The following is a 144179-nucleotide window of genomic DNA, read 5'->3' as shown; positions in this document are numbered from 1 at the left end:
AGCCTCTTTCTTTATTCTCTCGTGGGATATTTGCTGGCAAGCATTTATTGCCCATTTCTCATTGCCTGTGAGAAGGTGGTGGTGAGCTCCCTTCTTGAAATGCTGCAGTCCCACGTGGTGATGGTAGACCTACAATGGTGTTAGGGAAGAAATTCCAGGATTTTGAGCCAGCAACAGTGTAGGAACTGCAATGCATTTCCAAGTCAGGGGGATGATGAGTGGCTTGGAGGGGAACTTGCAGTTCCCATGTATATGTTGCAATTGTCCTTTTTAACTGGATGTGGTCATCGGTTTAGAAAGTATCACCTTATGAGTTTTGTTGACTTTCTGCAATGCATCCTGTACATAGTACTCATTGCTACTACTGAGAGCAGGAACAGTTTACAGCTGCAATAATCTAAGAGTTGTTCAGAGGCAGAAGAGTTAAACAAATATTTTGCATTAATCTTTATAGTGAATATACCTCCAACATTCTGTTAATACTAAAGAATACAGGATGGGAATTAAGTTTCATCAACATCAATAAAGGATTAGTATTGGACAAAGTCATGGGGATAAAGGCAGATAAGTCCCTGATTGGTTGCATCTTAAGATCCTAAAGAGTACCTCTAGAGTTAGTGAATGTATTAGTTGTAATTTTCCAAAAATCATGAGAATCTGCAGAAATACCACAAGGTTGAAATACTGCTAATGTTCAAAAAGGGGAGCAGGCAAAAAGCTAGTAACTGTAGGCTGTTAGGATCGCCTAACATCTATTTTAGGAAAAATATTGGAATCTATTATTAAGGAAGTAATAGCAGAACATTTGGAAAATCATAATCCAATCAATCAGTGTCGACATGGCTTCTCAAAAGGGAAATGGTGTCTAATTTATTAGAGTTTTTCAAGCAAATCTCAATCAGAATGGATTAAGGGGAACTGGTAGGTGTGGCCTATTTGGACCTCCATAATGCATTTGACAAGGTTCCTCACAAAAGATTAAGTTCTAAGATAGGAATCTGTGTTGGAGGTAGTATATCAGCATGGATAGAGAATTGACTCATGGGCAGGGAACGGTGAGTGGGGATAAGGGGCTTCTTCTCAATTTAGCAATCCATCTCCATTGGGGTTCTGCAAGGATCAATGCTAGGTGTGAAACTGTTTATAGACATCATATTAATGATCTGAAGGAAGGAAGTGAATATACTGTAGACAAATTTGCAATGGCACAAAAATAGGCAGATTGTGAAGGGATGCACAGTTTATGGTGATTGCAAGGTTAAATAAATAGGCAGAAAATTGGCAAGTGAAGTATAATGTGAGAAAATGTGAAGTCCTTCATTTTGGAAGGGAGAACATAAGAACAGAATATTATTTAAATGGATAAAGACTGCAGAAAGCTGCAACACACAGGGACCTGGGAGGCAGCTTATGTATGAAACACAAAGCTAGCTCACAAGTACCACAGGTAATTGAGAAGATTAATGGAGTGTTGGCTCTAATTTCAAAGGGGATTCGAGTAGTGCTATAAGAGCACAGCAGTTCAGGCAGCATCCGAGGAGCAGTAAAATCAACATTTCGGGCAAAAGCCCTTCATCAGGAATAAAGGCAGAGAGCCTGAAGCATGGAGAGATAAGCTAGAGGAGGGTGGGGGTGGGGAGAAAATAGCGCAGAGTACAATGGGTGAGTAGGGGAGGGGATGAAGGTGATAGGTCGGGGGAGGATGGAGTGGCTAGGTGGAAAAGAAGATAGGCAGGTAGGACAAGTCATGGGGACAGTGCTGAGCTGGAAGTTTGGAACTAGGGTGAGGTGGGGCAAGGGATAATGAGGAAATCATTGAAGTCCACATTGATGCCCTGGGGTTGAAGTGTTCTGAGGCGGTTTTTTAATTGAAGAGCTTCAGGGCAGAGGAAATGACCTGGGAGTTGCAATGGGAGAGAGGGACTCCCTGAGATTCTTGTAGAGAGAGGAGGAAAACTTCTTCAAGGCAGGCATCCTTGCAAGAGGATTCGCAGTAGGGTTAAAATCAACTAGGTAAAAACAATGACTGCAGATGCTGGAAACCAGATTCTGGATTAGAGTAGTGCTGGAAGAGCACAGCAGTTCAGGCAGATCTGCCTGAACTGCTGTGCTCTTCCAGCACTACTCTAATCCAGAATCTGGTTTCCAGCATCTGCAGTCATTGTTTTTACCTCTATTTCAAAGGGGTTGGAGTATAAGTCTTACTGTAACTGTATAAGGTATAGTTTTGGTTGCCTTATTTAAGGAAGGATATCACTTCCATTGGAGGCAGTTCAGAGAAGGTTCTCTCAGATGATCGCTGACCTGGTGGGATTGGCTTATGAGCAAAGGCTGAACAGGTTGGAACTTTACTCACTGGAGCTCACAAGAATGAGAGGTGATCTCATTGAACAATATAGAATTCTTAATGGGCTTGACAGAGTAAGTGCTGATAGGATCTTTTCCCCTCATGGAACAGAGGGTATAATCTCAGAATAAAAGTGCTCCGATTTAAGACCGAGACAATGAGGAGTTTCTTCTGTCAGAGGATTGAGAGTCTTTGGAACTCCTTATCACCGAGAGCTGTAGCAGAAGAGTACTTGGATATATTTAAGGCTGAGATAGATATACCCTCCATCAGTAGGGGAATCAAGGATTACATAGAAATAGTAAGAAAGTGAATGTGAGGAATGTTGCATCAGCTGTGATCCTATTGAATGATGGAGCAGGCTTGATGGGCTGAACAGCCTACTCCTGCTTCTATTGCTTAAGGTCTTAATGTCTGTATAAAATGTTGGGAAGATCAGAGTTGAGGGCTGCCCCTGAAAATGGGAATTACTCAACTTTCTGACCATAAGATTGCAGTACAGAATGTGAGGATCAATAATTCTGATACTACCTGCTTGTGTATCCACCAACCGTACCCCTTTGGTTAGTAAGACCAGCCTCTTCCTCCTGCCTGCTGCAAACAGCATTTCTCTGCTGGTCCTCACAGCCTTTCTCATGGCATCAGGGGAACACTCAGAGGGTGGTTGGGGATGTTGCAGGAGGTTGCTTATAGAGCTTAGGGCAAGGGCCAACCTTCCAACATTATGCATTCACTCTTCTAGCTTCTGAAGACTCAGGAATCGGCCACTCTCTTACTCAGGCCAGTATCTCTTTAAATAGAAATCCTCTAGTCACACGGTGTCGATTTATCATTACGTTTTTGTTCTGTGATTGGCCATGAGATGCAAGTCAGATGATAATACCGTAGCTGAGTTAAACTGCCATAGTAAACAAAAATTTAAAATCTCACACCACCAGGTATTAGTCCAACAAGTTTATTTGGAAACACCAGCTTTTGGAGCGCTGCTCCTTCATCCGGTAGTTTTGGAAGAGGATCCAAATAAACCTGTTGGACTATAACTTGGTGCTGTGTGATTTTTAACGCTGTCCACCCCAGTCCAACATCGGCTCCTCCACATCATGGCAGCTATAGTGAAGCCTGTTTTCTCACAATTTAGGTTCCCTTGTCCCTGCCAAATATCAGTACCATAAAGATCCGGTCCCGCATGTCTGTGTTTAAACATTAGGAGAATAGATCAATATTTTCCGCAGCAGCTGAAATTGAAACTCCAATAGGTTACATGTTCAAAAGAAATGTTGCGGATGGAAATGAATGTAAGGGAAAACAGCGGGGTCAGATTTAAACAATGTTAAGTTACAGAAGGAAATACTGTGAGTGAAGCCCTCATAAATATTTTCAATAGTTTGTTGAAAAGTGCTAGATGAAGGTGTCTGAGACATCTGCATGTGATGACTTAATTGAACAAATAAGGTTTAAAGCTACATCTGAAAACTATAGATCCACAAAGTTAAGCCCCCGTGACGACACATTACTGGAAAGCATTCATAATAATGCTATTGATGACTAGTTTGAAGGTTTAATGTTTGTTGGAGGATTGTTAACATGACATTAAGGAAGTTTAAATAATGGCATCCTCTCTCAGTACGCTTGGGGGTGGGTGGGGAAGCTATGTTTAATGTAGAGAAGAGTGAGAAGAAATTTTATTGAGACATTTCCAGCTCCTTCAGAGCTTTGACAAGTTGAACTTTGAGAAGCTGTTCACCGTGGTCCAGGGAATAACAGCAGGGGAGGCATCAAAATTTCTTTTTGTTTGGTCTGATAAAAGGTCAAGATTGACATGGGACTCTGGCAGGGATACCAGATGAAGTCAAGAACATTGAAGTTGAGTGGATAGATCAACTACAACTACTTCACATAGGTGATGAAAATAAATTCAGAAAGGACTGCTCAGGGAGCCATTTGTGACTGATAATATCAGTAATTTTAAGGGACTATTAACCAAGATAAGAAAATTTAAATGGCATAGTGCACTGTACATTTTGTTTTAAACTCTGGGCAGATCTAATAGCCTGAACTCTTTGCTTTTAGCCAAGTCATCTGATGATTTAGATTCTATTCTTTTTCAACTGCTCTTCTTTCACATAAACTAGATTCCATTTAAAGAGGCTGTCTAGGGTGTTTTCCACACACTGAAAACAACAACACTTTTGTTATAAAACAGACACAGGAATTGCTGGAGAAACTCAGGTGGTCTGGCAGCATGTGTGGAGAGAAAGCAGAGTTTATGCTTTGGGTGCAGTGACTCTTCTTCAGAATTGAATACTTCTACTTATGCCAATAAAGTTTTAACTGATTCCAATCCCTTGCTGGAATTATAATAGGGAGATGCTTAATATTTCTGTACATTCTTTGCAGTATTCTGAGCATAATACATTTTACTTTTCATATTTTATTTTTTGCAGCAACTCTCCGCAGTCACCTCTCTCCGGCTCATCCCTCACCATCTTAAAAATGTACCTTTTTTAAAGCCAACGTCTTTGTACTTATCCTTTTTTTCCATTGTGAACCTAGCTTTAAACTGAACTTAGTGTGGTCACTGTTGTCAAGGTGTCATCAGCTCGAAGTTATTCTACCTTGGGTTGATTGGTAGTCATCAGGTCTAATGGTGAATTACTGCAGTACATCTTCTAGATGATCAAAAACAAAAACATAAATTGTTGGAGAACTCAGCAGGTCTGATTGCTTTCTCTACAGATGCAGAGTTAACGTTTTGGGTCTAGTGACCCTTCTTTAGATGAGGCCAGATGATCCCATTCAGTCATATAGCACAGAAGTAGACCTTTCCGTCCAACCATGCTGATCATAATCCAAATTAAACTAATCCTGCCTGCCTACGCTTGATGCATTTCCCTCCAAACATTTCATATTCATGTACTTATCTAAATGTCTTTAAACATAGTGAATGTAGCTACAGTTACAACTTCCTCTGGAATGGAAGTTCATGCCACACACTAGCAAGGGATGATCTTGAGATGATCCACACTGCTGCCATTGTGCATTGATAACAGAGGGACTAAATGTTAAAGTTGGCACATGGGTATCCTGCAGACAAGTAGGCAATATTCCATCACACACCTGGCTTGAGCTTTGTATTTGTTTGGGGAGTTAGGGGATGAGTTACTTGCTGCCAAATGTCAAGCCTCTGACCTGCTTTTGTAACCACAGTAGTTCCAGCTCAGTTACTGGTCAAGGTTAACCTGCAGGGTATTATATTAGGGGATTTAATGATGGTAATGCCATTGAATTTTAAGGGGCCTGTGCCTCCAAACTAGTTAGATATTGTCTTGTTACAACTGGTATGCCTGGCATTTGTGCATTGCCAATATTAGTTACCCACTAGTCCGCTCCTGCCCTACTGTTCTCCAGGTCATTCTTCGGTATCTGAGGAGTTGTGAATGATGCTGAACACTATGCAAACACCAGCAAACATTCTCACTTGCATGAGAGGCTGTCATCAGTGATGTCATGAGGGCTCACTGCTGCTCTCTCCTCCTTATCTGACATTGTCCCCGAATTCAATGCATGGCATTTTTGCCAACTTTCTCAGTGATGGCACTGTAAGCGCTGTGACAGAGAATTGCAATAATCAAGCCCCATTTCAGATTTCAGATATTTTGGCTGACATTTACAGTTTCATAAGAGGCTGAGTACTGATGTCTGACTCTCAGTAAATCCACAGTCAGAACAAATTGTTTTTATAATCATCCATGCACCAAATTTAATTTAATATCTTAAAAAAAACTAAATTCAGTTGTGCATGACACTGTCATAGTATATAGCTCCAGACTTGTGATCAGTTCTGCTGGTCCATCTGCCACTCTGTTCCGTATTCCACATACCCCTTGACCCCACTTGATCCAACTACACCCAAACTATCTGATCTGAAATCTGGAAATATCCAAAACCCTGCACTACCCTGGTTGCTGAGGGGACCAGACTTGAAATACCATTCCTTTACTCTGTTGGAGGTGCTAGGGATGATTTCCCCTTGGACGTTTAGGAGCTAAAGAACCTCTGCAAAGGCTGGGATAGGCTTTTAAGCTGAAACATCAGTTTAGTCTGTGTTAATTGTTCAGCAACACTCCCTAGGACCTTACCATGAAATGTATAAGCTCTGCTAAGGTTTGCTTTCCCAAAATGTAGCATCTCGCATCTATCTGAATTAAACTCCATCTGCCACTTCTCAGCTCATTGGCCCATCTGGTCAAGATCCTGTTGTAATCTGAGGTAACCTTCTTCGCTGTCCACTACCCCTCCAATTTTGGTGTCATCTGCAAATTTACTAACAGTATGAGGGTGGTGTGGAATGAGCTGCCAAAGCAAGTGGTAGAGGCTGCTACAATTGCAACATTGAAGAGGCACCTGGATGGGTATATAAATAGGAAGGGTTTGGAGGAATATGGGCCAGGTGCTGGCAGGTGGGACTAGATTGGGTTGGAATATCTGATCTGCATGGACGGGTTGGACCGAAGGGTCTGTTTCCATGCTGTATATCTCTGACTCTATAAACCATTTTGGTCAAGGGATTAAAGTTTTAAAATAGGAACGGCCACCAGGAGGAGCATTAATGGGCTACTTACCACTTAAATTAGAATTTAATCTAACGGTATAAACAAGTCAATACAGAAATGTTTATGCCCCTTTTACAGTATTTGTCTGAAATTTGAATATGAAATCATGTCACCAGGATCTTGTGCTGCAGTGATAGTGTCTTTACCTCTGAGGCAGTACGCTTTAGGCTCAAGTCCCACCTACTCCAGAGGTGTGCCATGATATCTCACTATAGGTTTATTGGAAAATATCATAAAGTTCTTGTGATCATTCCCCTTATGTTCTGGACCCAAAGTTCCAGTTTCAAGTCATACCTAAGGATGGAATGATCATGGTAGTGTGCTGCATTGCATTCGTACAGATCGATTTAAAGTAAATTTGGGAGATTTCTTGGGATGCGGTCTCGAGTCTTAAGCACTCTTTCCCCATCCATCCAAACAGTAATCAACCTCTTTCCCTCGGCCTCACCCACAGTCAAAGTAATCAGCCCCTCTCCTCCTCCTATCACTATGTTAAGTTCTTATTGACGACCTCCTCAGATTTGGCCCTGCTCGGTATTGTTGTCAATGCCTGTGACCTGGGAAGCAGTTATTATCTTGGATAAGAAGTCTGACCAACTGACAAGAGTAGAAACAAAGTTTGGAGGTGCCATTCTCCTTCTCAGTCACGTGACCTCCTTTTTGTTCCCATACAGAGTCAGTGCCTGCCAACTGCCTGTTGCACCAACTTGGTGCACAACTCCATCCTGTACCTGCTTGGCATTCACCAGTAATAGCTGCTCTTGGGAGTTAAAGAAGACTTTGGACTCACCGCCCATCCTTTGTTGTTTGGCAGCAAGTGGCGAAAGAGCCCAGAGCTCTCCTGCCATTCCCCTCCTCTCCACAGTCTCTAGTTCTGCCTCAAGAGGAAGGGTAGCTCACAACTCCAAACACCATCTGTGACCCGCTGAGGAGTGCACCCACTGTTTACAAACCCCCATCTTATTGGCTGTTGCTTACTAAACCAGCAGCTGATTGGTTTAGCAGGTCCATGCAAGTTTGAATTATGGGAATCTGAGATTTAGGGGCAAAATTGCAATTAGATTTTTGACTTGACCTATCTCACTAGCACAGCATCCAATTAGCATCTGTTTTCATCCTTAAACTCAAAATAAACACTATTATTGTCTTTTGAATGAAAAATGAAACTGAGACTTTCTCAGTTGGAAAGGTAAGACCCCTTGGAACTATTTGAAGGTAAACTGAGAATTCTCTCCATATCCTCGCCGATGTCTGTCTTAACACCCACCAATGAAACAGATTATTCAATTATTCATACATCTGCTGTTCACAGAACCTTGCTGGATATAAATTGGCTGCCACATTCGCCTACACAGTAACAGTGATTACACTTCAAAAAGAAGTCATCGCTTATGCAATATCTTGAAAAAAAACTTTCAAGCAGTTCTATCCCTGCAAGTTTTCTCCTTCTTGCAGCACTGGTCTTGATCTGGACTGAAGGGATCACAGGCCCTCCAGTCAGATCACAGGGGCTACAAGTTTGGCATTTGCTGTATGCAATCTGCTCTCAAAGATGCTAGAAATCTCTGGCTCCAATTCCCACTCGGAACTCTAGATTACATCACAATAAACTGATTGTGTATGAATGGGGCTCCTCTACTACCAGTAAAAGGCGGTTGAGGCCAAACATTTGCTGTTAATTAGGGCCTTAATTACATAAACTTGCTATGGTGTTTGGAATCCACATTCCTGCCCATCTCCAGGAAACATTCCCATTAGTGGAAAAGTACTAATAGCTATCGCAATACAGATTTCTTCTATTTTTCCACTTCCAAACCAAACGAGATCAGAAACATTCTACATACACTGCATAGAATTACACAAAAAATACAAAATATTAAAGCCAATCATTCTTATCCTTCATCCAAGCAGCAGTGTTCTAAGTGCCCACTCTGTTCCCATTTCCCCACTATTTCCAACATCTATCAAAACTAATTGTAAGTTCTTAGGCATCTTACCCATGATGCTTCATGCTGCCACTATGCAATGATGACAGGAGTGGAATGTTTCAACAACATGTTCTAATAAAAGCAAAACATTGCAGATGCCAGAAATCTAAAGCAAAAACTCAGAATGCAGGAGATACTCAGCAGGTGTGGCAACATCTGTAGAGGGAGAAACCGAGTTAATGTTTTGAGTTATCATGGAAGAAGAGCCATACTACATTTAAAATGTTAACTTTTTTTTTCCCATCAGAGATACTGCCAGATCTGAGTTTCTCCAGCAATCTCTGTAGTTGCACTCTGCCTATGACAAATTTGAGAAATTAATTTCAGTGTTGATGTCATGTCAGCTCTGCTGATGGTATATCCCAGTAACCAACTGAATTAAATATCATGTTTCTCAGGCTGTTTTTAATAGACAGGGTACAGAGCAAATAATTGCAAAACCCAAAATAAAATGTCTACTGTTAGATGTGATCCTGTAATTGGGAAGCATTTATAGAACAATCATGATGTCCCTAATAAATACACTAACAATTTCAGATAATCAATTGAGCTAATTTACATTTAATTGCTAGAACTAACATGCATTCATATTCAGAAGTCCACTTTCTGCAATCAAAAGAATATGTTCAAGCCCTTTTTTGAATTACTGGTCAACTTGGAAAGTCTATAGATTCCTATTGCTTTATCTCTGGCAACACCTTAAACAATCAGAGTTGACTACCAACCACTCTGCTCTCCTTTTCCCCTGCAATATAAATTATTGTGATTGTTAGAAGTTTGACATTTGTGCACTGTTCCTGATGAATGTCTGACAAAAAGCTTCAGTGTCATGCTTCTTTTATTCAGCAATGTTCTTAAATGTTGACAGGGTGTTTTTATTCAAGTCTTTAACTGCAGTCAGACATTCCAAGGTCATGACCCTCTCCGTAGAAAGTTTCTCCTCCTGGCTGTCCATAATTTTCATATATTCAACTTTATACCTACATTTCACTGTTCTGAGTATTTGAATAAAGAGGCATACGATCAAAAATTTGATACAAATTTCCAAAGTCGCAAGGAGTCATGAGGAGAATGTTGCCCTTACACAAGTCTAACAAAATTGGTGTAAGTTGCTTTTGAACAAGGCTGTCTGGTTTTGCGCTGTATAATAAAGACAAATTTAAATTTCATGTGAACAGTGTGCATTTTGTCAATATTGTTGCATTTGCTGAGGATTTCTATTCCAATCCTTTTTGTCAGGCTTGCAAATATCTTGCCCTCCCAGCACTTTCCTCTGCCATGCCCCCCCACCCCACCCTCAATCCAAGGCCCCAAAGGAAACTTCCACATCCAATTACTGTATCCGTTGCTCCCGATGTGATCTCCTCCACATTGAGGAGACAGGACACCTACTCACAGAGCACTTTGGAGAATGTCTCCGGAACACCTGCACCAACCAACCCCATCGCCCTGTGGCTGAACACTTCAACTCCCTCTCCAACTCCGCCAAGGACATGCAGGTCCTGGGACTCCTCCATTGCCATTCCCTAACCACCTGACGCCTGGAGGAAGAACGCACAATCTTCTGCCTCAAGATCCTCCAACCCCATGGCATCAATGTGGATTTCACCAATTTCCTCATTTCCCCATCCCCACCTTATCCCAGATCCAACTTTCCAACTCAGCACCGCCCTCATGACCAGTCCTACCTGTTCATTGTCCTTCCCACCTATCTGCTCCACCTTCCTCTCTGATCTCCATCCACCTATTGTACTCTCGGCTACTTTCTCCATCCCCACCTCGCCCCAAGCCCCTCCCATTTATCTCACCATCCCATCAGCTCACATCCTCATTCCTGATGATGGGCTTATGCCCTAAACGTCAATTCTCCTGCTCCTCAGATGCTGCCTGACCTATGTTTTTCCAACACTACACACTCAACTCTGATCTCCAGCATCTACAGTTCCTTGTCTCCTGGCAGATATTTATCTCTGGGTTGGTCTTGAAACATCACAATGCCACAAGGTATCTGCACTGCAAATGGAAATTGAAAAAGCCTCTGGCTATTCCTGCAGTATTTGAGCTAGTTCAGCTAACCACACTTAAGAATTCAATTCCTTCAATGAGGGTTGGGTTTCAGTGTGATAACTGAGAATAGAGCAGTTCCAACAGAAATGTCTCCCAGGTTGATGTGGGATGAGGCCCACATAAATTGATGCCATAAACAAAGACGAACCACTCGCTTTCAGAGGCTACATGGACAGACCGATTCACTGAAAGTTTAGTGGTATCATCAATCGTATTGCTGAAATGCTTCTGTTTCTGTACAAGTTCCATACTGCCCAGCAACCATTCATTAATCTTTGAAGAAAAAAAGTGATATTTATATCACATATATTTTAAGACAGCTTGTGTTACTTCACAGGAGCAAAAACAGATGGACCTTGACATTGAACCAAAGAAGGATATTTCAGGAGGGGTGAATAAAAGTTTAACCGAGAGTTAGAAAAGGGACTAAAATACCTAGGAAAAATTATATCACCTGACAGGGCCAAGAATCAAACATGCCAGAGGCTACTGCATACATATATAAAATAGAAATCCAATAAAACATTTTAAAACTTTCCAATCTATACTTTAGTATAGTTTGTAGTCATCTGCGCTCTTCTGATCTCTACTTAGTGTTCCATACTTGCTGTGCACAGTGTGCTTGCACAGGCATAAGGGGTGCATCACTACAATCAGACTGGTTGCATATATCTGCCATTTTCCTTGAACAAAGCTGAACAGATTTAAAACATTTCTGGGAAGAAGTGATGGGAATAGTTCTTTTTTACTTCAATACACATTATTGTTCAGATTTAAAGTGTAATCCTCTGGTGATATGCATTATCTGAATGAAGATGCATTCACCAACCAACTTGAATAGATTCATTGCTGTGCCATTGTTAGAGTGAGCTGAAGATGTGGCTAGCTGATATCCAGTAAAAGGTTCACACTGATTGGAATGCAATAAAACCTGACAAGTAAAATTAAGCTGCTTGCTGTGCTACTTTCTCACAGAAAAGTGCTATTCAAGCCTGCAGATGTGCAGTTTTATGGTCAGGCTTATAAATGAAAAACATTTTATGGCTTGAGCATTATATACCTATTGTGACAATTTTTATCCAGACAATTACTGTACAGAACAAAAAAAATTGTTTGAATGAATACCAATTCAGGACATTATTGCATGAAACTTCAGGGCTGATTTTATTGTGCAGGGGATCCTGGATTTAGGAATGGGATTGATTTGGTTAAAATCAAGGAAATTTAAATCGCATCAGAAAGCTGGTTCCAATCCTACAGACTTATGCAATGAACTCCAACACATCAGACTGTGTGGGTGCAACCTCCTTAGGAGATTCAGGTTGCCAATTATCATAAGTTAATTGCCTAATTACAGCTATATTTACACACACTTTTGAGTTTAATGTCAGGTCCACAGGTTTCCTGGGTCTCATCGGTGAAAGAAAGATGAGAGCACAGCAGCAACTGAGAGGACCAAATCAATCTCAGGAAAAAAGATCAGCAGGTACTCCGTATTTGTATCTAATTTCTTGCCTGGTTGTAGGGTGGGGTTTGTTCATTGCTGTTTTGCTGAGAAGCTATACTGCACACTTTAGAGGTTACTTTCTACAATTTGGTATATTCCATCCTATCAGGACAAGTATTTCCTCAGGCCATCCATCAGATATAGGAGTAAAAATTTGGGCCATTTGGCCGATTGAATCTGCTCTACCATTCTATCGTGGCAGATAAGTTTCCATTCCTGATGAAGGGTTTTTGCCTGAAACATAGATTTTCCTGCTCCTAAGATGCTGCGTGACTTACTGTGCTTTTCCAGTACCACGCTCTTGACTCTAATCTCCAGTCCTCCCTTCTACCTGATAAGTTTCTCAAGCCCGTTCTCCCGCTTTCTCCCAGTAATCATATTTTGGTCCGCTTGACAATCAAAAATCTATCTATCTCTGTCTTAAATATACCCAGTAATCTGACCTCCACAGCCTTCTGTGGCAATGAATTCCATCGATTCACCACACTCTGGCTGAAGAAGTTTCTCCTCATCTCCATCCTAAAGGCCCTTCCCTTTACTCTAAGGCTGTGCCTCTGATATTAGTTTGTCCTGCGAATGGATGAGAAAGATAATTAAATTTGTTAAACTGGCTGAGGCCTTTTGTTCAGTCTTCAAAGTGGAAGATGTGTCTAACATGACAAAGAATGATGTTAAGGAAATGATGGGAGGTGAGGACCTCAATTCAATTGTTATCATTGTAGGGGTAGTGTTGAACAAAGGTTGATAAGTCCTCTGGTCCTGATGAAATGCATTGCAGGGTGCTGAAAGAAATGGCAGAAGTTATGATAGGTGTGTTAGTGGTAATTTACCAAAATTCACTGGACAATGGGCAGGTCCAGGTAGACTGGAAGACTTTGAATGTCACACTACTGTTTTTAAAAAAGGGTGTAGGCAAAAGGCAGGTAACTACAGGCCAGTTAGCTTAACATCTCTAGTCAGGGAAATGCTGGAGGCTATCATCAGAGAAGAAATAGTGAGACATCTGGATGGAGAGGGTTCCGTTAGGCAGACACAGCATGAATTCAGGAAGGAAAGATTGTGTTTAACAAACTTACTGGAGTTCTTTTGAGGATGTATGAAGTGTGGTGGATGGAGGAGAATGGTTGGATGCTGTATACTTGGATTGCCAGAAGGCGTTCAATAAGGTGCTGCATTATAGATTCATCCATAAGGTAATGCATGGAGTTGTGGGGAATGTACTGGCATGGATAGAGGACTGGTTAACCAATAGAAAGCAGAGATTTGGGATAAATGGGTGTTTATCTGGTTGGAGATCAGTGGGGAATGGAGTGCCATAGGGTTTGATGTTGGGCCCACAACTTTATATATATGATTTGGAAGGGGCACCAAGTGTAGCATATCCAGGTTTGTTGATGACACTAAATTGAGTGGAAAGGCAAACTGTGCGGAGGATGGGGAGGGTCTGCAGAGAGATTTAGATAGGTTAAGTGAGTGTGCAAGGATCTGGCAGATGGAGTCTAGATTAGAGTGGTGCTGGAAAAGCACAGCAGATCAGGCAGCATCTGAGGAATAGGAAAAACGACATTTCAGGCAAAAGCCCTTCATCAGGGCTGAAGGACATCAGCCTGTTGTGCTTTTCCAACACCACTTTAATCTAGACTCTGATTTCCAGCATCTGCAGTCCTCAGTTTTGCCCTATCGGGCAGATGGAGGACAATGTTGGTAAATATCCACTTTTTGGAAGTAAAAATAGTAGATCAGGGTTTTATTTAAATGGTGAAAGATTGCAGCATGCTGTCATGCAGGAGGATTTAGGACAGCTCATACGTGGATGCTCGGTGAAACATTCCCTTAGTTTACGTTCGATCTCCCCGACGTGGCCCTCCACCTCCCAGCCACCTACTGGATTCATCCCTCCCTTCGACCAACCAGGTTGTGTACCCACTCTCTGTCTCTACCTATCCCCACATCACCACCTGCTCCCCACCCCTTTTATCTGCAGCTCCCCTTACACCCACCCCCAGTCCTGAAGAAGGGTTACACCCAAAATATCGACTTCTCCACCTTCTGATGCTGCCTGGCTTGCTGTGTTCTCCCAGCCTTCTGCTTGTCTACCAAAGAAGCAGTGGAGGCTGCTTCATTTAATGGGTTTTTTGCATGCCTGGGGAATTAAGGGTCATGGTGATAATGCAAATAGGAACAGCGGAGACAATTGATAGATCAGCCATGATCTTAATGAATGGCAGAGCAGGCTCGATGGGCCAAATGGCCTACGTCTGCTTCTACTACTATGAAAGCTGGCAGGAGAGGTGAATAAATCACTTGGACCAGGTGGACTACACCCCAGAGTTCTGAAGGAGATAGTTGAAGAAATAGTGGCAGTGTTACTGGTGATCTTTCAGGAATCACTGGAGTCAGGAAGGGTCCTAGAGAACTAGAAAATTGCTAATGTAACCCCCTGTTTAAGAAGGGAGTAAGGCAAAAGACAGGAAATTACAGGCCGATTAGCCTGATCTCGGTCCAAGGCAAGACTTTGGAGTCCAGTGTGAAGGATGAGATTTCTGAATACATGGAATAGGGCAAAGTCAGCATGGTTTCATCAAGGGGAGGTCAAGTGTGCTAGAATTCTTTGTGGAAATAACGAGCAGGTTAGATGAAGGAGAGCCAATGGATGCTGTCAACTTGGATTTCGAGAAGGCCTTTGACAAGGTGCTGCACAACAGGCTACTGAGTAAGATAAAGCCCATGGTGTCAGAGGCATGGTGCTAGCATGGATTGAATCTTGACTGTCTGGCACAAAGCAGAGATTGGGGATAAAAGGATTCTTCTCAGGTTGGAAGCCAGTGACTAGTGGTGTTCCACAAGGGTCAATGTTGGGACTACTAATTTTCACTTTATACACTAATGATCTAGATGAAGGAGCTAAGGGCATTCTGGCTAAGTTTGTAGATGATACAAAGATAGATTGAGGAGGCGGAGAGACTGCAGAAGGTTTTGGAAACACTTTTCCAATGTGCACTCTGTCTAGGCCTTTCAGTATTCTATAAGGTTCAATTAATCCTCCCTCATCCTTCTAAACTCCATCAATTAAAGGCCCAGAGTCCATAAACTTTCCTCATGTATTAAGCCTTTCATTCATAGAGTATAGAGACATAGTCATACAGCAGGGAAACAGACTTTTCAGTCCAACCAGTTCATGCCGAAAATAATTCCAAACTAAACTAGTCCCCACTTGCCTGCTCCTGGCCCATATCTTTTTAAACCTTTCCTATTTATGTACCTATCCAAATGTCTTTTAAAGGTTGTAATTGTACCCATATCCATCCTTACTAAACTTTTCCTACCTGTTTTAATATTCTGTGCTAGTTTGCATTCATAATCTAGCTTTCCTTTCTTTATTGCTTGCTTTGTGGTTTTATGTTGCTTTTTAAAGTTTTCCCAATCCTCCTGTTTCTCACTACTCTTGGTTATTTTGTAAGCCTGAGCTTTTAATTGGATGCCCTCCTTTATTTCCTTAGTTATCCAAGGCTGGCTCTTCCTACTCTTGCTATCTTTGTTTTTGACCTGTTTATACTTTCCTTGAGCACTGTGAAGAATCTGCTTTGAAATCCTCCACTGTCCCTCAACTGTTCCACCATATAACTTGTGTCCCCAGTCTAATTTAACCAACACCTTCCTCATCCCATTATCATCTCCCTTGTTTAAGCTTAACACCTTGGTTTTAGATGACACTATTTCACCCTCCATGTGTATCTGAAATTCAATCATACTGGGATCACTCTCTTAAGAGAAGATCCTTAACCAAGAAGTCATTAATTTTAGCTGTCTCATTACACAGGACCAGTTTTAAGATTGTAAGCTTCCTTGTAGGTTCAGTAACATGCTGTTCAAGAAAGTTATCATGGATGAGTTCTGTGAACCCTTCTCAAGACTGCCTTGACCAACTTGATTCAGCCAACCAATGTGCATGTTTAGGTCCCCTATGACTACTGCTGTTCCATTCTTACATGTGTAAGATATTTCTTGATTACCTGTGCCAATGTAGCATTATTTTTGGGTGGTCTATAGACTACTCCCACCAGTGACTTCTTCCCCTTACTATTCCCAATCTTCACCCAAACAGATTCAATGTTTTGCTCCATAGATGCTATATCATCTCTCCCTATCACTCTAATCTAATCCTTAATTAAGAGCGCAATCCCACTACCTCTGCTTCTTCCCTATCCTTCCTAATTACTTGGTACCCTTGGATATTTAATCCTGTCATCACCATCCTGCAACCACATTTCTGTAATAGCAACTAAATAGACTCCTTTGTACTGATTCGCACAATAAGTTAATTGACTTTGTTTCGAATACTACGGGCATTCAGATAAAGTGCCACTATACTCATTGTCCCTTTAGAATCTAGCAGCCTCCCTGTCTTTTGCATGTGATTCTGTCACCCAGTTTTACCTTCTCCTTTTCTAACTTTTGCTCTGGTCTCTGCATTGCTTCCTTCTACCTTTCAGCCGAGACTCCCATCCTCTTGCCATCTTAGTCTACCCTTCCTCACAGTCTCTCTCCTCACTGCATCTACCTTAACACTAACTGCTGTATCTTCTGACCTCATGCTCTGGTTCCCACTCCTGTGTCAAACTATATTAAAGCTTCCCTAACAACAGCTCCAGTAAACCTGTCCACAAGGATATTATTCCCCCTCGCATTCACCTGTAACCTGTTCCTTCTGAACAGGTCATATCTTCCCCAGAAGGGAACCCAAAGATCCACAAATCTGAAACCCTGCACCAACTATCCAGCCACACATTTGTCTGCCATATCTTCATACTCTTGCCCTCATTAGCTTGTAGCATTGGCAGCAGATGAGGAGCAGGTATTGATTAGCAATGGCACCAGTGTGTGCAGTAGCCTACTGTTCATAAGAGTTGTAACTGCATGGGAGAGAAGGAACCAGCAAAGACAGGAGCAGCAGAAAAGGAAGCTTCAGAGAAGTAGCAACACGACAAGGAACTGAAAGAAGTCACTTAAAAGGAGTCAATATGAAACAGGATATATAGGCAGAAGGGGAGTTACTTGAGTTCTGAAAATAAGTGCCTCAGGAGGCTCAGCAAATTCAATATTCAACTGCACAGGACTCCAACTCCATCTTTGTTCAGCTAATGTCTAACCAGAAAAGATATTTTTAAAGATGTGCATAAGAATCTCAGTCAGCTTTCCTTTCTCTGTCATTATACACTCTCCCTGAGCTTTTCAATCTCTAATAGATTTCTGGGTTTGCTATGCAATGCATGTATTCCCATCTCCCCTCTAACTCCAAACTCCAGGCCCATTCTTACTCGCTCCTCCAACCCTCACTCCAACATATTGCAAGCTTAAATCTGAGGCTTTGATGATAGTGGCATAGAAGTGTTTTGCTCAATGTGTAAGCCTTGTTACACTTACATATGTTTATGTGTTGAATAAAAAAATCTGTTACCCAAGAAGTGCTGTCATTGTTTCATTCTTGTAAAGCACTTCGTGTTTTGTCCCATTAGAGGTAACCATTTTGGACAAATGGTAATACAGGGTTAATATGGTAAGTGAAGGGATTACAAAAAATTGTTAATGCCTCTTTGAAACATTTTGCTGCTTACTAAAAACAATCTGAAAGTTATGCACACCGTAATGTAAATTCTTAATCTGACATATAAAGATATTGAGTTACTTAATAGAGACAACAAGGTCAAAAGGTGTGGCACTGGAAAAGCGCAGCAGATCAGGCAGCATCGAGGAGCAGGAGAGTTGGTGATTCGGGCATAAGACCCTCCTGCTCCTCGAATGCTGCCTGACCTGCTGTGTTTTTCCAGGGCCACACTTTTTCACTCTGGCCTCCAACATCTGGAGTCCTCATTTTCTCACAGACAACAAGGTGATGAACGTAAACAAAGATCTAACAGATGCTGGAAATCAGAACCAAAAACATAAATCGCTGGAGAAACTCAGCAGGTCTGGCAGCATCTGTAGACAGAAACAAAGTTAACATTTTGAGCCTGGTGACCCTTCATAGGAACCCTGATGAAGTGTCACTGGATGTGAAATGTTGACTCCTCCCCATAGATGCTACCAGACCTGCTGAGTTTCTTCACCAATTTCTGAATTTGTGGACAAAATGAGAAATTAGCTAATAGTTTTTTAACACCTCGATGGATCAGAGAAAGGATCATCAGATGCTTTAGTTTTTTTTTGTCATTCCTTTGCTCAAAGCTGTTTTGCTTGCTAATTGTTGTGAAATGAATGCTTTTCTCTTAAATTAAACAGCACCTTGATTTTTATTTCTCTAATACGCAAGTACTATTTGGGCAACTTGACAATTCCACGCAGAATCAATCTTAAACACGTTTCAGTTTTTGATGAATCACTTATCACCTTGATCATCTTAAAAGTTTTCAATACTTTGAAACAAATTGCAATTATTTGGTTTCCCATCAAGGATAAATTATACAGCATAAATAGTATCTCTTTACATTTTCTAGGTAATACGTAATAAACCTGTTCAGAGATGTTACCAAAAACCTTTAGAGCACGTCGGACTTGAATCAAGTCTGACCCATAGAGAAACACTACCACAACATCATGTGAGCCCATTCCAGTTGCTTTTCATGAATTATCCTGTGATTTAATTGTTTATCATATTTAGGATTTCCCAACTTTATTCTCATCACAACTGGTCCCTTAGCTATGTCACTGAACACTTAACACTGAACAGTTCAAACACCTCAACTTCCCTTTTGCTTGCAGAATAAATGAGAATAAATAAATTAATGAGATAATACCATCTTGGTCATTTGGGTTCACTGTTATAATTATAATTGCTACATGTTGCAATTAAAAAAAGTATTAAAATACAGTCAGTGGGGCCATTGATTTCTCATGGCAGATTATAAACAGGAGTTGCACAATTGTCTGAATTTGAACCTTGGTGACTTTCTGCTAAATGGTAAACGGTGGCGTTGGTTGGTTGCCATCTGCAATAGTCAGTTGTATAAACACTGAGGATCATAATGACTTTGACAACCACAGGCAGAGTGTTCTGGTTGAAGGATCAAAATGTAGCTGAAGCAGGTGAAATGGCTTGGTGACAGCCTCCTTGTTGAAACAAAGACACCTCAGACGATGTTCTTTTGAGAAGCAAAGGAAGGACAAGTTCTCCTTGAAGACCTGCTGTGTTATAATCATCTGTGCGGTGTCTTCCTCTCTCCTCTTGCTGCAGTTTCCTGTCTTCCTTGCTACAATCTTCATCCTTCTGCCTCAAAGCCACAAACCAGACAACTTATGATTGGTATAATTAATGTGAAGACAGATCAACAAAAGTCTTTTTAACTAAGATCCTTATTTTAGTTACCATTTTTAATATATCTGGTGTGTGCCCGAGAAAGCCAGATTGCCTTGCCTGCTCATCATCACCAACCAGGCACCTTTTTTAAATACCAAAAGTGATTTCACTTTCCCAATATCTAGCTCTGTGTCATATTGCAGATTTACCCTGATCTAACTTGATAAATCCCCAGGACCTGATCGGGTGTACCCTAGAACTCTGTGGGAAGCTAAGAAAGTGATTGTTGGGCCCCTTGCTGAGATATTTGGATCATCGATAGTCACAGGTGAGGTGCTGGATCACTGGAGGTTGGCTAACGTGGCGCCACTGTTTAAGAAAGGTGGTAAGGACAAGCCAGGGAACTATAGACAGGTGAGCTTGACGTCAGTGTTGGGCAAGTGGTTGAAGGGAATCCTGAGGGACAGGATTTACATGTATGAGGAAAGGCAAGGACTGATTAGGGATAGTCAACATGGCTTTGTGCGTGGGAAATTGTATCTAACAAACTTGATTGAGTTTGTTGAAGAAGTAATGAAGAAGACAGAGCAGAGCAGTGGACGTGCTCTAGATGAACTTCAGTAAGGCATTTGACAAGGTTCCCCATTGGAGACTGGTTAGCAAGGTTAGATCTCCTGAAATACAGGGAGAGCTAGCCAATTGGATACAGAACTGGCTTTAAGGTAGAAGACAGAGGGTGGTGGTAGAGGGTTGCTTTTCAGATTGGAGGCCTGTGACTAGTGATGTGCCACAAGGATCGGTGTTGGGTTCACTGGTTTTCATCATTTAAATACATGATTTGGATGTGAACATAGTGGATATAGTTAATAGGTTTGCAGATGACTCCAAACTTTGAGGTGTAGTTGACAGCAAAGAAGATTACCTCAGAGTAGTACTGGAATTTGATCAGATGGGCCAATGCTCTGAGGAGTGGGAGATGTAGTTTAATTTAGATAAATGTGAGTTGCTGCATTTTGGGAAAGCAAATCTTAGCAGGACCTGCACACTTAATGGTAAGGACTTGCAGAGTGTTGTTGAACAAGGAGTCCTTGGAGTGCAGGTTCACAGATCCTTGAAAGCAGAGTCACAGGTAGATAGGACAGTGAAGAAGGTTTCTGGTATGCTTTCCTTTGTTGGACAGAGTATTGAGTTCAGGAGTTGGAAGGTCATGTTGTGGCTGTGGAGGACATTTATTTCAAAAGTGGCCTAGCTAATGTGTACAATTCTGGTATCCCTGCCATAGGAAGGATGCTGTGAAACTTGAAAGGGTTCAGAAGAGTTTACAAGAATGTTACTAAGATTTGGAGGATTTACGTTATAGAGAGACTCTGCATAGGCTGGGGCTGTTTTCCCTGGAGCTTCGGAGACTGAGGGGGATCTTATAGAAGTTTATAAAATCATGAGGGGTATGGATAGGATAAATAGACAGTCTTTTCCCTCTGGTGGAGGGGGCCAGGTGGAGTTCAGAACTAGAGGGCATAGGTTTAAGGGGAGAGGGGAAAAATGTGTTTATGGAACATGCTGCCAGAGGAAGTGGTGGAGGCTGGTACAATTACAGTATTTAAAAAGCATCTGGATGGGAACATGAATAGGAAGGATTTGGAGGGATATGGGACACATGCTGGCAAATGGGACTAGATTACGTTAGGATATCTGGTCAGCATAGACGAGTTGGACCGAAGGGTCTGTTTCCATGCTGTACATCTCTATGACAGTATGATTCTATAACTTCAAACAAACCTAAATCATTGAGGAAGAATCAATGTAATGATTTACTTCTATTCCAAAAAGGCATTGATTTACAGGCTGGCTACTGGGAGACAACTGCTAGGGGAAGTCCTCTTCAAAATTGGCTTGTGAATTCTTAGAACAATTGAAGAACTGCTCTGTAACAAGAGTCATGCTAATACTCTACCTACCATCAAATAATGATGCTGAGCTCAAACAGCAGTTATACAGCCTGGACTACTCATGAGGACTAAAGGCGAAAGTAAGATTGTAGTACAGCCTTGAATAGGAATGCAGGTTTGGGGTCTTTTCAATCATTTACCATCATAAAGGACAAACCTTCAGTACCACCTGAGAAGCAAGAAATGTAGAAGGAAGATTATATTCCTGATTTGCTAGAGATGTCAGTGAATGTAAAGTTGTGGTGGGGCTCACATTGAATGTTTCCTAACTATCAATATTAAAAACACCTTTTTATTGTCACTCTTGATTATTTAAACACTGCATTCCCATGCTAGCCTTTCTTTTTAACTATTTCAAGTCGGTAACAGCACATAGGTACAGGGTACCTTGGTACAGATACTTTTAAGATAGTGCTGAGAGGCAACATTACAAACTTTTCACTGCACTCATTAGAATGCAAGTGACAATTAAAGCTATTGTTGCAAAAGAAAATTTAGATAAATATGTTTTGCCAATCAATACAACTATGTATACCATGGCAAAAATGCCCCATATCATTATATTCTTCAAGTATTCTGATCATGTTAACAGCCCAATTTCTTTATATAAATTGCAATTTATCACAAATTAAAATACAGGATTCTATGAAAAGATAAAGAAAGCTGTGTGTGCAAAACAAAATTAAGTTGGTTTAAAGTGGACTTGTTATCCATGCTTACTGCCAGATAAACTGATGCTGTCACGTATTGCTTTTCTCTGCCTTACTGAATAAATTTGACAGCTATTGGTTTATAATTATTGCGTTGCTTAGTCACTTTGTTAACTAAAACTTAATCAGAACCTATTGATTTTAACATACAATCACAAAAGAAATAAATGAACAACTTAACTACTAGCAAATAGTCACTTGTAACAATTATTAAAGCCAATAATTAGCAACACAATAACAATGTCACTTTACTAAATCATTGTGAAACCTTTCAGAAACATCTTAAGCGTGGCACTGCTGTGGTCAGATGTGTGGCTAAACCTGATAAGAAGTCCAACAAGGCATATCTCAACAAGATGTAATAAAAACTAAAAGGACTGATAAGACTAATTTATTTCCACACAGAGCATAGAGGGAATCTGCAAATCACTGATGGAAAGGGTGGTTGATTCCCAAACTCTTGCTACATTCATGCAATATTTCGACATTCACTTGCATTGCCACAGCTATGGGCCGAAAGCTGGAAGTTGGGATTAGTGTGGTTTGAGCTTTGTTGACTGGCTTGGACATGATGGGCAAAATGACATCCCTCTGTGTTGTAAATATCTGAGTCTATGACTCTTAAAAACAAAATCCAGAGATAAAATGAAAGCTAAAGCTGAATGCACTGCATTATTTAACCCAAAGGTATCGGACAAATTAGTCAGTTATTTGTACTGCCAATGCTGCTAAACTGATGTCTTTAATCTATGAACAATTATTTGGTTCCTTTGAGTTTGCACTGTCGGTAGCAATTTCACATGCCAGTTATACACATCAGCAGATCCATTAATTGATTCAAAATTGAATATGTCTATCCTGTAATGTATAAAACACAAATATTTGGCCAAGTATGAGACATAAACAATTATAACAAGTAGAGAATTTGTGCTTTCAGGAGAAGAGGACAAAGTTAAAATGCGTGAGAAAAATAGTTTCTGAACAAAGTTAAACTCACTGTAATTATCATTATTCAAGGCTATAAAACACATACTAATTTATTACCATGAGCTAGTTCATTAGTCTGACACCACCAAAAAATTGTAGGTTATTGACAGTGGGAGACACAAATGTTCAACTTTTTAGTCATTAGCATTGAACGTGAACCAATGCAGACTTTAAATCACTTCAGAGAGAGGCAAGTGATGCCTTCCCAATTCAGCCAATTAATTTTATACGAGACAGTTTTTTTGAAGTATAGCTAATTAAGTCACAAAGGAGCAAAATGATTTCAAGTCACAACAACAATGGCGGTTTATGTAAGATGGAGCACTATCTTTGGGAATAATTTAAATAACGGTTCAGAGTAAATTGAGGATAGTATAATATATGGTTTCACATTGAATTATTAAAAATTTAATGATCTCCAACATGTAATTACATGTAATCATAAATTAGATTGTTTTTCATAGAATCATATGCTACAGCATAGAAGGAGGTCATTCAACTCATCATGTCTTTACCAGTTCTCAATAACAGCAATTTAACTAGTCCTACTAACCAGCACTTTGCCTGTAATCCTGCGTTTTTGCTTCTGTTGCTTATTCAATAGCCTTTCAAAAGACTGAATCTACTTCCAGCAATTCTTATCAGCACCTCATTCCAAATCAGAAACACCTGCTACATAAAGTTTCTAATCATGCTATCTTTAATTTTTCTTTCAATTACCTTAAATTCATGTTTAATGGTTGTTGATCCTCTGGACAAATGTACTAATTTCTCTCATCTAGACTGTCATGACCTTTCATGCTTTTGAACACATTTGTCAAATTTCCTCTCGACTACATCCCTAAGGAGAAAACACAATTTATCCAAACAATCCACAAAGCTATCCATCCTCAAATGTGCAAGCATTCTCATTAATCTCATTAATCCCATTCTGCTCCTTCTTCAAAGCCTTGACATCGATCCTAAAGTGCAAATTTTATTTTAATGCTGGTCGTTCTGCTCTTCATAAAGAGTCAGAGTGGATTTCCAGGCATATTTAAAATGATGTGTATTAACAATATGTACATGATGGTAAGGTTAAAGAGCTCTATGCTCTGAACTATACAATTCTAACATTTAAACTGAGTCCTATCATGTGACTACTGCGGTCACAGTTCAATCACACCATACCTCAGAGACTCATCTACATGATTATTAAACCCCATTTCTACTGAGTCCAGAATTGACCATTATTCCAGTTGAGGCTGAATTAGTTTTTCATAAATGTTCATCATAATGTCTTTACTTTTGTATTCTTTGTCTGTATTTTTGAAGCCCAGGCTTTCACATACTTTTCTTAACCCCTTAAACAAACTGCCCTGCCACCCTCAATGATTTGTGCTTGAATACTCTCAGGTTTCTCATTTCCTGAACCCCCTTTAGAATTGTATCCTTTGTTTTATTGTTTCTTATTGTTCTTCCTACAAAATGGATTTCTTCAAACATTTCTACACTCTTCATGCCATAAGTTCAACCTTTCACCAGCACCTCTACAGTCCCCTCTCCCCTCTACATCTTTTGATCTGTCACAAACTTCCACATTATTTACTATGCATGCAAGTATTGAGTCATATAAAGATTTTGAAATGGTACCCTTAACATCTAAAGACATTATTTGCTTTATGAAAAGGTGATGCAAATACTGAACCTGCGAACCTTTATATTGCTGAAAATGTGTTGCTGGAAAAGTGCAGCAGTTCGGGCAGCATCCAAGGAGCAGGAGAATCGATGTTTTGGGCATGAGCCCTTCTTCGGGAATGAGGAAAGTGTGTCCAGCAGGCTAAGATAAAAGGTAGGGAAGAGGGACTTGGGGGAGGGGTGTTGGAAATGCGATAGATGGAAGGAGGTTAAGGTGAGGGTGATAGGCTGGAATGGGGGTGGGGGCGGAGAGGTCAGGAAGAAGATTACAGGTTAGGAAGGTGGTGCTGAAGGGCTCATGCCCAAAACATCGATTCTCCTGCTCCTTGGATGCTGCCTGACCTGCTGCACTTTTCCAGCAATACATTTTCAGCTCTGATCCCCAGCATCTGCAGTCCTTACTTTAACCTTTTATATTGCCCTCTAGTTTAAAAAAAACTGTCCATTATGTTATGACACAGTGTAAACTAGTTAATTTAAACCAGCAACACAGAAAAGGTTCACCCCGTCCTGTAATCTGGTAAAATTCGAGAGGTAAAGAGATATCCCAGAGATAAAGTTAAAAATCACACAACACCGGTCATAATCCAATAGGTTTAATTGGAAGCACCAGCTTTCGGAGCACTGCTCCTTCATCATCACAATCACCTGATGAAGGAGCGTCACTCCGAAAGCTAGTGCTTCCAATTAAACCTGTTGGATTATAACCTGGTGTTGTGTGATTTTTAACTTTGTACAACCTAGTCCAACACCAGCATCTTCAAATCATGACTACTATCCCAGAAATAAATATTTAAAGTAAAAATTAACAGCTTTATTCTTTAAGTCTAACACAGACGATTAAAACAGCAACTATTTACAATGTGTTTTTCTTAAACCTAGCTTTTACCTACATTCTACAATGTTATTCCGATAAAAAAAATCCCGATTAAGATTTACAAAAAAAATCACGTTTCAAAACTAGTCAGCTTTGCAGAAATTCCTCTGTAGATTTTCCTCTAGACTCTCTCCAGGTCAGTTTCAATGTTTTGCTGTGCAAAATCCTTCTCCAGACAGGTTCCTCTCAGAGAGATCTTAAACTAGCAGTCTACATCTGTTGGTCTTTTGACAGTTTTCTCTCTAGCTGTTCAAAATGTCCAGTTTTATACCCCAAAACATCCGATCATTTCATTGGTTTTAATATTATCAAAATACTAAAATCAAACTTGGTTGGAATTTGGTATCTTGGGGCATAATTTAAACTGATTGGCCAAATTTGATTTTGTTTTTGTCCCATGGGAACCCAGCTACTCTATTTGTGTCAACCATGTGTTACATTGTTACCTTGTTCAGAATACTTTGTGTTGTGTTAGGCAGTTTTGCTAGCTTTTTAACTCTCTTAAAGGTACAGTACCACTATACCTTCACAACAATTACTACTCTTTCCTATAATTCAGCCAACTTCATATCCAGGATCCGACTAGCCCTTTTAATCCATGTTGCAACTTGCCAAGTGACACTTCATTATATGTCTTTTTTGAAGTCGCATAAGCGCATCAATTACATCAAAAAAATTGCAGATGCTGAAAATCAGAACAAAGCCAGAAACTGCTGCAAAAACACAGCAGGTCTTTGGAGTGAAAGCAGAGTTAATGTTTCAGGTTGAGTGACCCTTCTTCAGAACTATATCAACTTCACCCATCCTTGAATCTCATTACCCCATCACAGAACTCACTTCAGTTAGCTATAAGTACTTTTACTTTACAAAGTTGATGCCAGCTTTTCATAATGAATTCAGACTTTTCCAAGTGACAGCTTATTTCCTCCCAGGTAATAATCTCCACATTGATGCCCTCTTAACCACTGAGCCACCATACTGCCCTCAGCTCTGTGGTTCCTCAGCTATTCCTTCTGCTTCCATGCGTAAGTCACCTTTTTAGTTTCCCATGCCTCACCCCTCCCCTCTCTTTGGCATTGGAACATTGGAAACTGTTCTGGGAGAAATGCATGGATAGGATAAATAAACAAAGTCTTTTCCCTGGGGTCAATGAGTCCAGAACTAGAGGGCACAGGTTTAGGGTGAGAGGGGAAAGATATAAAAGAGACCCAAGGGCCAACGTTTTCACGCAGAGGGTGACAGTGTATGGAATGAGCTGCCAGAGTAAGTGGTGGAGGCTGGTACAATTGCAATATTTGAGAGGCATTTGGCTGGGTATATAAATAGGAAGGGTTTGGAAGGAAGTGGGCTGGGTGCTGGCAGGTGGGACTACATTGGGTTGGGATATCTGGTCGACATGGACAAGTTGGACCGAAGGGTCTGTTTCCATGCTGTACATCTGGATGACTCTATGATTCTAAATGGGAGTGGGAAAGGCAGACATGATGGATTGCAGCCCAATGGAGCTGGAGCCAATCTTCTGGAAACATGGTTAGCTAGTACTTTGGGGAGGGTTTAAAGTGAATTTGGAGGAATGATAGAAGCAGAATGTAATGTTAGATCAATGAAACAAGAGAAAGATTGTGAGAGGCAAATTGTACTAGTATAAGAAATTAGGTGGGTCAAAATAAGAGGAACTTCATACAGCCTAAATTAAAATTATTGATTAAACTTGAATTTACCAAACATTCAATCTTTAGAATTGCATCCTTTATTTTATATTGCTTTCCCTCTCTTTACTCCTTTGTTTACCATGTTTTAGTATTTATACGCCCATAGGAGGCTTTAAGATTCCTGTTTATATTGACTGTCAGCTTCTTCTCTTAGGCTCACTTTGCTGCTCTTATTTTTTATCAACTCTTCTTTCACATTCAATTGTCATGTCCATACCTAAAACAATCTGTAAATAGGTCTACAGCTAGGTGTAACACAACCCGCAGAATCACATTGATCAGTTCTCTCAGGGCAGAACCTGACTGTATTTCACATAATTAAGCTTCAATAAAGTTCAGAATGCCACCAGATAAAAGCAGCGGAGGAACATTGTCATGAGTACAGCAAGTCACATTCGTGTTGTTTGCACTGCCAACAACACACTAATACTAAGCTTTTTCAAGCGATTTCATTTTGCTTCCAGTTCAACTTTAATCAAATAAATACTTTTTGTCCCAATGCACAAACTAGAAGGATTACTAGAAGGATTGTTCCAGAACTACACATTACCAAAACTGCTTACAATAACCCCATTCTTGTTATCCAGAGAAGTACTTTTTAAAATCATGTCATGAAATTGATATTTGTTTGTCTAATTTATTTATAGAATCATAGATTCATACAACACAGAAACTGATTCTTCGGTCCAAATCATCCATGCCAACCAAGTTTCCCAAACTAAACTAGTCCAACTTTTCTGTGTTGGCCCATAGCCTTCTAAACCTTTCCTATTCATGTACCTGTTCAAATGTCTTTCCATGTTAAAAATCACATGACACCAGGTTATAATCCAACAGGTTTATTTGAAAATGCAAGCTTTCAGAGCCCCACTCCTTTTTCAGGCATATAGTGAGAGAGAATTTATAAATAGAAAATCAAAGGGTCATGCAACATATGCAAATACAAACTTAGAAAGGCTATTAAATCTTTAATCAGTTACAGTGGAGGTGCAGGTTTCAATTGATTAATATGTAAATTCCAGAATTTCTTTCAATTCACTGCCCCAAGATGACTTCAGGTTGTTTCAGAATAAAGATGACATCTCAGATCAGACAATGCATTTTAGGTGTGAGGCCATGTTTCAAGTCTGTTTGTATTTGTCAGACTGGTTTTATTTCCAAAGTAGGAATTTATAAAATGCCACATTGACTGACTGCCAACAGACTGTGTGCTTGTTGAACAATTAGAATGTATTTGCAAATGCAAATTCACCTCATACACTTATATGTGTGTGTGTGTGTGTGTGTGTGTGTGTGCTGGAGGGGGAGTGTGCACATGTGTGAGAGAATGTGAGTGTCAGTGTCTGTGCATGAGAGAGGATCTGTGCATTTGTGTGTTTGTGTGAGACAGTGTGTCTGTCTGTGTCCGTGTATGTGAGAGAGAGTACAGTGTAGTGGGGTCACCCATAATGTAACATAGATTCAAGATACCCTTTGAGGAGGTCTATCAGCCTGTGTTCAGCCTTGTTGCATATCCCAAAGTCCACCTTGAAGGACGGTCACCCGAAGATTTGAGGCTGGATGTCCTTGACCACTGAAGTGTTCCCCAACTGGGAGGGAACACCCCTGCTTGGTGAAAACCTGACAGTGACTTGAAAGAAATTCTAGGATTAACATATTAGTCAACTGAAACCTGCACCTCTGCTCTAACTGATTAAAGACTTAATAGCCATTTAGGTTTGTTCACGACTTCACATGAGTTGTATGATCCTTTGATGTTTTACTTATACATTCTGTGTCTAATGTATTCTCTCTCATTAGCTGCCTGAGGAAGGAGTGGGGCTCAGAAAGCTTGTGGTTTCAAATAAACCTGTTAGACTATAACCCAGTGTCATGTAATTTTTGACTTTGTTCCCCCCCCCCCCCCGCAGTCTAACACTGGTACCTTCACATCATGACTTTTAAATGTTACAACTGTACTGTATGTGCCACTTCCTCCAGCAATTTATTCCACATATGAACCACCTTCTGTGTGAAAATGTTGTCCCTCAGGTCCATTTTAAATATTCTCCTCTCACATTAAATATATGTGCCATGGTTTTGAACTCCCCCACCCTAGGGAAAAGACTTTAGCTATTCACCTTGTATGTGCCCCTTGTGCTTTTATAAACCTCTATGAGATCATCCCTCACCTGCTCTGTTCCAGTGAAAAATGCCTCAGCCTCTCCACCCTGTCCTTATAACGCAAGCCCTCCAGTCCCTGCAACATTCTGTTAAATCTTTTTGGCACTGTCTCCAATTCAATAATATCCTTCGTATAGCAGGGTGAGCAGAACTGTACACAGTACTCCAGAAGTGACCTCACCGACATCCTGTGCAACCTAAACATGATGACCCAGCTATATTCAATGTCTGAGCAATAAAGGCAAGTGTGCTAAATGCCTTCTTAACCACCCTGCCTACTTGTGATGCAACTTTCAAAGAACGATATACCTGAATCCCTGGGTCTCCCTGTTCAATGACTCTACCCAAGGTACCACTATTAAATTGTGAGTTTTTGCAGCTCAGGCTTATTTACAATCTTAAGGCTGTCTCACAAAAAGTCAATAAATATAGCACAGGATGCCTTGTTCTCCAATACGTCCTTCCAACACATTGATGAGAAAAGGTTTCGAAAGTCATAAACCTGCAGTGTTATGACCCAGGTATACCCCTCTGCTAATTTAAACCTGACACACAGAGAAGCTCACCTCGCACTGTAATCTGGTACATTTCGAGAGGCAAAGAACTACCCCAGATCTCACTATTTAAAGTAAAATTAACAATTTTATTCATTAAGTCCAAAAGAGAGCTCTAAAACAATAATTATTTACAACTCCTTTCTCTTAAAACTATATTTTACCTCCCACTCTACGATACTGCTCTGATAAAAAGATTTTTTTTAAAATCACATTTCGAAACCAGGCAGCTTTGTCCATTCTCATTTGTAGACTTTCCTCTGTAAATTTTCTTCTGTATTTTCCTGGGTCATCTTTTCTTTGGTCTTTTGCTACACAACTTTTCTTATGGACCGGGACCTTTCAAAGAGCTAATTGGCCAGCAGTCTGTACTTGTGGGTGCTCTTTGCCATTCTCCCCTTAACTGTTTAAAATATCCGGTTTTACACCCCAAAACATCAGATCATTTCATTGGTTTGATATCATCCCAAATAGTAAAATGCAAATTCGATTATATTTTGGTAACTGGGGCATAATTTAAACTAATTGGCCGAATTTGAATTTGTTTTTTGTTCCATGGCAACACAATTCCAGTTATTCGTTTTAACGAAATGCTACATTTTTTAATTGTTCAGCACATTCTGTGCTTTCAGTCAGTCCTTGTCAGCTTCTTGTCTCTCTTAAAGGTACAGTACACACCTACACCTTCATAATATCTCCCCCTTAAGAAAAATTGAAACATCATAATGAAAAGATGGCTTCATTTTTTTTCTATTCCTTAATCACATTACGATGACATACATATGATTTTAATCTAAGTTTGATTTAACATTTTCCCACATATACATAACATTGAATTGATACCAATTGATCTTAACTGTACTTTACCAGTTAAATCCACAATAACGCATCTGCGATTACATTCTTACAACATGCAAAATGTACAATTTGTAAATTAAAAGTCTGAATCATAAGACTCTAACAAAATAATTTCATATTCTTATTTTTAAAGCGTCCCAAGAATGTAAGAGGATCGTGATACGTGTACACCACCGTCTCCAACAGCTTGTTCATGACAAACTCATTAAAATGTCGTAAGGCCTGTACCAAACTCAACAGTTCTTTTTTGTTCGTAGAGTATTTCCTTTGGTGAATGTTGAGTTTCTTTGAAAAGTAACCAACTGGCAGTTCAATCCCATCATCTTCCTGTAGGAGTAGAGCTCCGACACCTATGTCACTAGCATCGATGGTAACTTTGAGAGGTTTCAAAAAGTTTCACGTCACTAAAACTGGTTAATATTCCTTTTAAATGGTCAAATGCCTCCTGGCATGGTTCTGTCCACCAAACTTTTGTGTTCTTCTTCAGCAAACTGGTTAACGATGCCACTACACTGCTGAAGTCTGGAACAAACTTCCAATATTATCTGCTTAGTCCAAGAATTGAAGCACTTCTTTCTTCAAGATTGGTCGTGGAAATTCCTCAATAGCCTTCATCTTTGCGTTCTGTGGGGTCAACCTTTCATGATCGATGTTATGTCCCAAGATTGTGGGCGGCACGGTGGCACAGTGCCTCACAGCGCCGGAGACCCGGGTTCAATTCCCGCCTCAGGCGACTGACTGTGTGGAGTTTGCACGTTCTCCCCGTGTCTGCGTGGGTTTCCTCCGGGTGCTCCGGTTTCCTCCCACACTCCAAAGATGTGCAGGTCAGGTGAATTGTCCATGCTAAATTGCCTGTAGTGTTAGGTAAGGGGTAGATGTAGATGTAGATGTAGGGGTATGGGTGGGTACACTTCGGCGGGGCGGTGTGGACTTGTTGGGCCGAAGGGCCTATTTCCACACTGTAAGTAATCTAATCTAATCTAATCTAAAACGTCACTTCCGCTTTTGCTTATTCAGTTTTAAATTTATCACCAGTTTTGTTTCTCGTAGACATTCAAAGAGCTCTGCTAACTGTACCAATGTGACCTGTCCAAGACTTACTAAAATCACTACATTGTCCAAATAGACTGCATAGTTTGTTCACCCAGCCACAATTCTGTTCATGAGTCTTTGGAATGTGGTGGGTGTGTTCTTCATTCCAAAGGGTATGACTTGAATTGATTATAGTCCATTTGGGGTTACAAACGCAGAAATTTCTTTCGCTGTCTCTGATAAAGTTACCTCCTAGTAAACATGCAGGAAGTCCAACCTGGTGATGTAACTGACTTGTCCAACTTTCTCAATACAGTCCTCCAATCTGAGTGTTGGATATGAGTCTGATTTTGTAAAGGTATTGACCATCCAATAGTCCACATAAAATTGTTACATCCATCTGGTTTGGGAACTAAAACGATCGGCAAACTCTACTTGCTCTGGCTCAGTTCGAAGATTTCCTTGTTTAGATTAGAGTGATGCTGGAAAAGCACAAGTGGTAAGACAGCATCCGAGGAGGAGGAAAATTGACTGATGAAAGGCTTTTGCCCAAAACGTTGATTTTCCTGCTCCTCGGATGCTGCCTGACCGGCTGTGCTTTTCCAGCACCACTCTAATCTAAACTCTGATTTCCAGCATCTGCAGTCCTCACCTTTGCCTCAATGATATCCTTGTTGAGCAAGGCCTCCTCCTCTTTCTGGACTTGAAGCATTTCTTTCTTCAAGGTTGGCGATGGAAATTCCTCGATAGCCTTCATCTTTGCGTTGTGTGGGGTCAACCTTTCATGACCGATGTTATGTCCCAAGACTTAAAGGATTTGAAAGGATTAAGCAGATAAAGGTGTTGTTTTAACAGAGCAGTATTCCCTCCATCTACCTCATGTACAATAGCATTAGTCCTCCCTGTCTGATTCTTACATATATCCTCATACTGCAGTAACAAACCTTTCAACTGTGTTCTTTGCTCCTGAGACAGTTTACTAACATATTCCACTCCTGAAGCAATTCTTAAATTTTAAACATATTTTTGAGGCATATCAATACCCACAACATCTGGATTTGATTCCTCACTCTGCAGGGCAATTGATACAACAACTGTTTCTCCAGTTCTTTCTCTCTTCTTGTTCTCAGGAGGGGACCTACACAATCAATTATAACCCATGTGAAAAGTTCTTCAAATGTGAGAATTGGCAACAAAGGAGCTGGTTTTATTACCGCCTGTGGCTTACCTACCATTGGCATGTATGACACGTATGGCATAAGTTGACTACATCCTTGTGCATTCCAGGCCAATAAAAATGTTTTTGTACCTCAGCCTGAGTCTTTCGTACCCCTAGGTGACCTCCTAGAGGTAGTTCATGTGCTACCCATAACACCTCCTGTCTGTATGCTACCGCCAACACAGTCTGGTGCACTTTGGTCCATTTCTCCTCTGCATTAACCTGCCGTGGTCTCCATTTTCATCTTAGGATTCTCCCTTTCAGATAATAACCCTAGGAATATTCTCTGCCTCCTTTTTGGAGTATGCATCCACATATATATCTTTTATTGTCTTGTTTTTCTATTGCAGGTCCCTTAGCCTTTCAGGACTAAACACTTCTGTCTGACCCTCTGCCTGTTCAGGTTTTTCCTCCACCATTACATCAGACAGACTATCTGCTAAATGAACCTCAAACCCTTCATCCTTCTCTTTAGTTTTTGTTTTGTGCCGTGACTCATGATAGTGGGATTTTGTTACTACACAGTCTGGGAAAATACCAGAATATTTTTCTTTTAACTCATCAGTTTCTTGATCTTCCTTGGACTTCTCCATAACAAGGGGTGTCACTCCCACCTTGAATCCTACCAAATCATTCCCAAGAACAAACTGAATCCTGGAACTGACATTCTGTCAATCACTGCCACTGTAACTTCCCCAGTCTTGAGTTGGCACTCCAACCTGATCTTACATTAGGGAATGCTAAATTTCTGTTCATCTATCCCAAAAATTACTACACTCTCGGATAACAGATCAGAAAGAGTGTAAATTCACTCATCTCTTACTATTAGAGACTGGTTAGATCCTGTATCTCTCAAAATCCTAACTTCTTGCCCTTCCCACCCTGTTCTTTCTGAGTAAACTTTACGAACAGAGGCGATTTCTTTATAGAGATCAGGCACTAACTCCATACTCAGCCCCTGCCTAGACTGTGCACTCTCCTGCAGCTTCTTGGGTTTTCTTGGGGTTTCCTTTACTACTTTCTACTAATGCCACTGGCTTAGCTTCTTTTATCACATCTTTTTCTACGGTGCATTTCTTAAATGACCAGCAAGGTGATATTACATGTCCTTCTTTCTGGCAGTGAAAACACGTTTTGCCAATGCCCTTGATTCACTGTGTCCCACTCCATTACAGTGAAAATACCTGAGGCCTTTCACCTCCTTTTCATCCTCTTGGACTTCTTTAACCTGTAGTAAATAATTATCAGTGTTCTCTACTCTTTGTTTCATAGTGTAGGATCTCCCCTTCTCCCATCTTCCATCCCTCACAGGATGAAATTCTGGCCAGAAGCCTGTCCTATGCAACATCATGTACTCATCTGCTAATGCTGCTGCCCTTCTCACTTCCTGAACTTTCTGTTCATCCACTTGAATTCTTACTATCTCTGGAAGTGAGTGTTTAAACTCTTCCAGCAGAATAATCTCTCAGAGCCTCATAGGTCTTGTCTATCCTTAAGGCTCGCACCATCTATCAAAATGACTATGTTTAATTCTTTCGAACTCAACATATGTCTGACCTGGTTTCTTATTTATGTTTCTGAACTGCTGTCTATACACTTCTGGTACCAATTCAGAAGTACTCAAAATAGCCTGTTCGACCTCTTGATAATCTGACAGTGCAGCAAATACTTCACTAGCTCTGCCGACCAGTTTAGTCTGAACTAGTATTACCCACAATCCTCGGACCACCCCGTCTGCCTAGCCAATTTTTCAAATGAAATAAAGAAGGCTTTGACATCTTTCTCATCAAAATTTGGCAGAGTTTTGACATATTTATTTATATCATTATCCCCTCTTTTAATCTCTATCCTGTTAACTTGACTTTGCTGACTAAGTCACAACTTCTCAGGTTCAAATTCTCTCTTTTTGCTCAGCTAAGAATCCATGATTTGGAGATGCCGGTGTTGGACTGGGGTGTACAAAATTAAAAATCTCGCAACACCAGGTTATAGTCCAACAGGCTTGTTTGGAAGAACACTAGCATTCGGAGGGATGCTCCTTCATTAGATGGTTGTGGAATCCATGTCATCCTTTTTAAAAGGTATTTTGAAGATTCTGCTACCACCATTTTTTGAGTAATAGAGTTCCAAAAACTCACAAGCTCTGAGGTAAACCTAATAGTAAAGCAGTAACTTCTAGTTCTAGATGCTTCCACCAGAGAAAATGCCCTTTCCACATCCATTACAAGCCCCCTCAAGAATTTTGTATGCTTCAATTGAGTTGGTATTTAATCTTCTAAACTCCAATAGATAAAAACGTAACATGTTCCTTGTAAGAAAACATACCCATTCAAGGTGTTAGTCCAGTAAATCTTCCCTGAACTTCCTAGAATATATTTGCATCTTTCTTTAAATAAGAAGACCAATACTGAACTGAGTACTCCAGATGTAGTCAAGATTAGAGTGGTGCTGGAAAAGCACAGCAGGTCACGCAGCTTCCGAGGAGCAGGAAAATCCACCTTTCGGGCAAAAGCCCTTCATCAGCAATGAGCTATTACCATTAATTCCCTGATAACTGAAGTATATCCACCTGCTACTTTAGTTCTCCTCACAATAAAGGGTAACAGTCCATTTGTGATTCTAATTTCTTGTTTTACATGGATAGTAATCATTTGCAACCCAAACACAAAGACCCTCCGGTCCAGCTACATCTCTGGGCTCTCCAAACTCTCACCATTTTTTATTCTTCCTGTCATGATGGGCAACTTCATATTTTCCAATTTTATACTCCTTTTGATAGATTTATGCCACTCAGCTACACTTTTGTTTTCCATTTGAGGCCTCCTTGCGTCTTTTTCAAAATTTACTTTCCTACCTACCTTTGTGTCTTCAGTAAGTTAAGCAATTATACCTTAGATCCCTTCATCCAAATCATTGATATAAATTTGAAGTACTTGAGGCCACAGCACTGATCCCTGTGGCACACCACCTACCTGTCAATTTGAAAATGACTAATTTACGATGCATGGTTCATGACACCACCTCCTGTTGGTCTAGCCAATCTTCCATCCATGCCAAAATATTCCCCTCTACACAATGAGCTCTTATTTTACACAATTACCTTTCGTGAGGCTCCTTGTCAAATGTTTTCTGAAAAGCTAAGCCTATTATAGCACTCTTTTCTCTTTATTCATAATATGTATTGATTCTTCATGTTAATAAATTAAACAAGATTTTCCTTTCACAAACCCATGTTGACTCTGCTTAATAATATTGAACATATCTAAGTGCCTTGTTGCAACAAGATAGCCTTTTCTTTTCATCCAATGACGTGTTGTCAGAGTACCTCCATATATATGATAAGGTCCTGTGTGATATTTTGGTGCTTCCACATTGGTAATTTACAATCCTGGATTGACTACAGCAATTTACAAGGTTGCCAGTGAAATTAATATAAATTAATATAAAATAATAAACTTTGACTCAATCTCCTGAAAATATGAATTTGAGTCAATGATATATTTTAGGCCTTTTAATCTGTGGTCTAAGAGAAGCTTAGAAAGTTATATTTGCAAGTGTTGAGTTAAATGGTCAATCACAATAAGTTAAGAGTTATTTAAATGGTAGGTAGTGTGCTTGAACAGTGAAATTGTCAGTGATTTTATAACATTTTAAGAAAATAAGTTTATTTTTGGCCTTAAAAGGCCTTCTCTCTGAGAGAGATCCTTTGTGCCTTGTCAAGTGGCATGGTTGATGTGGTCCATAACACATTATTTTATTAGTTTGTTCCAAATACATGTTGATGAAAGGGTGAAATGAAAGTGTTAGAGGAGTGGAAAAGGTCTGTTGATGAATTACTGGGATGGACATTGGACATTGAAATGTCATGTCTCATTTTGAACAAATCATGGCTGAATTCTCATAGCAGCCTCCAGGTTGCCAAAACACTGATAGATTGCTAACTCAGCCAAACAGTGAGGGATGCTGGGTACACTGGCCAAGTAAAACTCTGAAGTCACAAAACTCACACACCAGATAAAGTGCAGACACACAGCTGCTAGATGCTAATTACATTAGCATAAGGTAAAAGGCAACAATTATTCTAGACAGACATACCCCCAACAACTTGAGATGCCATATTGGTACAGATTCTCCTACATATTTGTCTTCTTCAGTCCTGAATGCAAGCTCAAGCCTGAATTTGCTGAGAGGCTACCTGGGGATGTTCTGGGCAGCACGGTGGCACAGTGGTTAGCACTGCTGCCTCACAGCGCCAGAGACCCAGGTTCAATTCCAGCCTCAGGCAACTGTCTGTGTGGAGTTTGCACATTCTCCCCGTGTCTGCGTGGGTTTCCTCTGGGTGCTCCGGTTTCCTCCCACAATCCAAAGATGTGCAGGTCAGGTGAATTGGCCATGCAAAATTGCCCGTAGTGTTAGGTAAGGGGTAAATGTAGGGGAATGGGTGGGTTGCGCTTCGGCGGGTCGGTGTGGACTTGTTGGGCTGAAGGGCCTGTTTCCACACTGTAAGTAATCTAATCTAATCTAAGATAGTTCCCCCTCTGCATTTTCTGCTGGAAATTATTTTCAATCATACCGCAGACACTGCCTGTGCAGCTCAGTCTGTTGACTCTGAGAATCTGCTGCAGGAACCATAGAAACTGCCTGTGACTCTGTTCAAATAGTCTGTCAGGGACTGAATGGACTGCATTCGATCTGTCTGCAGTAGGACATACGGACTGAAAGAATAAAGCCGAATGTTTTCTAGTTTATTGCACATTATTTAAATATGATGGTTACATATGTTGAAGGAGCTCCCCATCATCCTGAAGACCTTCATTATGGGTCTTCATGTGACACTGTTGTCATGGAGATTGTTGATCCTGTGCTAACAAAGCTGCGGACATTGTGTAAGTATCCTTCCACTGCAACAATTTCTTCAATAATTGTTGCACTTTCCTGAATGGTAGAGAGATCTAAAGTGAAGGAATCGTGGTCTGGCCCATTGCTAGAGGCAGGTGAACCCTCAGAGCATGGCTCTCACTCCTCTGCTGCAGCACAACATCACATCACTGTGACATGTTCATCTGTTTCATCCACACCTCTGTTTCAGTCAAGGTCCCTGCGGTATCTGCCAGAGGACAGAAATAAAGCACAACCCTGCTCGTCATAAAGTGAGTCCAATATGAATGATTCAAGCATCATTAATTTATTGACTTACCTCTGATACTAATGTCTGGTCACAATGGTATCCTCCAGGCCAAATATGCTCCAACGAACACCTCTTGTTCTCCCAGCTCCTTGTCTACTACATTAGCCTAACGTAAGACCATGAAACACAAATTAATTAGCTCTCCCAATCTTAAAAGAAATGGAATTAAACTGAAATCCTTTGAGTAATAATGAACAATCAGTAAGAAGCACTGACCTTCTGATACATAACATTTTTAATTATGATGGTCAGTTGAACTTACAGATTTTTATCCAAGGCAATGCCATTTTGTGAGCTCTTTGCTGCATCCAACTCATTAGATTACATTTAGCTTCACTTTAAAAAACATTGCCTTTTACTATATGAAGACTCAATTCAATCGGCAAAGTTATTGTGGCATTTCCATTTAGCTATCAGCATGGATATATGCATTTTTGACAACTTATTAAACTCATAAAGGTGACATTAATAGTAAGACTATTTTCAGACTACTTACATATATTCTTTAGGAATAATACTTAAAATAAACTCATCCGGAGAAGAGCTGGAGCAGCTACTTCAAATCAGTTCCATGGAGTAGAATATTGGCCTTCAGGAGCATTCCCTCTGGCTGTGACATCATTTATGGGAGGGGCCTAAGATGAATGGTGCCCAAAAGGACACTATGAAAAAGGCTCTAATGGGGGTGGTGGGGTGGGGGTTTGCGGAAAATGCACACAAAACCTCCCTCATTCTGATGGCCATCAAGCTGTGTGTAGACCCTCGGTACGCAAACACCAAGTATCACTACGTACTGAGGTTCTACTTGTCCTGGTGGTCAAAGGATAGAACTGTCCTCATTGCCACAGAATGCTGCAAGCAGTTGGACCATTCCATATCACCCATACTTCCAGGCAAAATTTGCAAATAAAACACCTTTGACCACAAGTTCATCAAGTTGTGGTCAACACATAGCATCTGGGAGACCCTGAGGGAAAAGGAGCGGGTGGATTCTGTCAGGTTGCTCCCTGAGTTAAACAGTCAAAGTCATTCTGCAGAATGCTTCATCACCAGAATTTTCCAACAGGCACCAAGGCCCCACTTGGCAAGTGGTGAGAAGTGCTCTGCCTGTGGGATCCTTCATGTACGCCCAGACACTGTGCCACCATACGCTCTGCTCGAAGTGGCTGATAGGTACAGTCACACACCTCCTCCTGGAATGCAGCTTTGCAAAGGAAATCTGGGAAAAGATACAGTGGTTTTGGTTGAGATATGTACTGAGCAGCTCCATGAAGTGGGACACAACTGTACAAGCTGTTTACTGGGACACACACCTAGACAAGCATAGTGCACCTTGAAGGCCATCAGCTCAGTGAAAGACGTCCTTTGGTCTGCCGAAAACTTCCTATTATATTGCCAGGGAAGTGCAACTCTGCAATGTTTACACTCAGCTGAGTGTTCAGCCTGGGTGAAGATGATGCTAGTTCAAGGGATGCTGGTCTATTCCACTATAAACCCTAAGTGGTGAGTTGTTCTGGTTATTGCAAGTAATAGGATATGAGGATAAACTAGAATATGAGGAGTGTTGTAGATAGTTAATGAGGTGAATTTGGAACAATACAGTGAGAAATCTTAGAAGGCCTTACAGAGAGAAATTTCCCATGAAGCTTGACAAAATTGACAATGTATAGTAAGATCTAGCCTCATATGCTACATTGTTTTTAATAAACCAGCCCACATAGTTAATCAATTCTCTTAGTGCCAATCGATTATTAGACCATTATCCCCAACATGACAGCCATTGGAAATTTGAAATCAACTTGATTTCTATTTATTAACATTGCTTTTTACTATTAATAACTCTTTGTTTCTCACAAAATAATTAAAGTTCTGTCTCAGTGGAATGATTAGATTTATCTCACGGACTGCACACATTTGATGAATTGCAACCAAACGTTGTACTAATGAGTTCAATTTAATTGCCTGACTTAAATCAAATGATAAAAGTATAGAAGTTTGCAAGTCCCTATTTAACTGTTAGACAAACTGATTACAGCACTTCAATTTATTTAATGTGTAGAAAGATGGGTGCTTGGGGCAAAAATAATTTATACAAATGAGACCAAATTACTGTGGAAGCATTCTTGCATGAATGATTTTATAATTGATAATTATACAAGTGGTGATTTTTAAAAATCATGCTTTGTATAATTATTATATATTTGATTATAGCTGATAAAAGAGACATGTTGCTAAAACTTTAGATTAATGTACATTTATTGCTGGAGTTAGAATTGGATCATAAATTATCAATAGTTTATTTGATCAATTATGCAAAATGTATTAATAATATCCTGATATTGTGCAGAAATCTGGCTCAGGTTGGTACTTTTCACAAATAAAGAATTATCAGAACATGAAGAAGAGAGGGATATGTATCCCTCCAGACCTGTTCTGCCAATCAGGATGATCAAAGCAGGTTTTCTTCTTTGGCTCCACTTTTTCATTTTCTCATATATTCCATGATTCCCAAAATGTCCAAAAATCCACCAAGCTCAATCACCAATCTCCACAATGAGTTGAATCGTTTCTTCTGTAGTAGAGGTTTGCTGTCAATCATAGAAGTGAGTGGCACGTCCTCTTAATGAAGGGTTTACTTTTCACTGTGATTATGTAACTATACAAAGAACATGGCAAATCCTGTGATGGGGGAGAACAGGATGTCATCATCCCACCATGATTTCACAGTGTTCAAGATCCAGGTGCCATATTTAATGTACACCTGAATAGCCAAGTGCATCAATTAGATTGGTCACTGCAGTTACCATCACTATTTGCTGGCATCACAGCAAATAGCAGTGCTGATTCGCCTGTACCAGCCTTGTGTTCATGTGAGGAAATGCTAGAGATTGTGCCACTCATCATTTTATAGACAATAGACAATAGGTGCAGGAGTAGGCCATTCTGCCCTTCGAGCCTGCACCACCATTCAATATGATCATGGCTGATCATCCTTAATCAGTATCCTGTTCCTGCCTTATCTCCATAACCCTTGATTCCATAATCCTTGAGAGCTCTATCCAACAATGAATCCAGAGACTGGGCCTCCACTGCCCTCTGGGGCAGAGCATTCCACACAGCCACCACTCTCTGGGTAAAGAAGTTTCTCCTCATCTCTGTCCTAAATGGTCTACCCCGTATTTTTAAGCTGTGTCCTCTGGTTCGGCACTCACCCATCAGCGGAAACATGTTTCCTGCCTCCAGAGTGTCCAATCCTTTCATAATCTTATATGTCTCAATCAGATCCCCTCTCAGTCTTCTAAACTCAAGGGTATACAAGCCCAGTCGCTCCAGTCTTTCAGTGTAAGGTAATCCCACCATTCCAGGAATTGACCTTGTAAATCTACGCTGCACTCCCTCAATAGCCAGAATGTCTTTCCTCAAATTTGGAGACCAGAACTGCACACAGTACTCCAGCTGTGGTCTCACCAGGGCCCTGTACAGCTGCAGAAGAACCTCTTTGCTTCTATACTCAATCCCTCTTGTTATGAAGGTCAGCATGCTATTAGCCTTCTTCACTACCTGCTATACCTGCATGCTTACCTTCATTGACTGGTGTACAAGAACACCCACATCTCTCTGTACTGCCTCTTTACCTAAATTGATTCCATTTAGGTAGTAATCTGCCTTCCTGTTCTTGCCATCAAAGTGGATAACCATACACTTATCCACATTAAATTACATCTGCCATGCATCTGACCACTCACCTAACTTGTCCAGGTCACCCTGTAATCTCCTAACATCCTCATCACATTTCACCCTGCCACCCAGCTTAGTATCATCAGCAAATTTGTTAATGTTATTACGAATACCATCTTCTATATCATTAACATATATTGTAAAAAGCTGCGGTCCCAGTACTGATCCCTGCGGTACCCCACTGGTCACTGCCTGCCATTCCGAAATGGAGCCGTTTATCACTACTCTTTGTTTCTTATCAGCCAACCAACTTTCAATCCAAGTTAGTACTTTGCCCCCAATACCATGCGCTCTAATTTTGCTCACTAACCTCCTATGTGGGACTTTATCAAAAGCTTTCTGAAAGTCCAGGTACACTACATCCACTGGATCTCCCTCATCCATCTTCAGAGTTACAACCTCAAAAAATTCCAGAAGATTAGTCAAGCATGATTTCCCCTTCATAAATCCATGCTGACTCTGACCTATCCTGTTACTTGCATCTCTCCCTTTATCCCTGCTTTGTACAACAGCACATAACCTTAACCTCAAACTTCAATGTAGTTTCCAGCTTGGCTGGAATCTCAAAGCTATGAGACTCCTGAGTGATAGAGCAGAATTATTGCTTCTCCATTGAGATGAGAGCACATTTGAGGATGCTCATGCAGTTGCCTCATTACTATATGGGTTTGTCTTTAGTCAGCCCATGTATCTCTTCTTACCTGCAAAACCTTCATCTTCAACTCTTAAGTGAGGAACTGCGTTTTGTAGAACATAGAACAGTACAGGCCCTTCGGCCCACCATGTTGTGCCTAGCATTTATCTTAATCTAAGATCAACCTAACCTACACAATCCTCAATTTACTGCCATCCATGTGCTTGCCCAGCAGTCACTTAAATGTTCCTTATGTCTCTGACTGTACTACCACTGCTGGCAGTACATTCCACACACCATCTCGGACACCTCCCTTCACTTTCTCGCTCACCATTTCTATCTCTATTGACAAGCTCCAGATGGATGTTTACTATAAATCTACAGACTCCCATAACTACCTAGACTACATCTCGTTCCACCCAGTATCCTGCAAGAACCCCATCCCATTCTCCCAATTCCTCCACCTCCACCGCGTCTGCTCAGACATTCCACTCCCAAGCATCCCAGATGTCCACCTATTTTGAACAATGTGCTTTTCCTCCCTCTGTCATCCAGACAGCCCTCTGCTGCACCACCTCCATTCCCGGTTCCACTGCTCTAAACCTCCCTCCCAAAGTAATAATGACAGAGTCCCCCTTGTCCGCACCTACCACCCCATCAGTCTCCGCTTCCAAAGCTTCATCCTCAAACACTTCTGTCAACTCCAACTAGCCCCGCCACCAAGAACATCTTTCACTCCCCACCCCACTCTGCCTTCTGACAGTCCTTGGTTTGCACCACTCTCCCCACCGATCCCCTGAACCCCAGGTACCTTCTCTTGAAACCAGAAAAGATGCAAAACCTGCCGGTACACCAGCCCCCTCACTTCCATCCAGGGCCCCAAACAGTCCTTCCAGGTGAGACCAAGATTCACCTGCCTCTCTTCCAACCGAGGTTACTGCATTAGGTGCTCCCAATGTGGTCTTCTCTATATTGGGGAGACCGAACGTAAACTTAGGGAATGGTTCTCTGAGCATCTCAGGCAGGCCCACAGGAACCGATCAGACCACCCAGTCACCACCCATTTTTATTCCCTTTCCCAGTCCCTTTCTGACATGACCATCCTTGGCCTCCTCCATTGCCATAAAGAACCACAGTGCAAATTGGAGGAAAAATATCTTATCTTCTGCCTGGACAGTTGACAGACCAGAAGATTCCACATTGAGTTCTCCAATTTCAAATAACTTCCCTCCCCATTGCCCTAATCCCTTCCCCAGCCCCTCCCCATCCCTTCCACCCCTCCCAGCCACTAACAACTAATCCTATGGAGAGCGACGATGCAAAGATCATCGCCAGAGGTGCAGCAATCTCATTCCTCACTTCCCGTAGTAACCTTGGATATATCTGACCCGGCCCTGGAGACTTACCCAACCTGATGCTTCCCAAAATTTCCAGCACATCCACTCCTTAATCCTCTAAAGCCATGCTTCTTCAAAATTAAGTAAGCTTCCTTCTTCCTTTTGATGAGAAGTTCCTCTTCTCTCGTCATCCAAGGCTCCTTCACCTTACCATTCCTTTCCTGTCGCAGTGGGACAAAGTTATCCAACACTCACAACAAGTGCTCCTTAAACAGCTTCCACATTTTTGTTCTGCATTTCCCGTAGAACAATTGTTTCCAATTTAAACTCCACAGCTCCTATCTAATAGCCGTATAATTCCCTGTCCCCCAATTAAATATCTTCCCATCCTGTCTGTTCATATCTCTCTCCATGACAATGATAAAGATAAGGCTGTTGTGGTCACTGTCACCAAAATGCTCTCCCGCCAGGAGATCTGACACCAGGCCTGGTTCCAAATCCAATATGGCCTCCCCTCTAGTTGGCCTATCTACATGAATCATGAATCCTTCGACTCTATCCAGACCATCTGCACTAAGGAGGTTCCAATCAATATTGGGGAAGTTGAAGTCACCCATAACAACAACTCTATTACATCTACACCTTTCCAAGATCTGATTCTGAGTTAGAGAAAAGTAAAATGTTGCACATCACTTTCAGAAAAAGATTCAGCACCTTTCCTCCTCCACTGTTTCTTATCAACTTCTCCCCCACCCTTGTTAATTTCAATGATCCTCATATTTAGATCAACCTTCCCTCTATCATGCTTGAGCCTCTCTGTCTATTACACTAGATCCAGTTACAATAATTATCTATATTCATGTGCTCCAACCTGAGCCGACACACATTATCATCTTCATGTTATCCTGACCATTAGTCCTCCCCATTTGCAAAACCATCTGTGGAGTCTTTTAGAGACCACAGCACCCACAATGAGACCATCCTCTTTCTGCCTGTGACCCTGGAATTCCCAACCTACAGTATTCCACAGTCTGCATCATTGATATTTTACCAGCTCTTTCCTGTTGTCCTGAATTTAGTCTCTAGCTCCCCACAGGTGACACCATCAACTCTGTCCTTTCAGACAATTCTCAAATTGACCCTTCCACCTTTGGCTAGACAGACTTCCACCCTTGGCTAACTTCCTTGAGCTGTGCTGGTGACACTGCAATCTCTACATCTCCCTATCTCTTACACCATGGATTACTGTCATCCAATTTCAATCATCACATGGCTTAACTGAGCAATACAATGCAATGGCTACTCATTCCAAAGTCCTGGAAGTTGACTATCTCACCAGGTTTATGCCTCTGTTATGCAGTTGGAAATTGGATGGCACAAAGAAAGGTCACTGGTTCCAAAACATTAACTCTGCTTTCTCTCCACGGATGTTGCAAGACCTGTTGAGTTTCTATAGCAATTTCAGTTTTTGTTTCAGGTTTCCATTATCCACGGTTCTCTGTTTTATTTTGACGTATTATTAGTTCATATGGAATTAATTGGGAAGGAGGACTTAACTCTTAGAGCTGGTGTTTATTGAATATGCATGAGATGTAATGTGCAAACACAAGGGTTTGGTGTCTGGAAGCCTGATTACTTTTAAGTTCTTAGAAATGCAACTATAAAAGTTCTTCCTACTACCATGATATGATTGCTGCTGGGGGCAGCAAACTATCCTACCCAATGTCTCCAAGTCAGCGCTGGTTCTGTTGATAGTGTTCTCATCTTTGATTCACAAAGTCTTATTGATTAGATTACTTACAGTGTGGAAACAGGCCCTTCGGCCCAACAAGTCCACACCGTCCCGCCGAATCGTAACCCACCCATACCCCTACATCTACTTCTACCCCTTACCTAACACTAGGGGCAATTATAGCATGGCCAATTCACCTGACCTGCACATCTTTGGACTGTGGGAGGAAACTGGAGCACCCGGAGGAAACCCACGCAGACAGGGGGAGAACGTGCAAACTCCACACAGTCAATCGCCTGAGGCAGGAATTGAACCCGGGTCTCTGGCGCAGTGAGGTAGCAGTGCTAACCACTGTACCACCATGCCGCCCATAGCATTAAGCTGTGTTCCAAGGCCTGAATACTGAAGGAGTGCTGTGAAGGTACTGTCTTTTAGATGAGGCATTGATTCAAGGTCTCATTATTTTAAACAAGTGGATGGGAAATGTCCCATGACATTATTTGAAGAATTACTCTTGATATCCAGGTCAATACCCATTCCTCAATTAATAGCACAATATACACATAAGCTCATAAGATTACTGCTCGCAGCACTTTATTGTGTGTAAATGTGACTTCCACATTTCCTGCATTATAACTATGATGAAACTTCAAAGGTACATCATTAATTGTAAGTTGGTTTGAGATGTCCATTGATAGGGCAAATCTCAATATAAATCAAAATCTTTCATTTCTTCTTCCACAACACTGCAGAGAAAACCAAAATTCACAATTCTCAGTGCAGAAATTTCTCCTCAATTGTGATGCATGGGGATGATGCTTATCCTGTGACCATAAACTCCTGGGGCAGCTCTTCAGTCAGGGAAGATAGCCTGAAAGAATGTTACATATATCAATGAGATCACCTGTCATTCTTGTAATCTCCAGAGAATATTGCCATTTTGTGCTCGATTGTTCCTCAGAGGACAGACCTCTCATCATGGTGTGCTTCTTTATTCATGTAAAGCGTTCTGAAAAGAACAGTAGCTTGATCTGTATGATAGAAATGGGGTGCTATTTATTACCCACATCAATTCTGGCAATTAACCTGTGGCATACAGAATGAGAGAGTAGAATAATGCACAAGGTAGTCATTCCTCCAACTGAGACTGTGTTTCCTGTTTTGAAGATTAATCAAACTAGGACCATATCTCCCCTCTTTTGAATAACAAAGTATCAGCCTGTGGAATTTCTTAAAATGACTGTAATAGAAGGTCATGTTGTTGGACTGGGGTGTACAAAGTTAAAAATCACACAACACCAGGTTATAGTCCAACAGGTTTAATTGGAAGCACTAGCTTTCGGAGCACCGCTCCTTCATTAGGTGGTTGATGATGATAACCTGGTGTTGTGTGCTTTTTAATGTAATAGAAAGCAGAATTTAACTGCACTTTTCCAGCTGGTGTCTGAGTTAAATTTCTCAGGTGTGTTTCCCTCTATCCCAACATCCACAGCCAACCTATCCTCAACTTTGGGGAGGTAGGGGAGGTTGGGGGGGCTGAGGGGGATGGGGAGGCTTTGCAGGCAAAACCTATGGAGCTCTTCCCCAAATGTCCTTGTTGAGGCCCTTAAGTGGCTGCTTCATGGTTATGTAAGGATGCTTCTTACTGGTCTCAATTTTAAGGTGGGGTGGGTCAGGGATGGGGAGATCGCAGTCAAACCCACCAGGTATCCACTCAGCTCTTGACCTCTTTGCAACCTCAATTCAAGATCCTTGGTGTTCAAATAATGAGCTGAGCTCCAGAGGTGAGGTGAAGCTCTTAATGGCAAGAAAGCATTTGCTCCTCATCAAGAAGCCCCAGCAAAAAGGGAGTCGGGGAGAATTTGGGTGAAGCTCCCCAATGGATGGAGTCATACACAGCAGAGAGGAAAGTTGTTCTGGCTGTTGGAAATCTGAGCTCCAGGACATCTGTGTAGGAGTTCTTCAGGGTGGTCCAACCACCTTCAGCTACTTGATCAATGACATTCCTTCCATCACAAGATCAGAAGTGGGGATGTTCAAAAATGATTACATAATGTTCAGCCCATTAGCAACAGCTTAGATACTGAACATAGGAATTAGGAGTGGAAGTAGGCTATTCAGCCCTTTGAGCCTGTTCTATCATTTCATATGATCATGGCTGATCTTATCCTGGTCTCAATGCCACTTTCTTGCAGTCTGTGTCCAAATGCAGCAAGACCTGGACAACCTAGGTTTTGGGTAATATTTGATAAGTAACATTCAACCACACGCGTCCTATCTTTAACAAGAGAGAATCTAACCACTACCCTTGAGATTTTAAGAAATCAACATTGAGGAATCCCCTATTATTAACACTCTGAATGTTAGCATTGACCAGATACATTAATCGAATTGAATTTATTGTCACGTGTACTGAGGCACAGTGAAAAGCTTTGTCTTGCGAGGAATGCAGGCAGATCACATAGCCTCACAAATACTGTGGCCATAAGAGTAGATCAGAGGCTAGGAATTTTGTGGTAAGTGACCTGCACTCTCCCCCATGCCTGCCCAACCAGGTACAAGTCAGGAGTGTGATGGAATATTCCCTACTTGACTGGATAAGTGCATCCATAACAACAGCGAAGAAGCTTAACCCCATCAGGGTAAAACAGCCCGCTTGATTGGCACCACCTTCAATATTCATTCCTCTCACCACTAACCGCATACCATCTACAAAATGCACTGCAACAGTAGATGCAAGGAGGTCTCACTACTTTTAGATTTTGCTGCTAGTTGCAGAAAGTGAGATGGAATCTTTTTTAATTCCACAATAAAATATTAATACATTGCAATTTATAATTTTATGTTTCATATGGAGCTTTCAACTTCTAAAACTGCAAACAAATAACTTCCACAACTGGACAGGCAATTAATTGCAGCAATTACAGATCATTAATTCGATATAAGATGAATGAATATGAAACATTAATCTGTGCATTTAATGCATGGATTTTACATTGGATCAAATATGCCTTAAGAACAAACTGTTCATTGTGGATCATTAATTGTTGCATCATAGTGATCAATTTGTGTTGTAGTTTTTTTTACAAAAGGAACATTATGAAGCAAACTCATTAGAAATCATTTGAATTAGATAAAATCTGACAACACAAACGGTTTACAAGTATGAGTGAGTGTTGCTGCAGGACAAGTAAAATTTATAATCTGTCATGTATTTAATTACTTTGGAATGCATTGCAAAAGGATATTGAAAATAGAGGTCCCTCTTTATTTCACAGAATTTTATTGTTGCAGATTTCATACGCAGAAATCTTGTCAGTGACGCTGTTTGGCACACAGTGAAATAAAGATGATATAAGGCCAATTTCAATTTTCTTTGTTGTTGAACCAGAAGTCAATAAGATTTTATTTCACACAGAAATAAATTCAAGCAGAGAAAAAATGTTATTGGAAGCTCATCATATTCTAGAGAGGAAATCCAGCAGTCCACTTTCATGTGGACTGTGCCATGCTGAAATGTACACAAAAATAACGACCAGCACATTAGTTACTACATTGCTGCTACCAATTCCTAGGATTGCTAATTTGTCTGCCCAAGCGAGACACAGAGATTCCTTAAAGTGCAAATCATGCAGAAATTGTGCAGTTTGACGCTGAGGCTTACAAGCTCAGAACTGCTTAAGGGTACCCGCAAGAACATTTACAGTCAAGCCCTACTGAAAATCTTCATCATTGCAGGGAAGAGAATCTTTAGTTACGAGAATAGATTGAAGAACCTGGAACTTTTTCCTGAAGAGAGGAAGGCTGAGAGGAGATCTGATAGAGATTTTCAGAATCATGAATGGGCTGGATATGGAGAAACTAGGTTTACTGATGACACAAATGTAGGTGGGAAAGTTGTATAGGGAGATAAAGGAGTCACAGATGGTTGCAGATGGGTTACGCGAGTGGGCCAAGATCGGGCAAATGAAGTATAAGCTGGAAAATGTAAAATTGCCATTTTAACTGGAAGAATAAAATGGGAGCAAAATATTTAAATAAGCAGAAATTACAGAATGTGCCCAAATGTTTGATTTACAAAATCAAACAGGTATGCAGGTACGGCAAGTAATCAGGAAACATAATAGAATATTATTACTTATTTAGTGGAAAATTGAATACCAAAGTGGGGAGGTTATAGTTCAGTTATATTGGGCAATGTTAAGGGCACATCTGGGGTGTTGTACAGAGTATTGGTCACCATATATATGTAAATATATTGGAAACAATTCAGAGAAGGCTATTAAAACGGTTGTCTGGGAGGGTTGAGTTGTCTTATAGGAAAAGGTTGGATAGGTTAGCCTGTATTGGAGTTTAGAAGAATCAAAGATGACTTCATTGAAACATATCAGATTGTGAGATACCTCGACCTGATGGTAATGGAAAGGGTGTTTGTTATTCAGGCAGAATCTAGAACTAAGGGTCACTGTTTTAAAATAAATGGTCACCCATTCAAGACAGAATTGTGAGGAACTACCTTTCCTCTTAGAGAGTCATGAGTCTTGGATTTTTTTTTCTTCCTCAAAAGGCGGTGAAAACAGAGTCTTTGAATATTTTTAAGACATTTTAAAAAATGCATTCATGGGATGTGAGCATCACAGTTTAGACCAACATTTATTGCCTATATATCAAGACTCTATGATGAGGACGACATAAAGATGATTTAGTCATGTTGAGTAAGTGGGCAAATGCATGGCACATCCAGTCAAACAGGGATAACTGTGAAGTTGTCCACTTCAGAAGGAAAAAGAGAATGGTAAAATATTATTTAAATCATGATTGATTGGGAAAGATTGATGCACAAAGAGATTTGGCTATCCTTGTACACCAGACATTGGAAGAAAGCATGCAGGTGCAGCAAGCAGTTATAAAGTCATAAAGTCATTGCATTGCCTTCACCCTGAGTCGGCTCACCAGTGACATGACACCTACATCGCCAACCCTCCTCCACCGTCACCATCTGTCCTGGATCCACCATTGTAGAAGTTGCTATGGTTTAGAAGTCACCTTATGCTGCTGTGCCCACCTTGCTAATGCTGCTACTGAGTCCCATGATGAACCCACACTCATCCCCAAAAATAGGGTTCCCCTGATCTGTAGCTACCGCCGCCTCAACGATAACCTGGAGTAACCAAGAGTCCCTGGCTCCACTGCTAGGCCATGCTGCCACAGTGCCAAGAATCCCGCTCCAGCTGTCCTCCCACAAGATGATGCCTTGCCAGCACCACCACCTTGAGGAGTCAGCTGCAGGTATCTCTATTTCCAATCACTGGAGGAGCTTTGCCCCTGTTGCCCCACCGATCCTGAACGGTGGGAGGATATCCTTGCTGATTCTGCCGCTGTTGCTACCGCCACCTCCAATTGCTGGGAAGCTGCTGCCACTCCACACATGGCCTGCTCTCACTGCCGCACCATTGCCACCAACTAGTATGCTGAAGGAAAGAAAAATGTAAGAAAACATAATGAAAGAGAAAGAACAGAAGTAGAAAGAAAAAAAAGAAAGAAAGCAGATGAGAGAGGATGATCCAGACAAGAGCCCACAAGTAGAACTGCTACCCTGCTGCCATCGTGGACAACCAAAAAATTATATATTTGCCATTGAGAGTGTGCAGGCAAGGTTCTTTAGATTGATTCCTGCCTTGTCATAGGAGAAGAGGTTTGGAGTATGATGGTTAACTGAGACTGTATTCACTGGAATTTAGAAGAATTAGAATGGATCTCATTAAAAAGTATAAAATTCTGACCGGACTGGGCAAACTGGATTCAGGGATGAACATTTTCCCCAGCTGGGGCCTTATGACAATGGGACAAAATCTCATGATATACAGTGGGCCAATTCAAACTAAGATGGGGATAATATCTTATTGAAAAGAGTAGTGAACCTGTGGAATTGCCCATCATAGAAGGCTGTGGAGCTGAAGTCACTGGATATATTTAAGAAAGAAGAGACCTAAGGGACAACTTTTTCACACAGAAGGTGGTACGTTTATGGAATGAGCTGCCAGAGGATGTGGTGGAGGCTGGTACAACTGTAACATTTAAGAGGTATTTGGACGGGTATATGAATAGGAAGGGTTTGGAGGGATATGGGCCGGGTGCTGGCAGGTGGGACTAAATTGGGTTGGGATATCTGGTCAGCATGGATGGGTTGGACCCAAGGATCTGTTTCCATGTTGTACATCTCTATGACTCTGTGACTCCAAATAGAAGCTAAACATGTCAAGGAGTATGGGGGAGAGAATAGAAGTACAGTTTGGAGAATGAGGATCAGCCAAGGTCATGTTGAACTGTGGAATGGGCTGAATGGGCTCAGTGGGCTACTGCTTTCTTTGTTCCTAACAGCTCATTGTACTGTGTAGTGTCAATCAGGAAACAGCCAGGTTTAATAATAAGAAATGGTTCTGGATTTTTTTTCACCCATGTAAAACACAGGCAATAAAGACTGTTACACTGTGAAACACGAAAGTAATGTTCTTTACTTCATAATATTAACATTGTAGTTTTAATAACTTCATCTTCTACTAGTAGTGAAATTGTTCAATCTCTTGGTGTCAGGGCTCTGCCTCGTTTTGATGATAAAAGCTCTTTGGATCCCAAATTCATAACGAAAGATTGTAAGAAACCAGATCTGAAGAAGAGTCATACTGGACTCAAACATTAACTCTGTTCTTCTCTCACACAGATGCTGCAAGACCTGCTGAGTTTCTCCAGCACTTTGTGTTTTTAGAACAAAATCAGCGCTTACTTCTAAGATGGTTTTCCTCTTGCAACTTTTTGTGTGCTGCAATGCATTCAGAGCATTTAGAATGAAGGTAATGAGCGTGATAAATGGGTAGAACTGCAGAATACTGTGTCTGTTCATTAGACAGGACAGTTTGGGTCAGTTGGCAATATGGAATCAACAAAGGCTCTAGGTTAAAGGCTGCCAGAGGGTCTGCTGCACTGGGTCCTAAAGGAGACTGAACATGGTTTGTGATGCAGAGACCATCAGGGGAACAGAAGTAGCAGATTGCAGGCAAACATGGAAAATTCAAAACGTGCTCTCATATACAACACAGAGGGTAGACTAGAGTAGGGAAGCTAAAAATTATTATTTACTTCATAGCCAATATTTTTAATGCTTTGTGTTTTTATTACTGGTTAGAGTTTTAAGTCATGAAGTTGGGCTCCATGTGTTGATACAGAAGGAAAATGGAATTATCATATTGCTGAGGATTTGCTGTAGAACCCTAGATAGTGAAAAGAGGATAATGGATGTGTGGGCCAGAAGCCAAACCTCATTAGGCAGTCTTGGCTAGGAGCCGACATTTTCATTCCTTTGTTAAAAAGCTTGATTGATAGCTGTTACTTTTTGTCAATTGGGCATTACTTATTTCAGCAAAACAGAGATGTTTTAAGTGCTTGTAGTTCCTTTCGTTAATACTTAAAATGGTCTGCATGATTGACACTTCCATAGGGCTATAGCAGAAACATTATTTTTAATGTAGAAAGTTAATGAATGAATGGCTGTGGTGGAGGATGACATTGGGCAACTCTTCCAAAGAGCCAGAATAAGGTTGATTGATTCCTCAGAGAAAATGAGGACTGCAGATGCTGGAAGTTAGAGTCGAGAGTGGGGTGCTGGAAAAACACAACAGGTCAGGCAGCATCCGAGGAGCAGGAGAATTAACAATTTGGGCAAGACCCCTTCATCAGGAATGAGGCTTGTGAGCCAAGGAGGTGGAGAGATAAATGGGAGGGGGTGGGGCTGGGGTGGGTGGAGGTAGCTGAAAGTGCGATAGGTGGATGGAGGTGGGAGTAATGGTGATAGGTCAGAGAATAAGGTGGAGTGGATAGATGGGAAAGAAGATGGACAAGTTGGACAGGTCATGAGGGCGGCGTCGAGTTGGAAGGTTGGAACTGGGATAAGGTGGGGGGGGGGAGGGGAAATGAGGAAACTGGTGAAGTCCACATTGGTGCCATGGTGTTGGAGGGTACCAAGGCAGAAGATGACGTGTTCTTCCTCCAGGCATCGGGTGATTAAGGTGTAGTAAAGGAGGAGGGCCAGGACCTGCATGTCATTGGCGGAGTGGGAGGGGAGTTGAAATGTTTGGCCATAGGGTGGTGGGGTCAGTTGGTGTGGGTATCCCAGATGGTCTCCTATGCAGCCTTAAGGTATTAGGATTCAATGATTCGAGGCTAACATGATCTTTCCCCTGGACCTAATACCACCATAATGGAAAAATGCCACTACACTCCACTAAACTAAGAGTGAAGGGCTGTAATGATGTTCTTAAAAGCAATATTCATGCTATTTTCTGGATAAGACCACTGCTAACCTATAATATAGATGGTTTGGAAACAATATAAAATCTCTCAGACTGTATGTTTGACATGGAACAAATATTATTAATATATGCAATCATTAGTTTCATAGATTGTGTTAAAATGGACTAATCTTGTTTGCATTTCATACAAGTGAAATTTAAGCTGTCACGTAATGTATTTCCACAAATTTTATGAATAAAACATATTTTTAGAAACAAAAGGAAACAAAATCCATGCCATGTTCTCTTTCATTGCTTGAAAACTTCAAGAGATGCACTAAACGTCATGCATGAAATGTGTGGTAACGCTGACAAAATCATCAGCCATCTCCAAGATTGTGGGGACCCATTGCAGTGTTTAGAGGTTTAGGATCACAGTTAGGCAATTAAAGATTTATTACAGACTACTTTATTATAATTTAGTTTATTGAGTTGATAAGAAGCAACAGTTTAGCTATGACACATTAATTAATTGGATAAAGAACATATATAACCAAGGTGATTGGGATGGTTCATTGATACCAAGAGCACAAGCAGGCTATCAGCATTGGATGTTTCGCTCTCATTAAAATGCTGTGGATGGCGTCCTGCCCACTGGCTGAGGGGATTAGAGAAATCTTCCTTTCGTCTTCCATCTCTCCTTCTGGTATGCCTTTCAACTGCTAGTTGAAGGCAGTTCTCTGTGATTACTGCTTTCTGCACTTAGTCTACTCTATTATTAGTCATTGCACAGTTATCCCAGTGTGGGTCAGACCTTGCTCAGCACAGTTACCCCAGTGTGGGTCTGAGCTAACTCAGCACAGTTATCCCAATATAGGTCCGACCTTGCTCAGCACAGTGATCCCAATGTGGGTCTGACCTTGCTCAGCACAGGTTTTTTTTAGATTAGATTACTTACAGTGTGGAAACAGGCCCTTTGGCCCAACAAGTCCACACCGACCCGCCGAAGCGCAACCCACCCATACCCCTACATTTACCCCTTACCTAACACTACGGGCAATTTCACATGCCCAATTCACCTGGCCTGCACATTTTTGGACTGTGGGAGGAAACCGGAGCACCCGGAGGAAACCCACGCCGACACGTGGAGAACGTGCAAACTCCACACAGACAGTCGCCTGAGGCGTGAATTGAACCCGGTTCTCTGGCGCAGTGAGGCAGCAGTGCTAACCAGTGTGACACCGTTCTGCCCACATTATCGGAGGGTGGGTCTGACCTTGCTCAGCACAGATATCGTGGGGAGGATCTGACTTTGCTCAGCACAGTTATCCCAATGTGGGTCTGACCTTGCTCAGTACAATTATCCCAGTGTGGGTCTGACCTTGCTCAGCACAGTTATCCCAGTGTGGGTCTGACCTTGCTCAGCACAGTTATCCCAGGGTGAGTCTGACCTTTCTTAGCACAGTGATCCCAGGGTGGGTCTGACCTTGCTCAGCACAGTTATCCTAATGTGGGTCTGACCTTGCTCAGCACAGTTATCCCAATGTGGGTCTGACCTTGCTCAGTACAATTATCCCAGTGTGGGTCTGACCTTGCTCAGCACAGTTATCCCAGTGTGGGTCTGACCTTGCTCAGCACAGTTATCCCAGGGTGAGTCTGACCTTGCTTAGCACAGTTATCCCATTGTGGGTCTGACCTTGCTCAGTACAATTATCCCAGGGTGGGTCTGACCTTGCTCAGCACAGTTATCCCAGGGTGAGTCTGACCTTGCTCAGTACAATTATCCCAGTGTGGGTCTGACCTTGCTCAGCACAGTTATCCCAGGGTGAGTCTGACCTTTCTTAGCACAGTGATCCCAGGGTGGGTCTGACCTTGCTCAGCACAGTTATCCCAATGTGGGTCTGACCTTGCTCAGCACAGTTATCCCAATGTGGGTCTGACCTTGCTCAGTACAATTATCCCAGTGTGGGTCTGACCTTGCTCAGCACGGTGATCCCAGTGTGGGTCTGACCTTGATTAGCACAGTTATCCCATTGTGGGTCTGACCTTGCTCAGCACAGTTATCCCAATGTGGGTCTGACCTGGCTCAGCACAGTTATCGCAGTGTGGGTCTGACCTTGCTCAGCACAGTTATCACAGGGTGGGTCTAACCTTGCTCAGCACAGTTTTCCCAATTTGGGTCCGACCTTGCTCAGCACAATTTTCCCAATATGGGTCCGACCTTGCTCAGCACAGTTTTCCCAATTTGGGTCCGACCTTGCTCAGCACAGTTTTCCCAATATGGGTCCGACCTTGCTCAGCACAGTTATCCCAGTGTGGGTCCGACCTTGCTCAGCACAGTTATCCCAATATGGGTCCGACCTTGCTCAGCACAGTTATCACAGGGTGGGTCTGACCTTGCTCAGCACAGTTATCCCAGTGTGGGTCAGACCTTGCTCAGCACAGTTATCCCAGTGTGGGTCTGACCTTGCTCAGCACAGATATCACAGAGTGGGTCTGACCTTGCTCAGCACAGTTATCGTAGGGTGGGTCTGACCTTGCTCAGCACAGTTATCCCAGTGTGGGTCTGACCTTGCTCAGCACAGATATCACAGAGTGGGTCTGACCTTGCTCAGCACAGTTATCGTAGGGTGCGTCTGACCTTGCTCAGCACAGTTATCCCAGTGTGGGTCTGACCTTGCTCAGCACAGTTATCGTAGGGTGGGTCTGACCTTGCTCAGCACAGTTATCTCAGTGTGGGTCTGACTTTGCTCAGCACGAGTATAATTAATACAAGTGATAGGTAGGTGAATATTTTCTTCAATTGATCAGAGAAACATATTTTGTAAGCAAATTGAGATTTAGATTTAGCAAAGATCCTTGTGCAGTTTACTTAAATCTATATCGTAAAGACTCACCAGGTTAATTGTCATTTTCATCTGATCAGAGCATAATAACTAGGAGTCGGAGTAGATCATGCTCCCCAAACTTGCTCCTCCTTTATTGATCTCGATCAGCATTCCTGTTTATTTTAGTATTCCTCTGCATGGATCTCCAATGCCCATATCGAGCTGTGAGTTCTGCAATGGTAGTCGATGCCACAACAGCATCAGTATGACAACTGCCATATGCACACCCTCAGAGTAGCTGCACACACAGCTTTGAGGGAACGTTAGCCTCTAAAACCATTGCTTATAAAAACATGTTCCTCACTTCTTGTTCCTCAATACAAAATACCAATCAGTTTCCTTAGATAGCACTTTTCAAACCAACCATCACTAACATCTCCCCCCTCCCCACCTCTTGAAGGACAGCAGTAGCAGATAGAAACATAGAAAACAGGAACAGGAGTAGGCCATTTTGTCCCTTCATGACTGTTCCACCATTCTATATGATCATGGCTGATCATCCAACCCAGTACCTTGTTCCCACTTTCTTCCCAAACTTTTTAATCTGTTTAGCCCTAAGAACTATATTTATCTCCTTTTTGGACACATTAAATGTTTTAGCCTCAAACACTTTCAGTGGCAGAGAATTCCACAGGCTCACCACCTTCTAGGTCATAGAGTCATGCTGCATGGAAACAGACCCTTCGGTCCAAACAGTCCTTTGCTGAACATAAACCCATCTGCCTGATCCAGGCCCATATCCCTCCAAATCTTTTCTATTCATGGACTTATCCAAACAACTTTTCAATGTTATAATTGTGCCCATATCCACCACTTACGAAGGAAATTCATTCCACATGCGAACCACCCTCTGTATAAAAAAAAATCCCTCATATCTTTTTTAAATCCCTCTCATTTCACCTTTAAAATGAGCCCCCAGTCTTGAAATCACCCAGCCAAGGGATAAGGTCCATTTCTGTTTTCAGCAGCAGGAAGAATGGAAGTTTGGACCAGGAGCCTGCTGGGAAAGGTGAGTCACTGATTTAAATCTTTATATCTGACATCGGACAGCAGAGGTTTTTTTTTAGATTACTTACAGTGTGGAAACAGGCCCTTCGGCCCAACAAGTCCACACCGCCCCGCCGAAGCGTAACCCACCCATACCCCTACATCTCCATCTACATCTACCACTTACCTAACACTACGGGCAATTTAGCATGGCCAATTCACCTGACCTGCACATCTTTGGAGAGTGGGAGGAAACCGGAGCACCCGGAGGAAACCCACACAGACACGGGGAGAACGTGCAAACTCCACACAGTCAGTCGCCTGAGGCGGGAATTGAACACGGGTCTCTGGCGCTGTGAAGGCAGCAGTGCTAACCACTGTGCCACCGTGCCGCCCACTTTGCCACCGTGCCGCCCTTTCTCGGAAAGGAGGAACATTTTTTTCCCCTCAGCTATATAAGTGAGTGTTATCTTCACCTGAGATCCTATCCTGTACAACCTCCCACCCATCCACCTCCTCTAACCTTAAACACCAGGGACACATCAGGTAAGCTTCTCTTCTTTTTTACTTTCTGATAAGGCGACTAGCAGGGATGGCAGTGCAGGGAGAGGGATGTTCCTCTGCATGATGTTTGAGGTGAGGGACACCATTAGTGTCCCATCCAAGTACATCTACAGGAAGTACACCAAACTCTTGCTCCTCCAAGACCACATTAGGGAACTGGAGCAGGAGTTTGATGAACTTCAGATCTTTCAGGAGGCAGAGTCTGTGATAAATTCAAGTTACAGGGAAGCAGTTTTTCCTAGGCACGGAGATGGTTGGGTGACTGTTAGAAGTGGAAAAAACAGTCAGTAGAGGGATCCCCTGTGGTCATTCCCCTGAAAAACAAGTATACCATTTTGGATACAGTTGGAGGGGACGATTTACCAGGGGCCTGCACTGGGTTGCAGGTCTCTGGCACAGAGTCTGTCCCTGTTGCACAGACGGGAAGGGGGGAAAGGAGGAGAGTGTTAGTCATTGGGGGAACTTAATAGTTAGAGGCTCAGATAGAAGGTTTGTTGGGAATGAAAGAGACTCACGGCTGGTGCATTGCCTCCCAGGTCCAAGGGTCTAGTGATGTTGTGGATCATGTCTTTGGGGTCCTGAAGTCCCCAAGTCGTGGTCCACGTCGATACCAATGACATAGGTAGAAAGAGGGATCGGGATGTAAGGCAGGATTTCAGGGAGCTATGGTAGAAGCAGAGAGCTAGAACAAACAGAGTTGCTTTCACTGGATTGTTACCCGTGCCACGTGATAGCAAGGTGAGGGATAGGGAGAGATATCAGCAGAACACGTGTCTGCAGGGATGGTGCAGGAGGGAGGGTTTCAGGTACATGGATAATTGGGGCTCATTCTGGGGAAGGTGGGACCTCTACAAACAGGACGGTCTTCACTTGAACCAGGGCGGTACTAATATCCTGGGTGGGAAATTTACTAGTGCTATTCGGGTGGGTTTAAACTAGCTCAGCAGGGGGATGGGAACCTGAAGTGTAGTTCCAGTACACAGGAGGATGAGGGTAGGGAGGACATGGACAGGATTTCACAGTCACAAGAGTGTGCTGGCAGACAGCAAGCTGGTTTGAAGTGTGTCTACTTCAAGACTAGGAGTATCTGGAATAAGGTAGGTGAGCTTACAGCATTGATAGGTACCTGAGGCTTTGATGTTGTGGCCATTTCGGAGACATGGATAAAGCAGGGTCAAGATTGGATGTTGCAGGTTTCAGGGTTTAGATCTTTCATTAAGATCAAGGAAGGTGGTAAAAGAAGGGAGGTGTGGATTTGTTAGTCAAGGACAATATAACGGTGGCTGAAAGAATTTTTGACGAGGACCTGTCTACTGAGGTAGTGCGGACTGAGGTTAGAAACAGGAGAGGAGAGGTCACACAGCTGGGAGTTTTTTATAGGCCTCCACAGATTTCCAGGGATGTGGAGGAGAAATTGTGTCTCTTGTTAAGTGGAAGAGGGAGGTTTATATGATGTTGAAGTGAGATGGTCCAGATGAGGGAATGGAGAGTTACAGACTAGCTAGGAAAGATTTAAAGAGAGAATTAAGAAGAACAAGGAGGGGCAGTGATCAGTCTTTAGCAGGTAGAATAAAGGAGAACCCTAAAGCTTTCTATAGGTATGTGAGGAATAAAAGGATGACTAGAGTAGGAATAAGGTCAGTCAAAGACAGAAGTGGGAAGTTGTGCGTGGACCCTATGGAGATCGGAGAGGTGCTAAATGAATATTTCTCATCTGTTTTCACTCAGAAAAATAATATTATTATAGAGGAGAAGTCTGAGATATGGGCTATTAGAGTTAAAAGGATTGAGTTTCGTAAGGAGGTGTTATTAATTCTAGAAGGTGTGAAAGTAAATAAGTCCCCTGGGTCAGATAGAATTTATCCGAGGATTCACTGGGAAGCTAGGGAAGAGTTGACAGAGCGTTTGGCCTTGATCTTTGAGTCATCATTATCTACAGCTTTAGTACCAGAGGACTGGAGGATTGCAAATGTTGTGCCCTTGTTCAAGAAGGGCAGTAGAGATGACACAAATAATTATAGACCATTGAGCTTTATGTGTGTTGTAGGAAAATTATGGAAAGGATAAAATTAAAAATCACACGACACCAGGTTATAGTCCAACAGGTTTAATTGGAAGCACCAGCTTTTGGAGCGCTGCTCCTTCATCAGGTGGTTGTGGAGTACACAATTGTAGGACACAGAATTTATAGCAAAAATTTACAGTGTGATGTAACTGAAATTATATATTGAAAAATACCTTGATTGTTTGTTAAGTCTCTCATCTGTTAGAATGACCTTGATAGTTTCACTTCTTTCATATGTAAATCACAAACCTTTTTTTAAAAGTTACATTCTCAAGTTAACTGTAACAATTGGTGTCAGCCAGATAATATGTTGAAGGTGTTGGCCCCCTGTGTGCTGTTGTCTGTGCCATAATGTTTAGACTGATTCTAATCCAAAAAAAAAATGAGTAAACAGAGTCTTACATGATGAAGGCAGGTATAAACCGCCCTGTGTTTACCGTGGAGCAAGGCCCACATCGGGAGAACCAGCAGTATCCATTTTAAAGCAAACAGTATTCATTTTAAGACAGCAGCTGCCAGCCCGACCACGTGATCGGGAGAAGGGGGCCCAAAGACAGATCCGAATACACACCGGACCAGACACTAGTCATGACTCCAGACAATGGTCATGACTCACAGATCGAAACCCACCTTATAATCTCGTCAAGGTTCCAACTGACACACACCCATAACCTGATCATGCAAAACAGTCCTACACAAAAGGCAAACACCAAACAAACAGGATGAACCTAACAGACACTTTGGAAGTAACAAAGGGGGTGCTAGCCTCCAGCCCTCACGGAGAGACAAGCAGATAGCACCCGGACCCACTTACATAAAGATAAACAGCACACCTTTTGTGTATGCTGCCGACTCTCCAAGGACAGCAGGAAGCTTGACATTCACACATACTCCAGCCATGATTACCACCATTCACCCTCATTCATACTCAATCTCCTACATCCTGACTCATGAAGTATATAACTTGTAACATCGCGCGGGAAACGTTAGAGCGATCGAGATTCAGACCTCGGTTGGTCTCCGCCGGCGTTAAATACTTCAATAAAGTTACCGATTGTCGAACCGCACTCTGGGCTCAGACTGAGATCATTTCATCCGCGCTAACAATGAATTCATGCAGTTTTTGAGCAAAGTACAATGTCACTCTGCAAGTACAAATTCACCCCACAAACGTATATGTACATGTGTGCATAAAGGGGTCTAAGTCTGTGAGAGGGTGCATATGAGAGTGTGGGAGCATGTGTGTCTGTAGGACTGTGTGTGTGCGTGCATGCATGTGTTTATATTGCAATGGTGGTCACCTGTAATGTGACATGAACCCAAGGTCCCAGTTGAGGCCCTCCCTATGGGTACCAAACTTAGCTATCAGCCTCTGCTCGGCCACTTTCCTCTGCAGCCTGTCCCGAAGTCCACCTTGGAGAATGGTCACCCGAAGGTCCAAGGTCGAATGTCCTGGATCGCTGAAGTGTTCCCCAACTGGGAGGGAACACTCCTGTCTGTTGATTGTTGTGCAGTGCCCATTCATCCGTTGCCATAGCCTCTCTCGGTTTCACCAATGTACCATGCCTCAGGGCATCCTTTCCTGCAGTGTATGAGATAGATAATGTTGGCTGAATCCCATGAGCACCTGCCAAGTACATGGTAGGAGGTATCCCCATGCGTAATGGTGGTATCCATATCCACACTCTGACACATCTTGCAGTGCCTAACGTGACAGGGTTGTATGGAGTTGTCCTAAAAGCTGGGCAGTTTGCTACGAACAATGATCTGTTTGAGGTTTGGTGGTTGTTTAAAGGTGAGCAATGGAGGTGTGGGGAAGGTCTTGGCAAGGTGCTCATCCTCATTGATAATGTGTTGCAGGTCACGAAGAACATGGCGTAGTTTTTCAGCTCCTGAGAAGTACAGGACAACAAAGGGTACCCTATCGATTGTAGCACGTGTCTGTCTCCTGAGGAGGTCATGACAGTTCCTTGCTGTGGCACGTCGGAACTGGCGGTTGATGAGTTGAGCATCGTACCCCGTTCTTATGAGGCCATCCTTGAGTACTTCCAAGTGCTCATCATGTATCTCCTCATCTGAACAGATCCGGTGTATGTGTAGGTCTTGTCCATAGGGGATGGCTATTTTAATATGTTTTTGGAGAAGTGTAGTATTGTGGGCTTGTGGTAGAGTGTGGTGCTGAGGTGTCCATCCTTGATGGAGATGCATGTGTCCAAGAATGAGACAGATAGTAGAGGGTAGTCCATGGTGTGTTTGATGGTGGGATGAAACTTGTTGACATCACTGTGTAGTTTTATCAGTGACTCCTTGCCATGGGTCCAGAGGAAGAAAATGTCGTCAATGTACCTGGTGTATAATGTTAGTCGGAGGTCCTTCATAGTGTTCATGGACTTCAGTGAAGCCTTCAATAAGGTTCCACATGGTAGGCTATTGGAGAAAATGCAGAGGCATGGGATTGAGAGTGATTTAGCAGTTTGGATTAGAAACTGGCTTTCTGAAAGAAGGCAGCAAATGGTGGCTGATGGAAAATATTCAGCCTGGAGTCCGGTTACTAGCATTGTGCCACAAGGATCTGTTTTGGTACCACTGCTGTTTGTCATTTTCATAAATGACTTGGATGCAGGCATAGGTGGATAGATTAGTAAGTTTGCAGATGACACTAAAATCGGTGGAGTAGTGGACAGTGTGGAAGAATGTTGCAGGTTGCAGGGAGACTTGGATAAACTGCAGAATTGGGCTGAAAGGTGGAAAACAGAGTTCAATGCAGATAAATGTGAGGTGATTCACTTTGGGAAGAATAACAGAAAGGCAGAATACTGGGTCAATGGAAAGATTCTTGGTAGTGTGCATATGCAGAGGGATCTTGGAGTCCAAGTACATAGATCCCTGAAAGTTACCACCCAGATTGATAGTGCTGTTATGAAGGCATATAGCGTGTTAGGTTTTATTGGTAGAGAGATTGAGTTCCGGACCCATGATGTCATGCTGCAACTGTACAAAACGCTAGTGCGGCCTCACTTGGAATATTGTGTACAGTTCTGGTCGCTTCATTACAGGAAGGATGTGGAAGCATTGGAAAAGGTGCAGAGGAGATTTACCAGGATGTTGCCTGGTCTGGAGAGAAGGTCTTATGAGGAAAGGCTGAATGACTTGGATCTGTTCTCATTGGAGAAGAAGGCTCAGAGGGGATTTAGTAGAGACATACAAGATGATCAGAGGATTAGATAGTGTGGACAGTGAGTCTTTTTCCTAGGATGATGATGTCAGCTTGTATGAGGGGGCATAGGTGCAAATTGAAGGGTGATAGATTTAAGACAGCTGTCAGAGACAGATTCTTTACTGAGGGAGTGGTAAGGGTGTGGAATGCCCTACCTGCCAATGCTGTTAACTCAGCCACATTAGGGAGATTTAAACAATCCTTGGATAAGCACATGGATGATGATGGGATAGTGTAGGGGGTGGACTTAGATTAGTTCACAGGTCAGCGCAACATTGAAGGCCAAAGGGCATATTGTTCTGTGCTTTTTTTTATGTTCTATGTAGAAGACAATTACTATTAATTCTATCTATACCCCTCATTCAAAGTCTGGGAGAAGATTTGTAGCTCAGGTGCTCGTTGTTGTGATTCTGTTCGCCAAGCTGGGAATTTGTCTTGCAAACGTTTCGTCCCCTGTCTAGTTTCGACTGGGACAACACTACCATTATAGGGCAAGCCAAACAGAGAACAGACAGGGAATTCCTAGAGGCATGACACTCATCCACAGACTCTATCAACAAACACATTGACCTGGACCCAATATACCGGCCACTACAGCGGACAGCTCGAACTGATAACTGGAAGCGGCAGAGACAGGCCACTATAAATGCCGGAGGAAACAGCACAGAAGCGCTTCACAGGAGGGTCCCAAGCACTGAGGATGTCACCTAGACAGGGGACGAAACATTTGCAAGACAAATTCCCAGCTCAGCGAACAGAACCACAACATACCCTTCATTATTTTATAAACTTGTATGAGGTCACCTTTCCACCTCCTATGCTCCAGTGAAGGAAGCCCCAGCCTATCTTTGTAACTTAAACCTTCTATACCCAGAAACATCCTAATAAATAGCTCCTGAATCCTTTCCAGCTTAAATCATAGACAAACTAAGGAACTATAGACTGGTGAGCCTGACCTCAGTGGTGGGCAAGTTGTTGGAGGGAATCCTGAGGGACAGGATGTACATGTGTTTGGAAAGGCAAGGACTGATTAGGGATAGTCAATATGGCTTTGCGTGTGGGAAATCATGTCTCACAAAGATTGAGTTTTTTAAAGGAGTAACAAAGAAGGTTGATGAGGGCAGAGCAGTAAATGTGAGCTATATGGACTTCAGTAAGGAGTTTGACAAGGTTCCCCATAGGAGACTGATTAGCAATGTTAGATCTCAAGGAATACAGGGAGAACTAGCCATTTGGATACAGAACTGGCTCAAAGGTAGAAGACAGAGGGTGGTGGTGGAGGGTTGTTTTTCAGACTGGAGGGCTGTGACCAGTGGAGTGCCACAAGGATCGGTGCCGGGTCCTCTACTTTTTGTCATTTACATAAATGATTTGGATGCGAGCATAAGAGGTACAGTTAGTAAGTTTGCAGATGACACCAAAATTGGAGGTGGAGTGGACAGTGAAGAGGGTTACCTCAGATTACAACAGGATTTGGACCAGATGGGCCAATGGGCTGAGAAGTGGCAGATGGACTTTAATTCAGATAAATGAGAGGTGCTGCATTTTGGGAAAGCAAATCTTAGCAGGACTTATACACTTAATGGTAAGGTCATAGGGAATGTTGCTGAACAAAGAGACCTTGGAGTGCAGGTTCATAGCTCCTTGAAAGTGGAGTTGCAGGTAGATAGGATAGTGAAGAAGCTTTCCTTTATTGGTCAGAGTATTGAGTACAGGAGTTGGGAGGTTATGTTGCAGGCTGTACAGGACATTGGTTAGGCCACTGTTGGAATATTGTGTGCAATTATGGTCTCCTTCCTATCGGAAAGATGTGAAACTTGAAAGGGTTCAGAAAAGATTTACAAGGATGTTGCTAGGGTTGGCGGATTTGAGCTACAGGGAGAGGCTGAACAGGCTGGGGCTGTTTTCCCTGGAGCGTCGGAGGCTGAGAGGTGACCTTATAGAGGTTTACAAAATTATGAGGGGCACGGATAGAATAAATAGACCAAGTCTTTTCCCTGGGTTCGGGGAGTCCAGAACTAGAGGGCATAGGTTTAGGGTGAGAGGGGAAAGATTTAAAAGAGACCTAAGGGGCAACTTTTTCACGCAGATGGTGGTACATGTATGGAATGAGCTGCCAGAGGATGTGGTGGAGGCTGGTACAATTACAACATTCAAGAGGCATTTGGATGGGTATATGAATAGGAAAGGTTTGGAGGGATATGGGCCGGGTGCTGGCAGATGGGACTAGATTGGGTTGGGATATCTGGTTGGCATGGACAGGTTGGACTGAAGGGTCTGTTTCCATGTTGTACATCTCTCTGACTCTATGACTCTATATAACAGGGTGACCAGAACTGGACACAGTATTCCAGAAGAGGCCTCACCAATGCCCAGTACACCTTCAACCTGCCTTCCCAACTCCTTTACTCAAAGAATTGAGCAATGAAGGCAGGTGTGCCAAATGCCTTTTTAACCATCCTGTCTATATGATGCAAACCTTGAAGAATTATGTACCTGAATCCCTCGGTCCCTTTGTTCCAAAACACTATCCAGGGCCATACCATTAACTATATAAAGCCCTCCCCTTGAATGCAATACTTTGCATTCATCCAGATTGAACTCCATCTGCTATTTTTCAGCCCCCTGACCCATTTGATCATGATCTCTTTGTAATCTTAGAAAACTGTCTTCACTGTATATAATGCCACCAAGTTTGGTGTCATCCACTAAATTACTAACCATGCCTTCTATATTCTCATTTAAATCATTTATATAAATAACAAAGAAAAGAGGAGCTAGAACTAATCCCTGTGGAACACTCTTGGTGACAGGCCTCCACCTCACACTCTGTCTCCCCTGATGTTAAACCATTTATGTGTCAAATTGGCAAGTTCACCCTGAATTCCTTGCACCCTAACTTTACTAATTAGTCTACCATACGGAACCTTGTCAAAGACTTTACTAATTCTCTTTTTGGTAACTTCCTCAAAAAACTCAATCAAGTTTGTGAAACACAATTTTCCTCGTACAAAGCCATGCTGACTATCCCTACTTAATGTTTGCCTCTCTAAATGTCCATAAATCCTATCTTTTATAATCACCTGCAATAATTTATCACAACCAAAGTCAGATTCACAGGCCTATAGTTCCCTGATTTCACATTACAACTTTTCCTAAACAAAGGCACAGTGGCTCGGTGGTTAGCACTGTTGCCTCACAGTACCAGGAACCTGAGCTCGATTCCAGCATCAGGTGACTGTTTGGAGTTTGCACATTCTCCCCGTATCTGCATGGGCTTCCTCCAGGTGCTCTGGTTTCCTCCCACAGTCCAAAGACATGCAGGTTAGGATTGGCCGTACTAAATTGCCCATAGTGTTCAGGGATGTGCAGGTTAGTTGCATCAGTCAGACGTAAATGTAGGGTTACTCTTCGGAGGGTTGGTGTGGACTTGTTGGGTCAAACGGCACATTTCTACACTGTGGGAATTGTATAATTAGCCACCCTCCAGTCATCAGGCACCTCATTATAATTATAGATGATGTAAATATTTCTGCAAGGGGTCTTGCAATGTCCTCCCTTATATGTTCTGGGATACATTAGATCAGGTGCCAGAGTTTAATCCACCTTTATATTCTCTAAAACCTCTCTAATTTCATCATTTGTAATGTGAACTGTTTTTGAAATATCAAAGTTTACTTCTGTGTTCTCTAGACTCCATTTCTTTTGCCACAGTAAAAACTGATTCAAAATATTCATTTAGTATCTCTCCCATCTCCTGGGGTTCACACAATGACAACCTTCTTGCTCTTTAAGAGGCCCTAACCTCTCTTTAATTATCCTCTTGCTCTTAATGTATTTGTAGAATCTCTTTGGATTATCCTCAACCTTATCTGCCAATGTTATCTTATACACCCTCTTTGCCTTCCTGATTTCTTTCTCAGTAATGCACCTACACTGTTTACATTAAGAGATTGAACCAAATAGCCCATATCTAAAATAAGATTGTCTTTTATTCTTGACTAGAACCTCAATATCTTTATTCATCCATTTTTCCTTAATATAACCAGTTTTACTTTTCACTCTAACAGGAACATAATGTCTCTGAACTCTCGACATCACACTCTTGAACATCTCCCTCCTGCCAGTTGTCTTTTTATGTACAGTCTACTCCAATCCAACTTTGAAAGTTCTTGTCTCATACCATTAAAATTTGCCTTTGTCCAGTTAAAAACTTTAAGTTTAATGGAAGGCTTATCCTTTTCCATAACCATTTAGAAACTAACAGGAATATGATCACGAGATCCAAAGTGTTCTCCCACTTTTACTTCAGTCACCTGCCTTTTTAATCAAAAAAAAAGTCTAGTCTTGCTCCTTTTCTAGTAGGAACATTCACATATTGATAAAGAATTTTTTTCTTGAACTCATTTGACAAATTCTTCACCATCCAAACCTTTGACACTTTGGTAGCGCCAGTCAATGTTTGGAGAATCAAAAATCTCCATTATTACAACCTTTTCATCCTTACATATATCTGAAATCTCCTTATATATTTGTTTCTCAATTCACCTGTGACTACTGAGGGGCCTATAGTACAATCCCATCAAGGGTCCGAAATGACTTACCTCATATCCTGAAACTGTCACCCCTGGTTCTGGACTTCTGGTCATCAGGAACATCATTACTGCATTTACCCTGTCAGAATTTTATAGGCTGCTATGAGATTCCCTTTAATTCTTTGAAACTTCAATGACTGTAGACCTAACTGATTAAGTCTCACTTCAAGCTTCAGTCCTGCCATTGCAGGATTTGGTCCAATAATTTTTTTGTTGCACTCTGTCCATAGCCAGAATGATATTTCAGGTGTCACCAAGACCGTGTACAATTGCAGCAAGACATCCTTGCTCCTGTGTTTAGATCCTCTTTGTGTTCAGCATGCCAGTTACCCACAACCATGATCTTATCCTCTCATACTCCTAACCCTTGCTGTCCTCTACACTTCCTACTCACTTATTGAGGTCATCTCATGCATCAACACTAACAGCTCATCTATTCAATTTCATCATACTCAGCCCCTCTTTTTGTTTCATTGTCGGAAAATTTGGGCAAGCCTGGACTGATGACTCCACAGCACTCTGCCCAATGTACCTGCAATCCCTATACCTGACCTACTGGACCGACAGCGGCCAAGCCCCTGGACTGGAACTAGATGAACTCATTGGCAGTGGTAGTATCCCAAGCTATCCAATGTCTCTTGACTCTGTGAAGGACTGATCCTGTTTGATTTTCTCAAATGGACATTTGTTCGAAGCACATACTGTCTCAGAAGATGTTGGAGGCAGGTTGTTGGAATATTTTTAAGACTAAGGTGGATAGATCCTTGTAGGCAGAAAATCAAGGGTTCTCAGTGGTCAAAGTGAACAGAGAATTCAAAACATAAACAGATCAACCATGGCAGAACCAGCATGAGGGAACAAAAGGTTTAATTCTGCACTTATTTAATTTTGTATGTGCATAAGCTGTGGGCACATATTGTAGCTGTGGCATTAATGTAGCATTATGCCATCCAACATATATATCCATTTCCTTCATTGTTCTGTGCTCTGAGCCATGAAGGGTGCTGCCTCTCTGAATGCACTAAAAATGCAATGCTAACTTGAGTACTTTTAGACGTTTTTTGTTCTCATTCTGAACTTTCAAACTCTGTATTCCCATGCTAATCTATGATTTTACTATTTCAATTCTGTGAAACACTTAAGGTATCTGTTCTTATGGCGCCAAAAGTCAACATTACAAACACTTCACTGCACTCATTCGAAATTGTGTGACAATAAATGCAATTCTGAAGTTGGCAGCCTCTAAGTAAGTGCAAAGTTCTAAAGAATCAGGCCAAGTGTCATAAGATGAATTTTGGGTATATTGGCCAGACCCCCCTCAAAATATTTTAACAAGGTAGCCCAGACACTAACCTTTTCTCATTTTAAAGACAGATGTGAATATTCAAAGTCTGATGCAGCTGGCCAAACTACCCGGCTTTAAGCAAAACAGAATTTATGTAAACACGACAGCTGAAATACGAACAAAAGAAAATGGAATTTAGAACAAGTTAACTATTGGAAAATTTAACCGACCTAATACAGCAACTTAACTAAGGAACTGTTTCAATCCAGTAACATCACATCTCATAAACACAACCCTTGGCAAAGAGGTAAATTGAAACACAGGTTCTTACAGGCAGGAGGGAACAATATTCAGAGAGATTTGAGACAGAGAGTCAGTCAAGAATTATTTGCTGAAGCTTGCAACCTTCCTGGACTCCAGCTTCTTGCGACTGCCACAGCTAAACCAAACTGGAATAAATCTGAACTGGGAGATCTGTCACTCCCGTGCCATCATTAAACTAGGTTCTTCCTAGACCCCTCAGTACCTCTGCCTTTATGATCGCTCAAAAAAAATGGCAAAATAACCTTGTTAAAGCGACAGCATCATCACAATATACATGAGATATATTTTTATCCCTGCATTCAACATGACCTGGAAGAAACAAGCAAATCCTAGGTATCCATGAGGGGCACAGTGATGTGTTAAAAAGCTGAAGTGATGTGAGTTGGTCCAAATGCAACTGTGATGATATGGTGAGGTAACTGGAGGAGGAGGAGGATGGAGGAGAATTGTGTCCATGAAGCAGGATCCTATCTGGATGCTTTACATGGGTGAGGAAGTCAAGGATCCAGTGATAGAGGGGGGAGCCAAGAGCTATTTCACGGAGTTTAGAGATGAGTTTATTTGGAATTATGGTGTTGAAGGCAAAACTGTAGTCAATAACTAGGAGCCTGACATCGGTATCTTTGTTATCCAGATGTTCCAGGAGTGAGTGTCAGGCCAGAGAGATGGTGGCTGCTGCGGACCTGATAGGCCAATAGATGAGTTGCAAGGGATCAGGGCAATCTGGTGGGCTGGAGTTAACATGAGCCATGACTAACCTATCGAAGCACTTCACAATTACTGCTACTGGGTGGTAGTTATTGAGACATGATGCATGATTTTTCTTTGGCACTGAGATGATGGTGGTCTCCTTGAAGCAGATGGGCATTTGAGATAGAGTCATACGGTACAGAAACTGATCCATCAGTCCAACTCATCTGTGCTAATCAAATTGCCCGAACTAAACTAGTCCCACTTGCCTGAATTTAGCCCATATCCCTCTAAACCTTTCCTGTTCATATACCTATGCAAAAGTCTTCAATGGAAATTTATGTCGTAAATGGGTAATAAGAAGTGGGGTGGACTGCTTAGGGAAAATGAGAGGATTTACACACGGGGACAGAGTATGGCTGAACTACTAAATTAATGCCTTGTATTTGTCTTCAAGAAAGAAAATACAATTAAGTTATAGTGACCAAAGAAGTCATTGACATACTGTATAGGTATGCAGTTATTGCATCCAAACATATTTGTATGTTTGTTCAGACCTGCAGACGTATACTCCACTGGATGCGGTGAAGTTTGTGTGTACGATAACTTTAAAAGACAGATGGAATGCTAAAACATTTAGAAAACTTCAGGAGAACGTAGAAGTGAGCTTCAAGACATCAACAACTTTTATCAGGTTTGTAGGTGAATGGGATCAAAAATCAGCAATCCAAGAGGCAGAGATAAGGATTCTTCCATACAGGCAGGATTTTGCAGATTTGATGGCTGCCAAGATCAAGTTGTTGCTACATCATATAGTGACAAGAAATTTATTTTTCAATCCAGTCAAGCATCAGGGCACAGCTGGCTTGCATGTTTGCAAGCTCTGTGTTTCCTGTTCGCACTCGGTATCCTTGCAGCTGATCGCAGAGATTCTGTGTTTCTACCCTCCTGCTGATCCAGATTGGGAGCAGACAAGGTCCCATTGTCACCCTCAGGTGGATTTCCTCTGCCAGCAATGGTCAGGAGCAAATTGACAGGAAATGTTGCCTCTTGAGTGGTGTGTGGATATAGGAGATGATGGGAAGGTCCAAACGACTTCTTGGGCTGACTGATATACAGGAATTCCCTCTGTCGGTATCTATTTCTCCAAAAATGGCATCGCAAACCCAAGTCACAAAAAATTCTGCCTGGCAGTAAGGTCAATGAAAACTGAATTTCAGATGGAAACATAATATCAAACAAAGTCTTCCAGAGAATCTTTCAAAGGTGTAATATATTTATTGTACTGTCAGATGTTATGGCTCTTTTAAATGTGCTCCTGTGCATAGATTTGACAAGATTTTAACCACTATCAGGTGCCAATACTGAGATGAGACATATGTCCAACAAATCACTGTGGTTAAAACTAACATTTCCTCTACCTCCACCCGAGTATGGAAGTTCCTTCTGCTTTAGGCTGGAGCTTCAATACCAGCCCCCGATCTAACACAGGTATCAAACCGAACTATAATCCTGTTGAACTGAGTTATGTCTGATTTTCTTTCCATTTCTCCTTCAGTCCCCCCGCTAAATCAATGAGGTTGTGAGCTGGAAATCACCATGACAAATTCTCCCAATCCTACAAAAGTCCATCAAATAGTGTCATTCTTAAAATTGTTTGATGCAAAGTCATTGTGGGATTTTTTTCTGTGTTCCAAACATGGTAATTTTCAGATCCAAGATGTGATGTACCAACAAGAATGTAATGTGCTATCTTGTTTCACTACAGTGACTGATGTAAGCGGAATTCTATTTTTGAGACATTATTTACACGGATGTTGGGGATGTGCTTCAAGGCTCGTATCGGTGCTCTTTCATCTGTTCTATTCAGCAATACATAGCATCAAGCCATTGAACAGAATAATTGCAGTTGATTTTTTGAAAGCTTTTGTTTTTGTTGAAAAGAAATCTTTGTGACCACTGGGAGGAAATGACACTTAATGGCACTTGTCAAACATTGAGGTTATTTTCTCTGCAGGAAGAATTCTTTCACAAATGATTGCAACTTCCTTCAAGTTTATCCACTCTGAGTATCTTTTAAACAAAGGTGCACTAAGTAGACAAAAGTGATCATAACTGGGTAGGAAACATTTTAAACTCTTCCATCATTCAACTCACAAAAGGTTTCAATGGAGCCATGATCAATGAATGAATGTGTAACAAACAATGCTGTGAATGATGAAGAAGTGGTTTCCAATTTCCAGTTCAGAGTAGCAATGTTTTTTTTTAAAGTCCAGAAGAACATAAACATAAGATCATATGACGTACGAGCAGAATTATGTCATTTGACCCATTGAGTTTTGTAAAGGTAGCCCATGTTTGAAAGATACAAAATGGCCAACAAGGGATAAGTAGAATTAAACAGCCTACTCCAGCATAAGTGAATCATCATGGTACTTTTGTACTGGGGTACTCCATGAACTACTTTTGAACAGGAGACCCTACAAGCAACCATCTGAGACAGTTTGATAAGATGATGCCGAAGGATAGACAAGCAATTAATTCCAGCCTCATTAATGAAAGGATGTTGTCCCATTTGGTGAATAGCATCAGTTAGAACAAGGGGTGTAAACCTCAGTCCATGAACCATTCGGCCTAACTCATTAAGCAGCTTTAGCAACAGCTAAAGTCATTTTGTCATAATCCATTGTTTCTTTTAAATTATTCACAGTATTAGGAAATAGGTTCTAGTTAAAGATTCTTCAGATAATTATAGAGATAGGTTTCGACATAATTATAAATACACTTATAACCAAAATGTAAAAGGAGTATTGGGGAAAACATTGAAACTTAAATGTGAAAGTTAATTAGTCTCAGGAAACATTTCCTTATCTCTAAAAAGATGCCGGGTAGGTCTTGAATGAAATAGATTGTTCACCACTTATTAGTCACAATGTACTAACAGTAGAACTGTACATTTAATAACTAACTTTATAACCGAAATTAATATTACAAATCTTATAACAATTAGTTAAAACCAACTGTTTATTTATTTATAATATAGATAATTAGGACAGTGGAAAATATAAGAGTAATAACAGAATTTAATACAGATAGCACATGCAATAGAATGGATAACAGAATCCACACAGACCTTCGAGATAAGCAAGTCTGGGACATACCTGAAATAGTATAACCAGTAACTTTGGAATATGAATTGACAGGACACATTGAAGGATCCCAAGGCCTAGAGATTACAATGTCTGTTAAATACCATGAGATCATGGGAACCTGGGGCTGTCCATAGGAATACCCATCATAAAAGAGACATTATAAAAATTAGGTCTGTTTTCTTCAGAATTTAGAAGATTAAGAGGTAATCTGATTGATGCTTCAAGACATTAATAGAAAAAGACAGTGTAGACTCCAGAATTAGGGGGTATAATCTGTTAATTAGGGTCAGACTGTTCAGGAGTGATGTTAGATCCTGAAACTTGCAATGAGCTCAAAATACAAAGGATGTTGGGACCCAAGCTGAATATTTTCCTATTAAGTTTTAAATTCAACTTTATGAAATATATTCAACATTTTTCCAGATCCATGTTATAGATGAAATTGGCCAATTATATTGTCCTCTAAATTATTAAGAACTATTGTGTCAACAAGGAAGGTGAATAAAAGAAAATCAATGTGAACAAGTGAATTAGAAAACTCAATAGACTGGATCAAAGATGATTTGCTGACAACTGTTTGCATAGACAGTCAGGCTCGTGCAGTACATTTATCATTTTATGAATAAAGCCAACGGAACAAGGGAAATCACTGGAAGTGAAATATTTCTTTACTGGCACAGTTAGGTTGATAATCTTTACCAAAATATTTTCTAACTCTACATTAGTAAATTAGGAAGTGTAGTTCTACATCTACTGCAAAAAATACGGAGGTATGGCATTGAGGGTGAGTTGGAGGTTTGGATTAGGAATTGGCTGGCTGGAAGAAGACAGAGGGTAGTAGTTGATGGTAAAGGTTCATCTTGGAGTGCAGTTACTAGTGGTGTTCCGCAAGGACCTGTTTTGGGACCATTGCTATTTGTCATTTTTATAAATGACCTGGAGGAGGGGCTAGAAGGTTGGGTGAGCAAGTTTGCGGATGATACAAAAGTCGGTGGAGTTGTTAACAGTGAGGAAAGATGTGTCAGGTTACAGCGGGATATAGATAAGCTGCAGAGCTGGGCAGAAAGGTGGCAAATGGAGTTCAATGTAGGTAAGTGTGAGGTGATTCACTTTGGTATGAGTAACAAAAAGATGGGGTACTGGGCTAATGGTCGGATACTTGGTATGTGGATGAGCAGAGGGATCTTGGTGTCCATGTACACAGATCTCTGAAAGTTGCCACCCAGGTAAATAGTGCGGTGAAGAAGGCATATGGCGTACTGGCTTTTATTGGTAGAGGAACTGAGTTCGGAGTCCTGAGGTCATGTTGCAGTTGTATAAGACTCTGGTGCGGCCGCATCTGGAGTATTGTGTGCAGTTTTGGTCGCCATACTATAGGAAGGATGTGGAGGCACTGGAATGGGTGCAGAGGAGGTTTACCAGGATGTTGCCTGGTATGGTAGGAAGATCGTATGAGGAAAGGCTGAGGCACTTGGGGCTGTTTTCATTGGAGAAAAGAAGGTTTGGGGTGACTTGATAGAGGTGTAGAAGATGATTAGGGGTTTAGATAGGGTTGACCATGAGAACCTTTTTCCACGTATGGAGTCAGCTATTACGAGGGGGCATAGCTTTAAATTAAGGGGTGATAGGTATAGGACAGATGTTAGGGGTAGATTCTTTACTCAGCGAGTCGTGAGTTCATGGAATGCCCTGCCAGTAGCAGTGGTGGACTCTCCCTCTTTATGGGCATTTAAACGGGCATTGGATAGGCATATGGAGGATAGTGGGCTAGTGTAGGTTAGGTGGGCTTGGATCGGTGCAACATCGAGGGCCAAAGGGCCTGTACTGCACTGTATTTTTCTATGTTCTATGTTCTATGGTGCTGTGAGCAATATTTCCAAACCATTGCAGGAAAACAAGTCAAAGCACATAGAGATTATGAAGAACTTTTAAGTTGCACTCACAGCCTTCATTCCAATACATTTAGGAAAATATAGGTCGCTACCTGTGTAAACAGAGGTAACTTTGTGTTAGCTTATAATTGTTGTTTCATCAGAAAGGACCCATCAGGAATAATTCACATAGTAAAAGTTCATAAATTTTGATATATGATCAAAACATCATGTGCTTATAAAAGCATAAATTGACTTAAACAACCAACATTGTTGCTGAATTATTACATGCTTTAACTCAATCTAAAATTGTCTCCTCAAACGTTATGCAAATCTTCAGAACTGCCATTTCACCATTCTACATCAGACATTTTAAATTCAATTTATTTTGTTTTTGGTTTATCCCTGGGAGTAAGTCTTCAAACATTCCAGCTATGTGCCTTTGAATGCCAATTTCACTCTCTGAAAGACTAAACTCCATGAAAGTCTGAAGGCATTGCAAACGGAGCTTTACTGGACATGATGCTTTATTCTAAATGAAAGTCATTTCTGAATTGCTATCCTGCATTTATCAGCATACTTCAGGAAATTTCCACAACTTATAAATGCCTATTATAAATTCACAAGGTTACAGCAGAAAGATAAACTTTCACATCTAAGTCTGTTCTCTTGAAGATCGATGAAAGAAACCCATTTCAAATGATTTGTGATTTGATATTTTATTTGGAATTATTGTCAGCACAAAAAAGATTAAAACATCTTAAATTTTCACTTCATTGAAGAAAACATTGTCAACGGATCTATTTATCCAACATAACAAAATTGCCAGTAACATATAGGGATGAATATCCTAGAGCCCTTTAAAAGCTTGGCATAAATAAGAGGTACAGATTAAACCCCTCCACCAATGTCTGCAATAAAAGTGCAAGTACAGATCAAACACCTCTCTCATATGGAAGCCAATCTGCCCATCATGAATCTCTAGGGACTGTACTGTTAAATTCAGCTATGTTCAGAAGGAATATAGGCCAGATTTATGGGTCTAATTAGACAGCTTCATGCCTACACAAACTGTTGGATCCAAATGCACAGCAAACTGAGTCTTTTGAGCTTAAAAGAAGATCCATCAAAGTTCCACCTTGGGGAAATGTTGACTACATCATGAAGTTAACACAGAAGATGTGAAAATGGGATCTATTATGGGAAGCAATGATTCTGAAGAAGTTAGTGCTGTCACAACTTAATGGAGTAGTTATTCATGGCTCGACCACACATGTAAAAACTTGATTAAACCACTGAAATTACCTAAATTCACCTAACTGCCTCAATCAAAAGAAAATGCACACTAGATTATTTTTAAAACTCATTGACAAGAAAATAAATATTATTTGTAATTAAACTATTGATAACCATTGACAAGCAAGAAACACAAATTGCTAAATTATAAATCTATAGCTTAAACTCTATCCCCTTTTTAAGATTCCTATAAACACACATTTGGACATTCAAAGAGAAAAGTCAAGACACAAGTATTATGAGTGGAGAAGCAAAAACATACAACAAAGCATAGTCTGGCACCAGTGTGGATCACAACCATCAATTAATTGGTTTCTTTCAGTAATGCCTTCCAACTCTGTGCTCATGACATAAGACTACTATATAGCAATTCTCAGACTTTCATTCACTGGTTGAGGACTCACTCTCTCACTGCCCTGAAGGTGTTTTCTCTCTCAGTTCTTTACAAGAGGATACTGACAGAAAGATTTGCAGGGAAACGGTGAGTAAGAAGATCTACGAGGAGTGTTACTTTCTGGTATTTTACAATTGCAAAATCCTCTTTCAAAGCTTCCTTGATTTAAAGTAATGTATTTTCTCATTTTTACTCCACAGTAGAAACAAATAGTCCTAACAATGTTCATGTTGCTTTGAGACCCTCCCAATCTGATGATTTTACACAATCTTTGATAGAGACAGTTGAGTTCTGAATGAATACCGAAATGGAGCAGACGTATTCTGTATAACACCAAGAGTATTTAGTAGTTATGCCTACAAAGTTAATTAAAGTGTGCCTATTGCTACCATGCAATAAATTGCCTTGTGATATAAAACAAACATCTCTCTGTTCAGACCCATCGGTTTGACTACCTTCTACCATCAATAATTGGATAAGTTCTAACTCCACATTGAAGGAGGAGGCTCGGTGGCTGCAATCTGCACAAAAGAGAAGGCTACGCATTGATGGTGGTTGTATCTGAAAATACAGCATAGTGATCAACAGGGGACACACAGAACCCAAAGAGAAGGAAATCTTTAAAAAGGTCACAACAATTTAATAGAGTTGGAACTTTAAAAAAAAAATTGACTTTTTCTTCCACTTGTATGTTATATTTGAAAGTGCCCAATTACATTATTCTCGAAGGTGTTATAAGCTGTTCTATGTGAAGTATATAATAAACTAAGAGTAATTAAATCTATTGCATTCATTAGCTGAAATGTGAAAACTGTCAGTCTACAGCAACTATGGGAGGACTAACAGGACATGTTCCGCTCTCCAAAGAGAAAGCTTCATCAAGAAAATGGCAAGAGGTACAAAGGCAACAATGTGGGCTGGGGAATCACAAAAGTCCAGTCACACTGAGAAAAGGACAGAGGCCTTAGTGAAGAAGGATCTGTGTGGAGTGAGAATGGCTCCGGATGTTAGATATCTCTGAGGGAAAGCAATCTTAACATGATGCAAATACCTGAAAGAGGAGGCAAAGAAGTTAAAATAAAAGGAGGTCTCACACCTCAAAAGTGGGTATTGCTGCCATTATCAGTAAGGTTCATGTGGCACAGCTGAAGGACAGTGCAAGGGGCAGAAATATAACTTAAGTAAAGTTCAAATTGGGAAGGCTTCAGACTTAAGATGAAAAAGAGCAAATTTGGAGAAATTTAGGCAAAGACTCAAGCAGAAAACAACTCAGAAAAAATGCTTAAAAGGATAGTACTCAATAATTAAATCATGATTTATGTTTCAAGATTCATAAATGCTGCTGTCAGAGAACTATACTTTTTTAAAATTTGCAGAAGAATACAATACAGCATTTTTAGTATAAGACTGTGAACAAATTGTAATGCAGTATAATTGAGAACATCATTGATGGATACAAGAAAACAAGGCTGAAGGAAAGCAGATGACAAGCAGCATTTAAATCACAGATTTTAAACTACATACGGTTAGAAGAATCGACAAGCATGTTGAGAAGAAATTGAGGAGAAATAATAGTTCTCCATAAATTCGGGTCAGGAATGGATCATATAGAACAAAAGACTGAACATCTAAGAGGAGGCAGTTCTTAAGATATAGAATTGCTTCCAATTGAGCATTAAATCTGAGGCTGATCAAACAAATAGACCATTGCAATCAATTTGTCCTGTAGTGAATGGTGTTATAAATCACCAGAGTATTAAAGAGAGCACAGGTATTTTGACAATATCTTTGGAGCTTTTTTTAAATAATTACTTCAATTTTCAAACAAACAATATCTTTGAACTAGCGATAGTTAACAGAAGAGTTCACCTTCCAGAGGAACTTAAGTTTCATTAACAATCCTTGCAGATTAATGACCTCAAGTTCCTCCTCAATTTCCCTCTGACTATTAGGGAGTCTGTAACACAATCCCAATAAGATGATCATCCCTTTCTTATTTCTCAGTTCAACTCAACTAACTTCCCTGAATGTATTTCTGGGAATATCTTTCCTCAGTACAGCTTTAATGCTATCCCTTATCAAAAACACCATTCCCCCTCCTCTCTTGCCTCCCTTTCTGTCCTTCATGGAGCATTTATGTCCTGGAACATTAAGCTACCAGTCCTGTCTATCCCGGAGCCACATTTCTGTAATTGCTGTGATATCCAAGGTCCATGTTCCTAACCATGCCCTGAGTTCATCTGCCTTTCCTGTTAGACCTCTTGCATTGAAATAAATGCAGTTTAATTTATCAGTCCTAACTTGCTCTCTGCTTTGTCCCTGACTGTTTGACTTGCTTCTGTTCTCAACTATACCAGTCTAAGATTGATCTCTTCCCTCACTATCTCCCTGGGTTCCAACACCCCACCTTACTAGTTTAAATCCTCCTGAGAAATTCTAGCAAATCTCTTTGCCAGTATATTAGTCCCCTTCCAATTCAGATGGAATCTATCCTTCTTGTACAGGTCACTTCTACCCCAGAAGAGATTCCAATGATCCAAAAATGTGAATCCTTCTCCATACGCCAGATCCTCAGCCATGCATTCATCTGCTATATCCCCCTTTTCCTGCCCTCACTAGCTCGCTGCACCAGGAGTAATCCATATATTACTACTCTTGAGGACCTCCTTAAATTCCTGCCTAACTCTCTATATTCTCCCTTCAGAATCTCATCATTTTCCCTTCCTATGTCATTGGTTCCAAAATGTACAATGGCCTGCTGCTGGTCCGTCTCCCCCATGATAACATTCTGTACCCTCTCTGAGACATCCTTGGTCCTGGCACCAGGGAAGCAACACACCATTCTGATTTTTTGCTGCTGGCCACAGAAACATTCGTCTGTACCTCGGACTAAAGAGTCCCCTAATGGAATTGATCTCTTGGAACCTGATGTACTCCTCATTGCATTAGACCCAGTCTCAATACCAGAAACTTAGCTGTTTATGCTACATTCCCCTGGGAATCCATCACCCCTACATTTTCCAAAACAGCATGCTTGTTTGAAAGGTTCCCCATGGGAGACTGATTAGCAAGGTTAGATTTCATGGAATACAGGAAGCACTAGCCAGCTGGATACAGAATGGGCTCAAAGGTAGAAGACAGAGGGTGGTGATGGAGGGTTGTTTTTCAGACTAGAGACCTGTGACCAGAGGAGTGCCACAAGGATCGGTGCTGGATCCACTACTTTGTCATTTACATAAATGCTTTGGATGTGAGCATAAGAGATATAGTTAGTAAGTTTGCAGATGTCACTAAAATTGGAGGTGTAGTGGACAGCAAAGAAGGTTACCTCAGATTACAATGGGATCTTGATCAGATTGGCCAATGGGCTGAGACATGGGAGATGGTGTTTAATTTAGATAAATGTGAGATGCTGCATTTTTGGAAAACAAATCTTAGCAGGATTTATACACTAGGGAATGTTGCTGAACAAAGAGACTTTAGAGTACAGGTTCATAGCTCCTTGAAACTAGAGTCGCAGGTACATAGTATAGTGAAGAATGCGTTTGGTACGCTTTCCTTTATTGGTCAAAGTATTGATTGGGTGGTCATGTTGCGGCTGTACAGGACATTGGTTAGGCCACTGTTGGAATATTGTGTGCAATTCTGGTCTCCTTCCTTTCAGAAAAATATTGTGAAACTTGAAAGGGTTCGGAAAAGATTTACAAGGATGTTGTCAGGATTGGAGGATTTGAGCTATAGGGAGAGGTTGAATAGGCTAGGGCTGTTTTCCCTGGAGCACCGGAGGCTGAAGGGTGACCTTATAGAGGTTTAAACAATCATGAGGGGCATGGATAGGATAAATAAACAAAGTCTTTTCCCTGGAGTAGGGGAGTCTAGAAGTAGAGGGCACAGGTTTAGGGTGAGAGAGAAAAGGTACAAAAGAGGCCTAAGGGGTAACTTTTCACGCAGAGTGTGGTACATGTATGGAATGAGCTGCTAGAGGAATTGCTGGAGGCTATTACAATTGTATTTAAAAGGCATTTGGTTGGGTATATGAATAGGAAGGATTTGGAGGGATGTGGGCCAGGTGCTGGCAGGTGGGACTGGATTGTGTTAGGATATCTGATCGGCATGGACAAGTTGGAGTGAAGGGTCTGTTTCAGTGCTGTACATTTCTATGACTCTAATGACATACAAAAGCACCAAGATGCAGCAACTGATACTTCCTTATAACTGCACATTCCTACATGTCATTAAGCACCAGTCCACACAACCTACCTGTCCTTATCCACACCCCATTTTATAATCCTCTTTAAGTTACTGCTGTTTCTCAATCCCAATATAGCTTAACATCTTATCATTATTCAATGTGGGACCATCATATACAACAATACCTTCAGTTGCCTCAAAAATGAAAAATCAGCTTTATTTGCAAACAAAAGCAAACAGAAGTTAACCAAATAGAAACTGCATTTGCCGGTTGGTAAAAAAAGAACTTCTTACATATCAAGCACCAACAATTTTACAGTCAATGAGTATTCACTGCATTCTGCTCCCATATACTGGGGTGTCAGTTAATTCAAACAAATTTGTAGAGGCCAGTGAAGATGTACTTGATCATACACAAATTTCTATTCATCCTGTTCAATATTCTCAGCCTCCTCCTTAGAAGACTGCTCCCTCTCTTCCAGCTCTTCAGCAATTACATCTCTACATTGCTCCAGTTACACAGAGCACAGTGTGCTAGGATTATACAGCATTGTCTAACCCGAATGGTTCAAGTAGTGGAACATTACCCTCAGCAGGTTAACATCTGCTTAACAATGGGCATGGTCAAAGATGGGCAGCACTGTGTCTATGCTCTACCTCAGGCAGGAGTTCCGTAGCTGAGTCTTCAGCCCTCGTCTCAAGTGGGCAGATTTTGTCCACTTAAACAACCTCAAAATGCAACTGGATCCTCAAAGAAGATTCACAGTGTTCACAAGGATGTCATATAGTGATATCTCCCAAGCACACAGCATAAATTTCTAAGAATTGGAATCAGGTCATTTGAACATTGATGAAATCGAACCCTTTTCTATAATGAACTCAGCTGCATTATGATTATGGGTACAATAATGTGCGTATAATTTATTAAGCCCTGGACCTTACCTCATCCTGGGGAAATGAGCTAAAGAAATGTGGTCTTGCATAAATGGTTGGTCGTAATCTTGACAAACAATTGAGAGATCATACAAAGGTCCCAAGTGGTTTCTTGGAAGGAGCCAATTGAATAAATGTTCAACACAACTTTAAAGGCTGTATGAGTACTGAACCATCTCTTCTCATTACCTCCACATGACCCACAGAAGTGATTAGAGTGTATAAGAGTATATTGTAGTATACTGACAGTTCAGGTGGATAAGGAATCAGTTCCTTCTCCATGTACACTAGGAAGGCTTGCCTGAGCTGAATCTTCTATTACCCAAAGGCACTTCTTTTGAGATACATTACTCCTGCTTCACAGAAATGTCTATCATCAATCTGTAATTATCAATGACATGAGAAGAAACATTTAAGGATAAGTCAATGCAAGGCAGCTCAGCCGGTGCCATGTTCTTTCTGTACGGTGTTGAAAGTCATGGATATTTCCAATGTGCAGGGTGACCACGTGTGCAGAGAATATTGTAGAGGAGAAGAATGAGATACGCGATATTAGACTAGAAAGGATCGAGGTTCGTTACTAACAGGTCTTATCAATTCAAGAAGGAGTGAAAGTAGACAAGTCCCCTGGCATGGATGGGATTTATCTGAGGATTCTCTGGGAAGTTAGTGTGGAGATAGTGGAGACTTTGGCTTTGATATTTGAGTCGTCATTATCTACAGGTTTTGTACCAGAGGACTGGAGGATTGCAAATGTTGTGCCTTGTTCAAGAAGTGCAGTAGAGATGACCCAGGTAATTATAGACCAGTGTGCCTTACTTCTTTTGTAGGAAAGGTTTTGGAAAGGATTATAAAAAATAAGGTTTATAATCATCTAGCAAGCAACAATTTGATTTCAGATAGTCAACATGGTTTTGTCAAGGGCAGGTCGAGTCTCACAAACCTTATTGAGATTTTTGAGAAGGTGACCAAGCATGTAGATGAGGATAGGGCAGTTGATGTGGTGTACATGGACTTCAGTAAAGCTTTTGATAAGGTTCCACAGGGTAGGCTGTTGGAGAAAATGCAGAAGCATGGGATTGAGGGTGATTTAGCAATTTGGATTAGAAACTGGCTTTCTGAAAGAAGGCAGCGAGTGGTGGTTAATGGAAAATATTCAGCCTGGAATCCGGTTACTAGTGGTGTGCCACAAGGATCTGTTTTGGACCACTGTTGTTTGTCATTTTAATAAATAACTTAGACATAGGCATAGATGGATGGGTTAGTAAGTTTGCAGATAACACTAAAGTCGGTGGAGTAGTGGACAGTGTGGAAGAATGTTGCAGGTTGCACGGAAACTTGAATAAACTGCAGAATTGATCTGAGAGGTGGCAAATGGAGTTTGATGCAGCTAAATATGAGGTGATGCACTTTGGGAAGAATAACAGGAAGGCAGAATACTGGGTCAATGGAAAGATTCTTGGTAGTGTGGATGTGCAGAGGGATCTGGGAGTCCATGCACATAGATCCCTGAAAGTTGCCACCCAGTTTAATAGTGCTGTTAAGAAGGCATACTGTGTGTTAGGATTTACTGGTACAGGGATTGAGTTCTGGAGCCGCAATGTCATGCTGCAACTATACAAAACGCTAGTGCAGTCACACTTGGAATATTGTGTACAGTTCTGGTTGCCCCATTACAGGAAGGATGTGGAAGTCTTGGAAAAGGTACAGAGGAGATTTACCAGGATGTTGCTTAGTCTGGAGGAAAGGTCTTATGAGGAAAGGCTGAGAGACTTAGGTCTGTTCTTATTGGAAAGAAGAAGGCTAAGAGGGGCCTTGATAGAGAGATATAAGATGATCAGAGGATTAGATAGGATAGACAGTGAAAGTCTTTTTCCTAGTATGATGACGTTGGCTTGTCCAAGTGGGCATAGCTGCAAATTGAGGGGTGATAGACCTAAGACAGATGTCAGAGGTAGATTCTTTACTCAGAGAGGGGTAAGGGCATGGAATGCCCTACCTGACAATGTAGTTAACTCCGCCACATTAGGGAGATTTAAACAATCCTTGGATAAGCACATGGATAATGATGGATAGTGTAGGGGGACGAGCTGAGAATAATTCACAGGTCGGTGCAACATCTAGGGCCGACATCCTGTTCTGCGCTATATTGTTCTATGTTCCATGTGTCTAGCTGTGAGATGTGGATCCTATGTTTCAGATGTGGAGTAGTAGCTGGAGTTATTGTGGACTAGGAATTTATTTATTCCAATTATTCTGAACTATCCCTTTAAATGTCTGCCACTGCTTCTTTATTGATACATCCCTAGCCTCATATCCCAGTGCATTTCAGCTCGCTCAGCTCTCATGCCCACATAGTTGCTCTTATTTAAATTTAAAATACTAGTCCTAAACTCATTCTTCTCCCTTCCAAATGTAGTGTCGTCGCTGATACCAAGGGGGTGCCTTTGCTTTTAGATCATCAATCCAGTTACATTAAGAACATTCAGAGAACTCTCATTCAGCTGAACATTTCCTTTTTTTTTGTATAAGGTCGGTGGTAAAAGCACAAAATAGAAAAGCAATGGAGAGAGATTGAAGAATTCGAGAGTATAGAGGGGTGGATGTCTTGGAACATGAATCACAGAAATGTAGAATGCAGGTACAATAAGCAATTAGGAAGGCAAATGGAATGTTGTTCTTAATTGTAAAAGGCATAGAACCGATGGGTAGGGTAGGGAATATTTACTCCAACTGGACTGGATTTTGGTGACACCACATCTGGAGTACTGTGTACAGTTTAGCTCACATTATTTTAAAGATTCATTCCTTGGGTGCTGGGTTTATCTTATGAAAAAAAAGTTGAATAGGTGTAGGCCTGAACCCGCTGGAGTTGAGAACAATGAGATCTTATTGAAACAGAAGAGATCTTGAAGGGATTGTACAGGGTGGATATCCGGAGGATGTTTTCTTTTTTAGGGGGTAACTAAAACTAGTGAACATGGGTTAAGGGTGAAGGATCTTTCTTTAGAGACAAAGGTGAAAAGAATGTGTTTTTCTCTGTAAGTGTGGCTAGACTGTATAATACTCTTCCCTAGAAGGTAATAGAAGCTGGGTTTTTGAGGCTGAGTGAGACAAATTGTTGTTAGATGATGGGGGTAGAGGTTATAGGGCGCAGATTTTATGATAAACTGAGACAGCATCCAGATCTGCCATTATCTTCTTGAATGGTGGAGCAGTCTCAAAGGGTGACGTAGACTGCTCCTGTTCCTGTAATGCATACAGTTCCATCAAAATAGGCCCCACATTTTGTGTTTTTTTTCCATATTTCTGCAATGCAAAGTGACTTTTTGTGCTTCTCTATTAATTACATGAAGGGACTGAATTTAAAACCAATCTGCAAAAATATCGGGTGAAGGTTCACGCCTGCCAGCAGTGAGTTTTGTGGCAGGGGGTGCAATAAATCCCTTCAATAATTGTTATTCCTGTTGGTTAAAGCTTGACTGAAGAAATATTCATGAAGCAAAACATTTCAATAAGCCATTTACAGCTTGATAATTACATTTTTTGGTTTGAGCATTACTGCAGCATTATACTAACATCAGTTAATTTGATATTTAAAATATTAATTGCTGTTGCTTAGATGGTGATAAATAATAATAGTTAAAATTGAGCATAAAATGGAGAAAATCAAGCCTGCAATACATAACACAAGTAATCAGAAAAATATAACTGACTTGTATATGACAATGTGAAAGGTAAGACAGGAGGACAAGTATGTGTGGACATTTATTCTCAGCCTTAAAAGGCAATATTAGAGTGATAGAGTCATAGTCATAGAGGTAAACAGCATGGAAACATGTCCTTTAATTCTACTCTTCCATGCCAACCAGGTTTGTTAAACCTAACTGCTCCCATTTGCCTGTACCTGGCCCATAGCCCTCTGAACCTTTCCTATCCATCTATCTGTCAGAATTTCCCTTAAATGGTGCAATTTTACCCACCTCTACTACTTCCTCTGGGAACTCATTCCATGTATGCTCTTCCCTCTGGGTGAAAACATTGAGCCTTAGGTCCCATTTAAGTTTTTCACATTTCACCTAAAACCCATGCCCTCTACTTTTGGACTCCCTGACCTGGGAAAAAGACCTTGCTAATTCACTTTATCTATATGCCTTATGATTTTACAGACCACAAAAATGTCACCCCTCAGTTTCCTACACTCCAGGGAAAAGAGTCCCAGCATATCCAGGCAGTCTCTGCAACATGCTTGCAAATCCTTTTTTGCAGCCTTTCCAATTTAAGGATATCTTTCCTGCAGTAGGGTGATCAAAATTGTCCTGCACAGCTGTAGCATGATGCCCCAACTCCAGATTCTGTATTCAATTTGTACTCAAGAATCTGTACCTAGGTACCTTTGTACCTAAGATGGTGCTGGAAGTGGTGACTTGTATACTTTTCACTGTACTCATGGGAGTACACCTGACATTAAAGCTAAGTCTAATTCTGTACCCAATGCTCTGGCTGATGAAGGCAGATGTGCCGAGCATCTTCACCACCCTGTCTTACCTATGATGCCACTTTCGAGGAAGTTTGTACCTGAACCTCTCAGTCTCTATGTTTGACAACACTCCCCAAGGTTCTACCATGAACTGTGCAAATCCTGCCCAGGTTTGTCTTACAAAAATGCAATACTTCACATTTATCTCATTAAACTCCATCCATATCCACCATTCCTTGTTATTTTTCACTGCAAGGTAATACTATTGTTAATCATTGTTAATTTTATAATTAATTATAAAGGTAGAAATTCTGGCTAATCGTCTTTTATATGAATGCACAATATACCAATATCAAACACCTTTTACATTATTTGGCAGTGACATGCATATTTGCAATTTGTCCCTCAGCTAAAAGCTGAGATCCAAAAGGGACAATCATTGTGAAGGGGGTAGCTCAGCATATTGTGGGAAGGTGACAGTACATTGCAAGACATAGAATAGTCATGGAAGAGAGCAGCCATTGATGGTCAGAACTACTCTGGCCTTAATGGTGGGACATTGCAATATGGTTGGCATGACTAAGCTATAGGATTGGGGCTTAGGGGTAATATTAGGAGATGAAGATAATTTCTAAAAGTGCACTGGAGGGAAATGGAAAATAGCTACAATCATACCCGAAGTGGGCAGAGAGCATGTTTTGTTTTCCATCTGAACACCCAAAGTCTACTTGTGAATGACATGAGACTCTTCAAGAGGCAATTGTATTAAATGGACACTTTCCCAATACTGGTCGAAGGCGTCTATAACTATAATATTCTGAATGGGAAACGGATATGGTCTCTAACTGTGTGGGAGGATACAAACAGGCAAAGTAGGAAATGTGATGGACTCTGAAGAGCTTGGAGAGCATGAGCTGTCTTCCAAGAAGGGAGATATGAACACTGAGCTGGTGGAACATTACCTTCTTCATAATTTAGTAATGCAGCACTGAGCTCAACAAGCCAGACAGTCTGTTTCAACAGATATAAGCTGGGTGCAGTGATCACTCACTGATTGTATTGTAAAGTTGTTGGCATTTGAAAACCAAGTAGTCTGTATCCAAGAGAAAATACATTTTTTAGAAACACAAGAACAGGAGTAGGCCATTTAGCCCCTTGTGTCTGTTCCACCATTCAATGAGACCATTGCTGATCTATGACCTAACTCCATATGACTGCCTTTGGCCCATGTCACTTACTGCCATTGCATAACAAACATCTGTTGATCTCAGACTTCAAATTCACAACTGATCCAGCATTCACTACTATTTGTGGAAAGAGTTGTAAACATCTACCTCCCTTTGTTTAAAGAAGTGCTTCCCTGTATATCTCTTGAACAGGCTAGTCCTAATTCTTAGATTATGCACTCTGGTTCTACAATCCCCAATCAGTGGAAATAGTTTATCTACTGTCTTTTCATGTTAATATCTTGCTTGTTATGTATTCCTCCTTCACTTTTGCTGTTACTGAATAAAAACAAGTGCTCACAACCATTTGAAGGCTTTCTAGTTTGTGGTACTCCCACACTGAACAAATAAAAGATGTTAGGCTACAGTGAGCATAACAATGATTAGTACTCCCTTGAACAAGAATATAAGATGGGACAATGCTAAGGACAGGAGATCTGTGTGGGCTTGGTTTGTAAATAGGAATACGTTTAAAAATCTACGCATGCATTTGCAATGAAATGCAAGCCGTGCCATCAAAGTGTCTTCATAAGTGTTTGCTTTTTGTTTCACTCCCATTTATAGTGAAGGACAATCCCTGAGAGCAGTGCTTGGCTTGATGCAAGTTTGTTTTTTAAATGGCACAGGAGCTGGTAATCTGCCATTGTTAAATGGGAGGGACGCACTAGTGATGATGTCATCTGCAGAACATAACATGAAATGATTTGTTCATCTCACAGAAAGAAAAGTCATCAAAATTGGCAGCTAGCAAATATCAGATAATATTCAGACCATAATTAAAAAGACATAGGACTTGCTAAAACACATTTTCCATGGCTTAACTTCCTTTCATAGCAGGCCCATGGTAGGCCTACTGACAGTGTGGCTCCAATTTGCATATACTAATGAGACTTCAGCCTAAATTACTCAAGTACCTTCGTTCCTAATAGAGCAGTGGAGAACAAAAACAGCGAGACAAATTGGCAGGAACATTTTTAATATGATGGGTACCCCATGTCCACCTTGTAGGATTGGTGAAAATTGAGTCATTGATTCCTTGCTGGGATAAAGCTTCACAATATGCTAATTCTCACCTAATATTGAACAAAAAGGAATTCATTTTCCTGTTTTCAGTTGAAGTGTTTGGCTAACGGAGATTTATTTTGCATGGTCGGCAATGAGTCAGAGTGGCTTGTTCTCATGAAATCTTCTGCTTTCCACCTGATGTAGTTGGTATCCTGGGTGCCTTCCTCTGAGATTTTTGTGACTATAGAGGTGAAAATACCTTCCAATGGTCACATTACCAATGCCATATTTAAATGCCAGCTGCATTCCAGTTCAAACGCTTCAAGCCCAGAACTGACCCTCACAGTATGCTGTTTGAGCCTCTACATTTTTCATGACATAGTTCAAAGGAAAAGGTAGTTCACTCTCCACTTTGTGGACAGGGACTTCGTGAATGGTGTGCTGGAGAGGTGAGCAGTCACTTTCACTTTTTGACTGCTGCAGGAGGCAGCTAAAGTGGATCCAAGAGAATGCTGTGTCCTGGGTGTAAAGGAATGCACAGCAGTCCTGGAAGAGATTCGGTTATCTTCTGCGCTCCATAAGGTGAAGGACAACCTACTAGCGCACACTTGCAGGAGTAATTATCGCTCTAACTGTCACTGCATACATCATTCATGCTAGTTCATGGTGGGCGGCACGGTGGCACAGTGATTAGCACTGCTGCCTCACAGCGCCAGAGACCCAGGTTCAATTCCCGCCTCAGGCGACTGACTGTGTGGAGTTTGCACATTCTCCCTGTGTCTGCGTGGGTTTCCTCTGGGTGCTCCGGTTTCCTCCCACAGTCCAAAGATGTGCAGGTCAGGTGAATTGGCCATGCTAAATTGCCCGTAGTGTTAGGTAAGGTGTAAATGTAGGGGTATGGGTGGGTTGCGCTTTGGCGGGGCAGTGTGGACTTGTTGGGCCGAAGGGCCTGTTTCCACACTGTAGGTAATCTAATCTAAAACCAGTTTTACAATTGCATGCATCATGTCCAGTCAACACTCTTAGTTGTCACATCTTCTGAAACTAGAATCTTCCTGCCCTTTGTACTTGCAACTCACTCACTGTGGACACCTCACCATCTCTTTTGTGAGAACAATTGGCTCAGATTTGGGCTGGAGGTAGAAGAGCCCATGACTGACAATGGTGGTACCTCCCGACTGACCATCCTTTACCAACTAAGGATTCATCCTCTTTGATTTGACTTTCACATATGGACATTTGTTTGAAGGAGAAGCAGTACGTTTGTTATACACCTGTTGACTCATGCCTAAAGGTGTGATGTTGATGTATATGCCACAAAAGAACACGTTCACCACCTTGACCGTTCTATACAGCATGTGACAAATTGACTGCATCTCCGTCCATGGCAAAAAGCCACACAAGCCACCGAGGCTGACAACCTGTAAGTGCGCACAAAACATCTTATCCATCACAAAGTGAAGTAGTCAGCCTCCAAGTAAGCACAAGTAAGCATGATAAGAAAGTAAGCTAGGAGCTATAAGATTCATCCTGTGTAGATGCATCAGATTCTTGTGTATGAAATGATCGGGCACAAACGTGCATGGCACAGCTGTCCTTGAGCTCAATAGTGGTGTTGAAGGGCTGAAGCCATGGATGAGTTTTTATGAATGCAAACATAATCATTGGATGCAATTGGTGGTGTGTCTGCAGACCATAATTCTATTTGTTTTAAAACAGTGATGGAAAAGGATAGATCGGATCGAAAAGTTGAAGTTCTAAATTGGAGGAAGGCCAATTTTGACAGTCTTAGGCAAGAACTTTCGAAAGCTGATTGGAGGCAGATGTTTGCAGGTAAAGGGACATCTGGAAAGTGGGAAGCCTTCAGAAATGAGATAACAAGAATCCAGAGAAAGTATATTCCTGTCAGGGTGAAAGGGAAGGCTGGTAGGTATAGGGAATGCTGGATGACTAAAGAAATTGAGGGTTTGGTTAAGAAAAAGAAGGAAGCATATGTCAGGTATAGACAGGATAGATCGAGTGAATCCTTAGAAGAGTATAAAGGCAGTAGGAGTATACTTAAGAGGGAAATCAGGAGGGCAAAAAGGGGACATGGGATAGCTTTGGCAAATAGAATTAAGGAGAATCCAAAGGGTTTTTACAAATACATTAAGGACAAAAGGGTAACTAGGGAGAGAATAGGGCACCTCAAAGATCAGCAAGGTGGCCTTTGTGTGGAGCCACAGAAAATGCGGGAGATACTAAATGAGTATTTTGCATCAGTATTTACGGTGGAAAAGGATATGGAAGATATAGACTGGAGGGAAATAGATGGTGACATCTTGCAAAATGTCCAGATTACAGAGGAGGAAGTGTTGGATGTCTTGAAACGGTTAAAGGTTGATAAATCCCCAGGACCTGATCAGGTGTACCCAAGAGCTCTGTGGGAAGCTAGAGAAGTGATTGCTGGAACTCTTGCTGAGATATTTGCATCATTGATAGTCACAGGTGAGGTACCGGAAGACTGGAGTTTGGCAAACGTGGTGCCACTGTTTAAGAAGGGCGGTAAAGACAAGCCAGGGAACTATAGACTGGTGAGCCTGACCTCAGTGATGTGCAAGTTGTTGGAGGGAATCCTGAGGGACATGATGTACATGTATTTGGAAAGGCAAGGACTGATTAGGGATAGTCAACATGACTTGGTGCATGGGAAATCATGTCTCACAAACTTGATTGAGTTTTTTGAAGAAGTAACAAAGAAGATTGATGAGGGTAGAGCAGTAGATGTGATCTATCTGGACTTCAGTAAAGCATTCGACAAGGTTCCCCATGGGAGACTGATTAGCAAGGTTAGATCTCATGGAATACAGGGAGAACTAGCCATTTGGATACAGAATTGGCTCAACGGTAGAAGACAGAGGGTGGTGATGGAGGGTTGATTTTCAGACTGGAGGCCTGTAACCAGTGGAATGCCACAAGGATCGGTGCTGGGTCCTCTACGTTTTGTCATTTACATAAATGATTTGGATGTGAGCATAAGAGGTACAGTTAGTAAGTTTGTTGATGACACCAAAATTGGAGGTGTAGTGGACAGTGAAGAGGGTTACCTCAGATTACAACATGATCTGGACCAGATGGACCAATGGGCTGAGAAGTGACAGATGGAGTTTAATTCAGATAAATGCGAGGTGTTGGATTTTGGGAAAGCAAATCTTAGCAGGACTTATACACTTAATGGTAAGGTCTTAGAGAGTATTGCTGAACAAAGAGACCTTGGAGAGCAGGTTCATGGCTCCTTGAAAGTGGAGTCGCAGTTAGATAGGATAGAGAATGCAACGTTTGGTATGCTTTCCTTTATTAGTCAGAGTACTGAGTACAGGAGTTGGGAGGTCATGTTGCGGCTGTACAGGACTTTGATTAGGCCACTGTTGGAATATTGTGTGCAATTCTGGTCTCCTTCCTATCGGAAAGATGTTGAGAAACTTGAAAGGGTTCAGAGGAGATTTACAGGGATGTTGCCAGGGTTGGAGGATTAGAGCTATAGAGAGAGGCTGAACAGGGTGGGGCTGTTTTCCCTGGAGCATCGGAGGCTGAGGGGTGACCTTATAGAGGTTTCCAAAATTATGAGGGGCGTGGATAGGATAAATAGACAAAGTCTTTTCCCTGGTGTCAGGGAGTCCAGAACTAGAGGGCATAGATTTAGGGTGAGAGGGTAAAGACATAAAAGAGACCTAAGGGGCAACTTTTTCATGCAGATGGTGGTACGTGTATGGAACGTGCTGCCAGAGGAAGTGGTGGAGGCTGGTACAATTGCAACATTTAAGAGGCATTAGGCTGGGTATATGAATAGGAAGGGTTTGGAGGGATATGGGCCGGTTGCTGGCAGGTGGGACTAGATTGGGTTGGTTTATCTGGTCGACATGGACAGGTTTGACCGAAGGGTCTGATCCATGCTGTACATCTCTATGACTCTACGACTTTTTGTGTTCGAAGGGCCAAGGTGACTGTTGTAATGTGGGGCAAAAATCCCCATCAGATACCCTGGACTAAAACCCTCTGAGCTGAGGACATGAGTTTGTGGAATTCACATTTGAATGAAAATTCACTAAGCTCTCTGGCTGAGACAGACTGGGCAATATGCAAGGCCAGGGGCAGCTGGCTGAAGCAGGGGTTAAACATGTACAGCTAAAGGAAGACCCCCACAAACACCTCAACTAAAGACAATGAACACCAACATGCAGAGCAAGCAACAGAGACATTCTGCAGCCTACAAACATACAAAACCATTCAACTTTTAATCAGTTCAAAATCACACAACACCAAGTTATAGTATAATCTGGTGTGTGATTGTTAACTTAGTAATTAACAGCTCTCTGTAAATCAAAACCCAAGCTGGGGCTTCAAGGGTTAACTGGGGTGCGAGTTAGCTGTCAGGTAAGTCTCACTTCGCTTGACCCGTAACATTGGGGTTTTTGAAGTTTTTTATTTTTTCAGTTATTGTACATATTTTCAATTTTGCTTGTTTCAATAAAATTGGAGTTTCCTTTGTCTCTGAAGCATCTGCCTCCTGTGCTTTTCACCACACCAGATCTCACTACACAACCCAGTGTCTGAACCAGGGAGATGGTACACAATAAACCAACCAGCACTCCTAACATTCCTGATGAACGGCTTTTGGTCGAAACGTCGACTCTCCTGCTCCCCGGATGTTGCCTGACCGGCTGTCCTTTTCCAGCGCCACACTCTTCGACTTCCTACACTGTGAAGTTTGCAGAGATGTTGTTGTGAAGAAATAGTTGTTTCAAAGTGGAGACAAGCATTTGTAATCTGTAGCTGCCAGGGACCAAATCTAACTGACCTGTTGGGAATTTGTGCCGTCTAGTTTCTCGGCAGAAGAGTGGAGAATTGGAAACAAACAAGGCAAGCTGGAGCTTTAATGAGATGCAAATACATGGAAATAAGGTTGTCACTACTCAATAAGATTTGAGGTGAAACGCAGAAAAAAGTATTCTCAATGTGCGTTTTTTATTATTCTCCTTGTATTTACCTACCTTTCATTCTCTTTTCATACCACAGACAGGAAGGACAAAATTCAAGCCAGAATTCTTTATCTTTAAATCTTAAGAGCAAGAATTAACAGCTTATTTCATTGAATTGAACTGAATTTATTGTCACGTGTACCAAGGCACAGTGAAAAGTTTTGTCTTGCGAGCAATACAGGCATGATCACATAGTTAAGTAAATAATAGACACACAGTGGCAAAAACAAAAACACAGGCACAAGGTGAATGTTCAGAATTTGAGAGTCCATTCAGTATTCTAACAACAGTAGGGGAGAACCGGTTTCCAAACGGATGGTAAACATTGCCGAATTTTAAGCTCTTTCAAATCTTTACATGTGTGCTTCTGGCATGATCAGAATCAGAAATAGTGGTTGATTTTCTCTTCTGTAACTCAGGTGCTTAAAGTAAGGCAATTACTCATTAGATGCTGCGCTGACACAAGAACTGCTAAACTATAAAGAGATAAAATTCTTCCCTGGAAAAGGTGAGAAATGCGATACAATCCCAGAATGGGATGGAGATGCAATTTAGCTTGTGCTCCAAGATGTACTGAGAGCAGGAATGTGTCTCATTTCTAGCCTTAAGGGGGCTGATAAAATTTGAAGAAGAGAACATACATTTCAGGAGAAGGTTTCAAAGATTTTTAAACTTGATTTGAATTTAGTGGGAAGAAGAAAGTGAGGACTGCAGATGCTGGAGATCAGAGTCGAGCATGTGGTGCTGGAAAAGCACAGCAGGTCAGGCAGCATCCAAGGAGCAGGAGAATCGACGTTTCGGGCATGAGCCCTTCTTCAGGAATGAGGGGGAGGAAGACAGCTTCTTCAAGGAAGACATCCTTGTAAGAGGATTCGCAGTAGGTTAAAATCTTCGAGGAGAAAGTGAGGACTGCAGAAGCTGGAGATCAGAGCTGAAAATGTGTTGCTGGAAAAGCGCAGCAGGTCAGGCAGCATCCAAGGAACAGGAGAATTGACGTTTCGGGCATGAGCCCTTCTTCAGGAATGAAGAAAGTGTGCCAAGCAGGCTAAGATAAAAGGTAGGGAGGAGGGACTTGGGGGAGGGGCGTTCTCAGAGTCCCTCCTCCCTACCTTTTATCTTAGCCTGCTTAGCCACACTTTCCTCATTCCTGAAGAAGGGCTCATGCCCGAAACGTCGATTCTCCTGCTCCTTGGATGCTGCCTGACCTGCTGCGCTTTTCCAGCAACACATTTTCAGCTCTTGAATTTAGTGGGGACCTCTGTGAGCTCTGTGGTCAGCCTCATTGGTAAGAAGCTATCTCTAAGAAACTGCTCCCATTGCAAGGAGTCAACTCAAATATACATTATGTTGGAATGTAGACAGACTTTCTGAAAATCTTTACTATTCTACTTCTTTTGTCCTCCAAATAGAAATGACACACAACAGTGAAGAGTGCATTTCACAATTATCACAGCTCTCCAATTTCAAGTCGAGTTTACAAATATATTAATCACATTACACAGTAAAGAAAGGCTGGAGGCCTGTGACCAGTGGAGTGCCACAAGGATCGCTGCTGCATCCACTGCTTTTCATCACTTATATACAGGATTTGGGTGTGAACATAATAGGTAAGTAAGTTTGCAGATGATACCAAAATTGAATGTGTAGTGGACAGCAAAGAAGGCTACCTCAGATTACAATGGGATCTTGATCAGATGGGCCAATGGGCTGAGAAGTGGCAGATGGAATTTAATTTAGATAAAATTGACGCGCTACATTTTGGGAAAGCATATCTTACCAGGATTTATACACTTAATGGTAAGATCCTAAGGAGTGTTGCTGAACAAAAAGATCTTGGAGTGCAGGTTCATAGCTCCTTGAAAGTGGAGTCGCAGGTAGATGGGATAGTGAAGAAGGCGTTTGGTACGCTTTCCATTGTTGGTCAGAGTATTGAGTACAGGAGTTAGGAGGGCATGTTGCGGCTGTACAGGACTTTGGTTAGGCCACTGTTGGAATATTGTGTGCAATTCTGGTCTCCTTCCTATTGGAAGGATGTTGTGAAACCTGAAAGAGTTCAGAAAAGATTTACAAGGATGTTGCCAGGGTTGGAGGATTTGAGCTATAGGGAGAGGTTGAACAGACTAGGGCTATTTTCCCTGGAGTGTCGGAGACTGAGGGGTGACCTTATAGAGGTTTACAAGATCATGAGGGGCAAAGATAGGATAAAAAGACAAAGTATCTTCCCTTGGGTGGGGGAGTCCAGAACTAGAGGGCAAAGGTTTAGGGTGAGAGGGGAAAGATTTAAAAGAGACCTAAGGGGCAACTTTTTCACGCAGAGGGTGGTATGTGTATGGAATGAGCTGCCAGAGGAAGTGATGGAGGCTGGTACAAGTGCAACATTTAAAAGGCATCTGGATGGGTATATGAATAGGAAGGGTTTGGAGGGATATGGGCCGGGTGCTGGCAGATGAGACAAGATTGGGTGGGGATTTCTGGTCAGCATGGACGGGTTGGGCCAAAGGGTCTGTTTCTGTGTTGTACATCTCTATGACTCTAAGTTCTTTGGATACGAGACATTAGTTTACAGTTTCTTTTTGTGAACGAATGGACTTACTGTGCTATTTTAAATTTCTATTCCTCGACATTTGATTAGATGAGACCTTTCAATAAGAAAGAACTCTTCCTTATTGAATTAGCTTGGCAAATGTATTTTCTCCTTTTCAAACAAATTTCCTGCTGTTTGGTCATGGAAAGACGGAGGGTTACTCACTGTTGGTGGATTGACACTGATGAAAATGATTAGTTATTGTGACAAATCTATATTCAGTTGCTTAATTAAATGCTTCTAGTTGCCACTGTTGGAATTCTGTAAGAGATATCACCTTACTATGATCTCAGTTAGTAAAGGTATCCTTTGTAGGGATCTAGTTTGATTGACAGTAGTGTTTCAATAAAAATAATGTGTGGAATAACCAAGAGTAAGAAAATAACTGGCAGGATTCCAGGATACAGATCAACTATGCAAATTTTATTGAAACCTGAACAAAACAAAAAAATAAGCAATAATGGCTAAATAGGGGTTTTGAACAGGTGAAATGATGATTCTAAACCATATACCCACTACTTATCTGAATTAATGAGATAAATGAGCTGATGTACAAATTGTGGTTGTCCACACCACACACTCCACCTTAAATGGACTCTGCAGTCAAGACAGATCTTATCAAGACACTAATGACACTATGCATCACAAAATCTCATCAAAAATCTCTAAAATTCTCTTATTTGCAAATAAATTCCAATTCTTTCAATGATCTCTGATCTTGGAGGTCCCCCCAAACCCTTTCTGAATCAAGCTGCTTCAGGGACTGTTCAGATCTTGATAGGTCAATCACTCCGCCTGAGACCAGGTTCTCTTAGATTCACAAGGCAGCTTGAAAGCATCTAATTATTGGCACAATTTCAGCTTTTATGAAATCACGAAATTCACTGAGCTGCTGCTGAATTTTCTCTAAGAACCAATTTTCTCAGCAGAATCGTCTGCGAGGTTTCCTTGACCTCATCCTCAGCTGCATTGAACTAATAATGGCACCCCAAGGCTTCTTTCAAGCCCTATAATTTTCCATGGTACAGAACCACCTCTCCCAAGAACTTGTCCCAAGTCCTAACTGCCGGTAGACTGCCAACAGAAGCATTTATGCTGCCGAGCAACCAGGAGCAGGCCATTTGCTCCACCATTCAATATGATCATGACTGATCCTCTATCTCAATCCATATTGCCACTATCTCTTCATATTCCTTGATACCTTTAAAATCCTTTTTTTAAAATTATCTATCTCTTTCTTTGAACATATTTAGTGACTTGGCCTCCACACCTTTTGTGAAGGGTAAAACTTCCATAGGTTCACTATCCTATGAGAAAAGCAATGTTTCATATTCTATTGTTTCAATACATTCAATTTTTCCATAGATATCTGATTTTCATAAGAGCAATGCCGCACAGCACATGCAACCTTATAAAGATTTGAGTCAGGAGCAGGTTTAGGCCTTTCAGTCCTTCAAACCTGCTCTGTATTCAATAAGCTCATGAATGAGCTGATTCTAAGCTGAGATGTACACTCTAGCCTATCCTTAATAACATTTCACCCTTTTGCATAACAAGAATCAATCTACCTCTGCTTCTGCTGTGTTTTTGGGAAAAGCATGACCCTCAGAGGATAACGTTCATACCTGTTTTAAGTGATGATGCCCAATTATAAATAGTGACCCCAATTCTAGACTCTTCCATAAAAGGAAAGATCCTCTCCACATCTGTCCTATTGTGAACCCCTAGAATCTCATGTGTCAATCAAATTACCTCCCATTCTTTCAAACTCTAGCAGATGCAAGCTTAGCCTGTTTAACATGCTCTTATTAAAACAAAACTCACCCATTCCAGGTGCTGGTATAATTAAACCTCTCTGAATTATCTCCAACACTTATATCTTTCCTCAAATAAGGTGAACTGAACTATACACAGTGCTCTAAATATGGTCTCTCCAATCTCACTTTGTCAATAAATCATAACTTCCTTATTTTTGTATGTAAATTCTGTCACAACAAATTATATAATTTTATTCACTTCCCTAATTACTTGCAGTATCTGTATACTAATCTTTTGTAATTCTAGCATGAGAACACACTATTCTACTGCACCTGAATCACTCTGCAATCACTCACCATTTAGATAATATAGTTCCATATTTTATTCTTCCTGCCAAAATGAACAATGGCACATTTTTCCAGATTATGTCCCATTTGTCCACTCTGTTAATTTATCCATAGCTTTTTGTAAGCTCATTATGTCATCTTCACAATTTATTGTCTATCTTTGGAGCATGTGATTTCAGGAATTTAAGTATGGTGCATCCACCACTTTCCCTTTATCCAAAGCAAGTCAAAAATGCTCCAATAGATTGATTATATCTGACATTTTTTTCACGAAACCATGTTCACTCTGCCTGATTGCCTGACCTTATCTAAGTGCCCTGTTATAACTTTGTTAATAATAGCTTCTAACATTTTGAGGTTCAGCTATATGGCCTGTAGTTTCTTGGTTTCTGTCTCCCTTCCTTTTATTGGCAATTAAGCTACATTTTCTTTCTTACAACCTAATGAAATAACCCTTGAAGCAAAAAAGTTTTGGAAAATTAAAACAAACACATCAACTATATTACTAGTCACTTCCTTTAAGACCCAGGGATAAAGTCCACTGGGACCTCGTCACTTGTCAGCCTTTAACTCCAACAATTTACTCAGAATCACTACTCTGGTAATTGTGATTTTGCTCCCTCCTTTACAATTCCTTTCTTTCAATTTATCTGTGGGATGCATGCATTACTGGCTCGGCCAGCATTTATTGCCACGCCCTAATTGGCCTTGACCATGGAGAGTGCAGGACGGCATGCTAGGAGCAACACCAGGCATACCTGAAAATGAGGTGTCATTCTGGTGAAGTTACCGAACAGGACTAATTGTGTGCTAAGCAAGAAAAACAGCAAGTGATAGGTATAGTTAAGCAATTTCAAAACCAACCAATCTACTCAAAGCCCTGCAACCCCGTCGCATCCAGTCGTGAATGGTAGAGGATAATTAAACAACTCATTGGAGGAGGAGGCCTCACAAACATCCCCATTGGAGGAGCAAAGCAAATCAGTGCAAAGATAAGGCTGAAAGATTTACAGCAGTCTTTAGCCAGAAATGCCGAGGGGATGATCCATCTCCATCTCCTCCTGTGGTCTTCTGTATTATACATACCAGTCTTCACCCAATTTGATTCACTCCATGTAATATCAAGAAACAATTGCAGCCATTGATACTGCAAAGATTATTGGCCCTGACAACATGCTGACAAAAGTACTGAGGGCTTGTGCTGCAAAACATGCTGCACCCCTAGCCAAGCTCTTCTAATACAGTTACAACACTGGCATCCATCAACAATGTGGAAAATTGCCCAGAAATACTCTGTAAATTAAAAGCAGGACAAATCCAACTCAGCCAGATACTATCTCATCAGTCTACACTCAGGTATCACTGAAGTGATGAAAGGTGTCATCAACAGAACGCAGAACCGAGAGCAAGAATATGCAATTCAGCCCCCAAGGCTGCTTCACCATTTAATATGATCATAGCTGACCTCAATTTCACGTTCCTGTTCACTCTCCATAACCCTTCAATTCATTATTAGTTAACAATCTGTCTCTCTCCTCCTTAAATTTGTTCAAAGTCCCAGCGTCAACCACACTTTGGGATAGTAAATTCCACAATCCTTTTTGAGAAGTAATTTCTCCTCATCTCTGTTTTAAAACTGCTATCTCTTATCCTAAAGGGTTTATAAAATCATGAGGAGCATAGATAGGATAAATAAACAAAGTCTCTTCCCTGGGGTGGGGGAGTCCAGAAAGATATAAATGAGACCTAAGGGGCAACTTTTTCATGCAGAGGGTGGTACGTGTCTGGAATGAACGGCCAGAGGAAGTGATGGAGGCTAGTACAATTGCAGCATTTAAAAGGCATCTGGATGGGTATATGAACTTGAAGGGTTTGGAGGGATATGGGTTGGGTGCTGGCAAGTGGGACTAGATTGGGTTGGGGTGTCTGGTTGGCATGGGTGAATTGGACCAGAGGGTTTGCTTCTGTCCTGTATGTCTCTATAATTCTAAAACTATGACCTTTCGTGATAGGATTGTCCCATGTAAGGAAACGTCTTTTCTACATCTATTTTGTCAATCTCCTTTAACATCTTATATACCTCAAATAGACCTCATCTTATTCTTCCAAACTCCATGCAGTATTTTCTTAAACATGCTCAATCTATCTTCATTAGGCAAACTCATCTCTGGAATAAATCAAGGAATCTCTTCTGATCTGCCTCCAAAGCATCTGCATCCCTCCTCAAGCAAAAGGACCTTTATTGTAAGCAATACTCTAGGAACAGTGTAATCTGGACATTTTGCAAGATGTCACCATCTATTTCGCTACAGTCTTGTATCTTCCATATCCTTTTCCATAGTAAATAGTGATGCAAAATACCCATTTTCTGCGGCTCTACACAAAGGCCGCCTTGCTGATCTTTGAGGGGCCCTATTCTATCCCGAGTTACCCTTTTGTCTTTAATGTATTTGTAAAAACCCTTTGGATTCACCTTAATTCTATTTGTCAAAGCTATTTCATGTCCCCTATTTTGCCCCCCTGATTTCCCTCTTAAGTGTACTCCTACTGCCTTTATACTCTTCTAAGGATTCACTCGATCTATCCTGTCTATTCCTGACATATGCTTCCTTCTTTTCCTTAACCAAACCCTCAATTTCTTTAGTCATCCAGCATTCCCTATTCCTACCAGCCTTTCCTTTCACCCTGACAGGAATATACTTTCTCTGGATTCTTGTTATCTCATTTCTGAAGGCTTCCCATTTTCCACCCGTCCCTTTACCTGCGAACATCTGCCCCCAATCAGCTTTTGAAAGTTCTTGCCTAATACCGTCAAGATTGGCCTTTCTCCAATTTAGAACTTCAACTTTTAGATCTGGTCTATCCTTTTCCATCACTATGTTAAATCTAATAGAATTATGGTCGCTGGCCCCAAAGTGCTCCCCCACTGAGACCTCAGTCACCTGTCCTGCCTTGTTTCCCAAGAGTAGGTCAGGTTTTGCACCTTCTCTAGTAGGTACATCCACATACTGAATCAGAAAATTGTCTTGTATGCACTTAACAAATTCGTCTCCATCTAAACCTTCAATACTATGGCAGTCCCAGTCGATGTTTGGAAAGTTAAAATCCTCTACCATAACCACCCTATTATTCTTACAGATAGCTGAGATGTCCTTACAAATTTGTTTCTCAATTTCCCTCTGACTATTAGGGGGTCTATAATACAATCCCAATAAGGTGATCATCCCTTTCTTATTTCTCAGTTCCACCCAAATAACTTCCCTGGATGTATTTCCAGGAATATCCTCCCTCAGCACAGCTGTTGTGCTATCCCTTATCAAAAATGCCACTCCCCTCCTCTCTTGCCTCCCTTTTTATCCTTCCTGTAGTATTTGTATCCTGGAACACTCAGCTGCCAGTCCTGCCCATCCCTGAGCCATGTTTCTGTAATTGCCATGATATCCCAGTCCCATGTTCCTAACCATGCCCCGAGTTCATTTGCCTTCCCCATTAGGCCTCTTGCATTGAAACGAATGCAGTTTAATTTATTAGTCCTACCTTGTCCCTGCCTGCCCTGACTATTGGACTTGCTTCTGTTCTCAAGTGTACAAGTCTCAGATTGATCTCTCTCATCACTATCTCCCTGGGTCCCACACCCCCCCCACCTTACTAGTTTAAATCCTCCTGAGCAGCTCCAGCAAATTTCCCTGCCAGTATATTAGTCCCCTTCCAATTTAGGTGCAATCCGTCCTTCTTGTACAGATCACTTCTACCCCAAAAGAGATTCCAATGATCCAAAAATGTGAATCCTTCTCCCATACACCAGCTCCTCAGCCATGCATTCATCTGCTCTATCCTCCTATTCCAGCCCTCACTAGCTCGTAGCACTGGGGGTAATCCAGATATGACTACTCTCGAGGACCTCCTTTTTAAATTTTTCTGCCTAACTCTCTGTAATCTCCCTTCAGAATCTCAACTTTTTCCCTTCTTATGTCGTTGGTTCTAATGTGGACAATAACCTCTTGCTGGCCCCTCTCCCCCGTGAGAACATTCTGCACCCTCTCTGAGACATCCTTGATCCTGGCACCAGGTAAGCTACACACCATTCCGCTTTTTCCCTGCTAGCCACAGAAACATCTGTCTGTACCTTGGACTACAGAATTCCCTAACACAATTGATCTCTTGGAAGCCGACATACCCCTCGTTGCATTAGAGCCAGTCTCATTTCCAGAAACTTGGCTGTTTATGCTACATTCCCCAGAGAATCCATCACCCCCTACATTTTCCAAAACAGCAAACATGTTTGAAATGGGTATATCCACAAAAGACTCCTGCCCTAGGTACCTACCTCTCTTACCTTTCCTGGAGTTAACCCATCTATGTGACTGTATCTGAGACTTCCCCCCTTCCTATAACTGCCATCCATCACATACTGTTGCTGTTGCAAATTCCTCATTGCTTCTTACTGACCCTCCAACCGATCCATTTGATCTGATTAGATTAGCATCCAACAGCATTTATGGCAGATATAATCTGCAGTAACCCTTAAACTCTCTTTAAACTCCCACATCTGACAAGAAGTACATATCACTGTACGAAAGGCCAGTTTTGCTCCTTCATAATCTACAGACCCAGAAAATAACACCGTCTTATTGCTCTACAAAACACTCCCCCAGGTTAAATTAATAGTTATGGCTTATATTTTAAATTTAATCAAGAGACAGATCTCCAAAATCATATAATCAAGAACCCACTCTACTCACTACTACAGCTTTTCTGTTGGACACACTTAAAACAACGATTAACTTATCTGATTCTGTGCTGTGAACTTCGACCAAACAGGTTCCTCCAAGATCAGTTGGAAATTCACTGTTTGTTAATTTTCCCAGATGCACTCCGATGTCCAGTGATACATGAATTCAAAACAGCAAAGGTAGTAATTGTGCAGGTTCTCTCTCTCTCTCTCTCCAGCACTGTCTTCACCATGTGCTTCCTTTGTCTGCTCTTCTCTCTTTTAAACCGCTGCTGTTTTGACTCTTTTTTTCCAAAAGTTCCAAAACAATGCAACAGTATATATAACAGTAACTGTTGCTCCTAGAATTCGAGGAAATCACCTCCAACACCTAAACTACCTCAAAAAAGGAGCAGCTGTTACAGCCAGAAATTTTTCCCGCCCTCCATATTGGATTACCTAGCACCTTCTGTTTTGAAACGGGTAAAGGTGGATAAATCCCCAGGACCTGATCAGGTGCACCTGAGAACTCTGTGAGAAGCTAGAGAAGTGATTGCTGGAACTCTTGCTGAGATATTTGTATCATTGATAGTCAGCGGTGAGGTGCCAGAAGACTGGAGGTTGGCAAATGTGGTGCCACTGTTTAAGAAGGGTGGTAAAGACAAGCCAGGGAACTATAGACTGGTGAGCCTGACCTTGGTGGTGGGCAAGTTGTTGGAGGGAATCCTGAAGGACAGGATGTACATGTGTTTGGAAAGGCAAGGACTGATTCGGGATAGTCAACATGGCTTTGTGCATGGGAAATGATGTCTCACAAACTTGATTCAGTTTTTTGAAGAAGTAACAAAGAAGATTGATGAGGGCAGAGTAGTAGATGTGATCTGTATGGACTTCAGTCAGGTGTTCGACAAGCTTCCCCATGGGAGACAGATTAGCAAGGTTAGATCTCATAGAATACAGGGAGAACTATCCATTTGGATACAGAACTGGCTCAAAGATAGAAGACAGAGGGTGGTGGTGGACGGTTGTTTTTCAGGCTGGAGGCCTGTGACCAATGAAGTGCCACAAGGATCAGTGCTGGGTCCTCTACGTTTTGTCATTTACATAAATGATTTGGATGCGAGCATAAGAGGTTCAGTTAGTAAATTTGCAGATGACACCAAAATTGGAGGTGTAGTGGACAGTGAAGAGGGTTACCTCAGATTACAACATGATCTTGACCAGATGGGCCAATGGGCTGAGAAGTGGCAGATGGAGTTTAATTCAGATAAATGTGAGGTGCTGCATTTTGGGAAAGCAAATCTTAGCAGGATGTATACACTTAATGGTAAGGTCCTAGGGAGTGTTGCTGAACAAAGAGACCTTGGATTGCAGGTTCATAGCTCCTTGAAAGTGAAGTCGCATGTAGATAGGATAGTGAAGGCGGCGTTTGGTATGCTTTCCTTTATTGGTCAGAATATTGAGTACAGGGTCATGTTGCGGCTGTACAGGACATTGGTTAGGCCACTGTTGGGATATTGCGTGCAATTCTGGTCTCCTTCCTATCAGAAAGATATTGTAAAACCTGAAAGGGTTCAGAAAAGATTTACAAGGATGTTGCCAGGGTTGGAGGATTTGAGCTATAGGGAGAGGTTGAACAGGTTGAGGCTGTTTTCCCTGGAGCGCGGAGGCTGAGGGGTGACCTTATAGAGGTTTACAAAATTATGAGGGGCATGGAGAGGATAAATAGACAGTCTTTTCCCCGGTGTTGGGGAGTCCAGAACTAGGGGGCATAGATTTAGGGTGAGAGGGGAAAGATATTAAAGAGACCTAAGGGGCAACTTTTTCACACAGAGGGTAGTACATCAATGGAATGAGCTGCCAGAGGATGTGGTGGAGGCTAGTACTATTGCAACATTTAAGAGGCATTTGGATGGGTAGATGAATAGGAACGGATTGGACGGATATGGAACAGGTGCTGGCAGGTGGGACTAGATTGGTTGGGATATCTGGTCGGTATGGACGGGTTGGACCAAAGGGTCTGTTTCCATGCTGTGCATCTCTATGACTCTATGACCCTATAATGCTTTGTTTTGTTGCAACAACACTTCCTTACTTTTGTACGTTTTTCCTTTAGCAATTAAAAACAAACATTTTTATCAAGCAGCACCTGCTCAGCAAGAACTTGCTCACTGATGCCCAGCTTGGGGCACTCAGCTCCTGGTCTCATTGACAAACATGAGGTAATAGTGACTGCCCTTTCCCTCAAAGTTTCATTTGCCCAAGTATAGCGTCAAGGAACGCGTGTAATATTGGAGTCAATGGGAATCAGCAGGAAACCCCAACTCTGCTGGTTAAGTCATAGCTGACACAAAAGAAACTGGTTGTTGTAGTTAAATGTCTGTCATTTCAGCTCCACATCTCTGCAGGAGTTCCTCAGGATAGTGACCTTAATTCAAATACCTTCAACTAGCTCATCAATTACCTTCCCTCCACCATAAGGTCAGAAGTGGTGATGTTCACTGATGATTGCACAATGTTCAGCACCCTTTGGAACTCGTCAGATAGTGTAGCAGGCCATACCAAAATATAACAAGACTTGGACAATATCCAGGTTTGGCTCACAAGTGTCAAGTATGATTGACAGCACTCAAACGTAAGGCAACAACCATCATGAACAAGAGATTATCTAACCATTGTCTCTTAACAGTCAGTGGCATTCCCATTACTGAATACTCCATTGCAAACATCCAAGGGGTTACCTATAACCAGAAACTCAACTGGATTGGTCATATAAGTGCAGTGACTGTAAAGGCAGATCACCGGCTAAGTTTCCTGCAGTGACTAATTCATCTCCTGTCTCCTCAAAGCTTGTCCATCATCTGTAAGTCACAAGTCAAGAGTGTGATTGAATACTCCCCACTTGCCTGGATGAGTGCAGCTGCAACAAGGTTGACATAATCTGGGAGAAAGCACCACATCCACAAACATCCACTCCCTTTACCATCGTCACTCATTTACAATGGTGTGTACAACCGAGAAAATGCATTACAGAAATTCACCAAGACTCCTTAGACAAACTTTCAAAGCCATGAACACTTCCATCTAGAAGGACAAGGGCAGCAGATATACGGGAGCACCACCCCACCTGGAAGTTCCACTTTAAGTCACTCACTACCCTGACTTAGAAACATATGGTCACTCCTTTAGTATCATTGGGTCAAAATCCTGGAACTCCCTCCCCAACAGCATTGTGAGTTTACCTATGGTACGAAGACAACAATTGTTCAAGATGGCAGCTCACCACCACCTTCTCAGGGACTACTAGGGATAGGCAAGAAACACCCACATTTCATGAAAAATGTATTCAAAATCCCATGCTGTAATGAAAATACTGGCTTAACGTGGGTTCGAATTTCTCGCAGTTCCCTTATTTGAGATTTCTCACAACTAACGCTTACCTCATAATTTCTTAAATAAAAATTCAGCTCCCAGTCATGTGATTACACATCATGAATGAAATACTGTACTGTTATTAAAACTGTTAACATCAAGCTCTGAGCAATCACCAAACTTTGAGCAAACATCCTCAATTCAGGATTGAGGATTTCCTACCAACACAGTCTGCTGCTCCTCTCAGGTTGAGTGGCCTATGATTGATCTGATAGTGTTTCCATGGAGATCATATTGAGTCATTGTTTCAAACATGGAAAGAAGGGGAATGTGGGGGAGGGGCTGTGGGGAGGAGGGGTTTAAAGCTATGCAAATGGTCCTGATTTCTGCTTCTTATCCCTACAAAAAGGTTTCAGTCCCATCAGCTAGATTTTACCATGTGAGACTAACAGCATCAGTGTTATTCATTGAGATATGTGGTTGAGATGTGAGGTTTGTGTACCTTTAAGGCAGAATATCTTAAATTACTGTAAACCACTCCCACCATGACAGGATGGGACACCCCAGGTCCATGAATTACAGTAAGTTTACGAGAAAATAACTAAGTCTCCTAGTTAGTATTATCTGTACAAAGCCTTATCCTCAATTTTTTTAAAAAAAATCTTGTTTCACCAATTCTTGCCATGTGATTTGTGTGTTTAAATTGTATAGAAGAACATAACATGGTAGCAGCATGGCTTTGAAGATTTGTGTGAAAAAGGCACAAGCTTCAATCTTTTGGAATAGCATAAGAAAATAACTCATGCCCCCAGAAGTGAAGTATCAGCCCTCACTGTGTGCTCAGGAGTCTGCACTTCCATCGGAATCCTAACTCTGTACTTCAATTCTGGGAGATTGCTGTGTCCTGTAGCCAGGAGGCCTGGGGTTTTGGTAAGATTGCTTGAATTAATGAGAGCTTAATCACTGTACTTCTACCTGCTGTGAAATTTAAGCTGAAACAGAAATTAAATAGCTGGCTCTGGAAAGTCTAATTTTAAGCAGAATTCATCCACAAGAAATACTTCAGTACAGCTGCTTGCTGTCACTTCAGGGGGTCAGATTAAAATGCTGCAGACTGAGGCTGGAAAGGAAAATATAGCAGACTCTATAAGCCAGAAGAAATATGTAAAAAAGCATTTCCCTATTTTAGTTTGAAGTTATTAAGTTTGCTGTTCCTGTTCCCATTTGTACTGTACTTAACCTGGGTAAAATCAGAGGCAAATCAATACTGCCATCATTGCAACCTATAACCACCTAAGACAGAGGCCATTGCTGGTATTGTATTTCAGAACTAGATTAAAATTAGCAGGGCAGTTAAAAATAACCTGGTTAACTGCCTTATTTCAGGCATGGTCCCTTATTTCAGACAAGAAAAAAAAAGCAGAAAATTACCACAAATCATCCAGCTCTCAATTGGAAGACAACAGATTTCCTGTCTACATTACTTCTGACAATGCATGCAGCTGTATTTTTTGAACATCAGTATTTCTGAGCCAGGTAAACAAGTCATAAACATTAAAATTGCTTTTAGCAATTTTAAAATAGCCATTTGCTATAAGCTAATGCAAGCCTTCACAGAATGAAAACATTAAGTCTGTTTGATGACAATCATAAGAATCCCAGGTAAAATATGATCATCAATTGAAGATTAGAGTAAACTGTCTTGAATTCTTGTGTTTTAAGTAATAGCTGATAGATACCATTGACTACGTACACAATCAGATACAAAGATTGAGGTTGTGATCGTGACTTAATGGCAACAGAGCTAATTGACTAATAGACCCCATTGGTTGATTATTTGAATGCAAGTTTGGCAGGAGGATGGGACCAAGTCACAGCATCCTTTTAGAGAACCATTCAGACACATATATCAATGACATCCTTTTGCACTATAACCCTTCTGACATTTTTCTTTGCATCCCTGAAGAGTAGGACCAAAATGGCTGACTTTAGAACGAAACATGCTCACCCTGCACTTAAAAATAGTAGGAAAATTTTGCCAATGGAATTTTAGATTAAATTGTACTAGAAAGTGTACAAAATTTGTATTTTATTCAATAGAAATCTGCACAATACTCCTCTAAGTTTGCTTTTCAAATGTACTCTTTCTATGCTATTTCCCCTCATATGATAGCCTACTCTCTACAGGAATCAATCTAATGAACCTTTGCTTCAACCAACATAAATTAGTAACAGATTACCCAGATTCCTTGTGATTCTTGCTATCCATGGTCAAGAGCAATCTTAGTAATCTCTCTTACACTGCAAGGCATAGAATATTTTTATCTAACTATTTCAGTTATGTTTGGATGAATTCTTAAATGTTTTAACACAAGGAAACAACAAGAATATGAGAAAACATTAAGCAATAAAAAATTCATCTTTTCAGACAGTCTGCAACTCTGCTTCTGCATTTTGGATGGCATACATTCTCGACTGTCATTAAAGGTTTCCCCTGAGACAGCTAGATAACTGCAAAATCTATCAGTCCTCAAAACAATCTAGTCAAGATTTTACGATGAGTCCAATTTTAAGCCCATTTTTACTTGCACCTGAAGCAATACATTCCTTTGATATCAATCTTATCAGGTCCCCATGTAAAACAAACCCACAAAGATACAATGTCCTCTGTTCATTATTTATGGCAAAATTGTAACTGTGTCATTTATACATGCAATTTACGACTCTGCTCCATGTTGCAAGTAAGATTCCTTCACCACTGTGTTTTTCGGAAATTTTCATTTGCTCATTGTGCTCAGATTTCAATCAGGATTTGAACTGTGTATGCAGTCAGTTTCTCTTTCACACATCTGCTTTCTAAGGCTTTTTTCACATACTTCTGTATTTTGGTTACAGGAACTGTTAAAGGTGCACATTTTCTGTACCTTCTTGAGTTTCTAAACACCCCCATCACTTCTCCTAACATTTGTAATTTACACCCAAACTTCAGTTTGCATAACTCTCTGAAATTATTTTAATTTCTGTATTAATTATGGCCAAATAATGTGAGCAAGTCTTATAAAGTAATTCTTAAATCACTTACTACCAAGAGAAACCAATATAGGTCCATGTGTTAATCCACAAGTCAATGTTTCACAGAAGCTTCTCTATTTGCTTTAACTTCTGCTTTCCCTGACCAAACCAGCCTGCAATCTAACAAACTTAATTAACATGGATACTACTTGTTTTAAGGTTCCTTAAACACCATCTGAAAATTTAAGTAATTTATATTGATTGGATGGCTCACAATCACTAAAATTTAATGATGTCCATAACGAAATCTTAGAAGTTATTGGGGCATAACCTATTGCTTCAAAACTCATGCCATCTGCTGTTTTTGTTTTGTATGTGCTTTGAATGAATACGGACAGAATCTTGTATCTCTCAAGCACTTTAACATCCACAAATGGCAAGCAATGTGAATTAGAATTCCTGCATTTATCTCTATTTGATTCAAATTGACTACCCCAATATGTTACTGAAAATGCTAATCAACCTACATTCTCCAATTGGTGAATAATACAAAGTTTTACAATGTATAATGCCTGTTTTAGCAGCAGTGATTCAGTGTGTGAAATGAATCAAAAGTACACATTCTCTAACAAAGAGGTATATTGATGGAATAAGACAAAACAACTAGATGGAGATGACTAACACAGTTTAATACTGTCTAACATTTCATGAGATCTTTCCATTGATGTAATTAGTGTAATTGCTCCTAATACATTCTTGCACTTATTAAGGTTAATTTAACTTATGGTAGTTCTCAGTATTATCATTTCATTTCCCTGTGATTAACATATATATTTGAGTCTAATTTTGAAATGATAAAAATTCTTGTTATAGTATTTACACACAAACGACAAAAGAACTTGAGTTCTTTAAAGTTTAATTGGTGCTTTTATTATCAATTGTTAGTTGAAGCAAATCTTGTGTATTGTTTGGGCCAGTGGTGACAATTAGTCAGGTATTTCATGGAATAAGTAGAGACCACATGTATGTGAAAGTGTTAAATGACACAAATGAACAGGAATACTAACATTGTACTCCCTGGAAAATTAGATAAATGAATTAAATATAAGACATGTTTTGGTGTATTATGCTTAATTAAAACCACTGAACTACTTTAATTATATCTCAGTGTAATTTTCTGAATCTTCAGTCATTCAAAGCCATTAAATTCCTTCATTGTCCACTTCTTCCTCTTGTTAGGTGTTCTGAGGTATTCACCACTGTGGAAGTATTACATACAGATACCCTGCTACGGTTCCACTTGGTTTCATTTTTCTTAACTTCCAATTTCTAATTTATATAAACTGATCTGTCAACACAACAGGGGAAATCTTCATTTCCTCTGTCCAGGGGAAACTAGGCAAAATTGGAGGTAAAATTTATAAAGTACACTTAGCTGCTCCAAAGGTACTTAACATTATTTTTATGAACGATTCAGGTAGAAGCCTCATGAGTACATGCAAATTAAAATCTTTGTGCGTTTTTTTAAATGATACACCTGATACACTGTGAAAGACCTACAAGTAAAATCTGTTCACAACATACTCCTCTCTAATTCCTGAGCAGAGGTTCAGTCAGTTGCAGTTGGTAAAGCTTATCTGTGAAGATGGGAGGATTCTCCAAGGCACAACAATCACTGCCAGCCCATTATTTAAATTCAGTAGTAGGTATCAACACAAACTGGCATATGTGTGTTTAAAAGGTAGGATAGAAAGAAGATCTACATAAACACGAGCGATCAAGGCAGCTGGAAAGAAGGGCGCCAGGAGCCAGGTTGGTATGTTGGTTCCCTTGCAGGGAACTGAGATGAAGACTACAATGGGTCAAGCTTCACAATGCATGGATACACTGAAATACTTGGTGATTTGGGCAACATGTCTGAACTTCCATGTCGTGTCATAAGCAGCAGCCAGACAACATCAGAGTGCTGTAGCAGAAATGTCATCTGCTCCAGGCATGTGACTGAATACCACTATTCAAAATTCAATTATCTACCCTCCAAACAACACTAGGATTGCTAAGACATCATCATGGGAAACTGGTTACATAGAAAATTGGCCTACCAACTTCTCCCAGTTGGTGGCACTTATGTCAGGAGCTTCTAATTAAATAAATCAAGGTTAATTTAATGTTTGCCAGGTGTTACTTACGTCAACGTGGCCGTGTAGAAAAGGATTTTCCAGAAAGAAGCGAAGGATGAGATTTACTCTGTGATGTTGGACACACTCAGTACTGTTCGGAAGAGAGTTGAGTCAAGACTGTGTACACCTTGGAAGGAAACTTGCAGAAGATGGTGTTCACATGTCTTCTGCTGCCTTTTGTCTTAAAGGCAGTGGAGACGGGAAGATGGTGTCAACAAAGCCTCAGTAAGGTCCTTCGGTATATTTTATAAACAGTGCAATGCCCCTTCCTTACAAAGAGACAGGGTGATGCTAGGAGGCACTCAACTGGAGAAAGAACCCTTATGCAGCTCTTAAGAAGCCTCCATTATGAATCAACCAACCAGAGAACTGTTGTGAGGCAGAATTTTCTTATTTCCTCGGTGCCACTTTGTCTCAAAATATCTCCACCATTGTTTCAAAAAGCAATGTTATCGTGCACAGCTAAAAATGTGCACCACTTGCTTTTCCAAATTGCAAAACTCCCCTGGTCTTTCAGTTGTACAGTAGTCCAACGTTCATTTCAATCTATTGTCCCAAAAAGGAAAAATATATGCTCTGTTATGCCAATTCCAGTCATAATGATTTCTAATTTTATAAATATATACATCTTAATCTTAACAATTGGTAACAAATCATCATATCATCCATGGGCAGTTCAACACCAAAGAACCAACCCAAAACAACAAATAAATGAATCTTACATTCAGATGAGTGGCCCACTGAAGTTGGATTCTTTCTTGGGGATTTATGCTGCATTGTCACCTACTTCCAGCAACTTCCATGTGACACACCACCTTGTAAAGGGCATTTTCAAGAGCAGCATCTGCCGGCAATAGAAGCAATGCTACACAGAACTCTTGATGATTCAACGTACATTTTCCCAACTTGGGATTATACAGGTCCATTCAATATATTTCCACATTACACAACTTTCAGTATTGAGCTGCAAAGTGGGAGCACTAGCCTAGTGTTCCCTAAAGTATCAGGCATCCAACCTACAGGTCAGTTAAAAATGGTGTTATTGCATAGTGTCTGGAAATATTCCAGTGTATGTCTGGAAATGTTTCCATAAGTTCCTGAATTTAACATGGAATAAAGGCACTGCTTCATTGGGAGGGTAAAGGGTTAAGGATTTTTCTACCCAAATGTTGTGGCATGTATGGGGTCTGGAGCAACAGTACCTTTGAAATTGTAGTATGAGGGAGCACAATGAGGATTCTCCAGACTTGTTTCAGGATAGCAGGCCTATACTATGAAGAGAGTTTGGGCAAACAGGGCCTGAATTCTCTAAAATTTCAAAGAATCAGCAGTGTTCTTTTTTGAATACTTAAAGGGATACACAGGAAAGTCTAGTACTAGGAGGCACAATTTAAAAATAAGGGGGAGAAGTCTAAGTCTGAGATGAGGATTTTGCTTTGTATTCAGAGGTTCAGAGTCTGAGAGAAGTTGGGGTGAGGATGACAGCATTGTCGGGAGTTTGAGGATGGTGAGGAATACTTGGATGTTATACACCACCAATAAGTGCTGCAGGGTGCTACTATTCAATGAGCCAATTATTTTGAGAAATTGAATAAGTATCATTACCCTGTGTGGTTCTATATATAAAACAGAAAGATAATCTGGGATGTTACTCTCTGTGCACCATGTATTAAGATCAGAAACGTAAACAAGTTTTCTTTTCCAATTGCTATTTCATGAATGAATTGCTAATTTATTCGTATAAAACATCCTTATGGACTGCTTAACAGAGCAGTTATTGAGTAGTTCGCTGCTTTATTTCCAATTGGAGATGATGCGATTGTGTGTAACATAGACATATACCAGCTCTTTGCACATGGAGTTACCCTTTTGTGACCCAAAAGGCATTTTTCCTCCTTATTCCACTTTAGACTCACACTGATGATAACAAACAATTTCATTGCACAGGGTGAAAAATCAATGAGTCCTGATGTAGGCAGCTTGTGAAGAGTGTCCAGTAGAAGCTAAAAGTACCAGAATATTGCTAGTGAACTATAATCGCTAACTGGCAACTTGAAACAACTTACCAGTTCCACAGAACCAAATATAGGCAGGCTGCTTTCATGACAGTGGCTTTGGGTAGATTCTGCATTATCAGAATCTAGAATGAGGGAGACAATTGGGGATGGTGAGTGTGAGATCACAACAAAAGGGAATGAGGGAGAGGGATAATTGGAAGGAACCGACAACTGAAAGTATAATTTTAAAAGGCTTTGTCTTTTTGATGGTCGCCGTAGTATCTTTAAGCCATATTGCTTAGGTTATATGTAGGATGTGGACATGCCAATGTTGGACTCGGGTAGATAAGGTCAGAAGTCAGACAACACCAGGTTATAGTCCAACAGGTTTATTTGAAATCACAAGCTTTCGGACAGTTACGTTACATCACCTGGGGGCAATGCTCTGAAAGTTTATCATTTCAAATAAACCTGTTGCACTATAGCTTGGTGTTATCTGACTTCTGACCTAAGTTATATGTAGACTTGGTTTTCCTCAGCGCAGCTGGCCTGGTTAATAGGAAGGAGTTCTCAAGCTGATATTAGGACCCTTGTTCACATTTGTAAAAGTCCTAATTCTTGTTTCAGGCCAGTGTCTTCAATGCATTTAGCTTAACGTTAACCAATATCATCAAATTGGAATACGTGGCCTCAGATTTAAACCCTGAGTGCAGGTTTTAAGATATAAAGCAGTTAATTTCCATACCAACATTTAGAGAGTTTCAATTTTTGATATATTGTGTTCAATTCACCTTAGATTATAACAGCAAATTTAACAGCAATGTGGTTGACTATTAACTGTATTCTCGGATGGGCAATGAATGCTGCCCTATTCTGGATTAGTGGTGCTGGAAGAGTTCAGGCAGCATCCAACGAGCAGCGAAATCAATGCTGCCCTGGCCAGTGACACCCTCACCCCCTGAATGAATATCAAGAAAAAGTAGTCATTTATTGTACTGATCAGTGCACATCGGATCCCATTTTTACCATTTACTGCATATTTCCGAAGTTTGCAATAAAAAGTATCTGGCAAGCTCTGTGGGTATTTAAAGGGCAATTCACCCCTAAGCTTATTGGTGAAGAGAAACATTGATGAAAGTATCTGACTTTAACCATTAAAAGGGCCACACCCCTCAGAATAGGGTCAGGGACAGAAGGGAATGATTATGAGTCAGGCAGATGAGGGGATCAGTAAAGTAGGATTTGACCACTTCAATCTTTGCACTTGTCAAACAGGTTCTTGCAGACTACATGGGTGAAAGAAGGGGTGGCAGGGCAAATAAGTGATATGACCATGGCACCGTGCTACAGGAAGCCATTCACGTGGGAGAAATAGTTTCAGAGAAGAATATAATTGGGGGATAGACAAATTTCTCTGCAGCCAATAGTGGGAATTGAATCAGCTGTAATGCCTGCCTGGTGCCAGGGTTCAGGACTTCTGTTCACGGCCGGAGAGCAATGTGCATTGGGAGGGAGAGGAGCTAGAGGTTGTGGGCCGTGTAGGTAACAACAACAACAGATAGGATAAAAATGCCAATGAAAGGTTAGGAGCTGCCACAGATTAAATTTTTAAAAAAGGATAATAATCTCTGTGTTATAATCTGACCAACTAAGTTGGCAAAGGGTTAATAAAGTTAGAAAGATGAATATGTGGCTCATTGATTAGTGTGGGAGAAGTGGCTTCTGGTTCACGGATTACTCACTCCTGGACTGAGGAAAATGGAGGCTGGACTGTTGATGTAGAAAATAGGTGCAGAAGTAGGCCATTCAGCCCTTCGAGCCTGCACCATCATTCAATGTGATCATGGCCGATCATGTAATCTCAGGATCCCACGCCCGTTTTCTCTCCATACCCCTTGATCCCTTTAGCCAAAAGGGCCATGCCCAGCTCTCTCTTGAATATATCTATCGAACTGGCCCCAAAAGCTGTCTCTCTGAAAGAATTCCACAGGTTCACAACTCTCGGAGTGAATAAATTCTTCTCATCTCAGTCCTGAATGACTTACTGCTTACTCTTGGATTGTGACCCCCAATTCTGGACTTCCCCAACATTGGGAACATTCTACCCATATCTAGCCTGTTCAGTCCCATCAGGATTTTATATGTTTCTGTGAAATCCCACCTCATTCTTCTAAATTCCAATGAGTACAAGCCCAGTCAATCCGGTCTTTCCTCATATGTCAGTCCTGCCATCCTGGGAACCAGGTGGGCTGATTCCTGATGAAGGGCTCCTGGCCGAGACGTCGATTTTCCTGCTCTTCGGATGCTGCCTGACCTGCTGTGCATTTCCAGCACCACTCTAATCTGGACATCCCAGGAATCAGTCTAGTGAACCGTCACTGGACTCTCTCAGTAGTAAGACTATTAAAATGGTGTGTGCCTGAAAGTGCTGGGACCAGTGTTCTAATGAGCCACGTGACTAGGGAAGTAGAAAGGCCTTTAATCTAAATACTGAGAGCAAGGGATCAAATTTGGGAAGATGTGGCAAATCAAAAAGTAGGGAACTACATATCTCTGAGTCAAGAGCTCTGGGTTCATGTCCTTCTTGCTCCAGAGGTATGCAATAACATCTGCGAACAGATTAATCAGAAAGTATCTAAATGAAGAAACAGAGGCAAAACAGAAAAAGTATTAATGGGGTAATAATAAACAGCCTGTGAATCAAAGAGGTCAAGAGTGCAAATGTAAGAGCAAATTAATAGATAAGGCTAATGGTGGTAAAAACAATAAAAGGACAAAAATAAAAGCTCCATATCTGAATGTGCATCGCATTCAAGAAAAAGATGAACTGACAACACAAATATTAGGGGTAACACGGTGGCTCAGTGGTTAGCACTGCTGCCTCACAACACCAGGGACCAGCGTTCGATTCTAGCCTTGGGTGATTGTATGTGTGGAGTTTGCACGTTCTCCCTGTGTCTACCCAAGTTTCCTTTGGGTGTTCCGGTTTCCTCCCATAATCCAAAGATGTGCAGGTTTGGTGAATTGGCCATGCTGTTCAGGGATGTGTAGGTTAGGTGCATTAGACAGAGATAAATGTCACGTAATAGGGTAGGGGAACGGGTTTGGCTGGGATACTCTTCTGAGGGTCGGTGTGGACTTGTTGGGCCAAAGGGCCTGTTTCCACACTGTAAGGATTATATGATTCTATTTTATGAAACATAAATGATTAAGTACAATCTGTAATAAGAATCACTTGATTTTCTTACCCAATTATTTAAGTTTCATGCTTGAATGTAATTGATAATTATCTACAGGAAATTTTCAAATTGATTTTTCTAAAAACAAAGTTGTCGTTTGTTTTTCACTGCATCAGATACCATCAGAATTCCAAAGTGACAGAGCGGACTGTGTTTGAAGAATATGGACTCTGCTCTAGTAAAACCACAGATTATATTGTTTTCATTTAGCAAACCTTGGTTAACAGCTGTTCTTCACCACCTGGACTAAGCTAACAATTTAAGGCTCTGTCACAGCGGCAAAGACAATGATAGGATTAGTTCTTCAGAAAACTTTGTTTCACTGAATTTTCAAAACTCCAAGACACCTGGCAAAAATGAAATAATGCAAGGATGTTTACTTCTAGCTGCCTTAAACTTTGGAGAAAAAATCAGATTAGGACAAATGTCTTAGTCCATTTAACTCCTTCCAGTGACGTAGAACCAAAAGGTACAGTGCTATACCAAAGGATAGGCCATTATTGAGATCAGGAGGAATTCCTTCATTCAGAAGGTAGTAAACCTTTACATCTAAGTTTTAGGACATTTGAAAGCATTCATTGTCAAAATAAGAGAGTCAACATTAACTTAATCACGGGCCCAGGATGTCCAACTGCTTTCTGCTCAAACTGAATTTCACACCACAGATGGTGATGAACAACTGTTGTGTGAGGTGGTATTGCTCTGATCCCAGAGGGTACCTAAGTGAAATAAGAGCATCAGTAATAGAAACAAGAGCAGCCCATATAGCATATCAAGTAGGCTCAGGGAATTCCGAAAATGCACAACTATTTCAGTGCAGAAGTATCTCTTCACCTCGTTCCTAAAGATTGATGCTTTCTTACATCCACCAGTGAAGATGGACAGGGTAATGGTTTATCCTTTTGTAAACAATATGTCTGAATGGATGGATTTTCACATTTAGTGTACAGGCCAAGGAAGAACTTATTAATTCTTGGTGAAGGTGTGATTCTAGATCCAGATCCTAGAATTACTAACAAGATATCAACATTGGAATATGGAACACATTCATTTTTTCCTCTAGAATGCTATGAATTGTTCCTGCTACTGGGATGAAATTTATTCCAGCTGTTAAAATGTGAGTGGAGTTTTAAGAACAAGTTGTTACACATAGATTGCTCAGAAGCCTCCTCCATAAGTGTGTAAGAAAATAAGAACTGGGAACAGGAATAGATAATTTAGCACCTTGAGCTTGCTCCACCATTTGAAACAATCATGGCTGATCTCATCACGGCCACAACTCCACTTTCCTGCCTGCTGTCCATAATCCTTCAACTCATCACTGATCAAAAATCTGTATATGTCCTCCTTAAGTGTACACAATATCCCAGAATCCACCACACTCTGGGGTTGTGATTTCCACAGATTAATGATCCTTTGAGGGAAATAATTTCCTTCATCTCTACACGACCTGACTGACTAGCAGCACAAAGCTGGTAAACTTCACTTCTGAGCAGCTCAGAGACTTAGAACCCTGCAGCAAGTAATTCACCTCCTGACTCCCCAAAGCCTCTTCACTATCGACAAGGCACAAGTCAGAAGTGTAATTGAATACTCCCCATTTGCTTGGAGAAATGCAACTTCAACAACACTGTAAAAACTTGAAACCATCCAAGACAAAGCAGCCTGCTTGATTACTGCCGTAACGATAGACATGCATTCCGACCACCACTGACGCTCAGAAGCAGCAGCGCGTCACATTTACAAGGTGCAATGCGGGAAATTCACCAAGACGCCTTAGGCAGCACCTTCCAACCCAACAAACCCTCCATCTGAAGGACATAGGCAGCAGGTACATATGAATACTTCCAAACCACTCATTAACCTTCACTGTCACTAACTCAAAATCATAGAATTCTCTTCCTAACAGCGTTATAGGTCTTCCTGCACCAAATACTTCAAGAAGGCATTCCCCTCACCATCTTTCAATGGTATCTAGAGATGGGCAATAAACGTTGGCCCAACCAGGGAAGACTACATGCTGTGTACAAATCATGATGATTCAATGCAAAGACAAAGATCAAGAAACAAGTTGACAGCAATACGGTCAGATGCCACCAACAGTCTTGGCAGAGGGGGAGCTTTCATTTTATTAAAGGCACCATTTACTATTTCTGTGTCAATAGTTTACTATCAGTCTACAACAACGATAAAGAAGACTTCACTTAATATCACCCTCAGGAAATAAAATCCTGTATGAGTTTAGCTTTCTCAATAAATCTTGGCAAATGAGAGGATACATTTCAGTTTCATATTGAAACTTCTACATTTGTTGACCATGGAATAATCATAGAATCCCTATAGTGTGGAAGTAGTCCATTTGGCCTAACAAATCCACACCAACGATCCAAAGTGTAACCGAACCAGATCCATACCCTATTTCTCTACATTCTCCTTGACTAATGCACCTAACGTACACATTCCTGAACACTATGGACAACTTAGTATGATCAATTCACCTAACCTGCATCTCTTTCGATTATGGGAGGAAACTGGAGCACCTGAAGGAAACCCACAGAGACACAGAAAGAATATGCAAACTCCACATAGACAGCTACCTTAGGCTTACCAGGTCCATAGTGCTGTGAGGCAGTAGTGCCAACCACTGAGCCACCATGTCACCCATAATCTGTCCTGTATGAGGCCATTGACAATTATTTGGTAGTTTTGGTAATCTACAATTATCTAGCCAGATTCATAAATATCCAAAACAAAGACTGAAATTGCTGGAGAATGGCAACTAATCTGGTAGCACCTGAGGAGAGACAACAGATTTGACTTTCCAAATCCAGTGACCCTTCTTCAGAACTGGAGTTCTCCAGTTAACATTAACTGGATTCTCTCTGCAGATGCTACCAGACAATTTCTCCAGCAATTTCTGCTTTCACTTCAGATCTCCACTACTGACAGATTTTAAAAAAACATCAAAAGTGTTTTCAATGTATTATTCTGATTCAAATTTTCTTCCATGATCTTTACTTGATTAGTCAAAGCATGGATTTACAATGAGCAATGCCTGCTCATCTGCCATAACTTTAGCAAAGGTACGACAGAAACTGAGGCAAATTAATATTAACATAAAATATATGTTCAGGAAAAACATAAACAGTAGTCCTTTAAAGTTTGTGAGAAGATTTGTAGCTCGGATGCTTGTTGATGTGGCTCTGTTCGCCGAGCTGGGAACTTGTGTTGCAGACGTTTCGTCCCCTGTCTAGGTGACATCCTCAGTGCTTGGGAGCCTCCTGTGAAGCGCTTCTGTGATGTTTCCTCCGGCATTTATACTGGTTTGAATCTGCCACTTCAGGTTGTCAGTTCCAGCTGTCCGTTGCAGTGGCCAGTATATTGGGTCCAGGTCGATGTGCTTATTGATTGAATCTGTGGATGATTGCCATGCTTCTAGGAATTCCCTGGCTGTTCTCTGTTTGGCTTGTTCTATAATAGTAGTGTTGTCCCAGTCGAATTCATGTTGCTTGTCATCTGTGTGTGTGGCTACTAAGGATAGCTGGTCGTGTCATTTCGTGGCTAGTTGGTGTTCATGGTTGTGGATCGTTAGCTGTCTTCCTGTTTGTCCTATGTAGTGTTTTGTGCAGTCCTTGCATCCGCATCCATGAACACCAACTAGCCACGAAACGACACAACCAGCTATCCTTAGTAGCCACACACAGAGATGACAAGCAACATGAATTCGACTGGGACAACACTACTATTATAGGGCAAGCCAAACAGAGAACAGCCAGGGAATTCCTAGAGGCATGGCAATCATCCACAGATTCAATCAATAAGCACATCGACCTGGACTCAATATACCGACCACTGCAACGGACAGCTGGAACTGACAACCGGAAGTGGCAGATTCAAACCACTATAAATGCCGGAGGAAACATCACAGAAGCGCTTCACAGGAGGCTCCCAAGCACTGAGGATGTCACCTAGACAGGGGACGAAACGTCTGCAACACAAATTCCCAGCTCGGCGAACTGTAGTCCTTTCCTATACAGAGATTTTACAACACCATGTACAGATGATACACTAGATTGCACAATTATTGCTTTGACAAAAATCAGACTTATATGATCAACATATACAATTGGTCAGTAACTTAATTTTCACTTTAATTTTACTTCAATTATTTAAAAGAAGTATACTGAAGGAAATGGGTTGCCTGTAATGTCTTAAAGCAAGTAATCAAGAAGTAACATGTAATCCTCACATTTGCACTTGATGAATTTTCATTCTTAAAAGGAGGGGTGTTGCGTGTCCTCTACAGCAAGATTAAGTGCTCCTAATGTTTAGCCAATAAATGAGAATGGCCTGATAAACCTTTCTCTTAATAATCATTGTTGAAATTCAGTAACATTAAACATTGAGTACAGATTGCATTTTACACTTCAGCAGCTGCTCCCTTTAATTGCTTTTACTCTCCAAGGGGGAGGTTTATGTAATGTGATTATGTTGAGTCACATCTGTGCATTAACTGTCAATAAACACCATCAATGGAACAATATAAAACTTTCTAGAGTTTATGCATTTGTAGTTGGGACTTTTTCCACCTTCATTTATATGCCTGCTCAACTCTGTTATAAGGTACTTAAATATAAATATAGCTTGTTAATGCTCATTATATCCATTTTATGTATGTCCTTTTAGACAAGTTGAAAAATCCAAGGTGGACAATATAGTGATTACAATGAAGTCAGACAGATGGACTTCATAGAATATGAGGTACCTGATTGGGGCTGTCAATCTGGCTCAAACAGGGAGCCCTGGCTGACAGATGGGGCAGCACGGTGGCTCAGTGGTTAGCACTGCTGCCTCACAGCGCCAGGGACCCAGGTTCAATTCCAGCTTTGGGCGACTGTCCGTGTGGAGTTTGCACATTCTCCCCATGTCTGCGAGGGTTTCCTTTGAGTGTTCTGGTTCCCTCCCAATGTCCAAAGATGTACAGGTCAGGTGAATTGGCCATGTTAAATTGCCCATAGTGCTAGGTGCATTAGTCAGTGGGAAATGGGTCTGGGTGGGTTACTCTTTGGACGGTCGGTGTGGACTTGTTGGGCTGAAGGGCCTGTTTCCACATTGTAGGGAATCTAATCTAATTTAATCTGATATAAACAGGAGTGTCAGACATCCTGTTCACTCTGAGAGCTGGCTTTGAAGGAGCTCGACCAGTGTCCAGGACTTTCCTTGTGTTAAATAAAAAATAAACTTGGTGATGGGATACCAGCCTGTGTGGAGTCATTTCTGGGAACATTACCTCTATTGGATTTTTTCACTTACTTTGAGTTAAACAAATCTAGGACTCTCAAACCCAACTGCTGGGCATCAAGATGAGATCAGTTTTAGGTAGCAACAAGGTACCATTTCAGGGGGTGTAAAGAGTATGCAGAACAACATCATAGTACACAGTAGAGTTAGGGATAGGGGGATTATTGGCAATGACCACAATTATAGCCTCCGCAGAAGGAGCATAAAGGACTATGGTGGTCATTTATAAGGTGTAATATCAGGGGTCAGATAGTACAAAATATTGGAGGTGAATTCAATGTGGTGGGTCTCCATCTGGGTAGAAATGGGCTGTCAGAATAGTTAGAAATAAAGTGACATGGAGCCTTGGGTTTATTGGAGGTGGTGTACCTGGTGACCAGGCAGAGCCCTGTACTGACAATATCCACTAAGAAATGGGCTCCTTGCCAGCACTTGCTGAATTCTCGATGCGACTGTAAAACACCTAGAACTACATGCAGGGTGAGTGGAATCATCATTATTTAATGGTTGAATGTGTGGGATCCATATATGGTCGAAGCCAGGACATTGAAGGGGCAAATGCATGCAGCAAACCACAGCTACATTCCATTTGCAATCACTTTCTTGACAGTTCGTAATGCATACAAAGAGGGTGCTGTAGATGGCCGAGATTGCTTCATCATCTGTCATGTCAGTATTTCCATGGGCTGTATTGAATACAATATGAAACTGAATGATAGATGTGGGTCTGGGATGGAAGGGGGTCAGACCACAGGAGGCAGTCCCTTTTGGATGTAATGTGTTGGTCATGCAGCTGGAGCAGCTCCTTTACTGAGTTGGCATTCATGCTGTGACCAGGCTGTGGTGGAGCAGGTGATAGGACAGCTGACGGGGCAATTCTGCAGCTTGGACCCAGTCTGGGGGCCCTCGAGTACAGGCCCGACAGAGGGTCCTGCATCATCCTGATGTAATGTACTCTGGACAATTGGAACAGACAATGAGGAGGTTGAGGACATTGGCAAGGAGGAAGCTAATTATGGAGCTTGGATGAATCGGATGCTACAATCCTGACAGGACCGATCTGACAGCAGGCTCCACTCGATGAAAGAAGAGTGCCATACACCATGATAAAATGAAAAGCTGACATTGATCGTGACATCAGCATTTAATCTGCATTTTGGGGTTGTGCAGCAGCATCTACTTTTTTTACTTTTGCTGGCTGTCAATGAAACTCATTTGATTTATTTATTGTCACATGTACCTAAGTACAGTGAAAAGGTTTGTTTATAAGCAGTACATGCAGATCATGGTAAGCAAGGACATACAGATCATAGGGTGAGAAAAAAAACATTTAGACAGAGGCAGAGAGAGAACATGTGCAAGGCAAGATCAACATTAACAAGATCAGCATTAATCAGACTATTAACAGCAGTGAAGAAGCTGTTCCTGAACTTGCCGGTACATGTGTTCAAGTTTCTGTATGTTCTGATTGATGGAAGAGGTTGTAGGAGAGCATTACAGGGGTGGGAGGGGTCTTTGATGATGTTGGCAGCCTTTCCACGGCAATGAACCGTGTAAATAAGGTCCATGGATGGGAGGTTAGCTTCCGTGATGATCTGGGCTGTGCACCTGATATTCTGTAGCTTCTTAAGATCCTGGGCAGAGTAGTTGCCGTACCAGACTACTGTGCACCTGGACAGTATGCTTTCTATGGTGCATCTGTAGAAGTGGTGAGGGTCCTTATGGTCATACCAAGTTTCCTGAGCTGCCTGAGGAAGAAGAGGTGTTGTTGTGCTGCCTTGACTACCTCACTTATGTGGCAAGTCCAGGACAGGTTGTTGGTTATTGTTACTCCGGGGAGCATGATGCTCTCCACCGTTAACCTCAGCTCCATGGATGTAGATGGGAGCATGTTCTCCTCCTTTCTTTCTGAAGTCAATGTCACCACGCCCTCTATCTCCTTTCTCTATTCTGACACATTATTGCCAGATATCCATCCTACCATGGTAGTGTCATCAGCAAACTTGTAGACTGCATTCATTTTGAATTTGACAATACAGTCATAGGCGTACAGGGGGTACGGTAGAGAGCTGAGAATACATCCTGGGGGCGGGAGGGGGGGTGTCCAATGTTGAATGTTATTGTGGAGGATGTACAGTTGTCTATCTTCACTGATTGTTGACTGTGGGTCAAGAAGCTGAGGATCCAGTTGCAGAGGGCAGAGCCAAGACCAAAGTCATGGAGTTTTCAGATCAGTCTGGAGGGGATAATGGTGTTGAAGACGGAGCTGTAATCAATGAGCAGGTGACATTGGTGTCCTTAATGTTCAGACGTTCCAGGGATGAATGCAGAGCTAGGGAAAGGGTGTCCGCTGCAAGCAAATTATAGGGGATTGAGGCAGGCTGGGAGACTAGAGATGATCTGGGCCATGACCAGCTGGTTGGAATCATGTTTGGAATTGTCTGATTGCTTGGTTGTATGTAAGGTTCCCCTACTGGACAATGCCATGGTGCAGATCTACAGTGGGCATTGATGACAGAGTAGTGATGACCTAGAAGGTGATTAGTCAGAATGTAGCTAAGGACAGGTAAGGCTGTGGCCTGATGGTTAAACAGCAACAGCAGTGAGAGAATGGAGTTGTATTTATGAGAGAACATCAGCCACAAGCAGCTTGGCTTGTCAATGTCTGATTGTCTTGTGGCTGGTGTGCCAATACATTGCCATGAGGGGCAATGCCTGATTGCTAACACTTACCTGGGTGTACAGAAGGCTGTGGTATGAGCACCAGGAATCCCAGTCTTTTGGCAGATATCTGCTGAGCAGCAAGTTGTTCCTGGCATGGCATATGTAAAATGTGGATTGATTTGCAGCAGGGATACAAGATCGGTCGGTAATGAGGTGAGTTTGGTAACACGTGCTGAAAGATCGTGCATGGTATCATGGTGAAAAATTCTCCAAAATGACTCTTCATGACTGACACAGCCAAAGAAGGTAAAATCTATCAATTTTGTGCAATGTTTATTTTGGCAGAATTTGTTTCAAATATAAATGAAAATCTAAATATTATACGTTGCTCTTATACTGCTATCAGTATAATTTTTACTTATATTTTAGAAATCTGGTTTAAATCTAATTACAATTACAAAGAAACACTGCATCTTCATTTACGAAAGGCTTGACCACTTATCTCAGAGACATCTCAAAGCAATATGCACATAATGAATTGCTTTTGAAATGAAAACATTGCTGCTACACGTGCAAATATGTACTTGCCTACATTCTCTTCCAAAACACATATTTTGCTTTCCAAGTGTATATCTGTCATGTTATATATATGGATATATATATAATTTGCTGGCTTATAAATTATTCTAACAATTGATGGCAGTAAAAGAATCTCTTAATACTTAGATTACTTTTGCTTTGGGATTGTTATTGAGTTGAAGAAGAAATATTTGCCTAAATGCAGTGAGACCTCAGTGGACATTTTCAATTCATGGAATGGGATTATTAACATTATCCAATGGACAATCACAGGCAGGCTTTTGTTCTAATATCTCATCTCAATGACAGCATCCACCAAACAATGGAGCCAGGACTGTACTGGTGTATCAACCTTGATTATGCAATTAAGTAAAAACAGAAAATGTTGAAATTGCTCAACCAATCCAATAGCAGCAGTGGAACTGAAAAGGTAGGGTTAATGTTTCATGCAGTTGACTTTTTACAGAATCAGATAAACATATGATAATGAAGAATGTTGATCATGTCTAAAAACTACCAGTTCTATCAAAAACAAAGATAAGCCCTACCTCCCTCTCTCTCAAAACAATATCTGAACTGTTGAGTTTTTTTTTTAGAAATTTCTATTTTTGTCATTTTTCTAGCCTCTGTCAAAATTCTGTTAGATTTATATGCTCAGTGTCTCCAGCTCTCCTCCATATTTACTCGAAATTACACTTGCCCTCGCCTTCCACAAACCTGGCACGATGGGAGTAACCTGAAGGAAATGACTGACACTGAAATGGAGCTTGAGCTGATATTTTCTGACAGAGGCCACTGCAGGAATTCAGTGTATAAGTTAAGCTGGCACTTTAAATGAGGCATTTAATGAAGGCCCAGTCGGTTCAGGAGGCCAAAACAAAAAAAAACACATAGTATAATTCAAACAAGAGAAGGGTAGAGTTGGTCAGTGTCCTGGACAATCAATCAACACACGTGACACAGACTATTGGGTAACAATCGATTTTGTTGTGCTCAAATCAGCTGCCACATTTGCCTGTACTCCACAAGTGACTAACTGTTTCTGAAGGGTTTTGGCACAGCCTGAGGTCATGAAATGCATTTTCTAAGGGCAGGTGTGCTACCAGCTGAGCAAATTACCTAATAATAATAATGCGGGCTCTGCTGAAAGCATATGTTTCATACTTGGTCAGAATTGCAATTATTTGTAGTTTAGAATTTTACTTGATTACTTGCAGGCTGGGTTCCAGAGGAAGCCTCATAGTTTTATCATCTTATCTTGTGATTGGGCTGTACTCATTAGGAGCTTAAGTGTGCCACACAAAGCTCATGACAAGCTTAATTACATGTGACACACAGAGCAGAGATACTTGAATAATCATTTCTCACAAGAATATAACTAACTTCAAATGTGAAAAGGAAATGTCAAGTCTATTTTTAAAGAGGATTATTTTTGTAATGAGTGAAGTTGGTTTAATGTCACTGATGTCATTTTGCACTGTCAAACATATTGCGCCAAGATATCACTTGAAATTGTCAATGTGGAAGACATAGAATGGTGGATGGTGAAGATGTTGGTGGAATTGTAAGCATGTGAGCAGCCCCTACAAGACAAATGTTCTCTCAGCCTGCTTAATTTTCTTCTTCTCTACACATCTTCAAATTCAAGGTTGTGAATAGCATGCAGATAGATCTGTCCCTCAACTCTGTGGCAATAGAAGGGCATGGACATTGGCACGACATGCATAGAAATTTTCCAAAGCATGCTCCCCTTTACCCAAGATGATACTGAAGGCCAGCAGGCATTGGCAAGAAACTAATGCATAGAGTTAGAAGCACAGACACAATCACATTGAGAGAATCATCCAGATTCAGGAGGATACACTGGACAAAAAATAATAATAAGAGTCCCTGGTGAGACCACACTTGGAATATTGTGTCCAGTTCTGGTCGCCCTACTATAGGAAGATACAGAGGCTTTGGAGAGGGTGCAAAGAAGGTTTACGAGGATACTGCCTGGACTGGGGGGCTTGCCGTATGAAGAAAGGTTGAATAAGCTTTGACTTTTCTCTCTGGAGAGAAGGAGGAAGAGGGGAGAACTGATCGAGGTGTACAAAATAATGAGAGGAATAGATAGAGTCGATAGCCAAAGACTTTTCCCCAGGACAGGATTGACTGGTACGAGAAGTCATTGTTTGAAGATATTAGGGAGAAGGTATAAAGGAGGCATCAAAGGTAGGTTCTTTACACAGAGAGTTGTGAATGCATGGAATGCATTACCATTTGAGGTGGTGGAAGCGAAGTCATTGGTGCGACTGCTGGACATGCACATGGATAGCAGTGAGTTGAGGGGTTAAGTTACTATATTTTACATTAGGAATAAATCTCAACACAACATCGCGGGCCCAAGGGCCTGTACTGTGCTGTACTTTTCTATGAAAGAGAAGGAAGTGATAAAAGAAAAGTAGCTATAAAACAGAGATTATGACCAGAGGATTGACTAAAGGAAGAATATAACTTACTAAACTTTTTAAAAAAAATTGTTCTTGCAATTTGGCCATCACTGGTTAGTCTCTGTAATACTGCAGACTAGTTGTAGCTGACCCCATTCCACACGGACATTCCTTAGCTCCTGGTGGTGACTGTGCTGTACAGCTAGGGAGATAAGCTGCAGTCTATGCAGGTATAACAGACACTGCCATTTGGAATATTTAGATAAGATCCATTTTGAAGTAAGGATGAGGTGTCTCTGGGTTGCCATCAATGTGACAAAGATTACTGTATATGTATATCACTGTACTCATGTATATCAACAACTATGGGAATTTCATTGTTGTCTTGCCAGTGTATACCACTGTAGTAAGCCACGGTTTGCCTGGGCTGCATTTCTTAAACTAAAAAGTGTTTCTTTAATGACCAACTTTACTTCAATATTTTTTACTTCAATATTTTTTACTTCAGTAGCTGGTAATATTTTCAAACAATTCCTGAATTGTAGACCAAAAACAGAAATTGCTGGAAAAGCTCAGCAGGTCTGACATCTGTTAAGGTCTGACATCTGTATCTGCAGGCTATCCACAAACTGAAGGGTCACTCAACCCGAAACATTAACTCTGATTTCTCTCCGCAGATGTTGCCAGACCTGCTGAGCTTTTCCAGCAATTTCTGTTTTTGTTTCTAATTTATAACATCTGCAGTTCTTTTGGTTTTTATTCCAGAATTGTGGACATGGTTTAACTACACAAGGGATACAGTGCTTATTGCAACAGATTTCAAATAATTTTTTTTTCTGATAGCTATCTGTATATTTGCGATACAGAGAACAATATTATCCTTTTACTTGGATTGGATTATGTAATTCCCCCAGCAGCGCAAGCGGGCTGCACGTAACATCCAATGGAAGGCCTGTTCTCCACTGTTGCTACATCACAGTTTACCAGTGCTGAAGGTGTAACCAGGCAGCCCATTTGCCAATGAGTCCATTGAAACCCATAAATACATAATAAATTCCCACTTAAGGGCCTCATCTGGCTGTCGCTGGGATTTAACAGTGGCGGGTAGGGTCCATGCTCAGAGTTAGGCTGGCAGGTTTCATTGAGTCTGTTCCTTCAGAGGTCTCCAGGGAGAAACTCATAGGTTCCTACCCCTGTACCCCCAAACTCCCCAACACTTTCCCTCTAGTCCTTGCCAGGACTAACCAGCTCAGCACCCAGGAAGTGTTGCTGCTAATACTGGAGAGCTGCCTTTTCTCTGCAGCTAAATTTCCTTACACAATATAATATAATAATATACAAAACAATACAGCACAGGAACAGGTCCTTCAGCCCACCAAGCCAATTCCTAATCCTTACTTAGTCTTATTGCCCATACATAGTTTCTATTTCTCTCTTCACCTCCTGTTCATGTATCTATCAAAATACACTTCACATATTGCTAACGTGTCTGCCTCCATCATCTCCACGGGCAGTGTGTTCTAGGCATCCACCATCTTCTGTTTAAAAAAGTTTCTCATGCTTCTCCCCTAAACTTTCCCCCTCTCAGCTTGAACCTGTGCCCTCCTGTAGTTGAATTTTCCATCCTGAGAAAAGGTCTCTGACTATCCACCCTCTCTATGCCCCTGATAATTTTGTAGACCTCTGACAGGTTGCCCCAAAGCCTCCATTTTTCTGAGTTTATCCAACCTCTCTTCATAACTAAAACCCTCCAGACCAGGCAACATCCTGATAAACCTTCTTTGCATCCTCTCCAAAACATTCGGGTCTTTCTGCATGTAATATTCCAAATGTGGCCTAACCAAAGTTTTATATAGCTAACTTGCCAACTTTTATATTGGATACCCTGGCTGATGAAGGTAAGTGTGCGATATGCCTTCTTGAGCACCTTGTCCATCTGTGCTGCAACTTTCAGGGATCTGTAGCCCTGTATGTCAATGCTCCTAAGGGTTCCACCATTTATTGGATAATTCACAGCTGAATTTGAATTGCCAAAATGCATCACTTCACATTTGTTCAAATTAAACTCCACCTGCCATTTCTCTGCCCAAATCTGCAATCTATCTATAACATGCTGTACCCTTTGACAATCCTTCTTTCTATCTGCAACTCTGACAATTTTGGTAGTATTCTCAAACTGACTAATCAGATCACCAATATTTTTTTCCAGATCATTCATCACTAGTTACTAAGTCTCCATTCTGAGAAGCACCCTTCCACTGCTACACTCTATCTTCTATGACCAAGTCAGTTTTGTATCCATCTACCCAGCTCACCTTGGATCAAATGAATTCTACCTTTTCTACCAGCCTGCCATGAGGCACCTTATCAATTCCACGTAGAAAACATCCACTGCCCTTCCTCATCAAACATATTTGTACCCATTTCAGCTCCTTCCCAATTTCTCCATATTCTTCAAGGAATTAGTCTGTTTTTAGTTACCTAGACCTTAAGTAGGCTTTCCCTGCCATCCAAGGTTCCCAAATCCTGTCTTTCCTGTCCTTCATTTTCATAGGAACATGTCTGTCCTTCACTCTAATCAACTAATCTTGACAAGACCCTCATCTGTCAGATATGGATTTACCCTCAAACAGCCGCTCCCAATCCACATTCTTCAATTTTTATGTAATGCAGTTTTAGGTGGCCTTGCGTAATTTTAAAATCTTCATCCATAGTCCACTCTTGCCGTCATCCATAAATATCTGAAAATTGATGGAATTACGGTAACTACCCTCAAAACACTTCCCTCACTGAAACTTTGATCACCTGACCAGGCTCATTTCCCAACTCCAGGTCCCATATATTCTTCTCCCTCAATGCACTATCCACATATCGTTTCAAAAAACCCTCCTAGATATGCCTAACTGATTGCTCTCCATCCAAACCCCTGGCATGAAGGATGTCCCAGTCAGTATGGGGAGATTAAAATCACCCAGCACAATAACACTGTTATCTTCACATCTTTCCAGAGTCTGACTACATATCTCTTCCTCTACCTCCCACTTGCAGCTGGGAAGTCTGTAGTACAATCTCAGCACTGTGATTGCACCCTTCCTATTCCTGAGCTCTACCCATAATGCCTCACTGCAAGATCCCTCCAGGGTGTCCTCCTCAACAGAGTTGATATGCTCCCTACCCAGTAATGCAACTCCACCACCTCTTTTACTTCTTCCTCTGTCTCATCTAAAAGATCAATATCCTAGAACATTTAGCTGCCAATCCTATCCCTCTTTCAATCATATCTCTGTGACAGGAATCACATCAAAATTGCATGCATTCATCCAGGCTCTAAGTTCATCCATTTTACCTGTTATCCTCAGAAGGTCATAGAGATGTACAGCATGGAAACAGACCCATCAGTCCAACTCATCCATGCCTAAATAAATCCAGTCCAACTCGTCCTAAATAAATCCAGTCCCATTTGCCAGCACTTGACCCATATCCCTCTAAGCCCTTCCTATTCTTATACATATTCAGATGCCTCTTAAAAAAGTTGTAATTGTACCAGCATCCACTACTTCCTCTGGTTGCTCCTTCCATGTGCACACCACCCTCTGTGCGAAAAGATTGCCTCTTAGATCCCTCTTAAATATTTCCCCTTTCAACCTAAACCTATACCTTCCAGTTCTGGACTCACCTAACCTAGGAAAAAGAACTTGTCCATTTACCCAATCCATGCCCCTCATGATTTTATAAAACTCTATAAGGTCACCTCTCAGCCGTTGATGCTCCAGGGAAAATAGCCCCAGCCTATTCAGTCTCTTCCTATAGCTCAAACTCTTCAACCCTGGCAATATGCTTGTAAACCTTTTCTGAACCCTTTCATGTTTCTCAATATTCTTCTGATAGGAAGGAGACCAGAACTGTATACAATATTCCAAAAGTAGCCCAACCAATGTCCTGTACAGCCACAACATGACTTCCCAACTCTTATACTTAATCATCTAACCAATAAAGGCAAGGAAACCAAACATCTCCTTCAATACCCTATCTACCTGTAACTCCACTTTCAAGGAATTATGAACTTGCAGTCCAAGTCTCTGTTCAGCACCATTCCCCAGGACCTTACTATTAATTATATAAGTCCTGCCCTGATTTGCCTTTCCAAAATGTAGCACCTCTCATTTATTTAAATTAAACTCCATCCGCCACTCCTCAGCCCATTGGCCCATCTGATCAAGATCCCGTTGTATTCTGAGGTAACCCTCTTTGCTGTCCACTACACCTCCAATTTTGGTGTCATCTGCAAACTTACTAACTATACCTCTTATGTTAACATCCAAATCATTTATATAAATGACAAAAAGCAGTGGATCAAAAACATTGAAGCAAATACAGTCCAAGCCTTCAATTTCAATGAGCTCAGCAATTTCTCCCTGACTGCTCTTCCTTGTATCTGTATTTGCCTTGATCTCAAGCTCTTTCCCAGTCTCCATACTTCCTAACCCATTGTCCGGTTCCCACCTGATTGCTACACTCCTTGATTAGGGTAAACATCCTACTTGACTTGTCATTTAGCATTTCAGCATTATACAGATAGTGAAGAAAACTGCTGTTCTACTCAGCGTTTCAACCTGGGATGGGAGTGAAGGGTCCTTGGGGACTAATATTCCCCATAAAATGACGTCCATTATTTGCTCCCATCTGTTGTTTAGGTGGTTCTTGGGGGAATGTGTGACAGATCTTCAATTATTTAATCCATGAATCTGACTCTGCCCTGGATTATTGCACTCTCTAACAAATGTACTGCAGTAACAGCTGGCCAGGGATCCTTCACACCATTTTAAAACTCACATGCCTGATTATTGCACTTAATAAGTGCCACTTTCCACTAATGAATGTGATTTCCCATCAAATGACCTGCTGTGTAACATTAAAAATTACATTTTAACACATTATTATCAATAAAATCAAACATTAAGCACCTTACCTTGAGCATCTCAAAAGCCTCAAGTCAGCACAGTTAACCTTTAATTAGAGGATTGACTGATTTCAATCATGCTATTGTATTCAACTCATTAAATGGAATAAACCTTCAACGTCCTTTAATAATATTGCGGCCTGGCATAGCAGCAAAGAATGTTTCAAACTAAATATTACTGTACAAATAGGGAAAGACTTGATGATTGAAGAGCTGACAAGTTGACTACATAAACTTGGAAGTATCAAATACAATATTGTCCAAGTCTTACTGAAACCGTCCTTGTCCAAATGCAACAAGATCTGGAGAATATGTAGGCTGGGGACTGAAAAGTGGCAAGTAACATTTGTACCACATAAATGCTAGGCAATGACCGACTCCAACAAAAAACAATCTAATCACCTCTCCTCAACATTCAATGAAATTACCATCACTGAGGATCGATGCTGGGTCCACTGCTTTTTATCATTTATATGGTTGGTAAGTTTGCAGATGACATCGAATTTGGAGGTGCAGTGGATAATGAAAAAGGTTGCCTCAGAGTACAACAGGATCTTGATCAGATGGGCCAATAGGCTGAGGAATGGGATATGGAGTTCAATTTAGACAAATGTGAGGCATTGCATTCAGGGCAAATCAGGGCAGGACTTATACACTTAATGGTAAGGTCCTATGGAGTGTTGCTGAACAAAGAGACTTTGGATTGCAGGTTCATAGTTCCTTAAAAGTGGAGTCGCAAGTACTCCACTTTTTGTGAAAAAGACATTTGGTATGCTTGCCTTTATTGGTCAATGCATTGAATATTGGAGCTGCAAGGTCATTTGACAGCTGTAGAGGACATTGGTTAGGCCATTTTTGGAATACCATGTACAGTTCTGGTCTTCCTGCTACAGAAAGGATGTAGTGAAACTTGAAAGGGTTGAGAAAAAATTTACAAGGATGTTGCTAGGGTTGGAGGGTTTCAGCTTTAGAGATAGGCTGATTAGGCTGGGGCTGCTTTCCCTAGAGTGTTGGAGGCTGAGACGTGACCTTATAAGGGTTTATAAAATCATGAAGGACATGGATAGGTTAAATAGTCAAAGACTTTTTCCCAGGGTGGAAGAGTCCAAAAGTGGAGGGCATAGATTTAGGGTGAGAGGGGAAAGATTTAAAAGGGATTTAAGGGCCAACGTTTTCACACAAAGGGTGCATTGAATGAACTGCCAGAGGAAGTTGGTACAATTGCAACACTTAAAAGGCATTTGGATGGATATATCGATGGGAAGGGTGTAAAGGGATATGGGCCAAATTCTGGCAAGTGGGACTAGATTAGTTTAGGATATCTGGTCAGCATGGACGAGTTGGACCGAAGGGTCTGTTTATCTACTGTACAAGTCTATGACTCTGGGAGTACCAATTACCAACAGAAATTGAACTGGACTCATCATATAAACACAGTGGCTATATGAAAAGGTCAGAAGGAAGGAATATTGCAGTGAATAACTCACATCTTGATATCACCTGACAAGCCTGTCCACCATCTGATTTGATTTGATTTGATTTATTGTCACGTGTACCTAATCACAGTTAAAACATTTGTTTATGAGCAGTAAGCAGGAATGTACAGATCAAGGGTTATAAAAAAAACTTAGACAGAGGCAGGTTTCTTTTCACAGACCTTGCACTAGGCAAGGATCAAATTTCGCAGATCAATATTATTGTGAGTTAGATGTCCATTCATCAGTCTAATAACAGCAGGGAAGAAGCTGTTCCTGAACCTGCTGGTGCATATGTTCAAGCTTCTGCACCTTCTGCCTGATGGAAGAGGTTGTGATGGTCTGGGCTGTGCACGCACCTTTCTGTAGTTTCTTATGGTCTTGGGCAGAGCTGTTGCCGTACCAAGCTGATATTCACCCGGAGTGTGTTTTCAATGGTGCATCTATACAGGTTAGTGAGGGCCCATATGGGCATGCCAAATTTCCTGAGCCACCTGAGGTGGAAGAGGCATTGTTGTGCCTTCTTGATTGTTGCATCTACCTGGGAGGTGCAGGATAGATTTTCAGTTATTATCTCTCCTAAGAAGTTGAATGCTCTCAAACTTCTCAATCTCCGTGGATGTGGATGGAGACATTTTCTCCTCCTTGCTTTCTGAAGACAATGGTCAGTTCTTTAGTTTTGCTGATGTTTAGAGAAAGGATGTTTTCACTGCACCACATCACCAAGCCCTCTATTTACTGTCTGTATTTTGACTTGCTCTTGTTAGATATCCTGCCAACCATGGTGGTATCGTCAGCAAACTTGTAGAAGGTGTTCGTTCAGAATTTGGCAACACAGTTTGGATGTACAGGGAGTACAGTAGAGGGCTGAGGATGCATCCTGGAGTGCTCCAGTGTTGAGTGTTATTGTAGAAGAGGAACAATTGTCTATCTTTACTGATTGCAATCTGTGGGTCAGGAAGCTAAGGATCTAGTTGCAGAGGGTGGAGCTGGGATCTAGATCTTGGAGTTTTGAGATTAGTCTGGAGAGGACAACGGTGTTGAAGGTGGAGCTGTAGTCAATAAGCAGGAGTCTGTTGTAGGTGTCCTTGTTGTACAGATGTTCCAGGAATGAGTGCAGGTCAAGAGAACCAGCATGTTATGTCGGTAGGCAAATTGTAGGGTATCGAGGCAGGCTAGGAGACGGGAGTTGATGTGGGCCATGACCAGCCTCTGAGGTCATAGCCACTGGGCGGTATTCATTTAGGCACATTACATGTGCTTTCTTTTGTCCGGGGATGATGGTGGTCTTCTTGAAGCAGGTGGTGACTTCAGCTTGTAGGAGGGAGAGGTTGAAAATGTCAATGAATACTTCCACCTGTTGGTCTGCACAGGATCTAAGTGCTTGGCCAGGGACACCATCCAGGCCTATTGTTTTCCTTGGGTTGACTCCCAGGAAGACAGATCTGATGTCTGCAGCGGTGACCGAGGGAACAGGTCCATCCGGGACTGTTAGGGCAGGCATCACCGCACTGCTGGCATTCTGCTCAAATCAAGCATGGAGAGCATTAAGCATATGGAGGGATATCTCTTTGCCTGTTATCTTGCTCTGCTTCATTGTGTATCCCGTAATTTGTTTAGGCCTTGCCAAAGGTTTGGGCCATTAACTTAATCTGGTACTGCCTCTTGGCATCCCTGTTGGCTTTACACAGGAGATATCTCGCTTTCCTGTATTGGTCTGGGTCAGCCAATTCGAATGCTGCAGGTGTGGTAGGAGTGTGATGGAATACTTCCCACTTGCCTGGATGAATGCAGCTCCAACAATACTCAAGAAGCTTGAAATCATCTGAACAAAGCAGCCCGTTTGATTGGCATTACATCCATAAACATCCAGTCCCTCAACTACCAATGAACAGTTGCATAAGATACACTGCAGAAATTCTCCAAGTGTCCTTAGACAGCACTATCCAAACCCATGACCACTTCTACCTAGAAAGACAAGGGCAGCAGACACATGGAACACACGACTATCTATAAGTTTACTTCCAATCCACTCAACATCCTCACTTGGAAATACCACTGCCCCACAATACAGAAAACAGAAGAAAATAAGACATCGTTGCAAACTGTATCATCAAGTCAGCCAGGTTTGTACAGGCAGTAAACTGATTCAAAGCTGCCCTACCTGAAGCTTATTTTAAATTTAATGGTCATCACAAGTCAGTGGGCATTGAATTAAGAGAAAGGACCCTAAATTTAAGATAAAAAAGGGGCTTGTATTTAGGAAAATTTCATTGTGTTACAAAACCTATCCATTCTCTCTAACCTTTCCTTCCATAACTAAACGCTGACATTCTGTATAAGGTTGATGATTCAGTGCAGTACCTCCTCACTGGGGAATCAATCAGGAATCAGCAAGGATTGGGATTGGCTGCCGATGGGTCACCACCACCACCACCACCACCACCCTCTCCCACCCCCACCCCAGCCATCCCCCCAGGGTGAGAAAAGTTACAATCCGGAGGGAAAATCGTGGGGCCAGAGTTGTAAAGCCAAACCTCAAAGGCCTGTGGGAGGCATTGACAGTGGGGTCCGAGAAAGGATTGCTCCTGGAGAGGAGACATGCTATGAGTGCCACAGAGAACCACAGGGATATTGCTTGAAGCAAAGAACAGATAACAGTGATTGGAGCAGTAAAGGTGGAACTGGAAGACCATTTTCAGTGAGGAGCAGTGTCACGAGTGTCTGATTGGTAGGATACAACAAAGAGACTGCACAGAAGAAGGAACCCAATTCAGTAACTCTTCTAAAGGCTTAAGCTCTTTCATCACCAAATTGTCATCGAGCTGCTCAGATTGGGTTAGCACATTCAAATTCAAATACTCTGAGTCCAGCCACAGGGTTTACCAACTTTCTGTCTTGCTATCTTTAATATCTAACCTCCACTACTAACCTTGCGTCTTGTCTATCAGGTTTGATTTCTAGAAGTTTGCAGAGTACTTTTCATTAGTAATAAAAGGTTATTCCTGTTCTGCACAAAATAAACAGTGTCAGAGCTCTTCATGATAAGTATAGCTCAGGATCAGCAAATTGAGAAACAGTTCAATTGGGAGGAATCTTTGTGATAACTTGACAAAACGTGCATCACAAGTTACAGACCAGCCTCCACATTGTGTTTGTTCCTGTGGTTAACTTAATGTCTGTGACACAGCGAACAGGACAAACCCTAAAACAAGTTTCAAACCAAGAAATAGAAGAGCACTGTGCTAAAAGCACAGAAGGAAAGGTAACAAATCTCCCAGCATGAATGGGAAAGCCACAGATCTCCTCTCCAAGTTCCAACTCTTTAAATAAAGGATGCAGTTGTGCTTCATGGATAAATCAGTTGTAGAGCAGATTAAGTTAACAATAAAGATATTGACCACCATTGTAACGAAATGTTACACAAAGTCAATCGGCCAAATCTTATCACAAATCAGCTAAATGTCATATTAAGGGTCCTGTCCACAAGGCATAACAAATTTCACACGCGATTTCTCAAACTCACCTCATTACCTATTCACCACTGCCCTACACATCCTGTTCATCATTTTCTTCCACATGCAATACAGGGAGGTACTGCTACAACCAGAGTATTTTGGAACTCCCAGTACCAGCATCGTACTTAAAAGGCAGCTGTGCAAGTGGTCAAGCATAAGAAGTCTGGAGCTGCCCCACATGGTTCATTTTATTTGCTCTAGACATGGCAGACAATGGGAAATTGACATGTGGAGAGGGACCTGGAGATCCTGGCTGATGGGATGGTCCTCTTTGTCCAGAACCAGAAGAGGAGACCACGACACCAGATTCTATTAGCTTGGTCCATCTTTGTGGCCTGTCCCAGGTCAGTGTATTCTTCAGAGTCTGGAGAAAAGTTTATTAGTGACCTTTCTGCTCCATCATTTCCGGTCTGTGACCCACACTCACTCTTTGTTTACTACTGGACCCATCTCCCATCAAGGCTCTACCACTCTCACTATCACTATCACATGCAACATCTCCCCTCATATTATCTCAACCACCCAATCCTTCCATATGACTAACCCTTTATGCTCTATGCACTGCTGTTCACTCAGTTGGGATACCTCACTATCTTGCCCCCACCTCCACTAGCGCTAATAGCGGTGTTATCTATTTTATCTCACTCTTTCTCTCATTCCAGGAGGAAAACCAACCTTAATGTGCAGAAAGACAGGGAATGGGGCACCCCAACACTCAAGTCCTCATCTCCTACAAGGAGAGAAATATGGACTTGACCAGCAAGGATCAGGACTGCTCGTGTGGAATGCCAAAACCTCTATGCCCTAGCAACCAAATAAGAAACATTGTCCATTGCTGCGCTGCTCTCTCAGCATTGCCACAGTGAGTGTACTCTTAATGTGCCTGAATCCTTGTTCACAATGCATTCTCTCCTTTGTCTCCTGCAGTTATCAGAAGCATCAGCATATGCTTAGTATCCAGGCTCCAAACCTCATGAGACATCTTTTCCTTTCCCCCTGAAGAAAAAAAAAACCCACAGATCCCTCAGAGGATGCACCAGCAAGTTTGCCTCCTTCACCCCATGCCAGACAAGGCACTGACACCTTAGTGTGTATTGTAGAGTTTGGAGCATTTGCTGGTGAGCAAATCACTACTACATCTCTGCAACAGTTGGAGGAAGAAATGTGCTCAGAGGACAGCCAGAAGCCAGGCATCTGCTCAGGCCCAGGCTGGAGAGGACCCCATGGTGTGACTGAGCAGAGATCTCAGTGAAATGCACCTGCATATTCATGAGCAGTGGGCAGCGATATCAGAGTTACTGGGCAGCCTGACACAGAGGCTGCAGCATTGTGCCAACAATTTTGCACCATGTGGACATCTGGCCACCACCATGGGCAGATTGGCAGCTACCACGGAGAGCCAGGTGCAACACTCTCAGACTCTTCCTCACATTCTTACCCATAAGACCATAAATTAAAGGAGCAGAATTAGGCCATTTGGCCCATTGAATCTGCTCCACCATGGCTAATATGTTTCTCAACTTCATTCTCCTGCCTTCTCCCCATAACCTTTTATCCCCTTACTAATCAGGAATCTATCTCTGCCTTAAATATACTCAAAGACTTGGCCTCCATCGCCTTCTGTGGCAATGAGTTTCACAGGTTAACCACTCTCTGGCTGAAGAAATTCTTCCTTATCTCAGTTCTAAAGGATCATCCCTTCACTCTGAGGCTGTGCCCTCAAATCCCAGTCTCTCCTACTCATGGAAACACCTTCTCCACATCCACGCTATTTCGGCATCTCAGTATTCTGAAAGTTTCAATCAGATCATCCCCTCACCCTTTAAAACACCATTGAATACATACCCAGAATCCTCAACCACTCCTCATTTGACAAAGCCTTCATCCTGGGATCATTCTTGCAAATCTCTTCTCAATTCTTGCAAATCTCTTCTCAACTCCCTCCAACACCAGCACATCCTTCCTTAGATACGGGGCCCAAAACTGTTCACAATATTTCAAATGTGGTCTGACCAAAGCCTCATATAGCCTCAGCAGTACCTCTCTGTTGTTGTATGCTAGCCCTCTCAAAACGAATGCGAACATTTTATTTATCCTGAAATAAAATTCCCAAGTCCCTTTGGCTTCTGATTTCTGAAGCCTTTCTCCATTTAGAAAATAACCTAAGCTTGTATTCTTCTTATCAAAGTGCAAAACCTTACACTTTCCAACATTGTATTCCATCTACCACTTCTTTGCCCACCCTCCTCACCTGTGCAAGTTCTTCTGCAGCCTTCCTGCTGCCTCATTACTACCTTTCCCTCAACCTATCTTTGTGACATCTGCAAATTTAGCAACAATGCCCTCAGTTCCTTCATCCAGGTTATTAGTGTACAACATGAATAGTTATGATCCCAAAACCGATCCCTGACAAGGCCACCTTTATCTCTATTCTCCGCTTTCTGTCAGTCAGCCAATCCTCAATCCATGTAGCATGGGCACTTATTTTATTTATTTAGCAAACTCCTGTGAAGAACTTTATTAAAGACCATGGGAAAATCCAAACAGATCATGTCTATTAACTCTCATTTGCCTAACTAGCTGGTTACCTCCTCAAAGAATTCTAAAAGATATAACATGCATAAATCCCCTTGATGAAGCCATCCTGACTCAGCCCTATCTTACCATGCACTTCTAAGTGATCTGCAATCCCCTGGACTCTAAAATCTTACTAACATCCAAGGTCAGGCTAACCGACCAATAGTTTCCTGTCTTCTGCCTCCTTCCCTTCTTAAACAGGGGGGTTACATTACCCATTTTCTGGTTCTCTGGGACCCTCCCTGACTGCAGTGATTCCTGAAAGATCACTGCTAATACTTCTACAATCTCTTCAGCTACCTTCTTCAGAACTCTGGGGTGTAGTCTATTTGGTCTGGATGATTTAACAACTTTCAAATCTTTCAGCCTTCCCAGCACCTTCTCTGCAATGATGGCCACTACATTCATTTGTGATGCATGACTGTCTTGAAGTTCTGGTATGCTGCTGATGTCATCCACCTTAAAAACTAATGTTAAGTCCCTAGTCAGTTCCTCTGTTATTTCTTTGTTCTCCATTACTACATCTCCAGCCTTATTTACCAGTGATCCAATGTCCACTTTTGCATCTCTCTTTACTTTTATATCTCTAAAAAAACTCTTACAAATTTCTTTTATATTACTAGCTAGCTTCCTGTCAGATTTCATCTTGTCTCCCTGATTGCTTTTATAGATACCCTGTGCTGGTTTTTAAAAGGCTTCCCACTGATCTTCACCACATTTTTTTCTTTTTTTTTGCTTTTATGCTGTCCTTGACTTCTCTTGTCAGCCATGGTTGCCTCGTCCTCCCCTTCATATGTTTCATCTTCCTTGGGATGAATTTCAGCTGAATTCCTGCCATTGCTGCTCAGCCATCTTCCCGCTGGACTCTCCTTTCAATCAACTCTGGCCAGCTCTTTGTGGTCACCTTTACTCATTTGTAATACCATTACACCTGAGTCCAGCTTCTCCCGCTCAAACTGGAGGGTGAATTCTATCATATTATGATCACTGTCCCCTAGAGATTCCCTCACCTTAAGCTCCTTAATCAAGTCTGCCCATCACCAAATCCAGAACCCGACCCTTCGATCTAATTCTCTATCTCCTGACTTTGAAGCCATCCCCAGTCATATCAATTCAGAATGCCAGATATAGTATTTCTCTGTGCTCTTTCGAAACCAGATTACAGATGAATACTGATGATTCCTCCTCTGATATTACCCCTTTACCTTCAGGGCTGTATCGTCCATGCCACATATATTGTGTTACTCACACTTTTCATTACACTAACTCCTCTGCATCCCAGATCTTGATCCCAATCCCCACGTTTGGATTCTTCACCATCCCACCTGCAGCATTGACACCAATAACTCAGAACCTTTAACTTTTAGTAGATAGACCTTTACGAATGACTGTGGCCGACCCTTGGACCAGTTTGGATGGAGAGCCCTGTCTGATTGGTAATCAAACCGCTGACTTATCTGTGTGCAGCTCTCCAACTGACCCCCAGTGACTGCCCAGATTGGTTTCACACAACCTCACAGCCTAGACTGTAGTGCTGCAAACTCACTGACCCTGAGCAGAACAGTGACCAGGGGAAAGTGAGGACTGTAGATACTGGAGATCAGAGCTGAAAAATGTGTTGCTGGAAAAGTGCAGCAGGTCAGGCAGCATCCAAGAAGCAGAAGCATCGACATTTCGGGCATAAGCCCTTGTTCAGGAATGAGGAAGGTGTGCCAAGCAGGCTAAGATAAAAGGTAGGGAGGAGGGACTTGGGGGAGGGGCATTGGGAATGCGATAGGTGGAAGGAGATTAAGGTGAGGGTGATAGGCTGAAGAGGGGGTGGGGGTGGAGAGGTCGGGAAGAAGATTGCAGGTCAAGAAGGTGGTGCTGAGTCCGAGGGTTGGAACTGAGATAAGGTGGGGGGAGGGGAAATGAGGAAGCTGGAGAAATCTGCATTCATCCCTTGTGGTTGGAGGGTTCCTAGGTGGAAGATGCCTAGGGTCTGTTTCCATGCTGTAGAACTGAATGACTATCAGTCTAAAAGTACTGTGAGCCTGCAGAGTCAGAGTTGTACAACACAGAAACAAACCCTTTGGTCCAACTCATCCATGACGACCACATATCCTAAACTGATCTAATCCCAGTTGCCAGCATTTGGCCCATATCCATCTAAACCCTATCTATTCAAGTACCCATCCAGGTGCCTTTTAAATGTTGGAATTGTCCCAGCCTCCCCCATTTCATCTGGCAGATCATTCCATATACGTACCACCCTTTGCATGAAATGGTTGCCCCTTTTAAATCTTTCCCCCTCACCTTAAAAGTATGCTCTCGAGTTTTGGACTCCTCTACTCCATGTTCAGTAAATGGAAGTATCTTTACCACCTCATTAGCTTGTCCTGCTACCTTTGAAGACCTAAGATCATCACTCCAAGATCGGTCAATTCCTCTATCCCTTCAATAGCCTTCCATTTGTTTTATTTTATTCCAGGACTTTGCTTGGTCCTTCCCAAATGCATTGTTTTATACTTCTCCAGATTGGCACAGATGCCACTTTTCTGCCCATTCAACTGAGCCATTGACAGCAGTCTAATGTCAACAGCTGGCTTCTTCATGATCAACTACATTATGAATTTTTATTTCATCTGTAAATGACCTAATCTTGACTGACATTTAATAACTGCAACAAACAAAAAGAAACCCAACATTGGACATTATGGAGCACCACTGGAAATATCTTTCCATTTGCAGAAACCTGTGTCAATGATACATCTCTTTCTCCTATTATGTTGCTAATTTTGGATCCAAGTCGCTACATTCCCCTATAGCCCGTGTGTTTTTTTTT

This window comes from Chiloscyllium punctatum, chromosome 1 (genome assembly GCF_047496795.1).
Source record: "Chiloscyllium punctatum isolate Juve2018m chromosome 1, sChiPun1.3, whole genome shotgun sequence".
Lineage (NCBI taxonomy): Eukaryota > Metazoa > Chordata > Chondrichthyes > Orectolobiformes > Hemiscylliidae > Chiloscyllium > Chiloscyllium punctatum.
Note: the sequence above shows the minus strand (reverse complement) of the source record.